Source organism: Dama dama, chromosome 4 (assembly GCF_033118175.1).
Source record: "Dama dama isolate Ldn47 chromosome 4, ASM3311817v1, whole genome shotgun sequence".
Lineage (NCBI taxonomy): Eukaryota > Metazoa > Chordata > Mammalia > Artiodactyla > Cervidae > Dama > Dama dama.
In genome coordinates, this window is record NC_083684.1 from 50,177,218 (window position 1) to 50,321,396 (window position 144,179).

The 144,179-nt window shown below is 41.4% G+C and overlaps 3 protein-coding genes and 1 non-coding gene across 10 annotated transcripts; 1 reads left to right on the forward strand and 3 right to left on the reverse strand.

Moving 5' to 3' along the window:
* Positions 1–9,374: 9,374 nt before the first annotated feature.
* LOC133055062 (uncharacterized) lies at positions 9,375–47,432 on the reverse strand. The gene is made up of 5 exons (XM_061140536.1): positions 47,241–47,432; positions 28,899–29,221; positions 16,904–17,022; positions 11,201–11,322; positions 9,375–10,162 (listed from the first exon to the last, which is right to left on the reverse strand). The coding sequence occupies exons 1-5, from the start codon at positions 47,430–47,432 to the stop codon at positions 10,142–10,144; spliced, it is 777 nt and encodes a 258-aa protein (XP_060996519.1). The 3' UTR covers positions 9,375–10,141.
* A 122-nt stretch (positions 47,433–47,554) lies between these two features.
* Positions 47,555–58,559, forward strand: ZNF181 (zinc finger protein 181). Of its 4 annotated transcripts, none has more exons than XM_061138991.1 (5): positions 47,555–47,757; positions 48,669–48,744; positions 53,315–53,435; positions 53,698–53,796; positions 54,773–58,558. In XM_061138991.1, the coding sequence occupies exons 2-5, from the start codon at positions 48,736–48,738 to the stop codon at positions 56,257–56,259; spliced, it is 1,716 nt and encodes a 571-aa protein (XP_060994974.1). In that variant the 5' UTR covers positions 47,555–47,757; positions 48,669–48,735; the 3' UTR covers positions 56,260–58,558. The 4 variants fall into 4 exon arrangements, with proteins under 4 accessions (XP_060994974.1, XP_060994973.1, XP_060994975.1 ...); XM_061138990.1 differs by having other exon boundaries at positions 47,555–47,766; positions 54,773–58,557; XM_061138992.1 differs by having other exon boundaries at positions 47,555–47,766; positions 53,701–53,796; positions 54,773–58,556.
* Positions 58,560–68,270: 9,711 nt separating this feature from the next.
* ZNF599 (zinc finger protein 599) lies at positions 68,271–82,711 on the reverse strand. Of its 4 annotated transcripts, none has more exons than XM_061138988.1 (4): positions 82,428–82,711; positions 80,348–80,437; positions 78,782–78,877; positions 68,271–70,986 (listed from the first exon to the last, which is right to left on the reverse strand). In XM_061138988.1, exons 2-4 carry the CDS (start codon positions 80,388–80,390, stop codon positions 69,461–69,463), a joined length of 1,665 nt encoding a protein of 554 aa, XP_060994971.1. In that variant the 5' UTR covers positions 80,391–80,437; positions 82,428–82,711; the 3' UTR covers positions 68,271–69,460. The 4 variants fall into 4 exon arrangements, with proteins under 4 accessions (XP_060994971.1, XP_060994972.1, XP_060994970.1 ...); XM_061138989.1 differs by having other exon boundaries at positions 80,311–80,437; XM_061138987.1 differs by having other exon boundaries at positions 82,317–82,711.
* Positions 82,712–84,320: 1,609 nt separating this feature from the next.
* On the reverse strand, positions 84,321–84,451 carry LOC133055332 (small nucleolar RNA SNORA18). The gene has a single exon (XR_009692621.1). It is a non-coding gene; the product is annotated as a small nucleolar RNA SNORA18 (small nucleolar RNA).
* Between the last annotated feature and the right edge of the window lie 59,728 nt (positions 84,452–144,179).

The window sequence follows — 144,179 nt, forward strand, 5'->3', positions numbered from 1 at the left end:
CTACATTTATCTTTGTTTACTCCCCCAAACTAAGTTCTTGAAATCAACCAAAAGTGCAACTGTTAGTTGCTCACTCATGTCCATAGCCTGCCAGGCTCCCGTGTCCATGGAATTTGCCAAGCAAGAATACTGGAGTGGGTAGTGGTTCTCTTCTCCAGAGGATCTTCCTGACCCAGGGATCGAACCCAGTTATCTTGCATTGCAGGCAGGTTCTTTACTGAAGCCACCAGGGTAGCCTCCAAGGAAATTTCAAGAAGCAGGAAGTAAAAGGAGGCTTGTTCTCACCAGTTATTTCAACAAAATTATAAGTCTGGTTTTAGTGGAAGAATAGATGCCTGGTCATTGTGACAGAAAACATATGGATAGAGTCAAAGATAATTTAAGATATAATAACAGTTTTTTGAATCATGAAGAAAGAATGAATTTTTTTAAAATGGCATTGAGAAAATGACCAAACATTAAAAAAATTAAATGGACATGCCAAGCCTTTTCCTGTGAATTTATGGATTAATGATTTAATTGCCATAGTTCCAATGGTTAATTATTCATTAATCACAACTGGTTTCTCTGTGTTTCTTTTTCAGTATAACATTCATGATATTATGGTGGAGCCTTCTCAGCTTCTTTATTGTTATTTGTGTCCTATACCTAGGATTATTATGTTTGTATCTCTTTTCTTTTTTATATATCCTCACTTTCTTAGTGATATCAAGCAGCTTTATTCGAACTTAATCTATAATTTTTGAATTTAAATCTTCAGCACCAGTAACAGACCCTCATAAATATTTGCTAAAATAATTAATTTTTTTAAAAGTTCTAAAATTTTCATGAGGATCAAATGTACATGGAATTTAAACAAATGAAAGGAATATGAAAGGGAACTTTCACCAGATTAAAGATATCATGTCCATTTAAAACTAGCCATCAGCTTAATATAATCCCAATGAAAATAACCACATGATTTTTAAAATAAAAATTATTTGGTTGTGCTGGGCCTGTTTTGTTGCACACAGGCTTTCTCTAGTTGTGGCGAGAGGGGGCTACTCTTGGTGGTGGTGATTGGGCTTCTCACTGCAGTGGCTTCTCCTGCTGCAGAGTATGTGCTCTAGGGCACTAGGGTTCAGTAGTTGTGGCATGCAGGCTCAGTAGTTGTGCCTTATGGGCTTAGTTGCTCCTCAGCATGTGACATCTTCCTCAACCAAGGATCAAACTTGTGTCCCCTGCATTGGCAGGTGGGTTCTTATCCTCTGTACCTCCAGGGAAGTCCAACCACAATGATTTTTTTCCTGAGGGAAAAGATGTACTTTATTCTTACAAAATTGACCTTATCATATGACCCAGAGTTCCCTCTCCTACATTTACACTCAAAAGAAATGTAAATTGATTCTCAAATAAAACCTACTCACTGATGTTTATAGCAGCTTTATTCAGGTTTCAGTGTATCAAAACTGGAAATCGTCTAGGTGTCCTTCAGCTAGTCAATAGATAAACAAAGCAAAGCATGTCACATTCCTCCAATTGAATATTACTTGGCAATAAAAAGGAACAAATTATTGGCACATGTGACAACACAGAGGAATCGCAAAAGTATTATGATGAGTAAAAGAAGCCAAACTGAAAAGACTATAATTATATGGTTCATTTATATGCCATTTATATTTATTTTATATTTGGAAAGATAAGAATAGCTGTGAAAACAGTTTAGACAATAAGCCAGCCACAGAACAGTCACCAAACTCCCGGTTCTCTGAAAGATATAGAATAAAGAACAACCCATTCCTAAGTTGTTTTTATAGGGACCATGAAAACTGTTGGGGCTTCCCAGGTGGCACTAGTGGTAAAGAACCCACTTGCCAATGCAGGAGACATAAGAGACTCAGGTTCGATCCCTGAGTCACAGGAAGATCCCTTGGAGGAGGGCATGGCAATCCACTCCAGTATTCTTGCCTGGAGAATCCTATGGACAGAGGACCCTGGCAGGCTATAGTCCATGGGGTCACCCAAAGTTGGACACAACTGAAGTGACTTTGCACACACAAAAACTGTTGCCACAGATACATAACCAGAAGATGGGCGATGCTTGGAATTTCACCTTGATGCTAACCAACTCACGAGTTGTGCAAGAATTGCTCATGCACCCTGCAGCAACCCCTACCCCCCACACACTGTTCCTTAAAATCTTTGTTACCTAGGAAGAATATACAATGGAGTAAAGACAAACTCTTCTGCATGTGATGATAGAAAAGCTGGACAGCTGCCTATAAATCAGTGACATTAGAACCTACTCTCATACCATACACAAAAATAAACTCAAAATGGCTTAAAGATTTACATATAAGACATTACACCATAAAATTCCTAGAAGGAAACATAGGCAAAAACATTCTCTGACATAAATCATATCATTATTTTCTTAGGTCAGTCTCATAAAGCAATAGAAATAAAAGCAAAATTAAACAATTGAACCTAATTAAACTTAAAGGCTTTTGCACAGCAAAGGAAACCATAAACAAAATGGAAAGACAACCCACAGGCTGAGAGAAAATAGTTGTAAACAATGCGACTGACAAGGGCTTAATTTCCAAAGTCTATAAACAGCTCATATACCTCAGTAACAAAAATACAAACGACCCAATCAAACAATGGGCAGAAGACTTAAACAGACATCTCTCCAAGGAAGACATACAGATGGCCAATAGGCACATAAAAAGATACTCAACATTGCTAATTACTAGAGAAATGCAAACCAAAACCACAATGAGGTGTGACTTCACACCAGTCAGAATGGCCATCATTAAAAAGTCTACAAATAACAAATGTTGGAGAGGATGTGGAGAAAAGGGAACCCTCCTACACTGTTGGTGGGAATGTAAATTGGTACAGTCACTCTGGGACTTCCACATTATGGAAGTTCCTCAAAAAACCAAAAATAGAATTACCATATGATCCAGCAATTCTATTCTTGGCCATATATTTGGAAAAAACTGTAATTCAAAAAGACGCATGCACCCCTATGTTCACAGCAGCACTAGTCACAATAGCCAAGACATAGAAGCAACCTGTATCCATTGACAGATGAATGGATAAAGAAGAAGTGGATTGTATATACAGTGGAATACTACTCAGCCATTAAAAACAAAATAGTGCCATTTTCAGCAACATGGATGGAATCAGAGATTTTCATACTGAATGAAGTAAGTCAGAAAGAGAAAAACAAATACTGTATGATATCACTTATATGTAGAATCTAAAGTATGACACAGATGAATTTTTTATAAAACAGAAACAGACTCACAAACATAGAGATTTGTGGTTGCCAAGGGGGAGGGAATGGGGGAGGGGTGGGCGAGGAATCAATTGGGAATTGGGATTAGCAGATGCAAACTACAATATATACAATGGATAAACAATACAGCTCTATGGTATAGCACGGGACACTATATTCAACATACTGTAATAAACCATAATGAAAAAGAATATATATATAATATAATATATATATATATATCTCACTTTGTTGTACACCAGAAACTAAGACAACTTTGTAAATCAACTATATTTCAATAAAATAAATTAAAAACAACTAAAACCTTTTTCTCCACACAAACAACTTGGAGATTGTCTTTGGACATTAGTGCAATTTCCCCAGGTTGCTGCTTCCTGAGTAAAACAACTTTTCCTTTTCCACCAATACTTGTCTCTCTAGTATTGACCTTTCCAACAGTGAGCAGCTAAATCTGGATGAGGTACTGGCCCCCTCCTGTTACACAGACTACACACACAGTCATGTTTACTGTGGGAAGTGCAGCAGAGCTCCATACTTGACCATCTGCCAAGTCATCCAACATACCTCCCCCATTTCCCCCATTACGGCCCTGTCTGCATTTTTTTCTCTTCTCACTGCTCAAATATACTGTAGCCCAAAAAATCAACTTCAGTCCACATGTATTTGCAGAGAAATAATATTTGTAGCTTCCAGGTAATTAGGTGGAAGCACTGTGTGTGGAATTGACAAGGTTTCGTGCATCTTCCTTTGTAGCTTTGTGAAGCACTCAAATAAAATGTCTGTAAATATTTCTGTGATTGGTTGCAGACTACACACCACGGAAGGCTTCGTGTGTCCCTTTGAGAGGAGCAAGATCCTATCCCTTCATGGAGCACAACTTCTGAGGGCTTCTTGAGGGGTATCTAGGCTTTTGCTGAGAAAGTGGAAGTTGATCAGAAGTGTCTGACTCTTGGCAACCCCATGGACTGGATTCTCCAGGCCAGAATACTGGAGTGGCTAGCCTATCTCTTCTCCAGTAGATCTTCCTGACTCAGGAATTGAACCAGGGTCTCCTGCATTGGAGACAGATTCTTTTTTAAATTTATTTATTTAAATTGGAAGCTAATTACTTTACAATATTGTGGTGGGTTTTACCATACATTGACACAAATCAGTCACAGGTGTACATGTACCCCCACCCCGGTCCATCCCCCATCTCCCAGTCCACCCCAACCACCCCACTCCCAGTCCCAAACCCACAGTCCCACCTCCCTCCCCATCCCATCCCTCTGGGTTGTCCCAGTGCACCGGCTCTGAGTGCCCTGTTTCATGCATGGAACTTGTACTGGTCATCTATTTCACATATGGTAATATACATGTTTCAATGCTATTCTCTCAAATCATCCCACCCTCACCTTCTCCCACAGAGTCCAAAAGTCTGTTCTTTACATCTGTGTCTTTTGCTGTCTTGCATATAGGTTCCTTCTTACCATCTTTCTAATTCCATATATATGCGTTAATATACCGTATTGGTGTTTTTCTTTCTGATTTACTTCACTCTGTATAATAGGCTCCGCTTTCATCCACCTCTTTAGAACTGACTCAAATGTGTTCTTTTTTTATAGCTGAGTAGACCAGGAGCTGACTGTGGCTCAGATCATGAACTCCCTATTGCCAAATTCAGACTTAAACTGAAGAAAGTAGGGAAAACCACTAGACCATTCAGGTATGACCTAAATAAAATCCCTTATGACTATACAGTGGAAGTGAGAAATAGATTTAAGGGACTAGACCTGATAGACAGAGAGCCTGATGAACTATGGATGGAGGTTCATGACATTGTACAGGAGACAGGGATCAAGACCATCCCCATGGAAAAGAAAGGCAAAATGGTTGTCTGAGGAGGCCTTACAAATAGCTGTGAAAAGAAGAGAAGTGAAAAGCAAAGGAGAAAAGGAAAGATATTCCCATTTGGATGCAGAGTTCCAAAGAATAGCCAGGAGAGATAAGAAAGCCTTCCTTTCAATGCAAAGAAATAGAGGAAAACAACAGAATGGGAAAGACTAGAGATCTCTTCAAGAAAATTAGAGATATCAAGGGAACATTTCAGGCAAAGATGGGTTCGATAAAGGATAGAAATGGTATGGACCTAACAAGCAGAAGATATTAAGAAGAGGTGGCAAGAATACACAGAAGAACTGTACAAAAAAGATCTTCACGACCCAGATAATCACAATGGTGTGATCATTCACCTAGAGACAGACATCCTGGAATGTGAAGTCAAGTGGGCCTTAGAAAGCATCACTACAAACAAAGCTAGTGGATGTGATGGAATTCCAGTTGAGCTATTTCAAATCCTGAAAAGATGACGCTGTGAAAGTGCTGCACTCAATATGCCAGCAAATTTGGAAAACTCAGCTGTGGCCACAGGACTGGAAAAGGTCAGTTTTCATTCCAGTCCCAAGAAAGGCAATCCCAAAGAATGCTCAAACTACCGCATGATTGCACTCATCTCACACGCTAGTAAAGTAATGCTCAAAATTCTCCAAGCCAGGCTTCAGCAATACATGAACCGAGAACTTCCAGATGTTCAAGCTGGTCTTAGAAAAAGCAGAGGAACCAGAGATCTAATTGCCAACATCTGTGGAATCATCAAAAAGTCAAGAGAGTTCCAGAAAAACATCTATTTCTGCTTTATTGACTATGCCAAAGCCTTTGACTGTGTGGGTCACCACAAACCGTGGAAAATTCTGAAAGATGTGGGAATGCCAAACCACCTTACCTGCCTCCTGAGAAATCTTTATACAGGTCAAAGAACTGGACATGGAACAACAGACTGGTTCCAAACTGGGAAAGTAGTATGTCAAGGCTGTATATTGTCACCCTGCTTATTTAACTTATATGCAGAGTACATCATGTGAAATGCCGGGTTGGACAAAGCACAAGCTGGAATCAAGATTGCCGGGAGAAATATCAATAACCTCAGATATGCAGATGACACCGCCCTTATGGCAGAAAACAAAGAAGAACAAAAAAGCCTCTTGATGAAAGTGAAAGAGGAGAGTGAAAAAGTTGGTTTAAAACTTAACATTCAGAAACACAGATCTAAGGGCATCCACTCCAGAAACCTCAGAAGATGGGTCTTCTGCTCTTCCTGTACTCTAGAATGCACCCAGTAGGGAGCCTGTAGACATATTTGGTGTCCCAGTTGTTATGACTGCCACTCAGGGTGTACCATAATTACCTGGCTCTGGTGGCTAGCAGGGCTTATGTTTATGAGTTTGATGGGATGGTAGAAAATAAACAGTTTTTAATTGGCTATCACTCCAGGCTCAGTGTAGAGGAATAGACAGAAACACCTATCTTCTAGTATTCCTTTGAAGGAGGTATATTTCCAAACTGTAAAAGCTGCTGTGTGCGAGTCTGGCTTCCAATCAGCCTGAATCTAGGTACCGACTGAGATCCTCTCATTTGGAACTCTGATAAGTCTTGGCACACCCTCAACTACTGGAAGCCACTAAAAATGAAGTAGGTTGCTTAGACAATCACAAAGGTTTGAGAGGACAAAGAATTAGGGTAGGATTGGAAGCCTTATCTCCACAAGGCCACTTTTTCAAGACTGAGAGAGGTGACTATTTTATCTAATGCATAAAATGACTCTTGTAGAAAGTCAAGGAAGATGAATAAACAGGAATGTATTACAAATGAAAGATCAAGATAAAATCCCAGAAAAGATCTTAATGAAACAGGGATAAGTGCTTTACATGATAGTTTAAAATAATAGTCATAGCAGTGTTCACTGAGCTCAGGAGAAGAATAGATAAAGAAAATTTAAACAAAGATAGAAAATATAACCAAGTGCCAAACAAAAGTCACACAACTGAGGAGTATAGTAACTGAAATGAAATACAATAATGGGGCTCAACAGTAGACTAGATGCAGCAGAAGAAAGGATCAGTGAATTTGAACAAAAGGCAGTAGAACTTACACAGTCAACACATCAGAAAGAAAAAAAGAATGAAAAAGAGTGAAGACAAATTAGAAACTTATGGAATAACATAAAGCAGACCAGCATTTGCATTATGGGGATTCTGGAAGAAGAGACAGAAAGGAAAAGATAATTTATTTGAATAATGGCTGAAAACTTCCCCAACCTGGGGAAGGAAACAGACATTCAGATCCAAGAAATGCAGAGAATTCCATATAAGAACCACCAAAAGAGACCTACACCAAGACATTTTATAATATGCATCAGAAGTTAAAGGATAGAACCTTAAAAGCAACAAGAGAAAAATAACTTCTTACATATAAGTGAACTCCCATAAGATTATCAGCAGATTTTTCATTAGAAGGTGTGCAGGCCAGAAAGGAATGACACAATATACACAAAGTATTGAAAAGAAAAACCATGCTAGGTGGCTGAATGGTAAAGAATCCACCTGACAAACAGGATACGTGGGTTTGAGCCCTGGGTTGGGAAGATCCCTGGCGAAGGAAATGGCAACCCACTCCAGTATTCTTGCCTGGGAAATCCCATGGGCAGAGGAGCCTGGTGGGCTATAGTCCATTGGGTCACAAAGAGTCAGACACAACTTAGTGACCAAACAACAAACCAATGATATTCTACCAGGCATGGTTGTCCTTCAGAATTGTCCTGCAGACAAGTAAAAGCTAAAGGAATTTATCACCACTAGACAGACTTACAAGAAATGCTAAAAGGACTTCTTTAAAATAGAAGGGTGCTAGTTAGTAACAAATATATGAAACTATATGTCTCACTGATACAGATAAATATAGGGTAAAATTCAGAATAATGTTAAGGTAGTGGGTCAAACACTTATAAAGCTAGTATGAAAGTTAAAAGACAAAAGTAGGAAAAATAACTGTAATAGTTTGTTAATAGATCCACAAGGTAAAAAGATGTAAATTGTAACATCAAAAACAAAATGTTGAAAGGAAAGTAAAACTGTAGAACTTTAGAATGCATGCAAACTTAAATAATTTTCAGCTTAAAATGGACTGGTATATAAGTTGTTTCATATAAGCCTCACTTAAACTACAAGTGAGTTTAAGCAAAAATAAACAGAAAGGAATAATTGCATACAACTACAGAAAATTATCAAATCACAAATGAAGAGGACAAAGAGGAAGAAAGGAACAGAGGTATTATAAGTAGCCAGAAAACAGTTAACAAAATGTCATCAAATACATACATATCAATAATTACTTTAAATGCAAATAGACTGAATTCTCAAAATAAAAACAGAGAGAATGAATGGTTTAAAAACAAGACCATCTATAAGCTGCCTACAAGACTCACTTCCAATGTAAGGACACAAACAAGACTGAACGGACAGGAATGGAAAAAGATATCTCTTGCAAATGGAAACCAAAGCAAAGCTGGGGTAGCTTTTCTTATATATGACAAAATAGGCTTTAAGAGAAGGATTGTAATAAGAGACAAGGTAATTACATAATGATAAAAGGGTTAGTCCAACAAAAGAATATCACATTTGTGATATATTTGATACCCATCCTTCTCAAACTCTTCTGAAAAATTGAAGAGAAGGGAGTGCTTCGAAACACATTTATGAGACCTTCATCACCCTGATATCAAAACCAGACAAGGACAAGAAAAAAGTCTGTGGATTAGTTAACAAATGAAATTTGACATTTGTGGTATATTTATATAAGATATCAACATAAGGAGTAATAGGTGAAAGAAGTATATGGAAACCTGTACTATTAATACACCTTTTCTGTAACCCTCAAATAACTCTAAAATAAAAAGTTTACTTAAAAATGAACTTTTGAAGGTGGCTTTAAAAGCTACACAGTGGTTGTTATATGTGCTGTGCTGTGCTCAGTCACTTCAGTCATGTCTCTGTAACCCCATGGACTGTAGCCCACCAGGCTCCTCTGTCCATGGGATTTCTCCAGGCAAGAACACTGGAGTGGATTGCCATGCCCTCCTCCAGGAGATCTTCCCAACCTGGGGATTGAACCCAGGTCTTCCGCACTGCAGGCGGATTCTTTATTATCTGAGCCAATATTGTATCACTGTTGTAGCCAAACGCCTCAGGAAGCAAACTCACTCAGAAGAACAATGCTGATAGTGGAGTGCAGTTTATTACACCTACAGGTCCAAAGCAGAGTTTCCTCTTAGCCAGGGACCCTGACCGAATTTTGTGACAACCTTTTATACCTAAAGTGTATGTGCCCAAGCCCACATCCCCAAATTTCTCAAGTCTGCTCTGGAAAATGTGAGAAAGAGATACAATCAGGTTACAGTCGTGATTCACACTCTAAAGGTCATCTAGTCATGCAGTGTAGCCCACACCAATGGGCATTTCAAAGATTACAGAATATGATTGATAACATAGTGGATTATTACATTCTTCTTGGTTCTGGGGAGTCTAGGTATGAGGTCAGCCTGGTCTGGTGTTTGTCCATTCGGGAGGCTTGCTCAGCTATTGGTATGTTGTCTCCATGGTTACCAGATATGTATTTCCAAAGTTCACCGACATTGCAAGATGGAGTTTCTTTCCTTTTAAAATGGAGTCAGTTTAGTCAATACAACCTGGTTCTTTCCTCCTTCATTCCCCGTCTTGATGCTCTCAACTTCCAGGGTGAGCATCATTCATCAGAATGTATTGTACCTTAGGTCTTCTGGCATATACTTAGGTGAATGAAGTCAATGTCAGTGAAACAAAGTTGACAATACATTGGAGAATGCAAGGTCCACATAACAGAGTCAACAGAACAACTGTAACAATAGTTAATATAGTTTTCCACCAATCACCCTTTATCCATGATATAACAGAAGTCCAAAAAGGAAGATCATCATCAGACATAGCTTTTACCGGACTTGTCACGTCATCTAGAGCAGCTGATACACTGCCAAAGAAATCAGGAATATATACACAACATTTAACTTTAATTATAGCACAGGTCCCTTCTTGAGCAGCTGTATGTCCGTCTAAAGCCATCCGATTTTGAATTACTGCTTTTCTTATCTGTGTTTGTTCAGTATTTAATGCTTGAATTGCCCTCAAGCTGTCATTTAGGGCTCTTTGGGTGAAATTAGTTAGGGCTTCAACTCTAATCATATCTTTAGTGCCCAATGAAGAAACAAATAAAGCAGCCAAATAATCACACCAATGGAAAACCAATCGTGACCATCTGGCCCATAGGGAGGGTAGATTTAAAGGCTCTTGTATTGTTGGTCTAATGTTTCCATGGGCAAAGGCCAGACCTATGGTACATCTTCCTATCCATCCTGGGGGCAGCCATGGCCACAGGTTGGTCCCACATAACCAATGAGTGCCATTAGGGGCAATCCACCTGATTCTGGGGTTGAATCTCCAGTCCCTCCCAGGCCATTGGGGGGATTGATTGGGATCATAAGTAACTTTACAGGTCTTATAGCACTGTTTTGTCCATAGAAAGCCCATTGGCTTTAAGTTCTTTTTGTCTGTCATCCGGTTATTATATCCAATAGTGTGTACATCTTGTTCCCAGCAAATGTCAGCTATCATAACAAGTTGTCCTTTTTCTGGAGCAACCCACATGTAATCGTCCCATATCTGGCAAAACTGATCAAAATACCTCTTAACTTTTGATTGCTTGGACCTGCTGGCTGTCACATAATATTGATAAACATTTTCTGAGCTAAGAGTATAGTTAAAATGTATCTCATGGCTTTCTGTCAGACCATCAGCCTTTTTATCACACCAGTGGGTAGCGGCTGATGTAATTACAGTTTCTGTACTCGGCTTTTGTCATTTTGTCTGAAGTAAAAAAATCACATAAACTAGGCATGTCACCCCTTTGAAGACGTGATATCCACCATGGGAGTCCGTCTATGATGGACAGGGGCATAGCTCCACACACCCAGCAATTAGATTTTTTATGGAAGTCAGCATAGGAACGTACCCATGAAATGAAAACATTGTCTTGTGCTGAAACTATGGCTAGTCCCAACATGATACCGCAAAGTCCATGTAGCAGGAGTTGATTGTAGAGCCTCGTCTTTTTTTCTTCCTTTTTAAGTTGATCTTAAAAAGAGAGTAGAGAGTAATACTTGTAACTTTAACTGCCATAGGTGTAGTTAGAACAAAAGTATATGGACCTTTCCAATGTGGGGCTAAGGAGTCATGTCTCCAGTCCTTGACCCACACCTGATCCCTGGGCACAAACTCATGAATCTGTTCCCCAAGAAGGAAAGGAACCCTCTCTTGAACAAATTTAGTTACCTGGTTTATTACCTTACCTAACTGTTCCATCTGCTGTGAAATCCCATCCCCTCTTACCTGTGGCAAATTTGCCAACACCTGCCTCACATGGGAGGGGGTCTCCCGTAGACAATTTCATAAGGAGAATAACCATGGGAATGCGGGGTCACTCTTAATTTGATCAAGGCCACTGGAAGCAAGTCCACCCATGAACAGTCAGTATCTATGATCCATTTTGAGAGTGTCTCCTTAGAGTTTGGTTAGTTCTTTCCACCATTCTGGAGCTCTGGAGCCAATATGCTGTGTGTAATTTCCATTTGACACTTACAGCTTTACAAACTTGTTGAATTAGGTCAGCTATGAAAGCAGGGCCACTGTCTGATCCTATGCTCTTTGGGAACCCAAATCTGGGAATTATTTCTCAAATCAGACACCGAGCCACTTCATTTGCTTTTTCAGTTCGGGTGGGGAAGGCTTCCAAACAACCTGTGAAGGTACATACCATGACTAGTAAATAGCGATAATGCTGGTAGGCTTTCATTTCAGTAAAGTCCATCTCTAAATGTTCAAAGGACAGGGTACCCTTTAACTATTCCCAGGGATTTCTGCTTATGTCTGGGGGCAGCATTGACCTGTGAGCAAGCAGAACAGTTCTGGGGTTCCATTCTACACAGGGAAGAAAGCTGAAATATTTTGAATTAATTCTTCCATTTTGTCATGCCCCAAGTGGGTTGTCTGGTGAACCTGAGATACTAGTGAGAGGGCCAATGCTTTGGGCACCAGTAACCTGCCAGCCAGCAGTTTCCACCAACCTGTTTCATTTTTGGTGGCCCTCTCTGTCTCAACCAGTTGATCTTGGGCCAGGGTATACTGTGGGAGAGTTGAAACCAACTCAAGCATTTTTGAGAGCACAAAGGTTCTAATAAACCCACCTCCACTGGCCCCAAGTTCCTCAGTTGATGCCTTTGTGATTTTATCTGCCAGTCGCTTTCCTCATGCCTGCAGGGTGTCCTCCTTTTGGTGACCCCAGCAATGCATCACTGCTGCCTTTTCAGGTTCCCATACAGCATCTCCCATACAGCAGAGTCAAGATTTCCTCCCTGTTCTTAACGTCCTTTCTGTTAGCTGTCAGGAGCCCTCTTTCTTTATATAAGGCCCCATGTACATGTAAAGTAGCAAAGGCATACCTGGAGTCAGTGTAAATGTCTATCTTCTTACCTTTTGACAAGTGGAGGGCCCAAATTAGAGCCCATAATTCGTCCCACTAAGCAAACCAGTGTGATGGCAGGGAGCCAGCCTCAACGATGGTTTCTTCTGTGACTACTGGATACCCCAACAGCTGTTGTCCTCGTTTCACCGAGGACTGGTACCATGGGTGTACAGGACCCAATCTGGGTCTAGGACTGGCTGGTCTCTCAAGTCAGGTCTGCTAGAATAGACTTCTTCCAGGATTTCCTCACCCTTATATGAGGGTCCACCTTCTCCCATAGGAAGGAGGGTAGCCAGATTCTGGGCCTGACAAGGCTCAGTAGTAACATGGGGGTTCTCACATAAAAGTCCCTGGTATTGAGTAATCTGGGATGTTGACAGCCATTTGTGGGGGTCCCCTCATAGGAGAGCATTGATCTCATGGGGGACCTTTACAGTTAAGTTCTGGCACAAAGTCACCTTGCTCGCTTCCTGGATGCAACTGCGGCAATCACCTGTAAGCACTGGGGCCACCCGCTGGCAACACTGTCCAGCCGTTTCGAGAGGTAGGCCACCAGTCTGTTCCATGTCCCCATGGACTGGGTTAATACCATAGTCACCTTGTCCTTTTCAGTCACATAAAGAGTAAATGGCTTAGTAAGGTCTAGCAGACCCAACGCGGGTGCTAATGTGATTGCCAATTTTAATCTTTCAAAGGCCCATTTGTTGACTTTCAGTCCAATCTAGTGAATCCCCTTCTGGCCCGGTTAAGGGTTCACATAAGGGATGGGCCATCTGAGAGTATCCTGGGATCTAAATCCTACAAAATCCAGCTGCTCCTAAAAATTCCCAGACCTATTGTCAGGTTTCTGGTCAGGGGTTTCTCAAGTTTACTTCTTTTCTGGACCGATTCAACAGTCTTGTGCCGTCTCTTAGGATGAACCCCAAATACCTTCCTTGCAGAGCTGTGCCTTTTTCCTCAAGACTCAACAGCCTGCCTCCTCAGCAGTTCTAGCAAAGCCTTGGTTCCTTCCCAGCAGTCCTCCTTATTCTCAGCAGCCAACAGCAAGTCATCCACGTATTGCAGCAGCCAACATCTAAACCTTTCTGGTTGGACTGAGTTCAGGTCGGAAGCCAAGGTTTCGCGTAAATGTTCGGGGAATTCTTAAATCCTTCTGGGAGGTGAGGCCAAGTGGGTTGTTGTTTGGTGCCCCCTGCTGGATCTTCCCACTCAAAGGCAAAAATGGTTTGAGACACGGAGCAGTGTGGATACAGACGAATGCATCTTTCAAATCCAGGCAAGTATAGATCTTAGCACTCAGTGGGAAGAGGCTGAGCAAGGTGTAGGGGTTAGGGACTGTGGGGTGTAGAGTCACGGCTGCCTGGTTGACCAGTCTGAGGTCTTGTACAGGCCTATAGTCCTGTCCCCCTTCTTTTTTGACTGGCAGGATCGGTGTGTTCCAGTGACTGGCATTCAGTCAGGATGGCCGCCTGCCATAGCCTATTTATATGTGGCAAGATGCCAACTCGGGCCTCCAGTGGTAGTGGATAATAACACTTTCTACTGGTATGGCACCGGGTTTGAGTTCTATTATCAACAGAGCTTGATGTTTGGCGAGCCCGGGGAGGGATTATCTTCCACCCAAACCTCAGGGAATTGCCGGGTCAGTTCTTTCCCTCAGCTGTCTAGTTCAGTTCAGTCGCTCAGTCATGTCTGACTCTTTGTGACCCTATAGACTGCAGCACACCAGGCCTCCCTGTCCATCACCAACTCCCGGAGTTTACTCAAACTCGGCTATCTAGCCCGTCTGGATTTCCTTTCAGAGGGTCACATAATCTCTACTTGTCTTGAGGGGTTACTGAGAGGGAGAGTAAATAGGTGGCTGAACCCACCTGGAGAGTGGGTTTTTCTTGGGGGGAAAAGGTCACTTGTGTCCCCAATTTAGACAACAAGTCTCTCCCCAATAGAGCTACTGGGCATTCAGGAATACACAGGAATTCATAAGTCACTTGATGCCCCCTTCATCTGGCATTTCCTGGGCAGACAGAATGGTCTGAGCAACTTTTCTCCGGTTATTCCTTCTATGGCAGTGGCCTTTACTGAGAGGGGTGCCACCGGTTCGGTCACCACTGACATTTCTGCCCCAGTGTCCACCATAAAGTCAATAATTTGGTCCCCCACTTTTACCATGGGCTCTTGGGGACCTTGCATCTTTGAGCCCTAACACCCCATTCAGTTTCTAGTCCAGCCAGCCCTGTAAAAGCCAATGCTAGTTCCTTTTCCCCATTACCCTGAGGGCATTCATTTTCCCAGTGGCCAAATCCCTGGCATCAAGCACATTGATTTGGTTGCAGGGTGGCCCTGGGCTTTCTTGTAGGAGGCTTGCTGGGAGACTGGCCCCGACTCAGAGGGGATGGGGGTTTGGGGGAAGGCCCAGACAGGGACCTTCCCAAAGCCGCAGCCAGTACCACAATCCTCTGGTCTGCTCTCTTATTATCTTCTCTGCTTTTTCTCAGCTTCCCTTTTTGTCTCCATGTCTCTGTTTCTGAACACCTTATCAGCAATCTCAATTATTTGTGAGCTGGTCATGGCTAATACACCATCTGCCTTTTGGAGCTTGTGTCTAATATTGGAATAGACTTGAGATACAAAGGCTGTATTTATCACAATCTGAGACCCAGCGGCCTCTGGATCTATTGGTGTATAAAGGCTATAGGTCTCACATAGTCTTTCGTAAAATTCAGTAAGTGACTCAGTTTCTTTTTGAACCACCTCAGTAGGTTTTGCCATATTCATAGGCTTCCGGGCCCCCTTCTTGAGACCTGGTAAAATTGCCACCCGATATCTTTCTAGGTGGCCCCTTCCTTCTTCTGTGTTATAGTCCCAATGGGGCCTTTCATCAGGAGTGGCTAATTTGGCCCACCTCTGTGGGCTTGCGATACCCTCTGGGGCCATCTCTCATAGCCACTTTCTAGCCACAGTATGGATCCTGTGTCTTTCTTCAGTGCTGAAGAGGGAGACTAGCAATTGGATTATGTCGTCCCACATAGGACGGTGGATTCAAAAAATAGTCTCCATCAGCCTGATCATGCCTTGTGGCTCCTCCGTGTACAGTGGAGTATGTCTTTGCCAGTTTAATACATCTGTAGAGGAAAATGGCTGGTAATAACAGGCTATAGGGGGCTGGTGGTAGTGACCATTTGCTCCCTGAACCAGAGGCTGTTGTAACTCTCTGAGGGGCATTTGTAGCGGGGACCTTTCCCCCAGTTCCTTAGCAGAGTACCGCCTCTGTCTGATTCCAGTCTCCTTCCCTCTTCCGGGCAGTACTCACCAGGAGAGGAGGGTATAGCTTAGGAGGTTGGCTGAGGCTGAATCCTGGAGGTACTGACCAGAGGCTTCTACCACTGGGATTGGAGGCTGCCGAGATGGTGACTCTACAACCTCCAGGGGAGCTGATGGGGGAGCAGCAGCTGCTGGGACCCCAGCAGGCTCTGGATCAGGTATTAAGGTGGCCTCCAATCCAGGTGGAGCATTAGGTCGCAGGCGCATCATCCAGTATGGGGGAGGGGGCACATAGTCTCTATCCAAATCCTGCAGAACTTCTTTTTTGTCATTAGTCAATTTTTGTGCCATTAGGCTGATTCATATCAATGTATGACAAAACCCACTGAAATGTTGTGAAGTAATTAGCCTCCAACTAATAAAAATAAATAAATAAATAAAATTAAAAAAAAAATTTTTGTGCCATTAATATTTTTCCTTTCCCTTCTTGAAATAGAATCTCACCCAAGGGGGAGGATCATGACTCAACCACAACCATGAATCAATATATAGATATTGATTCGGGTGTCCTGGCTCTCCTGTGACCACTGCATAGACTGCTTTTACTATATTTAAGTCCACGGTGCCCTCTGATGGCCATCCAACTCCCAGAGAGGGTCATTCAACTTCACAGAGTACACGGAGCCGGTTAGACGTCCCCTTCACCCCCATAATCTCCTTCAAATCCCTTTTTAAAATTCTTAATCATGCACTCCAATACAAGTGCCTTAGATTCACTTTCTCCCATCTTGCTTACCTTCTTGGATTTTCCCCTTTCTTCCCTTTTCGTTCTGTTTATGAAGTTCTTGGTATCCTAAGTACTTCTGTTATTTCCACTCAATGAAATGTTTAAATCCACCTCTTTCCTAATTGGGGTGAGAAGAAGAGCCTTACCTGCCAGATCCCGGAGGGAGAAGGGAGATCCACGTGTCTTCACCTGCCAGTTGGCATGGCTAAACGTGGTCCAAGAGTGTTTCTCCTCTGATTTTAAGACTCCGTTCTGTCTTAGTGGGCTTGATCGTGTGTGGATGAAAACATAGATGGATTAAATATCCCACGTCCCAGGCTACCTCTGGAAAGGCCAATTTGTATTCATTTGTGTATCTCCCTCCCTCTCACCTGACAGTCCTGAGAGGATTAAGAACTTCACAGCAAATGGGACACATCCTCAGGGAGGGTAGAATACAAGCACACAAAGACCAAGTTTCTTCCCCCAAAAGCCCTCTTGCAATTACTTGGTAGCAATTTACCCCAACACGGCGTGGACACCACCTCCTTTGTGACATTCACCGAAGTTTTGTCCTTCAAAAGCTCTCTCACAATCACCTGGTCACAATTTATCACCAGACCACATGGACAACACCTTTTTTGTAACATTCATGGTCAGTGTGTGTCTCCCATTCCCTCCCAGGGGGTTGATCAGGCCCCCTCTTCCACCCTACTGGGTGGGAACCTCCTCACCTGAGCGCTTAGTTCCCCGTGCTGCTGTCCACTACTCACTTAACATGAGGGGTCTGAGAGCCAAGAAGCGGGATCTTTCCAGAAGGTCAAGGCACCTTCCCCCTTCTAGAAGATCCCAGTTGTGAGGCCTCAGAATAGCCCCAAACGGGACTTGTCTCCTTAAAGTGAGGAGCTTCCCAGCCCATGCACAAAATGTTGTAGCCAAACACCTCAGGAAGCAAACTCACTAGGAAGGACAACACAGATAGTGAAATGCAGTTTATTACACCGGCAGGTCCAAAGCAGAGTTTCCTACTGGCCAGGGACCCTAACCGAATTTTGTGACAACCTTTTATACCTAAAGTGTTCGTATCCAAGCCCACATCCCCAAATTTCTCAAGTCTGCTCTGGAAAATGTGAGAAAGAGATACAATCAGGTTAAAGTCATGATTCACACTCTAAAGATCATCTAGTCATGCAGTGTAGCCCACACCAATGGGCATTTCAAAGATTACAGAAGGTGATTGATTACATAGTGGATTACTACATTCTTCTTGGTTCTGGGGAGTCTAGGTATGAGGTCAGCCTGGTCTGGTGTTTGTCTGTTCAGGAGGCTTGCTCCGCCATTGGTATGTTGTCTCCATGGTTACCAGATATATAGTCCAAAGTTCGCTGAGAGTGCAAGATGGAGTTTCCTTCCTTTTAAAATGGAGTCAGTTTAGTCAAAGGACCAGGTCAACCTGGTTCTTTCCTCCTTCATCACAACTGCACTTAATAAAGAATTCTCCTAATGCCACTATAACGGGAACTTGTTGGGGGTAAAAAGAAAAATATATCAATCATGATTTATCTCGGGCACTATATTACATGATGACAACACCAAAGCTGAACAGCTGAAGGAAATTACTACATAAATTGTCAAAAAGTATTCATAAAAAGTTCTATTCAATGAAAGGTAAACAAAAGACAAAAGATACAGTAAAAACTAGAACATATCTGTAACATATATAGTTAATAGAATATTAATATAAGGAGTATATTTTTTAAAAGTCTTAAAAATCTAAACCAGAAGTTCAAAACCCTAGTAGAACAACAGGCAAAAGATCATGAGCTTATATTTCACAGAAAATACACACTGGCCAAAAAATATATGATAAAGGAGTTCAACCTCAGCAGTAATGTGGTAAATGCAAATGAAAACCAAAGCAAGAAACCAGTTAGCACTCATTCAACTGGCAAAAATTATAATAGTCTGAAACTATCATGTGTGGGAGAGCATGTGGTCTGTGAAATCTCACATCCATTACTGGTGAAGTTAAGTTGGTAAAGTCACTTTAGAAAACATTGGGCAACATCTTGCAAAGCTGTTTTCGATCTTCCAATCACTCCATTCATAGAAAGAGTTACAACTAAAACTCCCACACACATGCATGATTACACACATACAAGATTACATGATTGCACACATACATGATTACATGATTACACACATACAAGATTACATGATTACACACATATAAGAATCTTCATGGCAGCAAGGTGGGCGACCACCAAAAAATAGGAAACAAATGAGTATCTTTTCATTGAAAAATGTAGTATGGTCAGAATCTTTGGATATAATTATGGAAACAGGTGATCCACAAAAATCAATAAGTACATTGTGATATACTGATATAACAATATTTTGAGAAGGAAAAAAAAGCTACAGCTCACACACCATGGTTCTTAATAATGCTGAATTTTTTATTTTTTTAATTTTTTTTCACTTATTTTGATTAGTTGGAGGTTAATAACTTTACAATATTGTAGTGGTTTTTGCCATACATTGACATGAATCAGCCATGGATTTACATGTGTTCCCCATCCCAATCCCCCCTCCTGCCTCCCTCTCTATCCCATCCCTCTGGGTCTTCCCAGTGCACCAGCCTTGAACACTTGTCTCATGATGCTGAATTTTTTAAAAGCATGTATCAGAAAACTACATTACTGTCTTGGTCGATATAGGCTGCTGCAACAACATACCAAAGCCTGGGCAGCTTACAAACAATATTTGTTTCTCACAATTCTGAAGGCTGGGGAGTCCAGGATTGAGGTGCAAGCACGATCACGTCCCTGGTGAGGGCATTCTTTCTGATTCATAGTCAGTGCCTTCCTGCTGTGCCCCCACATGATGGAAGGGAGCCTACTGGATAAGACACTGAACCCTCACGACTTTTGCCCCTCCCAAAGGCCTCACTTTCTAACACCATCATCTTTGGAGGTGAGGATTTCAACAAATGAATTTGAGAGCTACACGTTTCAGCTGCAGCATCAACTATGATAACCACTTATCAGAAGTTAAAAAACAGAAAACCATTTAATATGTTGTTTAAGTATGCTTACAAACAGGCATAATAATTAAACTAAGGAATGAACTGACAACCAGATGAAAAAGATAAATTGTCTGAAAGATACAAAATAACAAATCCAACACAAGAAACAGAAAATCTGAAAGGGACATCTACAAAAGAAATTCAATTTATAATACAAAACACTCTCACATATAAAGTAATGAAATTATTAAGGCAAGTTCAAGACAGCAATTAACAAGAAGAGAGAAGATGGAAAAGGGGAGAAATGTACAGACTGAGGTAGGATACTGGTTAGTAATACTCCTTCCTGTTCTTGCACTGGCTAATGGTAATCTTTTAGAGGAAACAAATAAATGACTGGAAAAAGTTTAAATATAAACATGATGGTACAATGACAAATGATGAATAGGACATAAACCAAGGTTTATCATTAATAAAAACCTATACACCATTCCAGTCAATTATTATAAGATGTGAGATGCCAAACAGTATTGTGGTTAATGTCAAGCATCTGGGGATTGTAGTTAAAGTCAAGCACCTGGGGAGAATCAGCCTGGGCTCAAATTCCAGCAACACCCCTAGCTAGTCTTCTGCCCTTCAGCAAGCCATTCAATTTCCACAAGCTTCTGCTCCCTCAACGACAAAGTCAGAGTACAAGCAGAGTCTCAAAAATCACTGTAAGAATGCACTGAAACAGTGCATACACACTGTTTAGTATGATACAAGCACCAAGAAGCAATGAATTCCTAACTATCCCGTCTACACTATGGCATGAACATGGGACACAACATATATGCACTGAAGAAAGAAGTAGAGGTACATCATTCAGGGAGACTAATCACAGTTAAAAGAAGAAGAGCCATGAGAGGCCAGGCAAAGCAAATATTGAGGCAGCGATCAGAGTAAGAGGCGGAGAATGATCAGAATTGGAGAGGAGGGGCCACTGGGACTAAGGGACAAAGCTCAGGTGCGATAAAGTGAACCATGTTTCTGCTGCATCAGAAACCAGTACAGACAGCATGGTGGTGTAGGCTGTGACTTCAGTTCAGATCCTGCCTCTACCAGGCACAGTCATCCTGACAGTTATTAACTACCTCTAAATCACCATTTCCTAATCTGAAACACTGGGAAATGCACAGTTCTTAATTCGCTAGCTGCCATGAGGGTTAACAAGACAACACCTGTAAAATACCCTGGTGGTCCAGGGGTTAAGAATCCCCTTGCCAGTGCAAGGGCAAAGGTTCGATCCCTGGTCCAGGAAGATCCCACGTGCACAACTAAGCCCACATGCTGCAACTACTGAAGCCTGTGTGCCTAGAGCCCATGCTCCACAGTAAGAGAAATCACTGCAATAAGATGGCACATTGAACTACAGAAAGCCCATGTGCAGCAATGAAGACCCAGCACAGCCAAAAATAAATAGAAAAATATTTTTTTAAATAAAATAGTCAGCAGAGTGCCTGGCACAGGATGAATGTTTAGTAAATTGAGGGCCATTACTGTTATTACTATTGTTGTTTAGTCACTAAGTCGTATCTGAGTCTTTGCGAAGACCTCATGGACTGTAGCCTGCCAGGCTCCTCTGTCCATGGGATTTCCCAGGCAAGAATACTGGAGTGGGTTGCCATTTCCTTCTCCAGAGGATCTTCCCAACCCAGGAGTCAAACCCAGGTCTCCTGCTTGGCAGGTAGATTCTTTACCATTGAGCCACCTGGGAAGCCCATTATTGCTGTAACATTCGGCAATTAGGATAAAAGCTATAACCACATCAAGAATGGTTTCACAAAAGACCTATACATAGAAAACTATAAAACACTGATGAAAGAAATCAAAGAGGACACAAACAGATGGAGAAATATACCGTGTTCATGGACTGGAAGAATCAATACTGTCAAAATGGCTATACTACCCCAAAGCAATCTATAGATTCAATGCAATCCCTATCAAGCTACCAATGGTATTTTTCACAGAACTAGAACAAATAATTTCACAATTAGTATGGAAATACAAAACACCTCGAATAGCCAAAGTAATCTTGAGAAAGAAGAATGGAACTGGAGGAATCAACCTGCCTCACTTCAGACTATACTACAAAGCCACAGTCATCAAGACAGTATGGTACTGGCACAAAGACAAAAATATAGATCAATGGAACAGAATAGAAAGCCCAGAGATAAATCCACGAACCTATGGACACCTTATCTTCGACAAAGGAGGCAAGGATATACAATGGAAAAAAAGACAACCTCTTTAACAAGTGGTGCTGGGAAAACTGGTCAACCACTTGTAAACGAATGAAACTAGAACACTTTCTAACACCATACACAAAAATAAACTCAAAATGGATTAAAGATCTAAATGTAAGACCAGAGACTATAAAACTTCTAGAGGAGAACACAGGCAAAACACTCTCTGACATAAATCACAGCAGGATCCTCTATGACCCACATCCCAGAATATTGGAAATAAAAGCAAAAATAAACAAATGGGACCTAATGAAACTTAAAAGCTTTTGCACAACAAAGGAAACTATAAGCAAGGTGAAAAGACAGCCCTCAGATTGGGAGAAAATAATAGCAAATGAAGCAACAGACAAAGAATTAATCTCAAAAGTATACAAGCAACTCCTGCAGCTCAATTCCAGAAAAATAAATGACCCAATCAAAAAATGGGCCAAAGAACTAAACAGACATTTCTCCAAAGAAGACATACAGATGGCTAACAAACACATGAAAAGATGCTAAACATCACTCATTATCAGAGAAATGCAAATCAAAACCACAATGAGGTACCATTACACGCCAGTCAGGATGGCTCCTATCCAAAAGTCTACAAGCAATAAATGCTGGAGAGGGTGTGGAGAAAAGGGAACCCTCTTACACTGTTGGTGGGAATGCAAACTAGTACAGCCGCTATGCAGAACAGTGTGGAGATTCCTTAAAAAACTGGAAATAGAACTGCCACATGACCCAGCAATCCCACTTCTGGGCATACACACCAAGGAAACCAGATCTGAAAGAGACACGTGCACCCCAATGTTTATCACAGCACTGTTTATAATAGCCAGGACATGGAAGCAAGCTAGATGCCCATCAGCAGACGAATGGATAAGGAAGCTGTGGTCCATATACACAATGGAAATATTACTCAGCCATTACAAAGAATTCATTTGAATCAGTTCTAATGAGATGGATGAAACTGGAGCCCATCATACAGAGTGAAGTAAGCCAGAAAGATAAAAGACCAATACAGTATACTAACCCATATATATGGAATTTAGAAAGATGGTAACGATAACCCTATATGCAAAACAGAAAAAGAGACACAGATGTACAGAACAGAATTTCGGACTCTGTGGGAGAAATCGAGGGTGGGATGTTTCGAGAGAACAGCATCGAAACATGTATATTATCTACAGTGAAACAGATCACCAGCCCAGGCTGGATGCATGAGACAAGTGCTCGGGCCTGGTGCACTGGGAAGACCCAGAGGAATCAGGTGGAGAGGGAGGTGGGAGGAGGGATCAGGATAGGGAATACATGTAAATCCATGGCTGATTCATGTCAATGTATGACAAAAACCACTACAATATTGTAAGTAATTAGCCTCCAACTAATAAAAATAAATGGAAAAAAAAAGAATGGTTTCAATGCTGTGGTTCTGAGCCACCTCGTCCATGGGCATCAGAAAGGAACAGGGAAGATACCAAGTGCTCATGAGAACATGGAGCAATGAGCACTCTCATTCATGGCTGGTGGGAGCATAAAAGGGTGCAGCCACTCCGTAAAATGATCTGCCAGTTTCTGTTCAAGCCAAATATATACATACACACACACACACACACACACACACACACACCCTAACACCCAGTCATTCCTATCTTGTGTATATTCCCAACAGAAATGAGTATCCCAAAGTAACATGAAGAGAATGTCCATAAATCAGATATATGAAAAAACTAAAATGGCAATCATGGCAGAATGGACATACTTACTGCTGAGTACTGAGAAAGAACAGAGGTGAGCTATATACAACCACAAGAAGGACTCTCACAGAATAATGAAGATCAGAAAAAGACAGATGTAACAGAATAAACTGTGGGGTTCCATTTGTATCAGTTCAAGAACAGTCAAAGTTAATCTGTGATGACAGAGTCTAAGTACTGGTTACCTTTCTAGAAGGAAGCATGAGACGCCTCCTAAGTTGCAGAATTTGTGATTTATTCTCTGGTGCAAGAAGTAGCCACTGCAGGGGGCAAGAACTCTTCCACAAAGTTGGGAAGGGAAGCTATAGGTACAAGACAGAGATAATCTATAAGGCTGAGCAGCAAGAAAGAAGTGCATGAAGTAGGCTGTATGCCGAGACATCAGTGGCTCAGGAGTGGTGAATGTTTGGATCAGTGGTTGTATACATGGGACCGAGCTGACCAGAGACACAGCGGATGTGGGCTGACCAGTCAGAAATGTCTTGGCATCATCTTGGCAAAAGAAGATGAGAGCTAAGACCAGGAGGTTTGCGGTTGGAGTCCATGGAGGTGGTGGAGGTGATGGATTCACCCGAAGTGGAAAAACATAAACAAGATGACGGTGGCTGAATGTCAGATTAGATGGAGCGTTTGTACAAGGTCATTTCCCACCTTCTCAACTGTCTGAATGACAGGGCCATCCACTGACATTGTGGAGGGTGGAGTGGGCAAGATCATGATTTCCTTCCAAGGTATGAAGGATCTGATGGAACAGGTGGAATGTAACTGAACGTTAAATATTTGGGAGAGATGCCATTGAGCTAAGGAAGGAACTAGACACATACATGAACTGGCTGAGGACCGCCAAGAAAGCAGGAGAGGGGTAAGACCATGACTCTGCAGTGGTGCCAATCAACACACTTGGTGAATCCACCTGTTCTCAGCAGCCCAGATGTGGGCCCGACAAAACCAAAGGCTGCCTTGAGACTCTACAGTAAAGGAGGGCCAGGAAGACAAGGCAGCTAGGGACTGCTTCCATCTGACAAATGAGAGGATGGATGAACAGATAGAAAAGGGTAGGATGCAGAGTATAGGCAGAGACAGTAACATAAACTTTGTTTCTGAGTTCAGGAGGACCTGGGAGATATTATGCATTGTGACTGACACTATTAAACGAAAGATCCTAACAACTGACTTTTTCTGAGCTTATAACTGTAACTCAGGGAAGGTGCTAAGTAGTTTCATGCATCAAATGATTACACCTTCACACAGCCTAGTTAGTTAGAAATTATCATCACTTTTATTTTTCAGGAGTAGGCTAAGTGCACCAGACTGGTCTGAGGTAAATGAAACCCAGAAACCTGTCTGAACTTCTCCTCGGACACACAGCTCTCAGATCCCAGCTATATCAAAAGAGGCACACAAAGACTCACAGTCACAGAGAAGAGACCTGTGGTAGCTGGAGGAAGCGGGGTGTAGAATGGGAGTTTGGGATTAGCAGATGTGAACACACACACACATATAACTGAATCACTTTGCTGTATACCAGAAACTAACAGAACATGGTAAATCAACTATACTTCAATAAAAAAAAAATTTTTTTTAAGGGATGGCTAACTGCTGAGTTCTGGTTAGCAGAATATGAGGGGAAATAAATGTGGGTGTTACTTCCATCCTTCTCTCATTTTCCCACTGTCAGTGGAATGATGCCAAGGTAACTATAAAGCCAGACAGGCGACACGTGGGTCTCTGAAAACTGTGTGATATGAACTCCCATGCTGACCCACATGAACCCTGCCCTGAGAAAAATCCTTTTTATGTGTTGAGCCACTCAGCTTTTGGAGATTATATGTCACAGCAGTGAGCATTAACAGCAAAATAAGGCCTCTCCAAATTATGCCACTTCTCTATTGCCACTGGGCTGCTGCTGCTGCTAAGTCACTTCAGTCGTGTCTGACTCTGTGCGACCCCATAGGCGGCAGCCCGCCAGGCTCCGCCGTCCCTGGGATTCTCCAGGCAAGAATACTGGAATGGGTTGCCATTTCCTTCTCCAACGCATGAAAGTGAAAAGTGAAAGTGAAGTCTCTCAGTCGTGTCCGACTCTTCGCGACCCCATGGACTGCAGCCTACCAGGCTCCTCTGTCCATGGGATTTTCCAGGCAAGAGTACTGGAGTGGGTTGTCATTGCCTTCTCCAGCCACTGGGCTGGTGATCGACAAAGGCAGACTTTAATACTAAGCAGTTGGAGCCCACAGCCTCACCCTTACATAAAACATCTCCTTTACCCTGTGGTGGAAAAGAATGTGTTGAGGTGGGAGGACAGAGAGACCTCAAGATGGAGAGCTCAGGACTTCCCTGGTGGTCCAGTGGCTAAGACTCCATGTTCCCAATGCAGGGAACTAGATTCCATCCCTGATTGGGGAACTAGATCTCAGAAGCCACCACTAAAGCCTCAGCTTGCTGCAACATAAAGATCTAACTAAAAGTCATGTGTGCTACAACTAAAACCCAGTACAAATAAGTAAATAAACATAAAATAAAAAAAAAAAAAAGGAGAGAGCAAGCTCTACACTGACCCAGGCACCCAAGAAGGCCGCAACAAGAAGTCTCCCACAAAATTTCAGAGGCAGTGATCCCCTCAGTCAAGGCAGCCATGACCCCCAATGCCTAACACTTGGCCACCCAGCTGGCCAGGCACTTTGGGGGATGCTCCTCTTCACCACCCACAGCTTCTGCCTGTGCTTCAGTGGGTGGGTCAGAGCTGGTTTAGAACCGGATATCCTGTCCAGAATTTTAAGTGGAGACAGGGCCTCAGAACAGGCTGCTCTTGTCCAAATTGATCTGCGACCTGGGAACCAGAGCCAAGAATGTCAGCATTAGGCCCTAAAGGCTGAGAGCCTAGACAATAAGCACTCTATGGAGAGGAATAAGAACAGATGATAATGATCATAAGACTTATCAGTAATTAAGCACAATACTAATCAACTGGTCCTCACCACCTGCCTGACCACACTGAGAGTTCATGTGCTAAATTCTAGCGATTACTCAATCCTTTCCAGCCATGGAGCTAGACTCCCACTTGGAACACAGCCTACTGAAATGACAGCTGCCTGCTCTATAACCTGGCAGACATCAACTTATTTCTCTGACTCCTGACTTTCCAATCAAAACAATAATAGCTCCCACTTCAGCAGGTGGTTTTCTAATTAAAGGGAAAATATTCAAGAAGCAAATACCAGAAGGCCTGGCACATATAAGTGCTTGTCATGTCTTCCTACTTCAGAGCTGTGTGACCTTTGGCAGGCCTCAAGTTCCTCTTCTACATAGTAGGGATGCTACTAGAAGCTAATTCTGGGGAGGTGGGGTGACTCCACCTCAGCACAGATCAAGTGCTATATGGAGGCCAGCTGTTATGACTGTTTTCATTGTTATTTTTCCTCTTTGCTTCCAGAACACCCTGCAGAGAAAAATCAACCACGCCCCTATCTCTGCTTTGGAAACTACCAGACTCTGTGCACAAAGATTTCAAAAGACGGGCAGACAGGGACAGGGGTACTTTATCTAGAACTAACAAGGGCAGGGAAAGACTCTTCTAAGAGACGACACTGGTGGAGAGCTGTGAAGAAAGTGAAGAGACAGCGCTGCGAGATCTGGGAGCAGTTTCCTAGACTGAGGAAGCTGCAGAAGCTTCAAGGTGAGAAAGAGCTTGGAATGTTCAAGACAGCTTAGCAAGACAGCAGTGAGCAAGGGAACAGAAGGGGAGAACAGAAGGTAGGAGGAGGGGAGATGGATACAGCAGGGCCCCACAGGCCATGATGGAAGGTTTGGATTGAAGTGTGATGGGAGTCCCTTATTTCAAGTGTGATGGGTCCATTCACTCATTAACCACTTGTGGAGCACCAGTTACAGGCCCTGTACTGTTCTAGGTCTGAGGATAAAGCAGAGAGCAGGAGTGATGCTCCAGGGCTGGGGACAGGTCCCCGAGAAGTAATGCAGAAAACCATCTCGAAATGCTGTTGAGGATTCTTCAGACAGAAAACAGAGTGACGGTATCCAAGACTAGATGACTTTAAATGGAGCGAGTGGGGAAAGGCCTCCCCAAGGAGGGGACACTGGAGGGAGCCTGAAATGAAGTGAGAAAGGGAACCATGTGGAGGACAAATGAACAAATAAGAGAAGCCCTGACAGTGATTAGGGCTATGACAAAAGTAAACATGGTACCAAGCCAGAGAGTAACCCAGGGCCTGTTGTCTGTTCATGTGGGAAAAGACACAACACTCCTGCACATCACCATTACTGAATATGTAACGGATTTGCCCTTCAAATGTGTCTTAAACAGGTCGACTGATTCACTACTGTCACAGGCAAGTTAATCCCACTTGCAAGAACCAAATAGCAATTGCAAAGATGCATTCAGGGGCCTCCTTGGCTCACCACCTAATCTGCCATCTTCTGTACCCTAGCAGAGGAGCAGCTATTCCAAACACGTTATTCCCACCCACCTTTTCTGCAGGCTTATCCCTACCCATCAGCAGCTCAGAGGCTAGAGTTCAGAAAGGCCCACATGTCAGATTCTTCTCGGGGTAAGTCCCGAAGATCATTGCCCAGAAACGCACCTCCCTAACAACACAATACAGAACGATGATCCCTCGGCAGTGCTGGGGGACAGGAGCAAACCATATAAGTAGCCTCCCCATCTACCCACACCGAGAGGGAGCCACTGCAAGCACTCCCATTTTGTACCCAAGAAGTGGAGGCCAAGCTCAGCGATGGTACTCAGGCAAGGGCATAGCCCTGGGATAGGCGATACCTGGAATCTACACTAAGGTTTCCGCACTCAGCAGCCCACATTCTGCCGAGCGGGCAGCGGGAAGGTCCACGGGCATCGAGCGTAGTGGAGATTCTGAGAAGCTACATTTCCTCCTTTCATGCCGCAAACCGGCTATTGTCAGAAATGAGACCCTCTCCACGTAAGCGCCATCCTGGATTTCATACTACAGGCTGCCCATGCCAGGGCCCCCAGATCCAACGGCAGCAGGGACAAAGTGAAGACCACCATCATCCCCCACATGGGGCGCCAGACAATGAAGGTAGTGACCCGAGTGGGTAGGGACACCGGGCTCCCGCTACTTACCAGCACTGGGTCCATGAGGGCCAGCGCCGTGCCCTCCTCGAATTCCCTGTGCGGAGCGGGGCTAAGAGAGTCAGCGACCGAGACGGGTTCTGTGGGCTCTCTCGAACCCCTCCCTCCCAAGGTCTCCCAAGGCGCAGAGGTGGCTCCCGTCTCTTCAAAGTGCTTCTCTGGAAAGTTCTGAAAAGTCGCCTGGTCAGGAAAGTCGGAGAGCGCAAGACAAGCACGTTTGAAAAAGACACGCCGCGGACGCCAGAAGTCCGGGAAAACAACGCAGGAAACGCCCGATTTATGATCCCTACTGGCCCAATTCTCACTGCTTCCTCCTAGCACAGACTTCTGGGCAATGTAGTTTCTTTTCTGCACGCTGCTGCCTATCCAAGCTCTCTGGAAAACCCTGGGAACCCGGGCTTGGGGGCTGAGAAAAGGTGGCCCGAGGCTCTTAGGAAGGGGCGGGGCCACGCATCTTAAAGGGGACGCAACCAGATTTATCCACCACCCGTCACAGATGACTTTAACATTTCAGGCGGATTCTTTACCTGCTGAGCCACAAGGGAAGCCCAAAAATACTGCAGTGGGTAGCCTATCCCTTCTCCAGCGGATCTTCCCGACTGCAATGCAGGAGATGCGGGTTCAATCTCTGGGTCAGTAAGATCCCCCGGAGGAGGTCATGGCAACCCACTCCACTATTCTTGCCTGGAGACTCCCCATGGACAGAAGAGACCCACGGGATCGCGAAAAGTCGGACACGATTGAGCGACCAAGCACAGCACAGCACATGTCACAACTAAGACTGAAGATCCCGCATGCCCCCAACTAAGCCCCAGCACAGGCAAATAAATAAAGCTAAACATTACAAAAAAGAAAATGTCAATCTATCTGAAAGCCTGTTCTGCCAGTTTTTCCCAGAGCGTGCCTCATCCCTGATCTCTGCCCTGAACTCCTTTCAAGATGTGATGAAAGTCAGCAGCTACAGTGGCTGTGTGACCTATTCTTTGAGAGACCCATAGCTAGTGACAATTTTTATTTGGCAATTTTGTAAATTTCAGAACGCTTTGTTAGGGATAAGAAAGAAAAGACTCCAGCAGGGACAGAAAGATGAAGGGGAGAGGACTTTCAGAGGCCCTGAAGCTGGTGAACATGGGTGGCACTCTGCTTTTGGTTGCCTCTGGTTGCCTGTCCTGTTGGTATAAACAGTAATGTGTCCAACCCAGCTGGCAACATTGGTTTACCCAGTTGCTGCTTTGTTATCCAAATCTTTTGTTGCTGCTCAGTCCAATGCTTTGTGACCCCATGGACTGCAGCATGCCAGCCTTGCCTGTCCCTCACCATCTCCCAGAGCTTGCTCAAACTCATGTCCATTGAGTCAGTGATGCCAGGCAGCCACCTCATCCTCTGTCGTCCCCTTCTCCTCCTGCCCATTTCATCCTCTGCCATCCCCTTCTCCTCCTGCCTTCTATCCAGGTTCGAAAACATATTAAATTTCTTTTAGGAATCTGGAAAGTGAAGCCACTTACAAAATGCCATTTCCTGCCAGGAAAGAAGCTATCACAACCCCTGCAAGTATGCCAAAGGGGTCTCTGAAACCTGAGACAAATATTTGTGTCTCCCGTATCTCAATTCCTTATTAAGAAGTGATTATCACTTCACCTGTAATTTCAGAAACAGTAATATCTGCACAGAGAAAATTGCCAAAACACACCTGTAAATTATTTAAATTTCTGAAAGTCATTAATGATAGTTAAGTATTTATTCAAAGATGGTGGCAGAAATACCCTCTGTGAAAGCACACTGTGACAAGTGGAAAAAGTTAACATTTTAAGAAACTTTGAACATAAGAAACAAAAGCATAAGGATTAATAGTATGAGAGGTAGCATGTGCTATGCTTCAAATCTTGCCACACCTGAGGATTTCTCTTCAAATCATTTGCCATTTTTCATTCTTAATACATTGAGGCAAAACCCACTAGAAGAAAGTGGTAAACAGGACATTTGGAAAGATTTTCTAGAACAGTGAAAATGAAGGGAGGGGACTGTTATGCTTATTCAGTGCTCTAACAAATGTTCAGTGACTAAATAATGTATTTTTTGGTAATATCATCCATATATGGGAGACAAAGGAAAGAAAAGACATAAAGAAACCTACCCTCATGATATTTACATTCTATTTGATAACAGCAGGCAGGAAAAATGAAAAAAAATTATGAAATTAAATATTATGTAAAATATGGTAGACAAAATAGGAAAAAGAGGAATAGGTGAAGGTGTCAAAAAGGTAGTAGAACAAACGCTGAGTCAAGGAGTGAAGGGAAATAATTTTTCAAGTAAAAAATATGAATTAATGATGCTGCTTTTAAAAAGAGCTTATGTAGGTGTACATGGAGTAGGAAGCACCAGGATTCTAGCTGCCTGCCCATGTAGTCAACAATTTTAGCAGAATCTGTCTGATGTAACTATTTGGAACCTTGTAGTCTACTGAAGGTTTGCAAATTCCACAAGAAAACTTCAGCAGTAAACTGTGGTTAATGTAAGTCAATTTCAGCCCTCACACAGTAGCAGCTACCAATCCACCACCTCCAGGCTGGTGACAGGCAGCTGCACATGTATTCCTGGAACAAGCTGAAGCGTGTTACCATTGTTAATACACCTCCATTGATTGTTGATACCCTCCCACTCTTGCTGATGTGACTTCTGGGAGGATGTAAAGAATCATTTTCTCCTCCTTCAGTTCAGTTCAGTTCAGTTCAGTAGCTCTGTTGTGTCTGACTCTTTGTGATCCCATGGACTGCAGCACACCAGGCTTCCCTGTCCATCACCAACTCCCAGAGCTTGCTCAAACTCACGTCCATCAAGTTGGTGATGCCATCCAACCATCTCATCCTCTGTCTTCCCCTTCTCCTCCCACCTTGAATCTTTCCCAGCATCAGGGTCTTTTCCAATGAGTCAGTTCTTCACATCAGGTGGCCAAAGTATTGAAGTTTCAGCTTCAAAATCAGTCCTTCCAATGAATACTCAGGACTGAGTTCCTTTAGGATGGACTGGTTGGATCTCCTTGCAGTCCAAGGGACTCTCAAGAGTCTTCTCCAACACCAGAGTTCAAAAGCATCAATTCTTCGGCCCTCAGCTTTCTTTATAGTCCAACTCTCACATTCATATATGACTACTGAAAAAACCATAGCCTTGACTAGACAGACCTTTATTGGCAAAGTAATGTCTCTGCTTTTTAATATGCTGTCTAGGTTGGTCATAACTTTTCTTCCAAAGAGTAAGCATCTTTTAATTTCATGGCTGCTGCAGTCACCATCTGAAGTGATTTTGGAGCCCAGAAAAATAAAGTCAGACACTGTTTCCACTGTTTCCCCATCCATTTGCCATAAAGTGATGGGACCAGATGCCATGATAATTGTTTTCTGAATGTTGAGCTTTAAGCCAACTTTTTCACTCTCCTCTTTCACCTTCATCAAGAGGCTCTTTAGTTCTTCTTTACTTTCTGCCATAAGGGTGGTGTCATCTGCATATCTGAGGTTATTGATATTTCTCCCAGCAATCTTGATTCCAGCATGTGCTTCATCCAGCCCAGCATTCCTCGTGATGTACTCTACATATAAGTTAAATAAGCAGGGTGACAATATACAGCCTTAACGTACTCCTTTTCCTATTTGGAACCAGTCTGTTGTTCCATGTCCAGTTCTAACTGTTGCTTCCTGACATGCATACAGATTTCTCAAGAAGCAGGTCAGGTGGTCTGGTATTCCCATCTCGTTCAGAATTTTCCACAGTTTGTTGTTATCCACACAGTCCAAGGCTTTGGCATAGTCAGTAAAGCAGAAATACATGTTTTTCTGAAACTCTCTTGCTTTTTTGATGATCGAACAGATGTTGGCAATTTGATCTCTGGTTCCTCTGCCTTTTCTAAAACCAGCTTGAACATCTGGAAGCTCACGGTTCATGCACTGTTGAAGCCTGGCTTGGAGAATTTTGAGCTTTACTTTACTAGCGTGTGAGATGAGTACAATTGTGTGGTAGGTTGAGCATTCTTTATAATTGCCTTTCTTTGGGATTGGAATGAAAATTGACCTTTTCCAGTGCTGTGGCCACTGCTGAGTTTTCCAAATTTGTTGGCATACTGAGTGCAGCACTTTCACAGCATCATCTTTCAGGATTTGAAATAGCTCAACTGGAATTCCATCACTTCCGCTAGCTTTGTTTATAGTGATACTTCCTAAGGCCCACTTGACTTCACATTCCAGGATGTCTGTCTCTAGGTGAGTGATCACACCATTGTGATTATCTGGGTCATGAAGATCTTTTTTGTATAGTTCTGCTGTGTATTTTTGCCACCTCTTCTTAATATCTTCTGCTACTATTAGGTCCATACCATTTCTGTCCTTTATTGAGTCCATCTTTGTATGAAATGTTCCCTTGTTATCTCTAATTTTCTTGAAGAGATCTTTAGTCTTTCCCATTCTATTGTTTTCCTCTATTTCTTTGTACTTATCACTGAGGAAGGCTTTCTTATCTCTCCTTGCTATTCTTTGGAACTCTGCATTCAAATGGGTATATCTTTCCTTTGCTTTTCACTTCTCTTCTTTTCACAGCTATTTGTAAGCCCTCCTCAGACAGTCATTTTGCTTTTTTGCATTTCTTTTTCTTGGGGATGGTCTTGATCCCTGTCTCCTATACAATGTCGTGAATCTCCATCCATAGTTCATCAGGCATTCTGTCTACCAGATGTAGTCCCTTAAGTCTATTTCTCACTTCCACTGTATAATCATCAGGGAGTTGACTTAGGTCATACCTGAATAGTCTAGTGGTTTTCCCTACTTTTTTCAATTTAAGTCTGAATTTGACAATAAGGAGTTCATGATCTGAGTCAGTCAGCTCCCGGTCTCATTCTCCTTATGTTTCTCACTTTCCCATTTTGGGAGCTAGAAATCAAGGATTAGGACAGTGAAAACCAGCTTGCATGTTTGGGAAAAATTAGTCAGTGACTGTATGTGATGAGGGAAAGGTGCAGTCCAGTAAAGATCTGAGAAGACTGAAAGTTTAAAACCTCAGGTGATTCTATCCACAGATATAGCCTAAAGAATCAAAATAAAATAAGCAAAAACAGCAAGCCCTGGCAAAAGGGGAGAGTATGATTCAAGTATTTCCAGATTATGAGATTTTAAATGTCCAGAGTTCAACAACAACAACAAAACTATGAGGAAAAAAAAGAGTCAAAGAGAACTGTCAGATACCACAAAGAAGACTAACATACATTGTGAGATTCCCAGAAAAAGAGACAGAAAGGAGTACAGAGAATATCTGAAGAAACAGTGGCTGAAATATTCCCTTATTTGATGAAAGACATAAATATAAATATCCCAGTTCAACAAACTCCAAGTAAGTTGAAGGGAAGGAGACCCATTACAATATACAGTATATAATAAAACTTGTGAAAGTCAAAGACAAAAGAGGGAATTTTAACTTATCCCATCCGAGGGATCAACCATAGTATAATCAGCCTATTTCTCTTTACAAATTTTGAGGGCCAGAAGACAGTGGACCGATACATTAAAGTACCAAAACAAAACAAACTAACAATACTCCCACACCATCAACCAAGAGTCCTCTATTCAGCAAAATGTTCCTTCGAAAGTGAGCAAGGAAATAAGACATTCCTACATAAGTCAAAACTGTGGGAGCCTGTTACTAGACCTGTCCTGTGAGAAATATTCAAGGCAATCCTGCAGGTGAAATAAAGGGAAATTAGACAGTAACTTGAAGCCACTTGAAAAAAATAAAGATCGCAATAAAGGTAAATACATGGGAAATTATAAAGTCTAGTATTACTGTAACAGCAGTTTCTAACTCCATTTTTTGTTTTCTACATCATTTTTTAAATTTTTTGTCTAAAACTAGTACTATTGTAACTTTGGTCTGTAACTCTGCATTTTGTATTCTACATATCTTAAGATACAGTGTACTTTAAAGAGTTATTAGTTTATATTTTTAGTCACACAATGTATAAAGATGTAATCTTGTGATACCAAATACCAGATATGGGATGAAGTTTTAAAGGAGAAGAGTCTTGTATGTTACTGGTTAAGCTGGATAAATTCAAATTAGAATGTAATGACTTTAGTATGTTAAATATAACCCCATAGTAACAACAAAAAAACAGCTAGAAAATATATACAACAAAAAATGAGTCCAGGCAAGAATACTGGAGTGGGTTGCTATGCCTTCCTCCAGGGCATCTTCCCAACCCAAGGGTCAAATCCAGGTCTCCTGCATTGTGGGCAGATTCTTTACCATCTGAGCCACCAGGGGAGCCCAAGAATGTAGATGTTTCACTACAAAAAAAAATTGACAAAATACAAAGGAATACAGTAATGCAGGAAATTATGGATAATTACATCTTTGTTTTCTTTAAGTTATGTAGAAAACAAACAGCAAAATGACAGAAGGTAGAAGATAAAACCCTAGAAGAAATTACTGAAGTAGAGCTAGGCAATCTAGTCGATAGAGAGTTCAAAGTAATGGTGGTAAACATGTTAAAAGAACTGGGGGGAAGGTTGGATGAACAGAGTGAGAAGTTAGGTGGTTTTAACAAAGTTAAGGGCTTCCCTTGTAACTCAGTCAGTAAAGAGTCTGCCTGCAATACAGGAGACCTGGGTTCTATTCCTGGGTCAGGAAGATCCCCTTGAGAAGGAAATGGCAACTCACTCCAGTATTCTTGCCTGGGGAATCCCATGGGCAGTGGAACCTGGGAGACTACAGCCCATGGGGGTCACAAGACTTGGACACGACTTAGCAACTAAATCACCAAAAAAGTTAAATATAAATAAGAACCAAGCAGAGATGAAAAAATACAATAACTGATATTGAAAATATACTAGAAGGAATTGGAACTTCCCTAGTGGTTCAAGGGCTAAGACTCTGTGCTCCCAATGAAGTTGGTCCAAGTTCAATCCCTGGTCAGGGACTAGATTCTACATGCCATAACTAAGACCTAACATGACCAAATAAATATTTAAAAAATACACTGGAAGGAGTAAACCGTAGATTAAATATATAGAGGAATAGATCAATGAGCTGGAAGACAGAATAGTGGAAATCAGTGATGCTGAACAGGAAATGAAACAAGAATAAAAAGAAATGAGGACAGTTTAAGAGACCTCTTGAACATCAAGCATACTAACGTTCTCATTAGAGGAGTCCCAGATGGAAAAGAAAGAGAGAAAGTGGCAGAGCACATATGTGAAGATATCATAGCCAAAAACTTCCCTACCATGGGAGAGGAAACAGACATCCAGGTCCAGGTAGCATAGAGGGTCCAAAAAGGATCAACTGAAAGAAATCAACTGTAACTAGAAAAAAAAAAAAAAACACAAACAAATGAACACTAAAAAGTATGCTACTAAATAACCAATGTGTCACTGAAGAATCAAGGAGGAAATTAAAGTAATACCGGAAACAAGGAAAATGAAAATACAATAATCCAAAATCTTTGAGACACAACAAATGGAGTTCCAAGAGGGAAGTTTATAATGATACAAACTTATATCAGGAAATAAGAGGATCTCAAATAAACAGCCTAACCTTACATCTGGTGGAATTAGAAAAAGAAAAACAAACAAAACACAGAGTTAAAGAAGGAAAGAAATCATACATCTCAGAGCAGAAATAAATGAAGTAGAGACTTTAAAAAACCCACAATAGAACAGATCATTGTAACTAAGAGTTGATTCCTTGAAAAGGTAGCAAAAAATGGTAAACTGTTAGCCAGTCTCATAAAAAAAATAACAGAGGGCACAAATAAATAAAATCAAAAGTGAAAATGAGAAATTGCAAATGATACCACAGCAATACAAAGGGTCATAAGAGTTTACTACATGTATATACATTTCTATATTTAGATACTAAAATTTAAATTATATGCCAATAAAGTGGGCAACCCAGAAGAAATTGACATATCCTTACAAATCTACAATTTCCCAAGATTGAATCAGGAAGAAACCAATTACAAGTAATGAGACACAATCAGTAATAAAACAGCTCTCAACAAACAGAAGTTTAGGTCACAGTTGAATTATACCAAACATTTAGAAGATAATTAATACCTATCCTTCTTAAACTATCCCAAAAAAATTCAGAGGGAGGAACACCCCCAAATTCACTCTGTTACACCAGCATCATCCTGATACCAAAACTAGATGAAGATATCACCCAAAAAAAAAAAAAAAAGAGAGAGAGAGAGAAAATTACAAGCAAATATCACTGATGAACGCACAAGCAAAATCCTCAACAAAATATTAGCAAATGGAATCCAATACTATATTAAAGGATCATACACCATGATCACTGGGATTTATCCTAGGAATGCAAGGATGATTCAATATCCACAGATCAATCAATATGATACAACACATTAGCAAACCAAAGAATAAAAACCACACGATCATTTCAATAGATGCAGAAAAAATTTTTTGACAAAATTCAACATAAATTTCTGATAAAAGCTCTCAACAAAGTGGATATAGAGTAAACATATCTCAACATAATAAAGGCCACATATGAAAAATCCACAGCTAACATCATATTCAATAGTGAAACTCTGAAAGTGCTTCCTCTAAAACCTGGAACAAGACAAGGATACCCACTCTCACTACTTTTATTCAACACAGTATTGGAAGATCTAGACATAACAATCAGACAAGAAAAATAAATAAAAGGCATCCAAATTGAAAACAAAGAAGTAAAATTGTAACTGTAGACACAATACTATACAGAGAAAATCCTAAATATTCCACCAAAATAATACTAGGACTTCTCAGTTAATTTGGTAAACTTGTAGGATACAAAATTAATATATATAAAAACTGCTGTGCTTCTATATGTTAATAATGTACTATCAAAAAGAGAAATTTAAAAAACAATGCCATTCACAATCACATAAAAAGAATAAAATACAAGGAAATAAATATAGCCAAGGAGGTAAAATACATGTACTCAGAAAACAATAAGACACTGATGAAAGAAATTCAGAAATGCAGATGGAAAGATATATTGTGCTAATGGATTTGAAGATATAAGATAGTTAAAATCTCCATACTACCCAAGGCAATATACAGATATAATACAATCCTATCAAAATACCAATGGTATTTTTCACAGAACTAGAAAATATTCTAAAATTTGTATGGAAACACAAAAGAACTCAAATAGCCAAAACAATCTTAAGAAGACAGAAGCTGAAGGTATCAAACTTCCTGATTTCCAACTATACTACAAAACTGCAGTAATCTAAACAGTATGATCCCGGCACAAAAACAGAAACAGAGATCAGTGAAACGTGATAGAGAGCCTGGAAATGAACCCACACTTATAAGTGAATTAATGAATGACAGAAGCAGGAATATACAATAGGGAAAAGATAGACTCTTCAATAAGTGGTGTTAGGAAAATTGGACAGCTACCATGCAAAAGAATCAAACTGGTCTACTTTCTCACAACATATGAAAAATAAATTCAAAATGGATTAAAGACTGAAACCATAAAACTTCTAAAATGAAACATAAGCAGTATGCTTTTTTTACAGTTGGTCTTAGCAATATTTTTTGTATGTTTCCTCAGGCAAGGAAAATAAAAGCAAAAAAGTAAACAACTGGGACTACATCAAACTAAAAAGCATTCTCGCAGAAAAGAAACCATAAATAAAACTATAAGACAATCTACTGAATGGGAGAAGATACTTGCAAATGATATATCCAATAAGAGGCTAATATCCAAAATATACAAATAACTCAAATAATTCAAAAACAACAAAATGCCCAGAACAACTCAAAAACTGGGCAGAGGAGTTGATTAGACATTTTTCCACAGATGGCATACAGATGGCCAACAGGCACGTAAAAAGATGTTAAGCATCACTAATCACTAGGGAAATGCAAGTCAAAACCACAATGAGATATCACCTCATACCTGTTAGAATGACTATTACCAGAAACACAAGAAATGACAAGTATTGGTGAGGATGTGGAAAAGGGGGCACACTTTAGCACATTTTGTAGGAATTTAAATTGCTGCAGCAACTATAGAAAACAGCATGGACAGTCCTCAGAATAAATTAATTGCTGCTGTTGTTCAGTCACTCAGTCCTGTCTGACTGTTTGCGAACCCATGGACTGCAGTGCAGTCTTCCCTGTCCTTCACCATCTCCCAGAGTTTATTCAGACTCATGTCCATTGAATCAGTGATGCCATCTAACCATCTCATCCTCTGTTGTGCCTTTCTCCTCATGACCTCAATCTTTCCCAGCATCAGGGTCTTTTCCAATGAGTCAGTTCTTTGCATCAGGTGGCCAAAGTATAGGAACTTCAGATTCAGCATCAGTCCTTCCAATGAGTATTCAGGGTTGATTTCCTTTAAGATTGACTGGTTTGATTTCCTTGCAATCCAAGGGACTCTCAAGAGTTGTCCCCAACACTGCAGGTCGAAATCATCAATACTTTCGTGCTCAGCTTTCTTTATCGTCCAACTCTCACATCTATAGATGACTTCCAGAAAAAAAACATAGCTTTGACTATATGCACCTTTGTAGGCAAAGTAATGTCCTACTTTTTAATACACTGTCTAGGTTTGTCATAGCTGTTCTTCCAAATTTCATGGCTACAGTCACAATCCACAGTGGTTTTGGAGCCCAAGAAAATAAAGTCTGTCACTGTTTCCATTTCCCCATCTATTTGCATCTGAAGTGGTGGGACCAGATGCCATGATTTAGTTTTTTTAATGTTGAGTTTTAAGGCCAATTTTTTCACTCTCCTCTTTCACTTTCATCAAGAGGCTCTTTAGTTCCTCTTCACTTTCTGCCATTAAGGTGATGTCATCTGCATATCTGAGGTAATTGATATTTCTCCTGGCAATCTCAATTCCAGCTGTGCTTCATCCAGCCCAGTGTTTCTCATGATGTACTCTGCATATAAAGTAAATAAGCAGGGTGACAATATGCAGCCTTGACGTTCTCCTTTCCCATTTTTGAGCCTGTCCATTGTCCCATGTCTGGTTCTAACTGTTGCCTCTTGACCTGCATACAGGTTTCTCAGGAGCAAGGTAAAGTGGTCTGGTTTTAAGAATTTTTTTCAAATTTTCCATGGTTTGCTGTCATCCACACAGTCAAAGGCTTTAGTGTAGGCAATGAAGCAGAAGTAGATGTTTTTATGAAATCCCCTTGCTTTCTATGATGCAATGGATGTTGGCAATTTGATCTCTGTTTCCTCTGCCTTTTCTAAATCCAGCTTGTAAATCTGAAAGTTCTCGGTTCACACACTGTTGAAGCCTAGCTTGAAGGATTTTGTGAATTACCTTGCTAGTACGTGAAATGAGTACAACTGAATGATACTTTGAACATTTTTTGGCATTGCCCTTCTTTGGGATTGGAATGAAAACTGACCTTTTTCAGTCCTGTGACCCCTGCATGGGTGCGTGTTAAGTCACTTCAGTAGTGTCCAACCATTGCGACCCCATGGACTGTAGCCCACCACGGACCTCTGTTAATTGGATTCTCCAGTGACAAACACTGGAGTGGGTTGCCATTTCCTTCTCAAGGGTATCTTTCTGACTTCTGGATCAAACCTGTTACTCTTATGTCTCCTGCATTGGGAGACTGGTTGTTTACCACTAGCGTCACCTGGAAAGCCACCTGGGAAGCCGTGACCACTGCTGACTTTTCCAACTTTGCTGGCATATTGAAAAAAAGAAGGTATGAAAAATGAAAAACTACTGAAATGAATGAGTTATGCATGATCAGGGGCTTTCCCGGTATCTCAGCTTGTAAACAATCCACCTGCAATGCAAGAGACACCAATTTGATTCTTGGGTCAGGAAGATCCCCTGGAGAAGGGATAGGCTACCCACTCCAGTATTCTTGGGCTTCCCTGGTGGCTCAGACGGTAAAGAATTTGCCTGCAATGTGAGATACCTGGGTTTGATCCCCGGGCTGGGAAGATCCCCTGGAGGAAGGCATGGCAACCCACTCAAGTATTTTGCCTGGAGAATCACCAAGGACAGAGGAGCCTGGTGGGCTACAGTCCATGGGGTTGCAAAGAGTCAAACAAAACTGAGTGACTAAGCACATTGAGTGCAGCACTTTAACAGCATCATCTTTTAGGATTTGAAATAGCTCAATTGGAATTCCATTACTTCCACTAGCTTTGTTTATAGTGATGCTTCCTAAGGCCCACTTGACTTCACACTCCAGGATGTCTGTCTCTAGATGAGTGATCATACCATTGTGGTTATCCAGGTCATGAAGATCTTTTTTGTACAGTTCTTCTGTGTATTCTTGCCACATCTTCTTAATATCTTCTGCCTCTGGTAGGTCCATGCTGTTTCTGTCCTTTATTGTGCCCATTTTTGCATGAAATGTTCCCTTGGTATCTCTAATTTTCTTGAAGAGATCTCTAGCCTTTCCCATTCTATTGTTTTCCTCTATTTCTTTGCATTGTTCACTTAGGAAGCCTTTCTTATCTCTCCTTACTATTCTTTGGAACTCTGCATTCAGATGGGTGCCCACCCATCCTCTGGTGGCTAAGATGGTAAAGAATCTGCCTGCAATGCAGGCGGCCTGGGTTTGATCCCTAGGTTAAGAAGATCCCCTGGAGAAGGAAATGGCCACCCACTCTAACATCCTTGTCTGGAGAATTCCAAGGACAGAAGAGCCTGGTGGACTACAGTTCACGGAGTCACAAAGAATTAGACATTTCTGCTTCATTGATTATGCTAAAGCCTTTGACTGTGTGGATCACAACAAACTGTGGAAAATGCTTAAAGAAGTGAGAATACCAGATCTCCTTACCTGCCTCCTGAGAAAACTATATGCAGGTCAAAAAGAAACCATTAGAACCGGACATGAAACAATGGACTGCTTCAAAATCGGTAAAGGAGTATGTCAAGGCTGTATATTGTGACCCTGTTTATTTAACTTATATGCAGAGTACATTATGAGAAATGCCGGGTTGGATGAAGCACAAGCTGGAATCAAGGTTGCTGGTAGAAATATCAATAACCTCAGATATGCAGATGACACCACACTTATGGTAGAAAGTGAAGAGGAATTAAAGAATCTCTTGATGAAAGTGAAAGAGGAGAGTGAAAAAACTGGTTTAAAACTCAACATTCAAAAAACTAAGATCATGGCATCTGGTCCCATCTGCTGCTGCTAAGTCACTTCAGTCGTGTCCGACTCTGTGTAATCCCATAGATGGCAGCCCACCAGGCTCCCCCATCCCTGGGATTCTCCAGGCAAGAACACTGGAGTTGATTGCCATTTCCTTTTCCAATGTGTGAAAGTGAGAAGTGAAAGTGAAGTCGCTCAGTCGTGTCCAACTCTTAGCAACCCCATGGACCGCAGCCTACCAGGCTCCTCCATCCATGGCATTTTCCAGGCAAGAGTACTGGAGTGGGGTGCCATTGCCTTCTCCGTCTGGTCCCATCACTTCATAGCAAATAGATGGGGAAATGGAAACAGTGACAGGATTTATTTTCTTGGGCTCCAAAATCACTGCAGATGGTGACTGCAGCCATGAAATTTAAAGATGCTTGCTCCTTGGAAGAAAAGCTATAACCAACCTAGATGGCATATTAAAATGCAGAGACATTACTTTGCTGACAAAGGTTCATCTAGTCAAAGCTTTGGTTTTTTCCAGTAGTCATGATGGATGTGAGAGTTGTACTATAAAGAAAGCTGAGCGCTGAAGAATTGATGCTTTTGAACTGTGGTGTTGGAGAAAACTCTTGAGAGTCCCTTGCACTACAAGGAGATCCAACCAGTCAATCTTAAAGGAAATCAGTCCTTAATATTCATTGGAAGGACTGATGCTGAAGCTGAAGCTCTAACATTTTGGCCACCTGATGTGAAGAACTGACTCATTGAAAAAGACCCTGATGCTGGGAAAGATTGAAGGCAGGAGGAGAAGGGGACAACAGAGGATGAGATGATTGGATGGCATCACTGACTCAATGGACATGAGTTTGAGCAAGCTCTGGGAGTTGGTGATGGACAGGGAGGCCTGGTGTGCTGCAGTCCATGGGGTCACAAAGAGTCAGACACAACTGAGGGTCTGAACTGACTGATTCAGATGGGTATATCTTCCATTTTCGCCTTTGCCTTTTGCTTCTCTTCTTTTCTCAGCTATTTCTAAGGCCTCCTCAGACAGCCATCTTACCTTTTGCATTTCTTTTTATTGGGGATGATTTTGATCACTGCCTCCATACAGTGTTACAAACCTCTTTCCATAGCTCTTCAGGCACTCTGCTTACCCTTGAATCTATTTGTCACTTCCACTGCATACTTGTAAGGGATTTGATTTAGGTTGTACCTGAATGGCCTAGTGGTTTTCTCTACTTTCTTGAATTTAAGTCTGAACTTAGTAATAAGGATATCATGATCTGAGTCACACTCAGCCCCTGTCTTGTTTTTGCTGATTGTATAGAGCTTCTCCATCTTCTGCTGCAAAGAATATAATCAATCTGATTTCAGTATTGACCATCTGGTGATGTCCATGTGTAGAGTCATCTCTTGTGTTGTTGGAAGAGGGTGTTTGCTGCGACTAGTGCATTCTCTTGGCAAAGCTATGTTAGCCTTTACCCTGCTTTATTTTATACTCCAAGACCAAACTTGCCTGTTACTCTATTCCTCACCTTCAAACTTTTGTGTTCCAGTCCCCTGTGATGAAAAGGACATCCTTTTTTTTTGGTGTTAGTTCAAGAAGGTCTTATAAGTCTTCATAGAACAGTTCAACTTCAGCTTCTTTGGCATGAGTGGTTGGGGCATAGACTTGGATTACGTGATGTTGAATGATTTGCCTTGGAAACCAACTGAGAGCATTCTGTCATTTTTGAGATTGCATGCAAGTACTGCATTTTAAACTCTTTTGTTAGCTAGAGTACTACTGTATGATTCATCTATCTCACTTATTGATATTTATCTAAAGAATGTGAGAACACTATTCAGAGAAATATATGAACCCCCATGTTCATTGCAGCATTATTTACAATAGCCAAGACATGGAAACAGTCTAAGTACTTATAAAAGGATGAATGGATAAAGAAGATGTAAGATACACACACACATAATGGTATACTAATACTACTCAGCCATAAAGAAGATAAGATCTTCTCATTTGGAACAACATGGATGGACCCTGGGGGTATTATGCTAAGTGAAATGTGTCAGACAGAGAAAAGACAAATATTGTATGACTTCATTCATATGTGGAATTAAAAAATACTAACAAAAACCAAAAACAAATACATAGATACTTAGAGAACATAGTAGTAGTTACCAGAGGAGAAGGCACCGTGGGGAGGGAGGATAAAACTGGTAAAAAGGATCAACGTATGGGAAGAAATGGAAAATAAATTATTGCAGTTATATGAAGTTCCCAGAATAGACAAATCTACAGAAGCTTAAAAGCAGTTTAGAGTAGGGAGGATGGGAAGATTGGGTAGAGTGGAAAATGATAAAGCATATAAGATGTTTTCCTATCTTTTTCTTTCTTTCTTTTTTCCCTTCTTTCCTTCCTTATAAAGTACCTTCAGTACTCCAGCATGGATCTTCATGTTGGAAATGCAGTGTTGAAAAGAGATCTACACTTTGTTTCAGTAAGTTTCAGTCAAGTGCTTGCCATCAAATAATAAACGAACTGTGGTAAATTACCACAAGTAACAAAAACTAGTGAGTGTTGGGTGAATAATGAAAACAGCATGGTATATAAAGGGACTAGATGGCACTGTAGAAAGACTGGGAGGAATGACCCGTTTGAGAAGGTGAACATAGAGCAAGAATCTAGAAGACAAGATAGAAAAGCAGTGAGGTCATGAGGAGGAACCTCTAGGCAAAAATCTTTATTTAAAGGCTGGTATGCATGCACTAAGTCGTTTCGGTTGTGTCCGACTCTTTGTGACTCCATGGACTGTAGCCCTCCAAACTCCTCTGTCCATGGGGTTCTCCAAGCAGGCAGAGCATTGGAGTGGGTTGCCATGCTGTCCTCCCGGGGATCTTCCTGACTCAGTAATCAAAACCACAACTCTTGTGTCTCCTGCATTGGCAGGAGGGTTCTTTAACCACTGAGTGCCATCTGGGAAGCCTGTTTAAAGGCTTGAAAGTGAAAGTTGCTCAGTCATGTTTGACTCTTTGCGACCCCATGGATATACAGTCCATGGAATTCTCCAGGCCAGAATACTAGAGTGTGTAGGCATTCCCTTTTCCAAGGGATATTCCCAACCCAGGGATGGAACCCAGGTCTTCACACTGCAGGCAGATTCTTTACAAGCTGAGCCACCGTTTAAAGGCTTAATGGTGCACAAATGTGAGCACTGAAATAACATGTGTATCTTTGTGAGCAAGAAAAATGGAAGGGAGCAGAACTTTTTCTTCTCCCAGTTCATATTCTAAAATGCGCCCTTAAATAGATAAATTCCAATAGCAAAATCATTTATTGTAAATATTGCCTAATATAAAAGGGAATGAAGGCAACTTAGGGTTAGTAGAAGGGAATGGGTTCAGTATGGCATGTGAAGAGTTTTCCTGTTTCCTTATTGATCTCTCACAGCCCCATTTTCTTTCTCAAGTGACTGGCATATTTGTTTAAAACTAGTTTACCTATGCCTAAATCCTCATCCATCTGCCCCTGAATTTCTCCTCCTTAGTCTCTACTCATCAGAGTGCCTCTATCCTTTCTGTCAAAAAATCAAATCATGTAGCATTCACACTTTAGCAGTTTAGCTTTGAAGTAATTTGTTCTTTTAAGTACTGGTCATAAATTGCTATAGAAACAGAAGGACTAGCCCTACATAGACAGTTCTTCTCACCTCTGCTCCCTAATCACATCTAGTTCTTTAATGTTAACCCTTCTTCCCCCTGAACTTAATTTATGTCTCAAATATCTGAGGACCCATAATGAGAAGTCTTCACAATTCTTCCAAAAAGTTCCTAACGAAAACCAGCAACAATGAAGAATTCCTATGTAAGATTTTCTGAAAGGACTGAGTAGAGACTTTATGTCTTAAAGTGTTTCCAGAGTGGTAGTAATCCCAGATCTTGTCTGAACATCAAATTATATAATCCGTAGAAAAAAGAGGCACTTTCATCCAAGGATATTGGGGAGACCAGTAAAATCTCTTTTCAGGGACTGAGCAGCACACAAAGGTAACCAACCAAAAAAGGAATCAGCACAAACTGAGTAAAGAAATTCAAAAATTTACAAAGAGTCATAAGATCTTCAGATTTCCTAGGTGGTGCTAGTGGTAAAGAATGCACCTGCCAGGAGACATAGAGATGCAGGTTTGATCCCTGGGTCAGGAAGATCCCCTGGAGGAAGGCATGGCAACCCACCCCACTATTCTTGCCTGGAGAATCCCATGGACAGAGGAGCCTGGTGAGCTACAGTCCACAGGGGTGCAAAGAGTCAGACACGACTGAAGCGACTTAGCACGCATAAGATCTTCAATATTGGTATTATCATATCATGAATCAACTGTGCCTACCATATTACAAAAATTTTTGAAAAATTGAAAACAAAAGAATCCACTGGAAAGGAAATTATAAATGTTAGATGAATAATAAATCATTCAGACTGCAATACAGAGACAGAAAGATGGAAATTAGAGGAAAATAGAGTGGAAAAATCTACCTAACAACTAACTGGAATTCACAAGAAGAGGAGAAAGAATGGAGAAGAGCCCAATATATGGAGAAGGAAATTTTTCTCAGGACGGGAAGATGCCACTTAACAGATTCAATCTCCTCAACAATTCCAAGCAGGAGAAAAGGCAAAGAATTTCATAAAAAGCATGAGAAAATTCTTTCATGCTATTTATAATTTTTAAAAAACAGGTAAAATGAATTTAATTAAAAAAGAAAATAAAGGCAACAACCCAAATTAATACCCAGAGTAGAATGCCCTGGTCTTGATACATCTATCCAGCGCCCGTGTGGGTGGGCTGGGCAAGGTCTCAAGGACAGAAGAGGGTCAGAGGAGTGTTTTTTCCCAAGATTGAGGGTTTTTATACTCAAAACCTTCACTTGAGTCCGATAATCCTGCGTCCTTCGAGGACATGTAATGCACATCACCGTGGTAGTCAGTGTCCGAGCGACGACGTGACCCCACAAACTTCCGGGAAGTGCAGCTGGTCCCCGTTCAGCTAATGTTGTGACAGCTCGGATACAGGGTATTTGGGGAAATACAGTCCTGGACAAGTGGGAGCCAAATACTCAAGAGCAGTACAAGCCTAGCAGAGTGGCAGCAAAGTTTTGAATGACAGATCTTCGGCTGGTAGAGGCCACTTCTTGTCCCGTACCAGCAAGTCTGCCCTTGTTCGGGGAGGAAAACGTCTGTGGGAGCACAGAAATGACCCAAAAGACGTTTCACGGCCTCTGGGAAACATAGGTTCCCGGTTTGGGCTCTCATTATCTTCACAGCGCATGTAGACGCCGCCGTTGGCTTCGAGAAGCGGAGTTCGCCAGAGATGACTATTGTCCTCTGCATTCATCCCGAGGGATCGATCCCAGTGGCGTCTCAAAGCGGTGTAATTTCTCACTAAGCCCAGCCCGTGGTCTCGCGGTTCTCCGAGATCGCGCGGCCGCTGAGCCTCCTGGGAAGTGTGGTTTTCCGGAAGGCAACCGTGCGACTCACCGGCAACTTTTCTCCGTGGAGCGGAGGAGTCTGAGAAGTGCCGTCCGGCCCGGGGCTCCGCCTGGGGCTGCCTGGCGTTTGTCTCCGACGCAGCATTGGTGTTCTCGGTCCTGGAATCGCGGAGGACTCTGGGCACCGCAGTTCCGGCGAGGCAAGCGGCCTTTGTTCGCTACAGCTACACGGTGCGTCAGGTACGCGGAGGTGCCCGCAGTGGACGGCTTCGGTGCTGGTGGGGGGTCTGTTGAGGGGTCAGGCAAGTGGTGCGGGGAGGGTGGCCGACGCTGGGCACGGCCGCCATAACCTCTCAGGTCCCAGCGTCTACCCAGCGGTATGAGCCCAGGCAGGCCCCTGGCTCCTCTGGGCCTCTGTCCTGCTTTGTAAAAGGGGAGTAAGGATGGCGCTTACCTCTAAGAGCTGTTGTAAAAAAGTAAATGGGAGAGCGAGTGTGCGTTATACGCACTGAAAGAAAAAAGAAATTCATTGTATAGACCTTAAACAAATTGCTTCAGTGTTGCCAAGTTTCAGTTTTTCTCATCGTTTATTTAAAAAAGAAATCTGGAATAATGTGAATGCCCACCATGCATAGTGGTAAAGATCGAAAGAGCTTTTATTTAACATTATTATTACTGTTGTTTTATGAGTCAGTCACTTATATATGGGCTCCCCAGGTGGCTCATTGGTAAAGAATCCACCTGCCAGTGCAGGAGATGCAGAAGACCCCCCGTTGATCCCTGGGTAGGGAAGATCCCCTGGAGAAGGAAATGGCAACCTGCTCCAGTATTCTTGCCTGAATATTTACATAGAGGAACCTGGCGGGCTACAGTCCATGGGGTCCCAAAGAATTGGACACGACTGAGCGCGCACATACACACACATACACACACACACTCACACTCTCGTGTATATATGATAGTTGATGTACACATAGATGCCACCTGGTTACCTCTTGCCAAGAAACACATTGTTAATTCAGGGAAAGGTTGGAACCCTAGAAAGTGATTCCCAATGGGATCCTCATGTAGGTGTGTCCAGAGCTGCGAGATACGCCTGATTTGTCATGATTGCTTTTTCCTGTTTTGATCTGCCTTTTCAGGCACTGCCCTTCTATAAGAAGAGAACCTGGAAAGAGGACTGTGTCGACTACTGGAAATTGCAGAGTCATGTTTCAGGTAAGTTGATTTGTCCCCAAATCTTCCTAAAACACCTACTTATCAGGACTCTTAAGTGTTTGCTTTGTCTCTCGTACCAGTTCCCACCTCGCAAAGTTCACTTAGGGATTGGATCTTTGATTCCTTTCATTAAAACAAAGCATGGAGCCTGCAAAACTCCAAAGTATTTTCTCTCAGTGCTCCTCTTTTCTATCAGTTTTCTGCTAGAAGCCTCTGAAGAGTCTTGAGCAAAACTTTTTAAAAATTATGATTCAGAATTCAAGTTTGGAATTTTAGGTATTTGCTTTATGATTGTTTAAGCTGTATCATGTGGTCTCTATTAATGGTATATGTCAGTCTTTTCAGTTATTCAAGTCAAGAGATGTTTGGAGTCATCCTTGAGACCTCCCTTTCTTTTATAATTCACATTCAGACACTCTAGTTAGATCTAAAATATCCATAGTATATCTACACAATCTGACCATTGGTTACCACATCACTGCCACTACCACTGCCTCCCTGGTCCAAGCCACTTAGGTTATTGCAGTAGTCACCTTGCTGGATTTCCTGCTTCTGCCCTTGACCCTCTTCAGTCTTCTCAATACAGCTGTCACAGTGATCCTCTTGTTATATAAAATCCTGTCATTCCTCAGCTTATAACTCTTTGGTGGCCCTAACTCAGAAGTCAGAATTGTGTAGTGACAAAAAACTTTGCACAGTTAGGCTGTCTTATTACTTCCCTGATTTCATCTTCCATCTCTTTCTTTGTTCTCTGGGAGTTCCAGCCACACTGGCTACCTGCCTCCAGACCTTAGAAGTTGCTGTACCATCTGCAAGGAGTATTCTTTACCTAGATATATACAAGCTTGCATTCTGACCTCCTTTGTGTCTTTGCTCTGTAGTTACTTTCTCAGTAAAACTTCCCTGAACACCTATGTAAAATTGTAATCACTTTCTCTCGACTATCACTTCTACTCCTCCATCATTGTGTTGTTTTTCATAGCACTCTCCTGATGGCCCAGCGGTAAACAACCCACCTGCCAATGCAGGAGACAGAGGATTCACAATTCAACCCCTGGGTCGGGAAGATCCCCTGGAGGAGGAAATGGCAGCCCACTCCAGTGTTCTTGCCTGGGAAATCCCATGGACAGAGGAGCCTAGTGGGCTATAGTCCATAGGGTCTCAAAGAATCAGACACGACTGAGCATGCATGCACACACATCACTCACTAGCTGATACACTATGTGTTTACTGTATGCATATGCTCATTGTTTATCTCCTTCTACTGGAAAGGATATTTTTTTTGTTGACGGTTTTCTTTAGTGGCCAAGTATCTGGTATAGCCAGATACTTGGTAAACAGTTGTTTAATGAAGGAGTGATGAGAAAATGATGGGAAAGAATCATGGAGTGGAAGTGAAACCAGTATAGGAGAAGGTATGAGTGGCAGATATGCATGTTGGGCAGAGTCTATTTCTTGGGAATGTTAGATGATTAGAATTGAAAGAAGTCTTTTTTTTTTTTTATTTAGGTAAAAGCTAAAGTGAACTAATTGCCAAAATCATTCATTGATTTATTTTCTAAACACTTAACAAATAACTGTTCAGTACTGTCTGTACAGTACTGTCAAAGAGAACTTTCTATAGTGGGGGAAGTATCCTATTTGTGTCCTGTCTAATGTGGCAGCCACCAGCCCCTTATGACCGTTAAGCACTTGAATTATAACTGAAGTGACTAAAGAACTGAGCTTTTTATTTTATTTAAATTTAATTTTAATTAAATTTTATAGCCAAATACAGTGGCTACTGTATTGAACAATACAGGACTGGTAGAAAAGTAACATCATAAAAATTAAGATATTTATTTAATATCTAAATTCTAGCAATAGAGGTGAGTTAGCATCCCAGGCTGCTGGGACACTGAAGGGGAAGAGAGAGTTGAAGCATCCCTGGCTGGAGTTGTCTAGGTGGCCCATAATACCAGGGAGGCAGAGGTGGAAGTAAAGTTATACCAAACTGAGAGAACACCTTGAGTATAGGTAGAGAGGCCTAAAAGAGTCTTTCAAGGAAATGCAAAAATTTTGTGCAACAGTGGTTTTCAAACAGGGTTGACTTTGTTCCCCTTAATCCCATTCATAAGAGACATTTGATAATGTCTAGAGATATTTTCAGCTGTTAAAACGGGGGTAGGGAGTGTTAGGGGGAGTTTCTACTAGTATCTGAAGGGTCAAGGCTAGGAATGTTATTAAACATCTTAAAATTCTCAGGACAGCCCCCACAGCAAAGAGTTGTTCAGCTTAAAATGTCAGTAGTGCCAAGACTGAGAAACTTTGATTTAAATAAAGATCAAAGAATATGTTAGAGTATGTGGGGTTTCTTCTCTGGACTATTATGATATTGATTAATATCAAAACTTAAAATATGAAATGTCTTTGCATTGGTGGAGTAAAACATGGTGTTTTATTCATTTAATATAGTGTTGACTTTTCAGTTTGGCTTATCAGGTGAGATCTGTAAAAGCTGATCATTTTAAAGATCACTGTGGAAAACAGGATGAACTTTTCAGTTCATGTGATAAGGCTAGTATAACCCTCATACCTGGCTAAGAGTAAATACAGATGGGAAAAATAATTTTCCCTGGTGCCAAAGGGAGACCTTCTCCCCTTTCCTTTTCTTAAGAGTGTTTCCTTGAGAAAAATATGTAATTCTGTATCCTTTCCCCTGTCCCTTTAAAATGTTTATAAATCTTTTCAAAGCTAAATAAGCCTCTGCCAGTTTTACAGAGCATTAAAGTCTTTCTCAAGGGCACTGGTGGCACTAGTGGTAAACAACCTGCCTGCCAGTGCAGGAGACATAAGAAATATGGGTTTGATTCCTGAGTTGGGAAAATCCCCTGGGAGGAGGGCATGACAACCCACTCCAGTATTCTTGCCTGGAGACTCCCATGGATAGAGTAGCCTGGCAGGCTGTGGTCCATAAGGTTGCACAGAGTTGGACACGACTGAAGCGACTTAGCATGCATGTGCAAGGGCCTTGGAGACATCCGTTTGAAATGAAAACATGAAAGAAGATGCACCTCTGTCTCCCTATCTGTATGGGAGTTTAGCCTAGACTCGGGCTCCAGGTTCTAACTACCTGCTTGTCATAAAAATGAGTTTAAAATTTTTTCTTTGGAGTAAAGGCACCTAACACAGAGGACTACCCCAATTGCCAGGTGAATTTAGGATGAACTATGTGTTGCAACAGTTCATCCTAAATTCACCTGCAATTGCAAAGTGATGTCTCCAAGGCCCTTGTGCATGCATGCTAAGTTATTTTAGTCATGTCCAACTCTGTGCAACCCTGTAATGGATTGTATCTGACTGATTTTATAAAAGGGTGAGATTTCTTTCTGTCCTTGCAGTCTCATTAGTTATTAGTTATTATTATGAAGTGCATTACAGTCTGGTTTAATGCTTTTTCAGTAATAAAACTGTTCTCTTTTTACACTATAGAGAGGATTTTCTGCTTGGTAGATTTGATTGATTTTTAATTTCCTCAACACCAGACAAAGGTAAATTCTCTCTTTAAAACCAAAGACCAGTATCACTGGTGAAAACATGCGTAAAACATCCAAATGAAGTAATATAGTATGGAATCTATAGTTGGAATGAAAAATTTACAGTAGCCAAACAATGTCTGTTTCACCAGTGAAAGGTCGTAATAATGACATTTTAAATGCCCTGAAGGAAATCCAATCCACTCCATATTCTTGCCTTGGACAAGAAAAAAAAGGAAAGCCCTTGGACAGAGGAGCCTGGGGGGACTGCAGTCCATGGGAGTCACAAAAGGGTTGGACACAACTTAGGAGCTAAACAACAACAAATGTATACATTTTTTTCACATAGTTTAATTTGACTAGCCAATAAGTTATGATTGAACATTTAAACTTTTTCTAAAATTTTTCCATTTTAAATAATACCATGAATGAGTACTGTTGGGAAGAAATCTGTTTTCTTAGGATATTTTCCTTAGGATGTGTCTTATTTTTTCTTTGCTTTTCCTTTAAGGTTCTATTCAAGGACTACCTATGGTATGAAACCATCCTTCAGTCCTTTTGCCCAAGAGTCTCAAATTATTTTAATTATAGATTATAAGGGTTAATTATGTACCATAAATATTTTTGCTTTTTGTTTATAAACTGATTATGTATATGATTATGTGTTTATCTTTAATATAAAGATGTCTTCTTTTGAGCCTGTTGGGTTGTTTTTTTAAAACTCAATTCATGTTTTATTACTTGGCACATAAGCTATGAAAAACAAAACTAATCACTTGACTAAATACTGTCAAATGTTGAATGCTGAATTTTAAAAATTTTAAAATTCTGTTCCCTACTCTCCTGAAGCAGAGTTCTTGTATTTGTCTCTTAACTTTATTGTATAACAGTGCCAAGCACATAGTTATCCAATTATTACTTAGATCAGATTCTTGATCATGTGACAACTGCTGGAATCTTTATCCCTTTCTTCCATACCAGGGTAATTTTACCCTTTAATCAGCGACAGAAGAGGCCTGGACTATGGTTGAACCTAAACGTGTTTGCTGTTTCAGGTGACATTTAGTGATGTGGCCATAGACTTCTCTCACGAAGAGTGGAAATGGCTCAGTTCTACTCAGAGGAATTTATACAAAGATGTGATGGTCCAGAATTATGAGAACCTGGTATCCCTAGGTAAGCATATCTCTTCCTCCCCCTCAATGAAGGAGATCGTCCACCTGCCACTGTGAATTGCTAGAGATCCTCTTTAGTAAATGGCTGAATTTTTGTTTCACAGTCCCAAGTACATGTATAGTTTTGTTGTGTCCTGCCTGAAGCTTATCATCGCATTTCAGTGAACATCCTTCAGATCTTTCTTTGGTCCCTTTTATGGTGATGGTCTCTCCATGAAGACCACAACTTAAACAGTGTTTTTTTCTAATATTTTTCTTGCAAGCAGGTCTTTCCATACCTAAGCCATATGTGATTGCTTTATTGGAGGATGGCAAAGAACCTTGGATGGTGGAGGAAAAGCTGTCAAAAGATATGTTTCCAGGTAAGTCGTAGTAAATCAGGAGTCAGAGGTCTTTGTTTAAAGATGCTTGTGTAAAGTATAGAGGCATTTTTAGTATATTTTAGGGATACTGTTATTAGAGATTCCAGATGTAACAAAATTGAGGGATGCTTAGATTTCTAAATGACAATTCCTCTATCCTAAATTATCTTTCTGTATTACTTATCTGATCAAAAGTGGAGGGTTTTGCCATCATTATAATCCAAATTGTTATTTATTTGAAGTGAAATAAGGCAAATTATTATATGTCCACATAAGGAAAAATATACAAATGGTTTTAGGCTAAAAAAGCTGTCAACTAAATGGAAAACCACTTTACCCCTGAGGCAGAACTTCAGAGATCAAGAGTGAACATAAGTGTTAAAGGAAGTAAGGGATATATAAGAAAGTTTCTAAGAACAGTATTTTCTGTCAGTAAATATTATGAGTTCACACAGATCCTACATAAACTCACAAAGCTTAAATCTTTCTGAGCCATAAAGAGTATTTACATTATTTTGTTGTCATTGTAGCTATTTAGTGCAGTGCTGTACATTCTCCATATTAAGCGTACTAATCTGACAGCAAATTGAGATTAATCAAAGTTTGGAGAACCAAGGCTGTGTGAGATAAAATGTAGTCGTTCATGTAAGTATAGACACAAAATGTTGGCTTGGGATCCAGAATGCCTTTTGCATTTTCTTTCTGATAGTTTCCTTTTTTTCCCCCACAGACTGTCTATGTATTAATTCATTTCCCTTATTACACTCTGTTCCTGCCTCTGTGAGCTGTTTGTATTCTGTGTGCTCCACTGTAACTTTGATCAGAAATCATTGAATATATGAGAGTTGTGAGAGTTATGTGTTTTCTTGGCACTGTGGGGAATGACTATTTTTTATCTAGTTCTCCTGTTTCTGCCATAGAAGTTTCTTTTCAAGAAGTTAAGATAAAGCAGATTTGCTCTTTTGATATATTACAGATTGTAAATCAAGATGGGAAAACAAAGAATTATCAATGAAGGAGGATATTTATGATGAAGATTTACCCCAAATGGTAATAAAGGAAAAAACTATACAACAGAATCTTGAATTTTCAAATTTTAACAAGGACTTGTATTATATCAAGAAGTTGGAGGGGAAGTATGAAAATCAAGTAGAGCATTTCAGACCAGTTACCCTCACCTTAAGAGAAAGTCCTACTGGGGAAAGTGTTTACAAATTTAATGCGTGTAAAAGCATCTTCCATTTAAAGTCTGTTTTTTCTGAACCACAGAGAATTTCTGCTGAAGGGAAGTCACATAAACGTGATATACTTAAGAAGAGCTTACCACCAAATTCAGTTATAAAAAATGAGAATATCAATGATGGAAAGAAACTTTTGAATTCTAATGAAAGTGTAGCAGCCTTCAGCCAAAGCAAATCTCTTACCCTTCACCAGACTTTGAATAGAGAGAAAATCTATACATGCAGTGAATGTGGGAAAGCCTTTGGCAAACAATCAATCCTTAATCGGCATTGGAGAATTCATACAGGAGAGAAACCCTATGAATGTCATGAATGTGGGAAGACTTTTAGCCATGGCTCATCCCTTACTCGACATCAAATAAGCCACAGTGGAGAGAAACCTTACAAATGTATTGAATGTGGGAAAGCCTTTAGCCATGTCTCATCACTTACCAATCATCAAAGCACTCACACTGGAGAGAAACCATATGAATGTATGAACTGTGGAAAGGCGTTTAGTCGTGTTTCACATCTCATTGAACATCTGAGAATTCATACTCAAGAAAAACTATATGAATGTCGAATATGTGGGAAGGCATTCATTCACAGGTCATCTCTCATTCACCATCAGAAAATTCATACTGGAGAGAAACCTTATGAATGTAGAGAATGTGGAAAAGCCTTTTGCTGTAGCTCACACCTTACTCGACATCAAAGAATTCATGCTATTGAGAAACAATTTGAATGTAACAAATGTCTGAAAGTCTTTAGCAGCCTCTCATTTCTTATTCAGCATCAGAGTATTCATACTGAAGAAAAGCCCTTTGAATGTCAAAAATGTGGGAAATCCTTCAACCAACCCGAATCACTGAATATGCATTTGAGAAACCACACTAGATTGAAACCTTATGAATGCAGTATATGTGGGAAAGCCTTCAGTCACAGGTCATCTCTGTTTCAACATCACAGAATTCATACTGGAGAGAAACCCTATGAATGCATTAAATGTGGAAAGACCTTTAGCTGTAGTTCAAACCTTACTGTACATCAGAGAATTCATACTGGAGAAAAGCCATATAAATGTAATGAATGTGGGAAGGCATTTAGCAAAGGCTCAAATCTTACTGCCCATCAGCGAGTACATAATGGAGAGAAACCCAGTAGTACAATAAGTATGGAAAAGTCTTTAGGCCATGTGAATCACTATGTGTATGAAAGATCACATAATAGAGAAACTGCATAAAGGCAGTGTTCATCATACTATACTGTAGCTGTAGATCTTCCTGGATTCAAGATCAGAAAATCTATACTGGAGAAAATTGTTAAGAATGTAATGAATATGGGAAAGTCTCTAGCAATGATATAAGCCTTATTGTTTATCACAATTCACACTGTAGAGAGACTATGAAGGCAATAAGTGTGGGAAAGACTTTAGCCAGCATTAATCCCTTAGTTGACATAAGTAAATCCACACTGGAGGAAAACCCTTTACATGTAACAAGTTGGGAAAGACATTAGGCAAACATGAATCTCTTAAGAAACATTACACACATACAGGAGAGAAGCAATATGAATATAGAAATTGTGGTAAGTCCTTCAATTAAAATACATCATTCTCTACATTAGAGAACTCACACTGAAGAGAAAGTTTATGTAAGCAATATAGCAAAGTGTTCACTAAGCTTGCAGGCATCAGAAGATTAATGCTAGAACCACCTGAAGGATGTAGGAAGTATGTGTAAGTCTTTCTTTGCAATGATGCTAATTTGTAAGCAGTTCTACAGGAGAGCAAACAAGCATAAATCAACATGCATACCATAAAGTAGCAGCATGCATTTTACTCCAGGTCTTACATAAAAATTAGCTAATGGGCATGTGAAGATAAATAGTCACTCAGTGAATCCAATAAATGTAATAAATGAAAGTTGCAATAGAAGTAAAAAGTGGTAAGAATAAAATTTTTCATCTCTAATAAAGTGGTTTTGTATATGTTGAACTCCTTTGAGACACTGATATTTCTTAAGAGTTTTACACTATTTTCCTCTTGATGAATGAGGATCAGCTTTGCTGTATAGCCATTAGTGGCAGACCAGCAAACCTAGAAAAAAGTGGCCTGACCTCTGTACTAAGAATGTCACTAGTTTGGTGAGGTTAATATACAGTCCATCTCCTCTTGGCTTAAATGATGCATTTTAATTTTTACAAGTGCTGTGAGAACCCAACCAAGAAATTACATACACTGAGGGATTATAGCAGAGTGTATGTGCTTTTTAGTCCAAATCCTAAAGAATGAGTCCTAATTACAGTGACCCTCCATAACTGCATATTCTGCATCTGTAGATTCAACCACTCACAGTTGGAAATGTGTTTTTTGAAAAGTTTTCATCTGGAAAGTTCTAAAAAGAAAACTTGGACTTACCAGCTGTAGGCAATTATTTACATATCATTTACATTACATTTACAACTATTTACATTGTACTGGCTTTTGTAGTGGCTCAGGGAATACATCATATTAGGTGATGATTTTAAAGTATACAGGAGGATGTGCCTAGGTTACAGCAACTATGCCATTTTATTTAAGGGACCTGGAGCACCTGCAGGTTTTGGTATCTGTGCAAGTGAGGGAGTATGTTGGTCCTGGAGCCAGTCCCTCACAGATAAAGGACAGCTGTAGGTAAGGCACATGCACACTCAAGAATCATTCTAGGCAAAGCAGACCAGCAAGTTCTATCATGTTTGATGTAGCTGAAATCCATTATGTAGTGTCTAGTTCTAGTTTCTCCAGTACTCTTGCCTGGAAAATCCCATGGACGGAGGAGTCTGGCGGGCTGCAGTCCATGGGGTCTCGAAGAGTCGGACACGACTGAGCGACTTCACTTTCACTTTTCACTTTCATGCATTGGAGAAGGAAATGGCAACCCACTCCAGTGTTCTTGCCTGGAGAATCCCAGGGACGGTGGAGCCTGGTGGGCTGCCATCTATGGGGTCACACAGAGTTGGACACGACTGAAGTGACTTAGCAGCAGCAGCAGCAGCAGCAGTTCTAGTTTTGTGGCTTTGAGGTATTATTACTGCTGGCAGCAATACTAATAAAGTATCAGTCATTTCTCCATCCCTTGATCATTGTTATGGAGGGTTGGAATTGAATAGTCCAGAGCCATTCCCACAAATTCTGCCGCCTGTTCACCAATTTTGATGGCACTAGTATCCTGTACCATAGCTTCTTGAAATAAATATTTAAGAGCATTTTTGTTTTTTACACTGAAGCTTGACAGATAAATATAGATTCTAAGCGGGGTGCCTTCAAATATTCTAAACAGAGTAGCCTTACTGGCTCCACAATTTCTTATCTTTTGACTAGAGAGGTTATACAGATCAGTGATTGGGATTTTACAGACACTGTTGCAAATAAAAGGCAGTTAAATGTAGTTTATGTTTCAGATTTTATTCTCTATGGCATTTGATAGTTGCAAGTAACAAATTTTAAGAAAGGATATTATATCATTGATACAATTCTGGTGTCAGATGAATGATAGGGTTTCCAACTTTTTATAAAATACTCTCTTACTCTGGTATGTGCTACTTTAATGGAAAGCCAATAGGTGAAGTCACATTCCATATCAATTCTCAGCAGATATAGTGGGTTTGGAATGGGATTTTTAATATTAAGCAGAGATTTATATTGCCTCATTTAGTTATAAGATTTATTTTTACATTCTATGGAATGTTGAAGGATCTTTGAGAGATTTATAATTAAAGGAGCACAGGATGGTATCAAACAAGGATAAGAACATTTATAATTATGGATGGACTGGCCCCTATATGTATATTTAGTTGTAAGATAGTGGCAGTAGCTTTTTATTTCTCCCATGCTCTGCCCTCTATCCTCCCAGGCACTGATGCCAAAAAGATGAACCAGTCCTTTAATCGCCCAGATTTTGTTTTCACTACATACAGTTTCATGCCATCTTGTTACCTTGTTATAAGATTCATCCAGATACTCATACTTTTTCATTTAAAAAGCATGAGCATACACATCATAATGTTTTGCAATTCTTAAAGTGCCTTCACAGTGATACTGAACAAGGAAAAGAAAGCCAGAGACTTAAAGATAGCGAAGTTTTTAAGAAAGTAATAAAAGTATTATACCTTGTTAGAATAAGATTGAGTTGAGATCGTACTGATGTTATAATTTCACTAGTGGAAAATCGTGCTCAGTCTTACTCAACCATTTCTTGAGCAGCTACTGCAGTCAAGGTAAATAAGACGTGTTCCATACAACTTAAGAGCTCAAAAGTGTGTGTGTATGAACAGCACAGGCTCTGCAGTCATGTTACCTGGGTATAAATCCAAGTTGTGTGTATATTGACTTTGTACAACCTTGGACAATTTACCTTGCTGTACCATCTGTAAAATTATTTTCTCTGTAAAATCATATCTCAGGATTATGATAAAGATTAAGTAGGTTAAGTAGTATAAAATGCTTGGTACCTCAAAAGCATTTAAATAAATATTAGCTATTGATTTCATCATTTTCTTCACACCACTGTATCATTCTGGTCTCAAATGTCGCATCTTGTAGTGAGTTTTCATAATCACTTGTCACTTAACCTACTTATTGATTCACCTTTTGGTGGCTTTCACAAGACACTCCCATTTCCTTCCAACAAATCCCCCTTTGGTACTTGAACCATCTTGCAGGAGAATGTATTTATTATCCAAAATACTCTGAGGAGACAAGAATACAGCATGGCTACAGGTAGGTGGGAGGGTATACTACACATGTGTTTTGGAGAAAGAGCAGAATGAAGGAGGCTTCAGATCCCTGTATGAAGGAGAGTGAGGCTTTACCTAGTGAAACCAGAAGCCTAAAGGACTTGAGCATGACCTCTCCAGTACAGGGTCCTCTGGGTTGAGTGCAACTGCCCTTACTGTTCCCGAATGGAGGTTCAGTTCAGTTCAGCTCAGTCATGTCTGACTGTGACCCCATGGACTGCAGCACACCAGGCTTTCTTGTCCATCATCAACTCCAACTCCCAGAGCTTGCTCAAACTCATGTCCATCAAGTCAGTGATGCCATCCAATCATCTCATCCTCTGTCATCCCCTTCTCCTGCCTTTAGTCTTTCCCAGCACCAGGGTCTTTTCCAATGAGTCAATTCTTTGCATCAGGTGGCGAAAGTATTCAAGCTTCAGCTTCAGCATCAGTCCTTCCAATGAGTATTTTCAACTGATTTCCTTTAGGATGGACAGGTTTGATCTCCTTGTAGTCCAAGGGACTCTCAAGAGTCTTCTCCAACACCACAGTTCAAAAGCATCAACTCTTTGGCGCTCAGGTTTATGATCCACCTGTCACATCCATACATGACTGCTGGAAAAACCATAACTTTGACTAGATGGACCTTCCATGTTATTGAAGATCACTGATGCCTGAAAAGTGAGAGTAGCTTCAATAACCTTGGGCTAGTCAGATGTTGCTAGAGATGCTTGTGCAGTCATTCATAAAGATCCTGAGAGAACCAAGGCACACATCACAGCACTTTGTGGGAGGCTAGCTTTGTGTTGGACACCAAAGGAGAGTCACACACTGTCTTTTAAACAGGATGCAGTTATGTTAGAGAAAAGAAATGTCTATGATTTCACTGATGAAAGACAATGACAAAGTTGTGTGGCTTGAGAGACACAGAAAGTAAGCTCTGGCATAGAGATTAACCGGGAAAAAATACAATGGTAACAAACAACACTGTTAGCAGCAGCAGTTAGTTTCATGGCTGTGTATATAGCGCACTGTATACCTGCACTGTATGCTAAGGACTTTGCAGCATCAAGAGGCTGCCTAATGGCAGAAAGTGAAGAGGAACTAAAGAGCCTCTTGATGAAAGTGAAGTGTGTTAGTCGCCAAGTCGTGTCCAACTCTTTGCAACCCCATAGACTGTACTCCACCAGAATCCGCTGTTCATGAAATTTTCCAGGCAAATATACTGGAGTGGGTTGCCGTATCCTTCTCCAGGGGATCTTCCCAACCCAGGGATCGAACCTGGGTCTCCTGCATTGCAGACAAATTCTTTACTATCTGAACCACCAGGGAAGCCTGATGAAAATGAAAGAGGAGAGAGAAAAAGCTGGCTTAAAACTCAACATTCAAAAAACTAAGATCATGGCATCTGGTCCCATCACTCCATGGCAAATAGATGGGGAAACAATGGAAACAGTGACAGGCTTTATTTTCTTAGGCTCCAAAATCACTGCAGATGGTGACTACAGCCATGAAATTAAAAAATGCTTGCTCCTTGGAAGAAAAGCTATGGCAAACATAGTGTATTAAAAAGCAAAGATGTTACTTTGCCAACAAAGGTCCATATAATCAAAGCTATCGTTTTTCCAGTAGTTATGTATGAAGAGTTGGACCATAAAGCAGGCTGAGCACTAAAGAACTGATACTTTCAAACTGGGGTGCTGGAAAAGACTCTTGAGAGTCCCTTGGGCAGCAAGGATGTCAAATCAGTCAGTCCTAAAGGAAATCAACCCTGAATATTCATTGGAAGGACTGATGCTGAAGCTGAAGTTTCAATTCTTTGGCCACCTGATGCATAGAACTGACTCACTGGAAAAGACCCAGATGCTGCAAAAGATTGAGGCCAGGAGGAGAAGGGGGTAGCAGAAGATGAGATGATTGGATGACATCATCAACTCAATGGACATGAATTTGAGCAAACTGCGGAAGTTAGCGAAGGACAAGGGAGCCTGGTGTGCTGCAACAATGCAGTGACTGAACAACAACAACAACAGAACTCTCTAGCCCATTTTGCCACAAGAGGACTCATTGAGAAGTCTGCAACCAGAAAGAGAGGCTGACAATGCTGGCACCCTGATCTCAGGCTTTCAGCCTCAAGAACTGTGAAAAATAAATTTGCTTATAAGCTACCCAATCTTTTGCATTTTGTACGGCAGTTTGAATGGACTAAGACAACAATCCATGGGTCAAAGAAGAAACCAGAAATTAAATCAGAAAATACTTAAAGACTAATGAAAATGAAAACACAATATACCAATATTTAAGGTACAGAGGAAAAACAGTACTAGGAGGGAAATGTGTAGCAGTAATCGCCTACATAAAAAAGCAATCAAAAATCAATAACCTAACTTCTGCCTCCAGGAACTATAAGAAAGACAAACTAGACCAAAAGCTACAGAAGGAAGAAAATAACAAAAAAAATAGGGTGGAGATAAACCAAATAGAAAGTAGAAAAACAATAGAGAAAACCAACAAAACCAAATGTTGGCTCTTTGAAAAGTTTAACAAAATTGATAAACCTTTACCAAAACTGACAAAGAGAAAACACAAATAACTAAAATCAGAAATGAAAACGGAGTTATTACCACCAACCTCACAGAGATAAAAAGAATTACAGGACAAAATATGAACAATTATATACCAACATACTAGGTAAATAACAAAAATGGAAAAATTCCTTGGAAAAGAAATTAAACTGACTCAAGAAGAAATACAAGATTTCCACAGACCTATAAGAAGTAAAGAGATTGAATCATAATCAAAAACATCCTGACAAAGAAACTTTTCAACCAGACTGCTACACCAGTGAATTCTACCAAGCTTTTAATGAAGAATTAACACCAGTCCTTCTCAAACTTAAAAAAAAAAAAAAAAAAAGAAAACAAACTGAAGAGGGGAAACACTCCTTAACTTGTTCTGAGGCCAGTATTGTTCTGTTACCAAAGACAGATAAAGACATCACAGGGAAAGATAATTACAAATGAATATCCTTTATGAATACAGATGCAAAAATCTCAACAAAATATTAGCAAATTAAATCCAACAGCATATTAAAAGGTTTACTCACCATGAGCAAGCAGAATTTACCTCAGCAATGCAAGGGTGGTTCAACATAAGAAAATTAATCAATGTAATCCTTCCCATTAATAAAATGAATGGAAAAAACCCACTTACTCATCATGATTTATGTAGAGAAGACATCTGGAAAACCCAATAACCTTTCATGATGAAAATGCTCAGAAAACTCAAAATAGAGGAAAATTTCCTCAACATGATAAAGTTATTTGTGAAAAACCTACAGCTAAAATCATACTCAAAGGTGAAAGACTGAAAGCTTTCCCCCTAAGATCAGAAAAACACAAGGAAGGAGACCTGCTTTCACAGTTGCTATTAAGCACTGTACTTGACGTTCTACCCAGAGCTATAAGACAAGGGGGAAAAAAAGTCATCTAAAGTGGAAAGGAAGTTGTAAAATGATCTTTTTTTTTTTTTTTGGCAGATGACATGATCCTATACTTTGAAAATCCCAAAGAATGATAAAGCTAATAAATGAATTCAGCAAACTTGCAGGGAAAACTAACACCCCAGAATCATTAGTGTATCTATAGAACAGCAATGAACAACCCCCCAAAAAAGTTAGGAAGCTCCTTGTATTTTACAACCATACCTACAAGAATAAGATATTTAGTAATAAATCTAACCAAGAAGGTGAAAGATTTGAATGCTGGGGGAAAAAAATAGTTGAATGAAAATAAAGAGCTAAATAAATGGAAAGATGTCTCATGTTCAAAGTAAAATAGGAAGACTTAACATTGTTAAGCTATCACTATTACCCAAGAGATAACACAGATTTAATGCAATTTTTACCAAAAGCCCATTTTTGCAGAAATGGGAAAGAATTCCCAAATTCATATGGAATTTCAAAGGAACCCAAATAACTAAAAACAATCCTTTAAAAACTTCAAAACTTAACAGAAATCCCTGGTGGTACAGTGGATAGGAAACCCACCTGTCAATGCAGGGGACACTGGTTGGATCCCTGGTCTGGGAAGATTCCACATGACACAGAGAAACTAAGCCTCTGCACCACAACTACTGAGCCCACACCACAGCCCACACTCTAGAGCCCACAAGCCGCAACTACTGAACTCATGTGCACCACAGTTGAGACCTGCATGCCCTAGAACCTGTGCTTCACAACAAGAGAAACCACCACAATGAGAAGCCTGTGTAGAGCAGTGAACAATAGCCCCCACTCACCACAACTAGAGAAAGCCCATGCACAGCAATGAAGACCCAAAGCAACCAAAATTAAATAAACAAAAAGAAGTGATAACTCGGTACACATGAAAAAAAAAAAAAATAACAGTATGGCACTAACTGACATACAGGACAGACATACAGACCAAAGAAATAGAAGAGACAGCCTGGGAATAAACCCTCATATATACAGTCAATTTTCAACACGGATGATAAGACCATTCAAGGGGAAAAGACAATCTTTGAATAAACTGCAGAAGAGGAAATACTACCTCATTCTATGATGCCAAATTGCCCTGACACCAAAATCAGACAAAGACACTACAAGGAAAAAAAACAGAAACAAAAAACTATAGACCAATATCCCCTGTGAATATGGATGCAGACATATTCAGAATACTAGTGATAGACACTTCTCCAAAAAATATATATAAGCAGCTAACCATGGAAAAATGGTTGGCATAATTAGTCATTAGGGAAGTGCAAATCAAACCCATAATGAATTGTTTCTTGGCTTTTTGGCTAAGATTGAATGCAAAACCACTACTAGGATGGCTATAGTAGAAAAAAGGGCGCGGGAGGCGAATAAGTGTTGGTGAGGTTGTGGAGAAATTGAAACCCATTGCATTGCTTATGGGAATGTAAAATGGTATAATCATTGTGGGAAAAAGTATGTGGTTCCTCAAAAAGTTATATATATAATATTTTCTGTCAATTCCATTTCCAAATATATATTCAAAATACTTGAAAGCAGGGACTCAATTGCTTAGGATTCAGATAATTGTTCACAGATGTTTATACCAGTATTATTCACAATAGCCATAAAGGCAGAAAACAACCCAAATTTTCATTAACAAATGAATGAATAAACAAAATATGGCATGTACATATAATGAAATGTTTTTAAACCTTAAAAAGAATGGAATTCTAAACAGGCTACAATAGATGCACCTTGGAAACACTGTGCTAAGTGAGATAAGCCATACACAAAAAAGGCAAATATTGTATGATTCAATTTATATGAGATACCTAGAATAGGCAAATTCATAGAGAAATAAAGTAGAAGATAGGTTACCAAGGACTTAGAGCAGGGTGGGAGTTACTGCTTAATTGATAGAGTTATTGTTTGGGATGATGAAAAGCTTCTGGAAATGGATACTGCTAGTGGATTTACAACCTTGTGAATGTACTTAATACTATTAAATTGTATATTTAAAAATGGTTAAAAATCATAAAAATTTATTATATCCTGCAATAAAAAATGAAAGAAAAAACCCCAATATATAATACAGTTAGCCTTCCTTATTCTTGTGAAATTAGGTGCTACGTCTTTGATTCTAGCAGAAGTATGGCAAAAAGGAGAATCCTAAGCAAATTATCTAAATCCCATGTAAGGTCATGTATATTTCAGGGTGATTTTCAGACTGCCACAAACCATACCTGCTAGCTTTTATCTCCAAAAGAGGTACTTTTGGAACTCAGCTAACCTATCTCTATTAGGAGCCACTAGTAGACAAGTTAATGGAAATTACACAAAAGTTCCTAAGTGCTCATGGATTACATTGAGAAAAATCTGACTTTTTGGAAGGGTGGCAGGTTCTAATATGTAAAGAATTGTTTGTTTATAATTTTATTTCTCCTTTAAAGTTGTGTTTGTAAGAATAATAGTTTCATACAGGGATTACTCAATAATTAGCATTTATATGAGAAAATAATCAAGTTTACAATCATTTGTTGATGACCTTAGTTTGTTATATCATGTAATAATTTAAATTTTGTAATTGATATGGAAAATTACAACCCATTTCCTGGTTGTAAATATTATGGGAATTGAGGCAATAAGATAAGACTCAAGACATAGACACCAGAAATGTTCAGAGAATATCTGAATTTTTAAATAAGTGAATGAATCAGTAGTTTACAATATGTGGCCCCTTGACCAGCAACTTCAGCATCACCTGGAGATCTATGAGAAAAAAAATTCTCAGGAGATTATACCTGGCAGAGAGGAATATCTGAACAAAGTCCTGATAACTGGACAGACTGGGCTTTAGGGAGAGGAAGAAGGTCTGTTGGGTACAGCTAGTTTGGGATGGCTGGGAGAGCATTCACAACAGAGAGGGGAGGGAATGGAGCCTAAGATATCTTTCTGGATATAATAGGGGTTTGGATTTCCTAAGAACAAACGGGCACCCTCCCAATGCCCCAGGGACAGACGGGTCATTAAAAAGGGAACAAATGCTGGGCATGGCTATGGTACACATAAGAGTGGATCCCACCTCCAGGAGCTAAGAGTTGCAGGCATCCAGCTTCTACTGCAAGGTCTTCCAGTTTCTCCACAGGAGCCCAGAACCAGAGATTTCAGAATCTGTGTAAAACTGCACAGATTTCCCATGGTGGAAACTAATTCATATTAAGAAAAAAAAAAAAAAAACACCCTTTGGGGAGCCTTAATCCACACCTCTAGGCCAGATGTAGACTCCCAGGTAGTACCTGGTTAAAGACAGAACTGAGGGCTTGGTGCTACAGGCAATCCAGTTATACTTCCATATATTAGACCAACACAAATAGAAGAAGGATGGATAGATTATTATTTGTCATTGTACAGATAAGGTAGCCTTGATAAAGTTTCATTTTATTAAAACATAAAAGCTGATCACAGTGATCACTTGAGCACCTAGGAGACATGTATGAGGACAGACCCACAGGTGCCAAAATGCAGAGAAATAAGAGATCTTAATGGCCCTTCTGAGGATTCCACCTTTCATAGGCATTTCCAGAATTGTCAGTTTATGTAATCTCTTTGCTAAGAATGTCAGTGTCCCTACTAAAATACTTACAGAAATACAAAAGTATTTCCAAATCACAATGTCTGACATCCAATTAAAAATAAACAGTGACACACAGAAGCAGGAAAATATAACCTAAAATGAGAAGAAAAATCAATCACTTAAAACAAGGCACAGATGAAGCAATTATACCCCAATTAAAAAAATTTAAAAAACAGGCACAAAACATGAAAAGATGCTCATCACTGCTAATTATTGGGCTTCCCTTGTGGCTCAGCTGGTACAAGAATCCATCTGCAATGCTGGAGACCTGGGTTTGATCCCTGGGTTGGGAAGATCCCCTGGAAAAGGGAAAGGCTACCCACTCCAGTATTCTGGCCTAGAGAATTCCATGGACTTTATAGTCCATGGGGTAGCAAAGAGTCGGACATGACTGAGCAACTTTCACTTCACTTCACTGCTAATATTAAAGAAATGCAAACAAAAAATACAATGTGGTAACACCTCACACCTGTCACAGTGGCTATCACTAAAATGTCAACAAATAATAAATGCTATATAGAAGAACAGATTTAAATGCTAATGAGACAGGCTTGCTTATAAGGCTATTGGCAAATGAACCTATATAATGCAAATGGCTTTCAAAGCCTGACTTTGAATTATTCAAGTATCACACACAACTGTGCTATTGTGTGAATGCCAAGGGCAACTTTAAGTACAAACCCCTAGTGTTGTAAAGAGCCCCATGTCCAGACTTGAGAAGAAAAATCTGAACCATATGACAGTCCATTGTAGGTGGAATAAAAAACTTTGAGGGATACCAGAAACATTCTGGGACTTGTTTTACAACTGCTCATCCAAGAAACGGAATGCTATTTCCAGTGCAAAAACCTTGCCTCCAAGATTTAATTAATTTTGGATAATGCCCCAATCCATTGCCATGAAGTTGAAAATGCCCACTCCAACCCAGATGTTCTTTTCATGCCCCTAAATTCTATGTTATCCAACCACTCAATCAGGGCATAATAAAAGCAAAACATAAGGGAGCTTTTTAGCAAAACTCTCAACACCAACAAAGAAACCATATACCAGGATGGACTACTGGGTGTCTGTCAATATATTCACTGTCACTGTGTTGGCACAACCTGGGATAATTAATAAGCAGACTACTATCATTAACTGTTGGGAAAATGCTTGGCTAGACTGCCTGAAAATTTTCAGACTTAAAGGTGTTACAGAAAATATAAAGGACAGTGTCAAACACACAATGCATATCACAAAACATATAAGTAAAAAAGACTTCAAATGATATGATGGAAGATGTGGAAGAAACTTTGGCAGAGAAGGAAGTAGAAACCACCAACTAAGACCGGGAAGAGAACGCAAAACAAAGCATCGTCCTCTCCTTTGGTTTTCCTGGGTCAAGCCAAGGTCAAGAGATTTACCCACTCAGTGCACTGCCCCATCACACATCCTGCAGTTCTATCAAAATTAGAGTTTTAGTTAATGTTAATATTTAATTAAGTTTAATCTTTTTTTTTCTAGGACTTTCTTTGCATGGTGTACTGTACAACATAGTGTACTATACAGTGTTTATGTGTTTACTGTATAAGAGTACTGCATATATGTATTGTTTGTGTATGTTGTAGTGAAAAGAGTAAAAACAGTACAATAACAACAATATACAAAAGTGATGTCATTAAAATATTTTTAATACAATGAAATATTGGATGTAACTTCTCAGAAACATTTATTAAATAAGGTGTCCTAAAACAGAAAAAAAAAAAAAATCCCATAGGAGATTAAGTATTGATTGGTTGATGAAAATGTGAACAGATGCTCACAGGTACCTAAATCTGTATTGCCACTAGAAGCCATGGTCCACTATTCACTAATTCAGTGTTTATGGTGAACTTAAAGACTATAACTACCGTGAATAACAAGAACTGATTGCATATAATGTATGTATATGTATTTCATGACTCAGGCCTTATGCTCAATGGTAGACATGACATTGACATGTTACATGTCAATATTTTGTAACAAATAACTTTCAATAAATGTTAGCAGAGTTAACATCCCAATGGTCCAATTCTCCTGACTATGGATATAAAAAAATACATAAAGGGGATGAGGCCTTAGACCTCTCCCCTTTCAGCCCCTCCCCTGCCCCCACACAAATGACAAATTGTCATAAGCTTGGCAGGGAGATCGGAAAAAAGACACACATGCATTTCCCTTTCCTTTCTCTTCTACATCTCTTTAAATGCTCTTGAGATGGATTTGTAACAAACATAGGAAGGACTGTTGCTGACATTTTCCCCAAATGCATGACAACCACTGATTCTCCCTTGTGGATTCTCAGATGTAGTGGAAAGCTGTAGCCAGTGTCAATTTCTAGTATGACCCTTTAGATGACCTGCCATAGAAAGCTTTCACAGAGATGATAATTATGTTTCTCTTCTGACACTGAGTAAGATATCTCTCTGGCCAAAAGACTTCCCTGAATAGTTATATTAAAAAAGGAAAGGTACTTCACCAGTATGAGTTCACTAAAATTGCCTGAAGTGAGCAAACTTGCACAAGGCCTTCCTCCATCTTCTAAACTCTGGTGTGAATCTTTTGATGGTGAGTGAAGGATGAACTGTGGCTGAAGGCCTTCCCACATTCACCACATTCAAAGGGTTTCTCTCCAGTGTGAGTTCTCACATGTTGAGTTAAGGCAAAGCTGTCACAAAAGGCCTTCTCACATTCTTTGCACTCATAGGGCTTTTCTCCAGTGTGGATCCTATTATGCCGAACAAAATTTGCAGGTTGGGTAAAAGCCTTTCCACATTCTTTGCATACATAAGGCTTTTCCCCAGTGTGAATCCTCATGTGTCGAGTAAAGGAAGAGCTATAGTAAAAGGCTTTTGCACATTCTTTACACTCCAAAGGTTTTTTCCCACTATGGGTCCTATTGTGTCTGATAAAAACAGAATGGTGTGTAAAGGCCTTTCCACATTCACTGCATTCATAGGGTCTCTCACCAGTGTGAATCCTCATGTGTTGAATTAAGGAAGAACTGTCACAAAACGCTTTTCCACATTCTTTGCACTCAAAGGGCTTCTCTCCAGTATGTGCCCTCTTATGCCGGATGAAAGTAGATCGATGAGTAAAGGCTTTTCCACACTCACTGCACTCATAGGGTTTCTCTCCAGTGTGAATCCTCATGTGTTGAGTAAAGGATGAGTTGAGGCAGAAAGCCTTTCCACATTCTTTGCACAAAAAGGGTTTTTCTCCCGTGTGGGTCATATTATGTTGGATAAAAGTGGAGCGGTGAGTGAAGGCCTTTCCACATTTGCTGCACTCATAGAGTTTCTTTCCAGTGTGAATCCTCATATGTTGAGCGAAGGAGGAGCTGTAGTAAAAGGTTTTCCCACATTCCTTGCACAAAAATGGTTTTTCTCTAGTGTGAGTCATATTATGCTGGATGAAAGAGGAGCGATGGGTGAAAGCTTTACCACATTCTTTGCATTCATAGGGTTTATCTCCAGTGTGAATACGCTGGTGCTCTGTGAGGTGAGACCTGCGTTTGAAGGCTTTCCCACACTCGATACACTTGTACGGCTTTTCCCCAGTATGAAACCTCATATGTCGAATGAAGTCTGCCATATAACGAGAAGCTTTCCCACATTCACCGCATTCATAAGGCTTCACTCCAGCGTGAATCTGTTGATGCCGAATAAGGGCCCAATTCTTGCTAAAATCTTTTCCACATTCCTTGCACTTATAGAGGTTATTCCTTACATCAACAACCAGGTCTTTTCCTGGTTCTTGGGAATCACATTCATGCAGAGCATCTTGTATAGTGACTTGCTCCGGTAAAACCCCTAAACAAAGACTATCATCTGTCACAAAATCATCATGTTTATGGCTCAACTTCCTCAGGCATGCCTCCTTGTGGGGATCTTCTCCTGGCCTCCAGTTCCCTTCCTGCATTTCTGACAGTTTTTCCTGATACTTTGCTTGCCCCAGCCAGGAATCCCTTGAGGTGCCATGTGTCACTTGTTCCTCAAAAGAGGCTTCCTCAATGAGGGCCAGCTGAGAAGCAGTAAGCTGTGTGGTCTTGGGATTTGCTTTTTCACCTGAAGGAAATCCAATATAACAAAAGTGCCTATTAGTGATGTCAAGACAGAACAAAATAAATGACCATTTTAGTGGAAGAATGAAGATGAAAATAAAGCCTCTACCATCTATGGCATTTTTACATCTCTTAAACCCTGGTTTAAAATTTCTTTCTTTACTAATCCTTGGGCTCTTGACATCTTTAAAAGGTAACCCAAGGAGAAAACCTGCAGCAGGGAACAGAAAATCTGTAGTGGAGACTCCACCTCACTCTCCAGAGTGAGAGAGGGTGGGCAGAGTAATGATAATGACTGTGTTCCAATATCTCATGCTGCTATGACAGCACAGAGAAGGCGAACCTAACTTGGCCCAGATGGCAGACAGAAAGAGGTCAGTGGAGGCTACAAGGACAAGGTACTACATAAGCTTATTTCTAAAGGTGAGTAGGAATTCCCTGACAGAGGAATTAGGAGAAAAACTGTATTAGACAACTGAAAGTTCAAAGGGTCAGGGTCTTAAGAGAATGCTGAATGCCAGGCAAAAAGAAAAGAATGACAGGATGGTGGAGAGGGAGGCAGAGACAGAGGAGAAACAAAATCTTAGGATTCTGGACTGTGCAAAAGTTGTGGGGAGTCAGAGATAAGCAACTGGGTGGACATATTCAATCTACTATACCTGAGTAAAGACTAGGTGAACAGACTGAAATAGATATCATTTAGATAACTAGAAAACATATCACACTCATAAAGATTTATTTGAAAACAGAGATTAATAATATAAAGTTGCCAATTTCCCTAAATTCATTATAAATTTAACAACTTGGGATAAATCCCAATAGGGTTTTTCATGGTTACAGGCAAGCTGATTGTGGAATTTATATAAAAGAACAGAGACCAGGATATCTCTGAAGAAGAATAAAGCAAAAGGACTTGCTCTTTGAGGAATTAGGATGATGATGAAATCATATATAACAAAGTAGTGTGATGCAGCCTAGATATAATATAAGCTGTCAAAGTGTCAAAGGTAAAAACAGAGTTAGGAACTCTGAAATGTGTATATGGAATTTGCTCAACACATGAGGAGTCACACAATTTTGATATATGATAGAAGTAGCAGAGAGGCCAGTGGGAATAAGAAAAGACTATTTAATAAATGGATGTAGAAAAATCATTTGCCACAATGAAGGAAAATGAAATTGTATTTCTACCTTGTACAAAGCAAAAAATTAATTCCAGATTGACTAAGACTTATTGTCAGAAGCATTCATGGGGTCGCAAAGAGTTGGACACAACTGAGCGACTGAACTGAACTAAAAGATTAAAAACTTTTAATAAATAGTGAAAATGACTATCTTTTAGATCTTGAGGAAAAGGAAGAATTCAAAAACAAGATACAGAAGCATTCACTATAAAAGACTAATCAACATGACTAATGTTTTAAAAGGCAATCCAAGAAAAATGGCTATGTTAACATCAGACCTATATTAACACCAGATAACATAGATGACAGAGCAAAGAAAATGGGACCAAAAGGGACATTATATAATGATAAAAAGATCAAGCCACCAGGAAGACATAATAACCCTAAATCTGTATGTACAAAATATCAGAGCCTCAAAACATACAAACCAAAAACTGAGCTGAAAGGAGAAATACCCAAAATTACAATTACAGCTGGAGACTTCAACACTTCACACCCAAAATGAAAACCAAACCATGCTATTAACTGACATTTCACAGAAGATATGTATTGACTAATCAACATATGAAGAGGTACTCAAATTTCTTAAATATGAGGGAAGGGCAAATTAAGATCACAAAGAGAGACTATTTTATATTCACCTGATTGAAAACACTTTTCAAGTGTTGGAGAGAGTATAGATCCATGGAATTGTTCATACAGGGCAAGTGAAGTGTAAGTGGATATAAATAACCATGTTAGAACACAACAGGGCATCCTCTAGTAAAGTTCTCCTTTTGCTTAATTTATAATTCCCAAATTCCAGTCCTAGGCATATTCTAAGAGAAATTCCTACACTTGTTTGTGAGAATACACACATGTGAATTTTCATGGCTCCACTGTGTATGGGTACAAAAAATTAGAAACAAGAAAATTTCCATGAAAATGGATGAATACATGGTTTTATATAAATGACTATGGGAGAAAAAAAAAAATGAGTGAACTATAGCTGTGTGCATGCTCAGTTGCTAAGTTGTGTCTTGCCTCCTTGCAACCCCATGGACCGTAGCCTGCCCAGCTCCTCTGTCCATGGGATTTCCCAGCTAAGAATACTGGAGTGGGTTGCCGTCTCCTTCTTCTGGGTCTTCCTGACCCAAGCAAGGGATCTTCTGAACCCATGTCTCCTGCATTGGCAGGCGGGTTCTTTACTGCTGAGCCATCAGGGAAACTGAACTATAGTTACATGCATCATGAATCTCAGTAATGTACTGTTGAATGAAAAGTACAAATCCTATAAGACAACATAAACAGATACTTTTTATAATGTTCAAATAAAAGAGCAAAATATACACACAAGTACAATGAAACAATGTTTTTTTGAGAATGTCAGTTTTTCATGGCATTATAAAAATGATATGTATGTATCTTAAACTTATTTTTTAGCAATTTTTAATTGTAGTAAAATAACATAACATAAAATGTACCATTTTGAGATGAAACAATCTTAAAAAGAAATGGATATAATAATTAGATGAAGTAGATGAATTCCTTAAAAGACTCCAATTCCCAAAACTGACACAAGAAAAAACAGAATATCTGAATAGCCTTTTATTTATTCAAAAGACAAATTCTGTGATGGACTAAATGTGTTCCCCAAAATTCACGTATTGAAGCCCTGACTGCCAATGTATTTGGAGGCAGGGCCTGGCCTTTACAGAAGTAATTAAGGTTAAGTGAGGTCATAAAAGTAGGGACCTGAGAGGATCAGATCCTTATAATAAAGAGACACCAGAGACTTCTCCCTCTCTTCCTCTCCACCACACACCACACTTAGGAAAGGCCATGGTCCCTATCTTCATATAAGAACACTAATCCCATCATGGGTGCTCCATTCTCATGACCTCATCTAAACCCAAGCACCACCCAAAGGGCCAGAATCATCACACTGGGGCATTAGGGATTTAACATACAGATTTGGGGAGGACACAGGCATTCAGTTCATAACAAGGTGACATGAGAAAAAGTACAGCAAAGTGCATGGCAAATGTTCTGTAAATTGTAGACCACTATCTATCATTATTATAGTTGTTATACTGGTTAATCAGAATGTCAGCAATAACCTGTGAGAACATTTTTTTTAGTACTGCAATGCTGAGAAATACCATTACTGGGCCTCAAAGAGTAAAGGGCAGATACCATCTGCTCACAAGTATGTGAAACAATGAGGGATCTTACATATAGCTGATGGGAACGTGACATGGTACAGTCACTCTGAAACTGACTGGTAGTTTCTATTAAAGCTAATCATATAACTACACCATGATCCAGCCAGTCCACTCATAAATATACTCCCAACAGAAATGTGTGCTTATAGGCAAAAAAAAATATGGTTAAGAATATTCACAGCAGCATTCTCCATAATATTCCGAAAAGTCAAATGTCCATCAACAAGAACACAAGTATGTGTAATCTATTAATTCATTGAGCTATTGCACAGTGAGAAACTAACTCCAAATAAGTGCAACCACATGGATAAATTCCAGAGTCATAATGATTGTCAAAAGAAGACAGGCAGGGCCATATTGTATACTGTGGGGTTCCATTTATAAACCTTCAAAACTAATCTATGGGACTTCCTTGGTGGTCCATAGCTAAGACTCCAAGCTTGCAATGCAGGAGGCCTGGGTTCAACACCTAGTCAGTGGACTAGACCCCATATGCTGCAACTAAGAGTTCACATGCCATAACTAAAAGATTCCACATGCCACAACTAAGACCTGGTGCAGCCAAATAAATATATAAATGAATATTAAAAAAAAAAAAACAAAACTTAAGTCTATGGTGACAGAGTCTAAATACTGGTTAATTTTGTAGAAGGGGATATTAACAAGGAGGGAAGCACAAGATGCCTGAGAGGTGCTGGAAATACTGCATTTCTTGACACTTGCAGTGGATACACTGGTTTATATATATGTAAAATTTTATAATGATGGACCTTTAAGATTTATACATTCACTATGTATAAATTACACCTCAGTACAAAAATTCAAGGAAATATTGACTAGTAAAGGGGAAGTCTGTGTAGATGTCTCTTCTGAGAATGAGAAAAGTCCTCTAAAAAGCTTGGTTGTTCAACTGAAATAGAGTCAACAACTTTTGGATGTTGTTGGAGAGCCAAGAGCATTTTCTTTTAATGTTTCCCACAATTGCAAGAAACTTCATCATGTTTTTTATATTCAGCAGAGAGAAGATGGAGATATCGAAGAGGGAGGAAATAAATGAAGCATGTTCTCTGAGGCAGTGGACAGACTCCTGTATGGTTTCCCATAATCCCTTCCTCATGGTGTTCCCACAGTTTTGATACCCTCTGCCTGAATCCTGGGCTTCCAGGTGGCACTAGTGGTAATGAACCCACCTACCAATGCAGGAGACATAAGAATCATGGATTCAATCCTGAGTCAGGAAGATCCCCTGGAGAAGGAAATGGCAACCTGCTCCAATATTCTTGCCTGGAAAATCCCATGGACAGAGGGGCCTGGTGGGCTATAATCCATGGGGTCACAAAGAGTTGGACATGACTGAAGTGACTTAGCACGCACACATGCTGAATCTTAGCAAAATTTACTTCTAAAGAATAGAATATAACAAAGGCGGTAGAATGTAAGATGTAACAGATAAAGTATATGTGTGGAACCTCTCTTGCTGGAATCTCTTACATCATTACTTGATCTGAAGAAGTAACCTGATGTGTTGTAAACTGCCTACAACTACAGCTTTGCAGGGGATCAAGCTAAGCTGTGCCTAGATTTCTGATCCACAGATGAGATAATAAATGAGTGATATTTTAATATGAAATGAGTGATTTTTACTCACTCATTGTGATCTGGCAATAGATAATTAAGACACCTGAGAAGGTAGGCGAAGGTATGACCTAGACTCTGCTAGGGGGATCAGCCATGGCCAGGGATGAGAGTCCTTCTGTAGAGGTGAGAAGGAAGCTGAAGGTATAAGTCAGTAAGGGTTAAAAAGCAAGAAAAAGAAGGGAACAGCCTTTATTTTCTGAATAAACTGGATCATATGTTGAGATCTCAGTGACTGGGGAGATGGTGATGTTTGGAATATGGAAAAGTGGATAGGGGAGTGGATGTGAGACATAGAGCTGATCCTGGGGGGACTCTGTTAGCATCAGGCAGGCAAAAGATGATTACAGCCTGAGCTAGGGTGATTATGATGGAACTCATGGAACTGGTGGAGGTGACAGATTCAGGAGAAATGTATGATAAAATATGATCAAGATTCAGGAATGGCTGTATCATGGGCATGATGAAGATGGAGGTGTTGTTCAAGTTTGTTTTTGGTTTTCTCAACTTATTGAACAAGACCATTGACTGAAATGGGGAGATGAGAGGAGTTGGCAAGATCTTGAGATCCTTCTTAGGCATGATGGGTATGAAGTGCCTTTGAAACCTCCAAGTGAAGAAGCAGAACTGCAGAAAGAGGTGAAGATTTGAGACAGACACACTGGGACTGAGGAAGGGCTGGCCAGAGATACTCTCTGGCTGGCTGAGCAACCTGAGGGAACCCAAGAGGAGAGTGATCACAAATTTACATTGGTACTAGCCACACATTTGTCTTTTTTTTCTTTTTTTCATTTATTTTTATTAGTTGGAGGCTAATTACTTTACAATATTGTAGTGGTTTTTGCCATACATTGACATGAATCAACCATGGATTTACATGTGTTCCCCATCCTGAACCCCCCTCCCACCTCCCTCCCCATCCCATCCCTCTGGGTCATCCCAGTGTACCAGCCCTGAGCACTCGTCTCATGCATCCAACCTGGACTGGCGATCTGTTTCACACTTGATAATATATATGTTTCAATGCTATGCTCTCAGATCATCCCACCCTCACCTTCTCCCATAGAATCCAAAAGTCTGTTTTATACATCTGTGTCTCTTTTGCTGTCTCACATATAGGGTTATCGTTACCATCTTTCTAAATTCCATATATATGCATTAGTATACTGTATTGGTGTTTATCTTTCTGGCTTACTTCACTCTGTATAATGGGCTCCAATTTCATCCATCTCATTAGAACTGATTCAAATGTACTCTTTTTAATGGTTGAGTAATATTCCATTGTGTATATGTACCACAGCTTTCTTATCCATTCATCTGATGATGGGCATCTAGGTTGCTTCCATGTCCTGGCTATTATAAACAGTGCTGCAATGAACATTGGGGTACATGTGTCTTTTTCGGTTCTGGTTTCCTTGGTGTGTCTGCCCAGGAGTGGGATTGCTGGGTCATATGGCAATTCTACTTCCAGTTTTTTAAGGAAACTCCACACTGTTCTCCACAGTGGCTGTACTAGTTTGCCTTCCCACCAACAGTGTAAGAGGGTTCCCTTTTCTCCACACCCTCTCCAGCATTTATTGCTTGTAGACTTTTGGATAGCAGCCATTCTGACTGGCGTGTAATGGTACCTCATTGTTAGCCACACATTTGATGTGGGGCTGACAAAGGCAAACATACTCTCAAGGTTTTACAAGACAGGAGGGCAAGAGGATGACAAGGCTAGGGACTGCTTCTGAATATCTCATTTACAAATGGAAGCATGGATGCCTGCAAGGATGTACAGTACAGATAAACAATTGGATAGAGGTGGAAAATTGGATAGAGATGCAAAGCAGAGTTGGAGGTAGTAATCTGCAGAAAAATAAATGACTCTTTTCTGAATCCAGAAGGTAGTTTGAGATACCATTAGTCACTATTCATTATGAGTAATAATACATGAATATTGTTAAGTCACTTACTTTGGGTCAGGCAATGGAAGGTGAATGGAAGTGACTATGTGAGCAAATGGGTATGACTACTCCCCTTCTCTCCTATTCCTTTTGGCCAGTTGGATGACGTCAGGGCAATCTTATAGCCACATACTGACAATAGAATACACCTGGTCCCTAAATAGATATGTGGTACAGAATTTGCCTGCAGACCCACATTATGTGTGTATGTGCTCAGTTGCTCAATCGTGTCTGACTCTCTGCAACCCCATGAACTATAGTCCGCCAGGCTCTTCTGTCCATGGAATTTTCCAGGCAAGAATACTGGAACAGGTTATCATTTCCTACTCCAGGGGATCTTTCCAACTCAGGGATCAAACCCACATCTCACGCGTCTTCTGCACTGGCATGCAGATTCTTTACTACTGCACCACTTGGGAATCCTGACCACGTTATACCATGGCACAAATGAGAAAAACAAGCCTTGCTGAGTCACCAAGATTTTGGAGTTTATCTCTTACAGCAGGCAGCATCCACTTAGCCTAACTTGTATGTCAAAAGCACAGGGAGATCATGCAACTTCCCTAGGGTCCTGATGCTTCTGAATGGCCAAGTATAGAGTCTGTCTCTTACTCAGGATAGCACATTTCAACCCCAGTAAAAGCAAAGAGTGTGATGGGATTGGGAAGACAGCAAAAACACAGTTAAAAGGACTCCATGATCACCCAAGACCCCCAGAAAGCCATAGAAAGAAACTGCCCATGGAAAGGGGCACTGCCCACTCAATGGGGCTGACTGGCAGACTACCAGTCACTCCCCAGCAGTCTGCCAGCTGCCATGGCACTCACCTGTACAGGTGTTTCTGGAGAGGCCTCTCTTTACTGTCCACAGTCCTGGCCCATACTCCAGTAGGTGAATCAGCTCTGCCTTGGGAACAGGATGCCCTGTACATGGAGAAATAAACGGGGAATGGATATATAGGTAAAGACAAAAGGGAAAGTCTCACATATACAGGAGTGAACACCTTGAACATACCACCATAAAACCCCAAAGGGCACACCTCCTTCCAGAAGTCTTTCCCTAATTAAATCAGCAAGATTCAACCTTCCCATGCTTCAGAACATCTTAGACACACCTGGTTCTAAACACAGAACAAAGTAAACCAAATCTCTGGGCATAAAGACAGTACTGGTTGCTTTCAAACTTTGCCAGGTGATTCTGGTGTCCAAGGATGGATGAAAACACTAGACTAAATCAACTGATAGTCAGTTGTCTGAGGAAGGCCATGACCTAAAACTGCTACCCATTCTGAAGAAAAGTCCAGGTTGGGAAGATGGGGCTGAATGTGGGGACTTGCTACCCTATTTGTTGCTACAACATCCTGTTGCCACTTCAGGGATGCTGGCCCGATGACCTGGACCAAAGAGAGAAAGCAGACAGAGAGAACTGGGTTGGGAGGAACCAACCCAGGAGCCAGCACCACCACAGGGCTTCTCGTTAGGTGAAGTAATAAACTTTTTTCAGGGTGAAACTTGTATGATGTGGTTTTTTGGCACATGCAGCCAAATATATTTTGCCAAATGTGAAGGTTTAAAGATAGGAGGATTCTAAAGAGAAGTCAATGACTTAGGCAGCAGGACCACAGAAAGTCTGATTAGAAAATTCTGTACTGCAAGCCAGAGTGCACCCAGCTGTTCACTGAGGTCTGCTCTATATCTGGCACTGAGTTCAGTGAGGAGGCAGGGGAAAAGGCAAACCGGATCTTCCTATGTCTCTGCTGGACCTGAGCTCCCTGCCCACTCAGGGAATTGGCTTGTGTTTGTCCCTCCACTTGGAATACTATTCCCCAGATGCCTCCTTTCAATAACTATTCACAATTGTCACAAAACATTGTAGTTACTTCACTGAAGCCTGACCTTTTGGGAGAGACTATGTGGACATGAGACAGGGAAAGCCCAGTTAGAGGTAACCATTTCTGGGTAAAGTGGCCAACTAAGCTTTGGGTGGAAGAACATTTGGGATTTATTATTTTGTATAATTTTATTGTGCAATTTGTATAGATTATATTTGTACATAATTTGTATAACTTTGTACATTATTATGTATAATTTATTATACATAGCGAATACCTATATGGCACTTTCTAAGTTCCCAGTTCTACTCTACGCACTTTAAAGATATTAGTTCGCTGGGGCTAAGTGAAAGGGTTACTACAAAAATGATAAAATAAAAATAATCATGAGGCGGTCTGACCACAACAGGCTGAGGCTGGAGGGAGAAGCGAAGGCAGGCTCCTCAGGTCTTCTTAACTGATCATGCTCAGAGAGAGGGTAGAATGAAAGAGGCTCTGGGTACCACATGTGAGGTGAGGCCTTACCCAGTGAGACCAGGAGGCCGCAAGTCTCCAGCATTACCTCCTGGTACAAGGTCCTCTGGGCCAGGTCTAGATGTCTCCATTCCTCCCCAGTGAAGGTTATGGCCACATCTTCAAATGATATCAATGCCTGCAAAGTCAAATAGAGGTGGTGGGGTGACTGTATGGCTATTAAATTAGAGCCTACTGCATGGTTAGTGACAGAAATTCAGAGACCCAAGGCCTGAATCCCTGAGTATCTCCTGAGAACCCAGCTCTGTGCTGGGTTTAAGAGGGAGGTAGATGGTGCTGTAGACGGAATACAAATAGTGTGGGAGAGAAAAACCACCTATATGGGAATTCACTAGAGAGTGATGCAAAACAAAGGTAATCTTGTGTGGACTATGAGTCTATTACTGTAATTCAAGCAAGGATAAGAGCAGTGGCAGCTGAACCTCATTGGTCTGTCCTCTATGCCTGCACCTCAGGGTTTTAGATGCTGTGTTAAAGCAACGAAAAGATTCTAGATCTGCATCTAGACTTCTTGGGATTTAAATCCAACCTTTCGAACCAAAACATGCTAATTTCTTTGAGCCTCAATTTCCACATCAATACAACAATAATTCCAACTTCACCAGGTTGTTGCAGAGATTAAACTGAAAACGTTCATAAAGCAAACAAATGCAGTGCCCAGCACTTGTCAGTGCTCAATGTGTATTTGTGAATTTCATTAATCCTCTTGCAGCCCGTGAGGTAAACACCATCACTGTCTCCATTTCACAATCAGCAAACGGGGGCTCAAAGTCAAGCAGCCCAGAGTAACATGTCTAAGGAGAAGGGACAAGATTTGAATCCAGGTCCCTCTGGACCAGCCATGGTAGGGGGTTTAGATTTGATCTAGGTATAATAGGAGCTCCAGAGGGTAGAATCTTTCATTCATCAGCCACTTATGGAACACTTGGTACGGGTCCTGCATTCTTCTAAGCTTGGGGACAGGAGCTCCCACATCCCTGACAAGGAACTAAATAAATAAGCAAGAAAACTCATATGGCCTTAAGGGCTCTGAAATGAAGAAAAATAAGATGACTACAGAAATTACAAGACTAGATGAGGCAATCAGGAAGACCTCTCTGAGCAGATGTGGAACAAGGCTGGAATGAAGTTAGGGAGCAAGCCAGGAAAACTGGATAAACAAGCAAAGTTCTGAAGGTGATCAGAGCTATGTTGACAGCAAAGTGGCGTGCTGAAGAATAACTTAGGACCTGTCCATATGTTTACATCCCTTGAGACACAACATTCCTATGCACTGTCATTAATGAAAACTGTAATGGATTCACTTTTCAAATATAAGTAAATGTGTTGCGGCAATGGATACTGTCAGTGGCAAGCCAATGGCCTTGTACCCAGATGGCACCTACAAAGAGAAATCCAGTGACAGGCTTGTCTTCTGCTCTGTCCCGGGAACTTCTACTCCTACTAGACGAGCAGCCAATTACAGAAACACTGCTCCCATCCCACTTCTGCTCTCCAGGCTGTCTCATCTGTCTCCCAGTTCTCAGCAGCGCTGAGGCCGGAGGCAGGGATGTCTGAGGGTCAGATTCCACCTGGGGTGAGCCTAAGATAACAGCAGGACCAGGAGAGTCCTTCTCCGGAAACCACATCGAGTGATGCTCTCTGGGTTGTGCCGAGCACTCAAGGACACACGTCACAAGCATACGCTCTCCAGTTCCTCCAACCGACAGAGAAAAGTTGTTAATACTTCAATTTTAGACCCGAGGGAATAGAGGCCAAGGGCCGTGAATCCACAAGCTTAGAGCCCATTATGGGTGCCTCTCTTTACAACACTTTGGCCTGGATTCAGAACCCTGGGTTGGAACTGATAAGCACTGTAGTTCCCACACCCCATTCTCACCGAACCTCCAGATCCGAGCGTATTAAGACGGAAAGGTGGAGAGTCCCGGGATTCCCCATATCACAGAGTGGCACTATGCGGACCGCGACCCCAGCGCACTTGGGCACCCTCCACTCACCAGCGCCGGCGCCGCCATGGGGCCCGTAGGCAGAGAGGGACGGCGGGAGGTGGTGACAAAAGCTGGTAGAGAGGGCTCAGCCGAGCCGAGGCCAGCCCTGCACGGAAGTACCTGGGACCTGAGTGTCTGCAGTGTGGAATGGGCATCAGGCCCCGGGAGCCGCTTCTGGGAGCTGTGGGGACGGTGGGCTGGGAGCTCAGACGCTCGGCTGACAACCCGTTCCAAGCGGGGTCACGGCTCACACAAAAGTGTGGCGGTGGGTTCTAGTCTCCTCACGGCTCTTTGCTCGTACAGAAGACCTTTTTCTGTGGAGTGGTCAATGCTCAGGGCTCCAGTGGGGAAAGCCCGTAAGGTTAGACAGACCGCTTGTAAACGACGTCCTAATACTCGACCAAGAAGTCCCGCCCAACCTGCCGCCAGTGCCTGCCTCCGCTTTACGTCATTGGCTCAGCGCCCAAGGCCGTCATTGGAGACACTGCCTTCTGGGTAATGTAGTTTCTGACTTCATCCTGGTGAACCAAGGAGCTCACTTCCGGTTTGCTATGGAAACAGTGTCTTAAGGTTCCGTGGTATCTGGTCCCATCACTTCATGGCAAATAGATGGGAGAACAATGGAAACAGTGACAGACTTTATTTTCTCGGGTTCCAAAATCACTGCGGATGGTGACTGCAGCCATGAAATTAAAAGACACTTGCTCCTTGAAAGAAAAGCTAAGACAAACCCAGACAGCGTATATAAAATGTAGAGATATCATTTTGCCAACAAAGGTCCCTATAGTCAAAGTTGTGGTTTTTCCAGTAGTCATGTATGGGATGTGAGAGATGGACCATAAAGAAGGCCAAGCACCAAAGAATTGATGCTTTCTAACTGTGGTGTTGGGGAAGACCCTTGAGAGTCCTTTGGACTGCAAGGAGATCAAATCAACCCTGAATATTCATTGGAAGGACAGATGCTGAAGCTGAAGCTTCAGCACTTTGGCCACCTGACGGGACGAGCCAACTCATGGTAAAAGACCCTGTTGCTGGGAAAAAATTGAAGGCAGCAGAAGGGGATGACAGAAAAAAAATGGTGGGATGGCATCACCAACTCAACGGACATGAGTTTGAGCAAACTCTGGGAGACGGTGAAGGACAGGGAAGCCTGGCATGCTGCAATCCATGGGGTCACAAAGAGTCACACATGACTGAGCCACTGAACAAGGTTCCAAAGGAGGGCACAGCCTCGCTTCCTCTTGAAGGCAAGGCACACTGATTTACTTGGCCCTTCAGGCAACGCCCCGCCCTTAAAGGACTCTAACACATGCCCTATTCCTTAACCTACGCAATGTACTCCTGCCCAGCATTTCACCTCTCTGAGCCAGGATTTATGATGAAAAGTGAAGATTCCCCTAATCTGTGGTTTCCAATTCACAGACCACATCAGCATTACCTGGAATTTGTTACAAGTCATCAGGTCCCATTTCAGACATACTGAATCACATACTCTTGAGTGAGGCCCACATACCTGTGCCTAAGCCCTGCAAGAGGTTTTTTTTTTTTTTTTTACATGCTGACTTTCTGCACAAATGTTTCTTTTTATTCATAACATAGGCAAAGTTATTTAAGTCAATAAATTTTTAAGGATTTTCACACGTCCTGATTCTTTCCATTGCCAGTCACCATAGTTCCTCCAAAGTTGTCATCTTCAAGGCAGCCCTACAAAAAGTTCTGCTCAATCCACAGCTGTGATGCCACAGCTGTTTTAGTTGGGCCTCTCTGATCTTCAGTGGAGTGCATTTCAAAGTTTGCCACCTGTAATCTTTAAGATCCAGTTTCCTCAAGCAGTTCACTATAGGTTCCTGTTTAGGGTCAGGAGATGGGATGTCTAGTTCTCTAAAAGCTTATCAAGTTCAAATGATATTAATTCCTAAGTTATCACACCCTAGAACTTGACAGAGATCATTGGGATATGCCAATACCTAAGATTAAAAAAAATTGTTAGGTTTTTCATAGTTTAATAGGCAGCTATGTCTTGTAGTTCTTTCCCACAGATCTAACAGGTAGTTCTATGAGTAAAGGAAACTACATAGTTACTCTATGAGGCGTTTCCAATGACGTAGGTTTATAGAAAAAGCCCCATCGGGATAGACCTCAACTGCAAGAGGTTTTAATGCTCCAACACAGTTGAGAACCGGACTCTCCAGTGAATGGGACAAAATTACCTACGTCAGAAGAGATAGCTAAAAAGTGCTTAGCACTAGACCTGGCACATAATAATAAATGCATGCTAAATCACTTCAGTCATGTCTCACTTGAGACCCTATGGACCCATAGCTTGCCAAACTCCTCTGTCCATAGGATTCTCCAGACAAGAATATTGGTGTGGGTTGCCATGCTCTCCTTCAGGGAATCTTCCCCACCCAGGGATTGAACCTGTGTCTCTTACATCTACCTGCATTGGCAGGAGGGTTCTTTATCATTAGTGCCACCTGGGAAGCCCAAAGTGATGAGTACTTGAGAGCTTTTGTTGTCATTTTCAGTCACATTGACTTCACTTGATTTCTTCAATAGATTCTCTTTTCAACTCAGGTTTCTGGCACGTCTAGTTCCTTCATCAGAAATGCTGCTTCCCCACATTGAACCTGGTGGAACCATTCCATCCAGCTGGGGTCTGCATGATACCAGCTTCTGTTTACTCTGCTGTCCTTTCTGGCATTATACCTTAATGCTCATTGTCCCACTTTTACCAAAAAGGACACTGAGAAGTGATATTATGAGAAAATAACAGATTAATATCCCTTCCATTTACAGATAGAAAAATCTTCAACAAAATATTAGAAAACCATTCCAACATCATTTCAATTTTTTAAAGGAGTATATATAATCATGGATTTATCCCAGGAATGCAAGAGTGGTTCAATATAAGAAAATCAAGTAATAGAACACATCAATAAAATAAAGAGAAAAAAGACATGATAATCTCAATTGACAAAGAAAATGCATTTGATAAAATCCAACACACTTTTATAATAACAATAAGAGTAATAAAACATTCAGAAAACTAGAAATAGAAAGCATTTTCCTCAGTGTGATAAATGGTATTCTTGAAAAAGCCACTGTTAAAATTATACTTGATAATGAAAGATTGAAAGCTTTCCCTGCAATATCAGGAACAAAACAAGAATACCTGCTTTAACCACTACCATTCAACACTGTACTAGAAGTTTCGGCCAGGGGCAAAAAGAAGAAGATAGAAAAAGCATTACATTTGGAAAGGAAAAAGTAAAACTGCCTCTATTCACAGATGACATGATTCTGAGAGGGTAGGAATAACCACTAGACCATTCAGGTATGACCTAAATCAAATCCCTTATGAATATACAGTGGAAGTGAGAAATAGATTTAAGGGACTAGATCTGATAGACAGAGAGCCTGATGAACTATGGATGGAGGTTCGTGACATTGTACAGGAGACAGGGATCAAGACCATCCCCAAGGAAAAGAAATGCAAAAAGGCAAAATGGTTGTCTGAGGAGGCCTTACAAGTAGCTGTGAAAGGAAGAGAAGCAAAAAGCAAAGGGGAAAAGGAAAGATATACCCATTTGAATGCAGAGTTCCAAAGAATAGCCAGGAGAGACAAGAAAGCCTTCCTCAGCAATCAATGCAAAGAAATAGAAGAAAACAACAGAATGGGAAAGACTAGAGATCTCTTCAGGAAAATTAGAGATACCAAGGGAACATTTCATGCAAAAATGGGCTCAATAAAGGACAGAAATGGTATGGACCTAACAGAAGCAGAAGATATTAAGAAGAGGTGGCAAGAATACACAGAAGAACTGTACAAAAAAGATCTTCATGACCCAGATAACCACAATGGTGTGATCACTCACCTAGAGCCAGACTTCCCGGAATGTGAAGGCAAGTGGGCCTTAGAAAGCATCACTATGGACAAAGCTACTGGAGGTGATGGAATTCCAGTTGAGCTATTTCAAATCCTGAAAGATGAGGCTGTGAAAGTGCTGCACTCAATATGCCAGCAAATTTGTAAAACTCAACAGTGGCCACAGGACTGGAAAAGTCCATTTTCATTCCAATCCCTAAGAAAGGCAATCCCAAAGAATGCTCAAACTACCGCACAACTGCACTCATCTCACATGCTAGTAAAGTAATGCTCAAAAATCTCCAAGCCAGGCTTCAGCAATACGTGAACCAAGAACTTCCAGATATTCAAGCTGGTTTTAGAAAAGGCAGAGAAACCAGACATCAAATTGCCAATATCTGCTGGATCATCAAAAAAGCAAGAGAGTTCCAGGAAAAGATCTATTTCTGCTTTATTGACTACACCAAAGCCTTGGACTGTGTGGATCACAATAAACTGTGGAAAATTCTGAAGGAGATGGGAATACCTGACCACCTGACCTGACTCTTGAGAAACCTGTATGCAGGTAAGGAAGCAACAGTTAGAACTGGACATGGAACAACAGACTGGTTCCAAATAGGAAAAGGAGTACATCAAGGCTGTATATTGTCACCCTGCTTATTTAACTTATATGCAGAGTACTTCATGAGAAACGCTGGGCTGGAGGAAGCACAAGCTGGAATTAAGATTGCTGGGAGAAATATCAATAACCTCAGATATGCAGATGACACCACCCTTATCACAGAAAGTGAAGAGGAACTAAAAAGCCTCTTGATGAAAGTGAAAGAACAGAGCGAAAAGTTGGCTTAAAGCTCAACATTCAGAAAACTAAGATCATGGCATCTGGTCCCATCACTTCATGGGAAATAGATGGGCAAACAGTGGAAACAGTGTCAGACTTTATTTTTTTGGGCTCCAAAATCACTGTAGATGGTGATTGCAGCCATGAAATTAAAAGATGCTTACTCCTTGGAAGGAAAGTTATGACCAACCTGGATAGCATATTAAAAAGCAGAGACATTACTTTGCCAACAAAAGTCCAGCTAGTCAAGGCTATCATTTTTCCAGTGGTCATGTATGGATGTGAGAGTTGGACTGTGGAGTGCCAAGGATTGATGCTTTTGAAGTGGGGTTTTGGAGAAGACTCTTGAGAGTCGCCTGGACTGCAAGGAGATCCAACCAGTCCATCCTGAAGGAGATCAGTCCTGGGTGTTCATTGGAAGGACTGATGCTGAAGCTGAAACTCCAATACTTAGGCCACCTCATGCGAAGAGTTGACTCATTGGAAAAGACCCTGATGCTGGGAGGGATTGGGGGCAGGAGGAGAAGGCGACGACAGAGGATGAGATAGCTGGATGGCATCACCGACTCGATGGGCATGAGTTTGAGTAAACTCCGGGAGCTGGTGACGGACAGGGAGGCCTGGTGTGCTGCGATTCATGGGGTCGCAAAGAGTCGGACATGACTGAGCGACTGAACTGAACTGAACTGAACTGAACAGGTAGGAAGGCCAGGGGTCTCCAAACGGAGGAAATAGGCTGCAAGTGTCAGACTTTTTTTTTTTTTTTAATCTCTCTCTGAAGCAGCAGGAGGAAACAAACTAGTGATATATGTTTTTCCCTTCTCTATACAAATTTAAAAAGAGGTTTCTGTTAAAATACTGTGTTGCCACAATGACACCTGGTTCCACCTGAACGTAACTTTTCTTAAATTTTGAGTTAACCAATATATTTTTCTAATGGAAATGTTTGTCTTAAGCTATGTTAATGTACTATTCATTTACCCCAGACTCTGTCTTCAAGTCGGTTTGTCCTAAAAGCTCAGATTTAGGCTCAGAACCGACTTGACAAACCAGTGTGTTATACTCAGACATTGTTCTCCTAATCTATGTAAATGAAACTATTTGTACAGTAATCTGCCTTTCTACAAGATTCAAGTCAATCGTTTTATGGCCCGGGATGACTCACCTGGTGCCAAGATTATCCCAAAATACATCTTGTGGGTGAGGGGCCTGGTGCCATTCTCTGAGTTTTAAGACATTCCTTTCTTTCATTAACAGACTGGTAGTAACTATATAACATCCAGCTAAAGACTAGCAGGCGGGTATTCTTTCTGCCACCTTCTGATGTCTATGTCAGAAGCTTTCTCTATCTCATTTAATAAATTTAATAAAACTTTATTACACAAAAGCTCTGAGCGATCAAGCCTCATCTCTGGCCCCGGATTGAATTCTTCTCCTCCGGAGGCCAAGAATCCCGGCATCCTTCATAGTTCAGCAACAACCTTTCAGTTCTAAATATAGAAAGTATCATAGAATCTACCAGAAAAACTACATGTATTCAGAAAAGCATCAGGGAACAATAACAACATGCAAAAATCAGTTCATTGATGGTGGGAATGTAAAATGGATCTGCTTCTGTGAAAAAAGTTTGGTGGTTCCTCAAAGAGTTAAGTGTAGAACTATCACATGGCATATGATTCCACAGCTGTGTAGATACTTTAGAGAATTGAAAACAAGTATTTCAACAAATACTTGCATGTAATGTTAACAGCAACACTATTCTTGATAAACAATAGGTGGAAACAATTAAAATTTTTATCAATGGATGGATAAACAAATTGTGCTATAAACATACAATGGAATATTATTCAGCTATAAAAAGGAATAATACAAAGAATTCTACAATGTGAATCAACCTGGAAAACTATGAAAGGTTTATAAAGAAATAAAGAAAATGGTGAAGCCTAGATGAAGCATCCTTAGATATAATCACACAGCACAAAAGGGAAAAGGCTGAAAATTGAGACTTCATCCATTTTAAAGACATTTGTTCTGTGAAAGTATTTTGAACTGAGTGGAAATGAAGACACAACATATCAAAATTTGCCAGAGGCAGATAAAACAGTATTTAAAGGGAAATGTATAACATTTACACATTAAAAAAAAGAAAGGTCTTAAATCATGGATCTCAGTCTTCGTATTACAAAATCAGAAAAGAAGAGAAACACAGAGAAACCAGGAAAAGGATATAATAAACATGAAAATGGAAACCAATGAAACAAATTTAAAAAGTAGAGAAAATCATTGAAACCAAAAGCCTTAAGATAAATAAAATTGATTAAACTCTAGCCAAATTTTATCAAGAAATAGAGAATACACAAATTATGAAGTCGAGAATGATACAATAGATAGCACTACAGATTGGAGGTATACTAAATGTTAATGTGGGGATATAGTGACCTTTCTTTCATGGCATTAATTGAAAAACTTTAGTGAAATGGACAATTAAAAACACACACACACACAAACCATGAAAGCTCAGTTAACGAAAAAAAAAAATAGTTAACCTATTTAGCCGCATATCTATTATAGCAATTAAATTTCTATTTAGAAACATTCCTACAAAGCAAATTGCAAGCTTAAATGGCTTCACTGTGAATTTTACCAAACACTTAAAGAAGTAATACCAACACTACACAAACTTTTCCAAAAAGTATTAGAGTAGAGAATATTTACTCAATATATTATGTGAACTTAGCATTATTTGATACCACAACCAGACTGAGGCATTACAAGAAAATGCATATCAACATCCTTTATGAACATACATGCAGAAATCCCAGTAAGATTTTAGCAAATCAAATCCAGCTATTTATGAATAGGATTGTGCATCAAGACAAAGAGTTTACTTCTGAAATGTAAGGTTTGCTTCTCCACTTTTACGGCACTTATTTCTCAACTCTTCAGTGTCAACTTTTTGATGCACAATAAGAGTGGAGGTCTGTATAAAGAATTCCCCACACTACTCTCCTCATAAGTCCTTTATCCAATACAGATTCTCTAGTACTGACCAAGTGTAAAATTGTAGCTGAAGGTTTTTCCAAAGTCACTTCACTTGTAATGCCTTTGCACAGCAGGAAAAGACACTGCACACCTGGTGCTACTGTAAGGCTGCTCTCCTCCCCTGTGGCAGGTCATTCCCCTGGGAGTGACCTGATGCTTGAGAAAGCCTGACATGACCAAGCAGTCCTTCCCAACCTCCCTGCATCTGAACTGCAGGGAGCCGTTGTGGGAGATCCCACCCAAGACAAGGTCATGAGGAGAAGACCTGACACACAAGGCCGTTCAGGATCCCATCCATGACAAGGTCATGAGGAGAAGACCTGACATGCAAGGCCGTTCAGGACACAAGGGACCCTCCAGGTTGGCCCCGGCCTCTACCCCACCCTGTATCCTCCCCTCTTTTCTGCTGTTGTTGTTGTTGTTCGCCCTGCTGCAGATTCTTGTGTTGTCAAGAGCTCTCCTGTTCCTCTTTCACTGAATGAGGACCAACTGAAAACCCTAACTAATAAATCTCCTGGACGCCAGTACCCTATGATGGGGCCAGGGATGAAGGAAATGCTTCAATGCAAACCCTTTCGCTGGCATTCTGGCTTGCTTGATAAATGTGTGCTCTCATTGCAAAAAATGCTCTTGATTATTCTAAGCATCCTAAGCACAGTACGCTAACAAAAGAAACTATTAAGCATAGGTCCTTCCGCGGGGTGAAAAAGGCTCCGCAAATAAAATAGCCACAAATGTACCTAATAAAAAATACTTTAGATAGAGATTAGCTGGTGACTTCTTGCAGGTAGTTAACTTTTAGACTAAGAGCCTGTTTTGTGCCATATCTGCTGTTTTTGCAATCCTTTGCATTTTTGTTCCATAAAAATGTAATCCTATCTAGTTCCCATGGAGATGACGCCTAGTAGAAAGAAAATAGGTTAACCACAAGAAAGACAGCATTGGCTACTGAAGTTGCTTAAAGTTACACCAGGTGCAAGCCATAAATTGTCAACAGGCCTGAAGGCCAAAAGATATTATACATAGAGATTAACCATAAAAAAGGCCCTAATAGGCACAGAGCCCTTTGGGGGGTGAGGAAGCCCTGTTGGAGAACACAAAAAAAAATATTATTTTAAAAATGGTTATTGGATCAATGTTTGATTGCTGTTAATGTGCTGAGGTTGTACAGTGGAAACTATTGTTAATATAGTTAAAGATCTAGAAAAATAAGAGTTTAGCCCTAGTGTAAAAACAATAAGATAATTGTTCATTTTAACCAGAAGTGCTAAACAGGGGCTGCCTCACCAGAGCCACAGAGTCTTTGTGTGCTAAACTTTTTAGATAAATTTAGCTGAAAACTTCTACAAAAAGACTGACCTTTGTGTTAACAGGATTGTATTTCTACTATGTTGCAACCTGCTGTACCATGAGACTGCCAACTTTTTGTTTTCTGCTAAGCTCAAGGCCAGGAGATAATGTACAAAAAATCTATGGAAAAAGACTCTCATAAACAAAAAATATACAGAGAACACCTGGTTTCGTGAAGGACAAGCTGATGTAATGTTAAACTAAGTCTGTATGCTTATCTCCCCCTTAGAAATGTACCAACTTAAGGCATAAAGGCTATGGTGAAAAATAAAACATTGCCAGACTCTGCTGCACATCCCAGTCTGGTCTCTCTCTCTCTCTCTCTCTCTCTCTCTCTCTCTCTCTCTCTCTCTCTATCACTCGCTGATGCCGTTCATCTTGAGGGTTCCCCTGGATCCTGCTGGGACTGGACCCCAGCACTGAACAACTTCCCTGATGTGTTGTCTTTATAGGTCTTTACAAGGGAGGCTCTGCCCTCTCCCTTCTGATGGACTTCTTTTTTTAAAGTATTCTTGTTTATTTACTTACTTATTTTTGGCTGTACTGGGTCTTTGTTGCTGAGCATGGACTTTCTCTAGTTGCAGTGAGTGGGGCTACTCTCTAGTTGTGGTGCCCAGGCTTCTCATTGTGGTGGCTTCTCTTATTGCAGAGCATAGGCACTAGGCACATGGGCCTCAGTAACTGCAGCATGCAGACTCTAGAGCACATGCTCAGTAGTTGCAGTGCATGGGCTTAGTTGCTCCACAGCATGTGAAATCTTCCCGGGCCAGGGATCAAACCCATGTTCCCTGAATTGGCAGGCAGATTCTTATCCAGTGTGCCACCAGGGAAGTCCTCTGATGGACTTCTTGACATTCTGCTCCATCTGTTGCTGGTGAAGGTTTGCACTAAATCAGAACACTCTCCACTTATCAGACCAGTGTGTAGTCTCTGCCCTGGTGTGTGCCTTTGTATCCAGCCAGGTGCAAAATGTTTTTCAAGAGTAGATCATGCATATAGAGTGGTAGGTCTGCTGAGTGGGATTCCTAACATGTGACACTCCTACTGTGCTCAAAAGAGTGCTCCTCATTCTCCACTCCATGCCAAAACACTGAAAGCTGAGAAAAGGCTGGAGAAATTCTTGTTAACTTTGATGGGAGGAAACAGCCCATCACAAATGTATGCCTGACCCAGCAATGACTGCAAGGGGTTGTTGGGAAGATGAAGGCATTGAGGTCAGGGTAAGGAAGGGATGCTGTGCACCAGTAAGCCTCTAGAGGTCATAGAATCTAGAGTCAGCTTTAACAGGGCCACATCCTCACCAAAGTGAAGGATATGAGGATGGAGCATGGAAGTGGATGGAAAGGCAGTGTCTTAACTTACTTCTCTGTAAATGCTTTTTTAGCAGGATCTTGGTGGCTGGTAACACACAAACCCTGTGCAGAGAAGGTGTCCAAGCCCAGGAAAATCTGATTAGAGCTGAGTTGTTGGTATTCAAGGACTATTATTAGAAATGTGCATCCTTGTTCAGGTGGTAAATCATGTCCAACTCTTTGCACCCCCATGGACTGCAGCATGCCAGGCTCCTCTGTCTTCCACTATCTCCTGGAGTTTGCTCAAATTCATGTCCACTGAGTCAGTGATGCTATCTAACCATTTCATCCTCTGCTGCCCTCTTCTCCTTTTGCCTTCAATGTTTCCCAGCAAAAGAGGTCTTTTCCACTTCTTCACATCAGGTGGCTGAAGTACTTGAGATTCTGCTTTAGCAGTCCTTCTAATGAATATTTAGAGTTGATTTCCTTTACTGGTTTGATCTCCTTGCAGTACAAGGGACTCTCAAGAGTCTTCTCCAACACCACAGTTCAAAAGCATCAATTCTTGTGTGCTCAGCCTTCTTTATGCTCCAGCTCTCATCTTCATACATGACTATTGGAAAACTATAGCCTTGACTATACAGATCTTTGTTGGAAAAGTGATGTGATGTCTCTGCTTTTTAATAAGCTGTCTAGGTTTGTCATAAATACAACACATTAATCATAGGCTGATGTTGGAGAGCCCTGAGGAGTAAGTAGTGGAGAGAGTGAGACATGGAGACTGCAACCAAGGATCCACAGCCAGCATAGAAATAACAAGTGGCCAAGTTTCAAGAATGGGGAAGGAATGATATAGAAGAGCCATGAGCCATCAGCTTTGGAGCACAATGTTGAACAGGGGACAGAGTGCTGGTGTGATTTGAACTTAGTCCTGATGTTATGCTGTCCCCCAGGTCCCACTTAGCAAGGCTGAAGCCCCTCTGAGAACCTCTTCTCACAGGTGTAGTATGTCTGCTCTGCTCAGGCACACAGAGCTCTTCCCTCAACTGCAGTTGGGGACCTAGAAGATGTGTCGAGTTCTAAGGGAAAGACATGGCAGGTGAAGTTGCCCCTGTGAACTACTCTACCGCAGACCACAGGAAAGAAAATCTAAATGAAACAAAACAAAATACACAAATCCCTATAAGGAATGTCTTATGGGAACACTAGTGCTCCCAGCCAAGTAGTATCTATGTCAATGCCTATAATCACTGGCACAGTCAGAACCCAGGAAATATCCACTGAAAAGGGGGGCAGAACCCAAATTACATAACTGTTCCAGAACTGGACAACCATCTGAGGAGGGAATGGGATCCACTGGGTTGATCTCAAGACTAATGACTCTTGGCCTCTTATCTGAAGGATTTCAGGATGGCAGTTTTGGGACTGAGAGAGGACTGGACTGCTTAAAATAGTATATATACTTGCCCCTGGAATACTGGCACATATGCCAGAAAAGTGGGGAAGGAGGAAATGCCCAAGCTCCAGCTGTGGGAGAAGGGGACAGGCAGAAACCAGCTCAAGTCACCAGGGTAGATGTGAAGGTTTCACACAGTGAAGCTGTGAAGTGCAGGGTTTCCAGCACCACTTCACAGTACAGGATTGTCAGCCTTATCAAGCTATCCCCACTGCCCCCAGGGAAAATGAAATGGCATTATCCTCAAAGGTCACACAGCCCTTTGTGTGGGGGCAATTGATTCCAGGAGCAGCAGGGTCACAGTCCATCCTCCCACACATCCATTCCATGCTCAACCTCTTTCCCAACTTCCCAATTCAGAGGAGCTACCAGACACTTGTGCTCACTCTCAACTCATATTCCAGTGACTACCGTTAACCCACAGTAGAGACAGACAGGCAGGCAGACAGACAGCAACAAAGCTCTGGGCCTGATAGGCAGGGTATTTTAAGATGTTACCTGGGGTTTGTTTTAATCAGGTGTGGTAAAATGACAGACATGGAGAAAACTGTCTTTGAAAGAGGAATTTATTACTTACAGTCCCAAGAGGAAGGAGCATGGCAAGCCATGCAGGGCCACGTGGGGAGGCACCAGGGTTGGTCAGGAGGCAGAAAGAGTAAGGAGAAAACAGACCAAAGACCATTGTGGTTTTTGCGGGAGGGAGTGGGCTAAATGGCGTCTAGTAGCCCAGTACTTGGCCCTGGGGCAACTGAGGACAGATGGATAGTGTCTCAGGCTGCAGGAGCCTGATAAAAGGAGGTGGGGGTGTGGACTTAGATTGCTGGTTTGCATATCAAAGAGTTTCTCACAGGTAACTTGTTTACTTCCTCTAGGAACTAGCTACTCTAGGAGGGGTAGTCTCTCCAGAATCAGCAAGGCCTCCAAGACATCAAAGCCTCATGAATACGGAAAATAAAAAAACATGATGAATACAACCCCATCTCCTGGTGTCACTGAGAACATAACTCAATCTTCTTCCTTGATCTCCAACACCAGGGCCCTGGAGTCACCAGTTAACACTTCCTCCCCATATGGATATCACTCTTAAGACTACACTTCTCTCACAACTCTAGATGCCCCCATGAACCCCCAACACCACTGCTACCCAACTCCTGGCCCACACCCTAGCCTTCTCCATAGACTCCCCACAAGTCACTCTGCACATGGCGTTCAGAGAGCATTTGGCAAATGTAACCAGGATCTCAACTGGCCCAGACTTTCTTTATTAGCTTCCTAGTGTTGCTATAACAGAGTACCACACACTGAACAATAGAAATTTATTATCTCCTGGGTCTGGAGGTGAGAAGTCTGAAATCACAGAATTGGCAGGACCATGCTCTCTGATGGCTCTAGGGGAGAATCCTTCCTTACCTTGTCTAGCTTCTGGCTGTCCCTGGTATTCCTTGGCTTGTAGATGTATTTATTGCTCCAGTCACCTGGCCATCTTCTGTGTGTCTTCACATCATTTTCTCTCTGTGAGTATATGTCTCTGTGTCCATTTCCCCCCTTTTCTGAGGACACCAGTCATATTGGATTAAGATCCATTCTGATGACCTCATTTTAGCTTAATTACCTCTATAAAAACAAGTAAGATCACATCCTGAGGTGCTGCATGTTAGCACTTCAGCATATCTTTTAGAGGAGACATGATTAAACCTACTGGCAAGGGCAGCATTCAATCCTGCTCTGTTGGCTTCCCTCCAGGCTCTGTTCCTGATTTCATAACTGCAACCTCAGTCATAACTATACACGGATGTCTGATGTCCTTGATACTTTTCTCATCTGAGTTGCACAATCTGTCCCTTCATCACCGATGGTCACCAGGTTAAAAGCCCAGTATGTCCACAGAGGGGTGAATAAACATCAGGCCAGGCCTTACTGTAGTCTTATTTCCATTCCTGCTAAATCCCAGCTTCCAAAAATTCACTCTCCCTTGGGGGGAGGATAGTGGGAAGGGATAGTTAGGGAGTTTGGGATGGACATGTACACATTGCTATATTTAAAATGGATAATCATCAGGGATTGACTGTATAACAGCACAGGGAACTCTGCTCTATGTTATGTGGAAGCCTGGATGGGAGGGGAGTTTGGGAGAGAATGGATACATGTATATGTACAGCTGAGTCCCTTTGTTTTCCACCTGAAACTATCACAACATTGTTAACGGGCTATACTCCAATATAAAATAAAAGGTTAAAAAAATGAAATAAAATCTACTTCCCCTTGGAATATTTGACCACCTGCCAGACCCTGATCTTCCCACAAGCACCTCTCAAGGCCACTATATTTCCTCTCCTGTCCTTGTGATGCCCACCATTCTCACCCATTGGCCGAGGCAAGATAAAACAGACCTCGGGTCCCACCTTCTCCTTTCTTTCCTTGCAATTTTGTTGCCACCATGACCAGAAGATTTCATCTCCTAAATCTAACCCACAGTTCCACACTCATCCATACACCAGATGCTACGTTTTGGATGCTTATAACCTGCAAGCCTCCCCAGCACACCCTAATTGTGTGTCTAGTTCTGCCTATTCATAACTTCCATTCAAGGGGTCTCTGAAACATCAGACTCAACATTGCACCATTTGGCTCCTTTAAAATGTTATTCTTTTTTTTTAATTGGAGTATAATTACAATGTTATGTTAGTTTCTGCTGTACAATAACGTGAATCAGTCATATGTTTACATATACTCCCTCTCTCTTGAGTCTTCCTCTCAACCCCTCTAAAACTTTTTATTCTTGAAAATAGATCATGAAGAAGGGTTTCATAACTATAGGCAGGCCTATTGCCTAACAGACGATTCTGACGGGCCAAAATGATTCAACACTTGAGAACATCACGTCTAACTGCCCTTAGGCCAAAGCTGAAGTGGAACTGACGTGATTTCAAGAATGTGATGGCAGTTGACAAGACATTGTTCACCTCTAATTCTCAGGAATTTTACCCTGGTCCTGCCTCCCCTCTGGATCTCAGAGCAGCCACACTCAGGTCCAAACTGAGATGGCACAGACTGGTGACTCAATCACCAGGGACTGCCCTCATCAAGACTTAATCACTTCATCACCTGAACCTGCCATCCACAGGTGAGCACCAATTAAGTGTATGTCCAGGGAGAGAAAAAGGGATTGCTGAGCACCTAGTCATTTTCTAGCACAATCAATCAATTTGGCTACCAAATTATCTGTTATATTATTTCTCCCACATGCTCAACACTCTCAGCCTTTTTATGTGACAGTCTCAAAGCTCATTCAGTCACTGCCTCCATCAATGATAGAATTTCTGTTCCCAACCTAACCTCAGACCTGGAGGTTCTCCTCCAGGTTCAGGGACACAGTGAAAGAGACCTATTCAAATTGCTGAAGAAATAACTGCTCATCTAATTTTCTAAACATATTGATAGTGTCTTTGGAGTAAGAGTATGGAATAAACTACTTCACATCACAAATGAGAACTTTAATGTAGAATTAACCTGCTTAAAACAAAATTCTTTTTTAAGCATCTTCTATTTAATGATGATGAAAAGTGATCCCAGGTGAAAGATCTGTGATGATAGAAGAAATGAGGCTTCAAGAGAGAGATGCATCTGTGAATTTAAAAAAAAAAAAGCTTATTATCTGTGTAAAACATGGATAATATTCCATTATGAAGTCAGAATGACAGCATTACCATGTGCAGCCTCAATCACATAAATATATACTTAACTGAAAACTAATGTTAATATTTTATTTTTAAAAACATGTACATACTGAGATGGGACAAACTGGTTAATGTTCTAAGTCTCTCAATATTGTGGAGGAGGGAGGTAAGGTATTTGAAACTCTTTGTTCTGTTTTGTTAAATAAGTGTTTGTAATTGTTAGCTCAATACTAGGAATCAGAATATACACTTCCAAACTAGAAGAAAAGAAAATTTGGACTGTAAATAAGTAATTAGTTGAAATTAAAAAAAAATGACCACCTAAAGAACAGTGAGGCAAAGAAATTTACATAATAAAAGAATATAGTTAAAGAAAAATACATTAACTATTACATTAAGTGAATATACAAGAGATGTTCAAATTAGCTGTCACTGGGCTTCCCGGATGGCTTGGATGGTAAAGAATCTGCCTGCAATGCAGGAGACCCAGGTTCAATCCGTGGGTTGGGAAGTCCCCTTGGAGAAGGGAATGGCTATCCACTCCAGTAATCTTGCCTGGAGAATTCCAGGGACAAAAGAGCCTGTTGGGCTATAGTCCATGGGATTGCAAAGAGTCAGACACAACTGAGCGACTCTTACTCATTCATCTGGGCTTTACAAATTAGCGGTCAGTGATCTTTATTGAGACCAAAATACCTTTTATGAGGAATTTAATTTTCATTAGTGAATTTAAATTTTTATTCAAAGCACAACTAATTCCATGGCATCCTCAGTCACCACCAGTGGAAAGGAGCCAGAAGTTGAGCAGGGATGTCCTAGGTTTGGCTGGTGGGGTGCCAAGATCTTATATTGAAGGTCGTGAAGGTCACGACCAAGGCCTAAAGCCAGCTGAGATGTCCATGGGAAACTGTAGTACATATGCTTTTATTCAGAAAATCACTAGGTCAGCAGCACTCTCTGGTTGGGGAGATGGGGGTTGGGAAAAGTGTATGATCATAATTACAAAAATATCTGCCCTTTTAAAAACATGTTCATACATCAAGCATACATACATGTACAGATGCTGTGTCCTTTAACCTACAAAGCAGTCTGGAGAGGTGAATCTGCCAAGTTTACAGAGAAGGAGATCAAGGCCCAGAGATCCCTGTGTTGTCTTTGGTAATATTTGGTAAGTGGCTGGGAATGTGCCCCATAGAGCTGCAGTTCTGCCCAATACCCACATGATCTACTTCCCAGTATCATCTAATCTGGGCTGAGCCAGGGTCCCTCTGTGTCAGAAAAATGAGGCCATAGAAAAATGAACTGCCTATGTAACCCTCATGGGGACAGGGAAGAATCTCACCTTTTCCAAGCCCCAGAAACAGCAGCCTTTGGCTCCAGCGGGTTACTGTGTACTGACCAAGAAATATAAACACAAGAACAGAACATGCCCTGCAATCCCATGTATGCAGTGGGCTTTTCAGAAATGAGAAAAGTCATCCCCTGGGGCTCACCCCCTTATCCCAACCATCCATACATCCTATTATCTCTGCTTCCTAACATGACCCCGGTCATACTCTACCCTCCAGCTTAACACTGGAGTCCTGGGTCAGTCCACTGTCAACACACTCCTGGATTATATGGCAGCTTCGCCACATCCCCTGTCTCAGTTCTTGACTCTACCGAGTACATTCCTCACATATTAGTAGTTGTTGTTTAGTCACTTAGTCACGTTCAACTCTTTCACGAACCCGTGGACTGTAGCCTGCCAGGCTCTTCTATCCATGGGACTTCCACATCAAGAATACTTGAGTCAGTTGCCATTTCCTTCTCCAGGGGATCTTTCCAACCCAGGGATGGAACTGGTGTCTCCTGCATTGGCAGGTGGATCCTTTACTGCTGAGCCACCAGGGAAGCCCCTCACACTAGTTAGAGGGGGGTTTAAAGGCAAATCAGATTGTGTCTTTGTCCTAGTGAAACCCTCCCACAGCCTCTGTGAGCAATTAGGATAAAATCTACATTTTTCACTTTGCCTTCAAAACTCTGTGCATCAGTCTCTGCCTCCTACTCTAGCCTCACGGGCCCAGCCCTTGCAGCCTCAAGATCTTGGCCCATGCTATTTTCTTTCACAGGAATACTATTCCCTATCTTTGGACCTGGCTTCAGTGCCTACCAAGAAGTCTGCATGAAACCCGTTCTTTAGTGTCTGCTCTCCTTATTGTGCTTTACAATTTATTGACCCTTGTTTACAGATAAGGATGCTAAGGCCTGGGGAGAAGAGACTTGTCCAAGTCTGGTGATGGGAACAACTTGGAAGTGCTAGCAAAGCAGTCTATACACACAGAATCCAAGCTCTTAGCCACCAGCAACTAGACTGCTCTTTCCTCTGTACATCTTTCCTCCAAGACCCCAGTTTTGAACCTACTCTTCTTTATGCCCTTGGAGGCCCTGGACAGGTTTCTATTGTAGCAGCAGAGTAGTTTTACAGTACCTGTTTTCATGTGTGTTTCCAAAACTATATGGCGAGTTCTCCTCTTGCTCAAGAGCCAAGTCTTAGTCACCCATGTTTATTTACTTGTGATGTGTCAAGGACACAGTGTGTGGTAATGTGGATGAAGGATGATTCATGACTCTTGCTCATCATACCAGCAAGAACACACCAAAGTCCTTTGAAGACAGATGTGAAGACTGAATGAGAGAACTGAATAATGGAGGAACCAACTCCAAGGTATCCTTCCTCTGCTGGGCTGTACATCACTCCTGCTGAGGAAAATGGAGTCTTGTGCTTTTGTGGGGGCCCTGTTACAGCATTCTTGCCTTGAGAACCCCATGAACAGTATGAAAAGGTAAAAAGATAGGACACTGAAGGATGATCTCCCCAGGTTGGTAGATGCCCAATATACTACAGGAGATCAGTGGAGAAATAACTCCAGAAAGAATGAAGAGACGGAGCCAAAGCAAAAACAACATCCAATTGTGGATGTGACTTGTGATAGAAGTAAAGTCCAATGCTGTAAAGAGAAATATTGCATAGGAACCTGGAATGTTACGTCCATGAATCAAGGCAAACTGGAAGTGGTCAAACAGGAGATGGCAAGGGTGAACATCAGCATTTTAGGAATCAGCAAAATAAGATGGACTGGAATGGGTGAATTTAATTCAGAGGACCATTATATCTACTACTGTGGGCAGAAATCCCTTAGAAGAAAAGGAGTAGTCATCACAGTCAACAAAAGAGTTCAAAATGTAGTACTTGGAGTGAATCTCAAAACTGACAGAATGATCTCTGTTTGTTTCCAAGGCAAATCATTCAATATTACAGTAATCCAAGTCTATGCCCCCAACCACTAATGCTGAAGAAGCTGAAGTTGAATGGTTCTATGAAGACCTACAAGACCTTCTAGAACCAACACCCAAAAAAGATGTCCTTTTCATTATAGGGAATTGGAATGCAAAAGTAGGAAGTCAAGAAATACCTGGAGTAACAGGCAAATTTGGCCTTGGAGTACAGAATGAAGCAGAGCAAAGGCTAACAGAGTTTTGCCAAGAGAACACACTAGTCATAGCAAACACCCTCTTCCAACAACACAAGAAAAAACTCTACACAGGGACATCACCAGATGGTCAACACTGAAATCAGATTGATTATATTCTTTGCAGTGAAAGATAGAGAAGCTCTATACAAGCAAAAACAAGACTGGGAGCTGACTGTGGCTCAGATGATGAACTCCTTATTGCCAAATTCAGACTTAAATTGAAGAAAGTAGGGAAAACCACTAGACCATTCAGATATGACCTAAATCAAATCCCTTACAATTATACAGTGGAAGTGACAAATAGATTCAAGATCTGATAGACAGAGTACCTGAAGAACTATGGACAGAGGTCTGTGACATTGTACAGGAGGCAGGGATCAAGACCATCCCCAAGAAAAAGAAATGCAAAAAGGCAAAATGGTTGTCTGAGGAGACCTTACAAATAGCTATGAAAAGAAGAGAAGTTAAAGGTAAAGGAGAAAAGGAAAGATATACCCCTTTGAATGCAGAGTTCCAAAGAAGAACAAGGAGAGATAAGAAAGCCTTCCTCAGTGATCAGTGCACAGAAATAGAGGAAAAAATAGAGATCTCTTCAAGAAAATTAGAGATACCAAGGGAACTTTTCATGCAAAGATAGGCAAAATAAAGGACAGAAACTGTATGGACCTAACAGAAGCAGAAGATATTAAGAAGAGGTGGCAAGAGTACACAGAAGAACTATACAAAAAAGATCTTCATGACCCAGGTGGTGTGATCATGATGGTGTGATCACACACCTAGAACGAGGTATCCTGGAATGCGAAGTCAAGTGGGCCTTAGGAAGCTTCACTAATAACAAAGCTAGTGGAGGTGATAGAATTCCAGTTGAGCTATTTCAAATCCTAAAAGATGATGCTATGAAAGTGCTGCACTCAGTAGGCAAGCAAATTTGGAAAAACTCAGCAGTGGCCACAGGACTAGAAAATGTCAGTTTTCATTCCAATCCCAAAGAAAGGCAATGTCAAAGAATGCTCAAACTACCGCACAATTGCACTGATCTCACACACTAGTGAAGTAATGCTCAAAATTCTCTAAGCCATGCTTCAACAGTAAGTGAACTGTGAACTTCCAGATGTTCAAGCTGGATTTAGAGAAGGCAGAGGAACCAGAGATCAAACTGCCAACATCTGTTGGATCATCGAAACGGCAAGAAAGTTCCAGAAAAACATATATTTCTACTTTATTGGCTATGCCAAAGCCTGCATCTTTGTGGATCACCAAAATTCTGAATGAGACGGGAATACCAGACCACCTGACCTGCTTTTTGAGAAATCCGTATGCACGTCAAGAAGCAACAGGGAGAACTGGACATGGAACAACAGACTGTTCCAAATCGGGAAAGGAGTATGTCAAGGCTGTATGTTGTCCCCCTGCTTATTTAACTTATATGCAGAGTACATCTTGAGAAACTCTGGACTGGATGAAGCACAAGCTGGAATCAAGATTGCTGGTAGAAATATCAATAACCTCAGACATACAGATGACACCACCCTTATGGCAGAAAGTGAAGAAGAACTAAAGAACCTCTTAATGAAAGTGAAAGAGGAGAGTGAAAAAGTTGACTTAAAGATCAACATTCAGAAAACTAAGATCATGGCATCTTGTCCCATCACTTCATGGCAAATAGATGGGGAAATAGTGGAAACAGTGACAGACTTTATTTTTGGGGGGCTCCAAAATCACTGCAGATGGTGAATGCAGCCATGAAATTAAAAGATGCTTGCTCCTTGGAAGAAAAGTTAAGACCAATCTAGACAGCTTATTAAAAAGCAGAGATATTACTTTGCCAACGAAGGTCCATCTAGTCAAGGCTATGGATTTTCCAGTAGTCAAGTATGGATGTGAGAATTGGACTATAAAGAAAGCTGAGTGCCAAAGAATCGATGCTTTTGAACTGTGATATTAGAGAAGACTCTTGAGAGTCCCTTGGACTGCAAGGAGATCCAACCAGTCCATCCTAAAGGAAATCAGTCCTGAATATTCATTGGAAGGACTGATGTTAAAGCAGAAACTCCAATACTTTGGCCACCTGATGTGAAGAACTGACTCATTGGAAAAGACCCTGATGCTGGGAAAGATTGAAGGTGGGAGGAGAAGGGGACGACAGAGGATAAGATGGTTGGATGGCATCCCCGACTCAATGGACATGAGTTTGAGTAAACTCTGAGAGTTTGTGATGGACAGGGAGGCCTGGCGTGCTGCAGTCCATGGGGTCGCAAAGAGTCAGACATGACTGAGTGATTGAACTGAACTGTTACAGCATAGATTTTCCTGCTGTAGACTGAAGGACCCTTACTGAGAACCAAGGTGTGATCTGGGAAAGAGAGGGCCTCCAACCTCTGTGATGCAAGGGTTCAGCTACAGGTGAAGGCACAGCTGCCGCAGAGACTGTGTACCCGAGGAAGGATAGAGTTTCTCTTCAATATGAATTCTCAAATGTTGAGTAAGATTATTCCACTGACCAAGCAATTTGCCACAGTGTTTGTATTCAAAGGGCCTTTCCCTTTTAAATACACTATGAATTCTCTGAAGTAGACTGAGGTTTGCCTGTGTGTGAAAGATCTACCCAAATTTCTCACACTCATAGGATTTCTCTCCATTATAACTCCCTCAGTGGCTCATGAAGGATGAGCTAAGGCTTGCAACGTTTCCACATTCACTGTGCTCTTATGGCTTCTCTGCACTGAGATCCCACACACATCTAATTGAGGACAGCTTGTCTCCAAAGGCTTTCCTACATTCTTTTCACCCAAAGGACTTTCCTCCAGTGTGGGTCCTATGATGCAGACAGAATTGGAGTGGTCATGATATTTCCATATTCACTGCACTTGTAAGACTTCTTTCCAGCATGAATTCATGTGTCAAGTTAAGGAAGAGGTGTCACAACAGTCCTTTTTATGGATTCTTTGCCCTCCAAGAGTTTTTTTCCCCCACTGGATAAAATTAGAGTGGTCTGTGATGGTATTTCCACATTCACTGCCCTCAGAGACTTTCTGTCCAGTATGAATATGTCAGTTCTCCATGAGGTATGACCTGTGGTTTGAGGCCTCTTCACACTCAGCACACCCATATGGCTTCTCCCCAACATGGATGCTGTAGTGTTGGGTGGAGCCTGCCCTCTTGAGAAAGATTTTCCCATATTAATTGCATTAACAGGATTTCTCTACTAGGTGAGACCACTGATGTTGAGGAAGGAAGCAATTATATTTTTAACATGAATTTTATTGACTGAGACATCAGCAACTGTTAATGTGGTGAAGATTTGGAATAAGGTCTGAATGGCTGGGGAAGCTTATGCAGTAGAGAGAGCCAACCAGAGGCACAGAGGAGATGTGCAGAGATCAAGTGGGACTCTGTTAGCATCATGCAGGTGAAAGATGATGACAGCATGGACAGGGCATTAGTGGTGGAACTGACTGAACTGAGGGATTCAGGAGATGTGTATGAGGTACAATGGACAGGCCTCAGTATGGCTAGATGTTGGGCTTGATGGTGACAGATGTGTTGAGCTGCTGTCTGTGTTTTCTGCCTTCTCAGTTTTCCAGATGGCAGAGTCATTCACTACAACTGGGAAGGTAGAAGGACTGGGAAGATAGTGAGTTCCCTCCCAGCCGTGATGAATATGAAGTATCACTGAGATGTTCATGTGGAAACATGGAATTGGGGAGAGGGGTGAAATTTCAGAACAAACTCCAAGGAGCTGAGGAGGGGTTGGCTAGAGACATGTATCTAGCTGTGCAGCCTGAGGGATGAGCAGAGAAACAAGAGACCATCATGCTCAGGTGATGCCAGTCAACCCAGTAATGCATCAGGTGCCTCAGCAGCCCAGATGTGGGTAAAGCCAGAGACACCTAAAGGTTGTACAGAACAAGAGCAATGACACAGGGAAAGGATTGCTTCTGAATGTCTGATTGACAAACAGAAAAATGACTGTATATATGGACAGATAAATTGATAAAGAATGTGGGTAATGGTGGTTACCAAGCATAAATGGAGGTATTAATGGTAGAGAAAGGCTCTTTTCATCTAAGCCCTGAAGGAAATGTGTGATATTACTATTAGTCATTATGATTAATGTTATTACATCCATGATATCAATACAAATAGCTAACATTTTTTGAGCCTCTATGTGTCAGGTTCTATACTATGCAGTTTACATATTTTCTAGTTAGATCCTCAAACAATCCAATGAGATAAAATGAAATAATATAATTACTATCATTTTATAAATGTAGACTGAGTTTAGCGGACCAAGTAGATGTTCACCAAACCCATGTTCTTTTCTCCTTGGACACACAGCTAAGCCATTTCATAGCTCTGAGAATCCAGGTGTGGCTAAATGCCCAGGTTTTGTCAGTGAGATGTCAGTGCAGTGGCAATGGCAATGTTATGTGTATAAGTGGGTATGATTTCTTTCATTCCTCTCTCTTTTACCCTCTGCTGGACAAAGAATGCCAAGAAAGCCCAAGTTAAACCTTATGTTGACAATAAAAGGTATCTTATTCTCTGAATAACTGTGATACAGAGCTTCCCACTAACTTGTTCAGATCCTGACATGAATGAGGAAAAGAAAAAAAACAAAAACAAGACTCCCTCTGCTGAGCTGCTGAGATTATAGTTTCTGTTATAGTAGCTAGTATTAGTTTATTTCCAACACCCATGAGATCATTCAACATCCCCATGGTCACAAACCTGAAGAGACAAAGCCAGGTGTTAATAGCAAATGTATGGAACACATAGCCTGACTTTTACCTAATGCAGGCTCAGTTCAGTTCAGTTAAGTTGCTCAGTCATGTCCAACTCGTTGCAACCACATGGACTGCAGCATGCCAGGCCTTCCTGTCCTTCACAAACTCCCAGAGTTTACTCAAACTCATGTCCATTGAGTCAGTGACGCTATCCAACCATCTCATTCTCTGTCGTCCCCTTCTCCTCCCACCTTCAGTCTTTCCCAGCATCAGGGTCTTTCCAAATGAGTCAGTTCTTCACATCAGGTGGCCAAACTATTGAAGTTTCAGCTTCAACATCAGTCCTTCCAATGAACACCCAGGACTGATCTCCTTTAGGATGGACTGGTTGTATCTCCTTGCAGTCCAAGGGACTCTCAAGAGTCTTCTCCAACACCACAGTTCAAAAGCATCGATTCTTTGGCACTCAGCTTTCGTTATAGTCCAATTCTCACATCCATACATGACTACTGCAAAATCCATAACCTTGATTAGACGGACCTTTGTTGGTAAAGGAATGTCTCTGCAAAATTTTTAATATGCTGTCTAAGTTGGTGATAACTTTTCTTCCAAGGAGTAAGCGTCTTTTAATTTCATGGCTGCAGTCACCATCTGCAGTGATTTTGGAGCCCATAAAAATAGTCTGTCACTGTTTCCACTGTTTCCCCATCTGTTTGCCATGAAGTGATGGGATTAGATGCCATGATCTTAGTTTTCTGAATGTTGAGCTTTAAGCCAACTTTTACATTTTTATCAAGAAGTTCTTTAGCTCTTCTTTGCTTTCTGCCCTAAGGGTGGTGTCATTTGCATATCCAAGGTTATTGATATTTTTCCCAGCAATCTTAATTCCAGCTTGTGCTTCATCCAGCCCAGCGTTCCTCATCATGTACTCTGCATGTAAGTTAAATAAGCAGGTGACAATATACAGCCTTGACATACTCCTTTCCTGATTTGGAACCAGTCTGTTGTTCCATGTCCAGTTCCAACTGTTGCTTCCTGACCTGCACACAGATTTCTCAAGGGGCAGGTCAGGTGGTCTGGTATTCCCATATCGTTCAGAATTTTCCACAGTTTGTGGTGACCCACACAGTCAAAGGCATTGACAAGTCAATAAAGCAGAAATAGATGTTTTTCTGGAACTCTCTGGCTTTTTCAGTGATCCAATAGATGTTGGCAATTTGATCTCTGGTTCCTCTGCCTTTTCTAAATCCAGCTTGAACATATGGAAGTTCACGGTTCACATACTATTGAAGCCTGGCTTGGAGAATTTTGAGCATTACTTTACTAGCATGTGAGATGAGTGCAATTGTACGGTAGTTTGAGCATTCTTTGGCATTGCCTTTCTTTGGGATTGGAATGAAAATACAACCTAGTCCTCCTCAAGTAATGAGGAAATGTGTAACTGGGTGAGGACAGGTCAAAGGACTCCATGGCCACCAGGCCCCCAGGCAGGTCACAATAAGAGACTTCCCAGTGACCCTCTATTGATGCCCTCACCTGCTGACCATTGGTCACTCACCTGGACAGGAACTTTAGGAGAAGCCTCTCTTCACCAAGCATAGATTTAGCTCATTCTCCAGCAGATGGATCAGTTCTGGTTTGGGAACAGGATACCCTGATCATGGAAAAATAGGACAGCAGTGTTCGAGTAAAGGTACAAAAGTGTTAGTTACTCAGTTGTGTCCAACTCTTTGTAAGCCCATGGACTGTAGCCTGCCAGGTTCCTCTGTCCATGGAATTCTCCAGACCAGAATACTGGAATGGGTTGCCCTTCCCTTCTCCAGGGAAAAGGTACAAATGATCCTCTCTATTCAGTATGATATTCAAGGATGAGAGCTTGGAATGAGCTTGATCCCACACATGTAAAGAAACTGCTGACCTGGAAACCAAGAGTACAAACACCATCCTTGGACCAAAATGCTGCAGAGGGTAGAGATAGCTATCTACCTAACACCTATTCCCCTTGATCTCCATCCCACAGGAACCAATTCAAGGGGCCCCTTCCCTTTACGCACAGCCACGGGACCCCAGGAAGGTGACACCTTTTTCTTGGAAGTCATTTTCTCATTAACCTAAGTCAGTGTTTCAACCTCCCTGGGTATCAGAACCACTTGGGGATGCCTGGTTTTGATCATTAACCAAATGGAACCAAATCTCTGGGGAAGAAGCCTGGATGTGAATGCTTTAAAAGCTCTCCAAGTGATTCAGGTACCCAGGGAGAACTGTAAAGCGCTGTATAGGTTAACTGATGCCTGACTGTCCGACCACTTTTGTTTTATTTGGAAAATGTTGAAAGTTTTGCTATTCGGAAGTTATGATTTGTGATGGTGCAAAGTGAGACAAAGGGACTCCGTATAAACCAGAAGACATTTGCATCAACAGTCTCAGGGCAGAAATTAATCCTTATACTATGAATCTCACAAAAAGCCTGTTGAGTGAAAGACCCTGGACACAAAGCAGTGCACCCTGTGTGATTCCGTTTATGTAATGACCCAGAACAGTTTCAATCCAACATCTTGGTGTGGAGGTCAGCAATGACCCTAAAGAGTAGTGTCTTTGGTGGGGAACCAACTGAGAAACAGTGGGGAAAACCTTCTTTGGGGTGAAAAGTACTCCACAATTTGATCTAGGTGGAAGTCATATGAGTGGGTACACAGAAAAATATATTAATACAATTGAGTTAGACACTGGAGATGGTACATTTTCTTGAATATAATTATACCTGAAATAAATAAACATATTTAAGTAATAACTCATGCTAAAAACTGTTACAGTTGTCTTTGGGCAGCAGCTTCCTGGAGGGGAGAGAAATAGGTTTAGAGTGAGCAAAAGGTACTGTGAAAATTAAGTTAGTGGGGTAGAGAGCATCTTATCAGGAATGGGGGCTGACAAGGGGTGTGAGTGCTCAGACACCATTAGTTCTGCCCACTATTAACAACTGCTTTTGTTAAAAAGTTGACCCATATTTTGTTTACTTCAATTGACTTCTTCAGAAGGGGAATTTTGTATCATGTGTAAATGGCAAAACTAGTTTCACTTTTCATGAATAGGTAGCATCAAAATATAATAATGAAAACAGAATAATGTTATAAATTCCAGTAAGCTTATGTGTCCTTCCAGGCATTTTGAGTCAGGGGTTGCTCCTTGTGTTGAAAGGAAAATTAGCCAAAGTTAGAGGAGGCATCAAAGACTTCTCACACAGATATATCGTATAACATCTCTTATATGTGGAATCTGAAAAGAAATGATACAAATGAACTTACTTACAAAACAGAAAGAGACTCACAGTCTTAGAAAACAAACTTACGGTTGCCAGGGGGAAGGGATAATTAGGGAGTTTGGGAAAGTCATGTACCTACTGCTATATTCAAAATGGATAACCAACAAGGACTTATTGTATAGCACATGGAACTCTACTCAATGTTATGTGCAGGCATGGCTTGCCTGACTTGTGGACTCTTTGGGAACAGCCCCTCATCTCCAGCCCCTGCTTACTGGGTTATGGGGACACCTAACCCAACATAACGCCAATTTCCTTGGTGGCTCAGATGGTAAAGCATCTGCCTACAATGAGGGAGACCCAGGTTCAATCCCTGGGTGGGGAAGATCCCCTCGAGAAGGAAATGGCAACCCACTCCAGTACTCTTGCCTGGAAAATCCCATGGACGGAGAAGCCTGGTAGGCTATAGTCAGTCCATGGGGTCACAAAGAGTTGGACACGACTGAGCGACTTCACTTTAACCCAACATAGCTTGACCATTGAGTTTTGTTCCAGTGAGAATCTGGAATAAGGGCCTCAGGCTGAGGCCAGCCTGGGCTAGATATTGGAGTGAGGATGAGCTTGGTGTAGTTCTTGATTTTGCTTCCTGATTTTTGGCCCCTTGTGGTGCCTGGCTAGACACAGGGAGACCAGGAAAGAAGAGGCAGAACAGGGATGCAGCAGGAGTTATGGGTGGGAGGGAGGGAGGGTGGACTTCAGAGGCCTTGTCTACCAGTCAGGACTGAAGTGAGAGGGTAAAATGAGGAAAGAGGCTGTGGGTTCCCCACAGAGAAGGCAGGTGGGTCCTTACACAGTGAGACCAGGAGTCCTCAGGTCTCCAGCATTACCTCCCAATACAGGGTCCTCTGTGCCAGATCCAATTGCCCCCACTCCTCCCAAGTGAAGGTCATGGCCAAATACTTGAGGATCATCAATATCTGGAAAGTTAAACAGAGACAGCCACTTTGACTTTGAAACTTTGGGATGAGATTAGAACCTATTTCTTGGTCGCTGCTAAAGCTGCAGAGAGACTCAAGGCCCTAAACGCCAAGCACACTAGTGAGTCAAGCTCTGCACTGTATTCAACATGGCAGCAGAAGCTGCCTTTGGGCATAATGTGGATGTGCCAGAGAGAAAATCCATCCATGGGGGACGATGTTGGAGAACAACACAAGTTTCGGACAAGTCCATAGGACTATAAGGAGCAGACAGCAAGTGCTCTGGCATGTCAGAGCATGGGAAAATAAGATAAAAATTCCAGCATGGTGGCAGTAGCTGAGCCTCACTTGTCCTCACTGTGTGTCAGCACCATGCTGATGACTTCACATGTTGTGTTAAAGTGTCTAAAGTCCCTGGTCTGGACCCAGATTCCTAGGTTTTCAGTCCAGCCTCTAGAAACAAAAGTTTGCCAGGTACATGATCTTGGGGAAAGCACTTCATTTCTTTGAGCCTCAACTTACCCATAAACATAGCAATAGTTCCCACTTCACAAGGCTGTTGTGAGAATTAAAGAAAAAATTATTGCAAATGCAAACACTGGAGTGAATGGCTTGTGTAAGGACTCAATATATGTGTTTTTGTGTGTGTTGAAGAGTTTGGAAGTTTCTTCTTTTTTTGTAATTAGTAATAATTATATTTCTCAGAACTATATCAGACTTACAGAAAAAGTCAGCAGATAATAGAAAATTCCCATATTTACCACCTCCTTTCCCAGTTTCCCCTATTATTAACATCTTACATTCTTTGGAATATTTGTTACAAATACTGAACCAATATTGATATATTAACTAAAGTCCACAGTTCATTCTATCTTAGTATTTATCTAATGTCATTTTTCTGTTCTAGAACTCCATCCAAGATACCACACTGCATTAGTATCTCAGGCTCCTCTTGGTTGTGACAGTTTCTCAGAAACAATGCTTGTTTTTTATTATCTTGAGAGTTTTGAGGAGTATTGGTCAGGTATGTTGTACGATGCCTCTCTATTGGAACTTAATTGTTTTTCTCATGATTATGGGATTATTCTCAAGGCCTTATGGGTGGAGGGAGAAGATCACAGAAGGATGCAAACTATCAACATGATTTATGACTGCCTGTTGAACTTGACTGATTACTTGGCTGAAGTAGTGTTTGTCAGGGTTCTCCACTGTAATTACTGTTTTCCCTACTGTCCATACTGTACTCTTAGAAAGTGGGAAGTTATACTCCCTCTCCTTTAGTGTGGAGTATCTACTAAGATTTTTGGAATTCTTCAGCACTGAAGATTTGTCTTTTATTCCCCATTTATTAACTTATTCAATAATCTATTTATATAAATATGTATTCATATACCTTTGTACTTTGAGGTATAATTGTATATATATATTGTTGTTCATTGTTGTTTAGTCGCTAAGTCATGTCCAACTCTTAGGAGCCCCATGGATTGCAGCATGCCATGCTTCTTTGTCCTTCACTATCTCCTGGAGTTTGCTCAAACTTATGTCCATTAAGGCGGTGATGCCATCTAACCATCTCGTACTCTGTAATCCCCTGCTCCTCCTGCTATCAAACTTCCCCAGCATTGGGGTCTTTTCCAATGAATGGGCTCTTCACATCAGGTGGCCAAAGTACTAGAGCTTCATCATCAGTCCTTCCAATGAATATTCAGAGTTGATTTCCTTTAGAATTGACTGGTTTGATCTCCTTGTAGTCCAAGGAACTCTTAACAGTCTTCTCCAACTCTGCAGTTTGAAAACATCAATTCTTTGGCACTCAGTCTTCTTTACAGTCCAGTTCTCAAATTGGTACATGACTACTGGAAAAACCAGAGCTTTGCCTATATGGGCCTTTGTCAGCAAGGTGATGCCTCTGCTTTTTATATACACTGTCTAGGTTTGTCATAGCTTTTCTTCCAAGGAGCAAGTGTCTTTTAATTTAATGGCTGCAGTCACTGTCCACAGTGATTTTGGAGTCCAAGAAAACAAAGTCTGTCACTGTTTCCACTTTTCCCTCACCTATTTGCCATGAAGTGGTGGGACAAGATGCCATAATTTTAGGTTTTTGAATGTTGAATTTTAAGCCAGCTTTTTCACTCTCCTCTTACACCCTCATCAAGAGGCTCTTTAGTTCCTCTTTGCTTTCTGCCATTAGAGTGGTATCATCTTCATATCTGAGGTTGTTGATATTTCTCCTGACAATCTTGATTCCAGCCTGTGATTCATCCAGCCCAGCATTCCACATGATGTATTCTGCATATAAGTTAATAAGCACAGTGACAATATGCCGCCTTGACATACTCCCTTCCCAATTTTGAACCAGTCCATTGTTCCATGTCCGGCTCTAACGTTTGCTTCTTGACCTGCATACAGGTTTCTCAGGAGGCAGGTCAGGTGGTCTGGTATTCCCATCTCTTTAAGAATTTTCCACAGTTTATTGTGATCTACACAGTCACAACAAACTGAATAAAGCAGAATTAGATGTTTTTCTGAAATTCTCTTGCTTTTTCTATGATCCAACAGATGTTGGCAATTAGATCTCTGATTCCTCTGCCTTTTCTAAATCCAGATTGTACATCTGGAAGTTCTTCATTCATGTACTTCTGAAGCCTAGCTTGAAGAATTTTGAGCATTATCTTGCCAGCAGTGAGACAAACACAAGTGTACAGTAGTTTAAACATTCTTTGGTATTGCCCTTCTTTGGGATTGGAATGAAAACTGACCTCTTCCAGTCCTGGGGCCACTGCTGAGTTTTCTAAGTTTGCTGACATATTGAGTGAAGCACATAAACAGCATTATCTTTTAAGACTTGAAATAGCTCAGCTGGAATTCCATCACCTCCACTAGCTTTGTCCATAGTGATGGTTCCTAAGGCCCACTTGACTTCACACTCCAGAATGTCTGGTTCTAAGTGAGTGACCACACCATTGTGGTTATCCAGGTCATTAAGAAAGGCAAAGGAGAAAGGGAAAGATATACCCAACTGAATGCAGAGTTCCCGAGAACAGCAAGGAGAGATAAGAAAGCCTTCTTCAGTGAACAATGCAAAGAAATAGAGAAAAATTGGATAAAATTATATATATATGTGTGTGTGTATATATATATACACATATATATATATACGTATACATACACACATATGTATATACACATATACATATGTATACTATACACACATACATACATATATATACACATATACATACATACATACATATATATACATATGCTCAGATTGTTCCCTCTCTGGCTAATGGGAGCTCTTTCAGTTGGTTTCCTGTGTCTCTTTGACATGCTTTCATAATTGTGGGGGTTTGGGGAGTACCTTACTTTCTGGCATTACTAGGAACTCCATGTATCTTGCCCCAGTCCTAGATTCAGCCATTTATCCAAGGAGCCTTGATTCATTTTATTAGAGAATTGTATTAGAATCAAGATCTGGCCACTAGGTGTTCTAACTGTTACTGGGATATCTTTGCTTTAGGCTCTCTCAGCTAACAAAACAAAGAAGTACGTGTATATACTAATCTGTATCTGTATACACCATCTGTATCTATATTAAATTAAACATGAGTTCTTACTGACATCTCCACTGTAATCCACTACCAACATGGATCATGAATCATTCTAATCTCCTTCCTTTGCTCATCTGTAAATTCCTACTTCAACAGTGACACTCCTGGCTCCTACCATTCAGCACCCATTTACTTAATAGCTCAATTCCAGTACATATATTATATAGTGGTATTGGAAATGTTAACCTGTATTCCTGTGGGAACAACTTTATCATCTAAAGTGCATATTTGCAGTTCATTTTGTCTTTACTCTTATAATCTCACTCATTTCCACAGTCAGCGCCTTTCCCCCATTTCCTCCCATGAGGTTGTGTCATAATTCATAACACAGATTCTCTGATTGCACCCTGTATTATTTTCTGAGATCCCTCAATCTGATAAATTGTTATGTTAGTTTGCATACATTAAGGTTCACTCTTTGTGCTGTACAGTTCTATGGGTTTTGACAAATATATGACAGTATCACAGAGAATAGATTCATAGCTATAAAAATCCCCTGTGCTTTGTATATTCATCCCTCCCAACTTCCCCTCAACTCCCAGCAACCACTGAACTTACTGTATGTATAGTTCTGTCTTTTACCAAACATCACAGAATTAGAATCATAAAGTTGTCTTTTCAGAACAGCTTCTTCCACTTAGCAATTTGCATATAGGAATATACTACATGGGCTTCCATGGTAGCCCAGTGGGTAAAGAGTCTGCCTGCAATGCAGGAAACCCAGGTTCAATCCCTGGGTCCAGGAGATTTTCTGGAGAAGGAAATGGCAACCCACTCCAGTATTCCTTCCTGGAAAATCCCACGGATGGAGGAACCTGGTGGGCTGCAGCCCATGGGGTTGCAATTTTACAAAAAGAACAGAATTTAATGAGTCCCCATGTACACATCACTCAGTTTCAACATTTAACCTAATTTTTGCTACCCTTGTTTCATCTGTCACCTCCATTTTTTTCCTAGTTGGAGCAGTTTAAGGAAAATAGTATGCATCTGTATAAGAACATTTTAAAAATACAACCGCAATACCATTATTATACCTAAAAAATAAAAAAGATTTCTAATAAATACTCAGCCCATACTTAAAACTTCCTGATTATACCAAGGATGGGAATATATTTGTTCAGTTCATCATCCGAACAAGTCCAAAAATTACATTTAATTGTAATGCCTCTTAAATCTCTCTTGGGGAAAGAAGACAAATCTTGTCATCAAAAGAGAGAGTAGATGTTATTTAGAATAAAAGTGCAGCAAAACAAGCTGAATTTTGTTTTGTTTTGTCCTGATGTTGCATTATTAGTGCATCATATTCACTCAACACTACAATCTGCACAAAAAAATATGCAAATAGCTTGGCCTACAGAAGTCATGATCAAACTGTGGTCCTGAGCCAAAAGCATCAGCATAACTCAGGAACTTGTTTGAAATGTAATTTCTTGGTTCCCACCCCAGGCCTACTGAAGCAGAGACTCTGGTGATGGAGCTCAGCAATCGCTGTGTTAACAAGCCCTCCAGGTGGTTCTTTTAAAAAAAAAAAAAAAAAAGTAATAACCTTCAGGTGTACAGCATTATAATTCAATATCTGTACAAACTGCAAAGTGATCACCACCACAAGTCCAGTTGCCATCCATGACCATACAACTGACTCTCTTCATCCATTTTGCCCATTCCACATTCCCATTCCCCTCTGCTAACCACTAATCTTATTTCTGCATTTGACTTTTATTTTGTTCATTTGTTTGTTTTTAGAGTCCACATATGAGTGAAATCATACAGTGATCTGATAAGGGGTTAACATCCAAAATATGTAAAGAATTCATACATGTCAACAACAGGAAAACAAACAACCCAATTAAAACATGGGCAGAGGATCTGAACATTCTTCTAAAAAGAACAAACAGATGGCCAACAGGCACATGAAAAGATGTACAGGGAATTACAAGGAAAATGTAAATCAAAAGCATGAGACATCATCTTACACTGTTAGAATGGCTATTATTAAAAGACAAGAAATAACAAATGTTAAAGAGGACGTGGAGAAAGGGAAACCCTTGTACACTGTTAGTGGGACTGCAGATTGGTGTAACCACTATGGAAAACAGCAAAAGGTTGCAGCCATGAGTGTGAGGCTGTGCCATGACAGGCAGCCTAGATTAGGAGTAGGCCTGGTTTTCCAGGGTAACATGATTATCAGGCCACCTGGAGCCAGCCAATCAATATGCGCCCAGTAAGGAAAAGGGAACCTATCAGGGGAAAGCTGAAAAGCCTGCAAACGCCCAAGTTTGAAAAAAAGTCCGCGAAGGTTTGAGCCAATAAGATTACTTTGCAAACATGTAACCAATCCGCTTAAGCCAGCTACCAACTGCTTATGCACACCTTATAAATTGGGTAACAGCTCGGTGTCAGTGCTTTCTGACCCTGCACCACTGCGTTGGTTGTGGCAGTGAGCCCTGACTCGAGTCAGCAATAAACTTCCCTTTTTTGCGAGTTGCATTGTCTTGGAAGCCTTCTCTCTTCCCGCTCGGGGATTCAGACATCGGGCATAACATTTGGGGGCTCGTCCGGGATCCCTTGACCGGGGAGGGAGAACACTTTCAGGACAGAGGGGAAGGATAAATAATAGCACCGGTGCTCAGGCAGTTCAGGAAAGCCCAGTGTAAAATCCGAGGCCCTGCTGAGAAGCAGGAAGGTATCTGGCACAGGAGAAAGCTTTCTACTGAGGGGGAACGGATTGGACATTCCAGCCGGTGCAAGACCGAGGCCAGCGAGCGCGCTGGAAGGCTGCCGGCTCTGCGGGAGGGGGAGTTCCTCTCCTGATCCCGAATCTGGTGAACAGCGGACGCCATTTGGTAAGGTGAATCTGCTACCGGGAGGAAAGAGAATTCAGGGGGCCCGAAAACCCAGCACTGTGTCGTCGGCCGACGTTTATTTGTCCATGTGTTTGTCTTCGGCTCTCCGTGTTTGTGTGTGTGCTGGCATTGTCTCTGGTCTTCCTTTTCTGGAAGCCCAGGGGAAAGTCCTGTAATGCCTGGGTGTCTGTAGGTGGCAGGAGACGTCTGTAAGTCCACCCCTTTTGCCCCCCTTTCCCGCCTCCTCCTCCTCCTTCTTTCAACCTGGCTTCCTTTCCTCCTTTTGAAATCTTTGAAGACATCTGAAGTTTTGTGTCTCTATAGAAGGTTTTCTGAGAGACTGTATTCTTGTATTTAAGAGAGTGTCTGATGAGGACTGCCAGGTTTATATGTGTGTGTTTTAAATCTGTTCTGTGTTGTGATTTGTGACGGCCATTTTGCTTTGTCTGGCCACCATTTAGACCTGCTGCCATTTTGTTAGAACTTGATTTTCTTTTCCTGTGCCGTGAGACCACGGCTCTCAGGAACACTTATCTAGACTATCTCTAACTCCTGAGACTGAGAGAAAAAGGAAAAATAAAGCCTTTAAAAATGTTATTTATTTCAACTTTTTTTATAAACTAGTAAATTTTATATTGTAATATCTAATTCATGACCAAACTTAGAAAATGAAGCTAGATCTTGCACTGTGTCTGTCTAAATATGTTTTGGTATGTCTTTGTCTCTGGAAAATATTTTTTTAGGTTAATTTGTAAATGAGCTCTATTTAATTGGCTTAAAAAAAGGGGTAAGCGCTTACAAATCAAATAATTCTAAATTAAACAATAAATTCCAGGTTTAGGTGAACTGGGAAATATTCAGTACTAAATACCTGATATTAATGTTTGTTTGTTGACCTATCTAATATAGACATGTCTTAGAGTAATTAACATCAAGTAGAATATTTTCGTTGTACCTAGGTTTAATATAAGTTAAATATTATACCTATTACAAGTTTGTCAACAAGGAAATTACCTCGAGTGAAAAAACTTCTAAAAATGTAAATGAGGTATGAGTTTATATATAAACTCTATTAAGAATAATTATTCTTTAAGAATATCTGTCTACAATGGTCTCCCCAGATTGGCGTAACTTGAATTTCTAAGGGTTGTGCTAAACTAAGTATTGGAAGTCTATTAAATAATTAGGTCATTTCCAAATGAAATAAGATTTTGAAACATTTACTACTAAACACTGATTTCCTTTTACAGAAAAACTAAAGAGATTTGGGACTATAAATGAATAATGTTCCATGTCATCCTAAAATGTTTTAAGAAAGCAAGAGTTTTAGAAATTATCACTGGTATTTATGCTCACCAATCTATAAAATGCTAATATAAAAGTTAGCTCTTGATTGCTAAAGGAAAGCAGGAAGTGTGCTTTCAGTAAAGTATGAAAAAATAGTAAAAAGAGTTATGCATGATCAGGATTTTCTAAAATTGGATTACAATTAGTTAGATAAGTGGATTTTGCTAGGAATGACATGGTTGTAAGAAAACTGCTTAAGAGCCAATTAGGTCCAAGATAGCTGAGCTGACTTTCACTAGACCTTGAGCCTTGGTATTTACGCCCATTGTGACATATCAACAAGCTAAATGATACACCCATCAACATTGACTAAATCTGACCAAATGTTCTAAAGCTTTTAATTGATCTTCTCGATAAAACTTCCTAAATCGAATTCTTCTGAAGTTCCTTTGACATCTAGCTAACTTTGGGGTGTTTCAGAGGGCCCCTGAAACATCCCAAAGAGGGATATTAAACTGTTTATTTGGTTGGTTAAATTACATGAAAAAGATTATCAAATGAGTAATAAATCCGCTCATGTTATAATGTATGAAAAATTACTAATACAGATATCCTAGAAAGTATATGGAGTTCTTAACATTTTGATACGTCTTGGTATTCTAATGAAAAACCTGATGACTTCACAAAAGTTAACAAAGGACTGAATGAACCAGCGAATATGCTTATAACTTTTATGATTTCTATCTGAGAAATTACAGGTTTAAATCGTGTGTTTTCCGGGAATAGGAAAAACCTTCCTCTCAAACTAGTTATAAGAATAATTTGGTAAAATTACACGTTATAAACAAAACAATTATATTTTCTCTCTATCTGACTCCTCCAGAAATTTGAAACTCTTAGGTTTCCAGTAAGTTTATCAAATGAGCTAAGAAGGTTATCTCACTAACAGGTACAAAAATCTCAAGGAATTTTTGAGACCTTAAAAAGAAAAGAGTTCACCTAGATTTGTTAGGCAAAATCTGTGATAAGCCTTTGGTGTGAGTTTCCCAGCCCTGTTTTATATTAAAAGTTCAGTCTGAGATCCAGTAAGTGTTTCAGCAAAATAAAAAGTCTATGATCAATTATGGTTATATAAATCATCAGACCAAAATTAGTGAAAACAGACCTATTTTGCAAGCAAACTAGCCTTAATTTGGTTGTACTTGATAAAAATGAGGGTAACTTTAGGGAGAAAAAGATATTTCAAAAAAATGTTAAATCTCAGTTTGTTGATGGAGGTCTGCATGTAGTAAGACTCATTTCTCAGATAGTTCTTTGCTGTTATGTGATATTAATGTGAAAGTTTGTTTTTGAAGCTTATCTCAGTAATCTATCTTTGGATGAAGATCAGATGCCTCATGACCTGCAACCAGGACTGGAAAAAGACATAATTTAAGAGACTGTCTGCAACCTGGATGGAAGGACTTTTTATCAGGTACTCTTAACTAGCTCATGCACAATGAAACTGAAGAGAAATTAACTCTTAGATTAATTCCCACTTCCAAAGGCCCCTACACTGGATTGGTCTATAGAGAAGACAGCTGACCTGATCTCACCTTAAAATGATGCTCAAACAGGAGAAACTACACTACACCAGGATGAGAAGACAGCAACATCAGAGGTAGACAGCTTGCCCAAGATGCTGGATCTGCTTCATATGATCATTTATAATGTTTTCTTGACTTCTTAGACCTTTGCATATAAATCAAATGCTTTTCTATCATAGGCCTGATTCTATGCCAGTTTTAGAAATCAATCCAATTGTTGGGTTTGTGGCCAATTACCTGTATCTAGTTCTGGGTTACCTTGGTAAATTTCTCCACTACAAGACTCTAACTGGTTGGCCCTGAGGAAATTTACTTAAAAAAAATTATAGTCATATTCAGGTCACTGTGATACTACCAGACGAGATCCCTTCACTGGGCCAATTAATAATGCCTACTCTGACTCTGGCCATAAATTTGAGCCTTTTTCTATTCCTCAAGCTCAATCAGAGCAACAAAAAAGTTTCAACAAAGGAAAAAGAAATCTCCCACAATTATAAGATGGATTTATATCGATAACACCAGGCTATGGTAATTTAGGTTTAAAGTCTCCTCTGTGTTGAAAACAATTATATCATGCTAAGGATAATCAGTCTAGTAACACTAGAAAACTGGGCTATGTGCCTTATAGATGGTGGTGCCAATGTATAATTTCCCTGAAAGATAAAGATTCGTACAGAGTAGACTAAGTCAGACGACCTGGGATATACTGGGCTACATCTAATGGAAGCTCTTAAGTCTTACTTGTGACTTTACTAGTACTGCTGGCTATGTTCTTTGTATTTCACCTGTTTTACAAAATTGCTATTTCTTACAGTGCCAAATGTGTGACTGAGGCCTCTGATAAAATAATATATAGTTCCCTATGAGATCGATGATGATGGCAGTGTAACTCTAGATATGAGAAAAAGCAACAAGAGGGAATGTTTTCCTGGACCAAGAGGCTAGTAAGACAGGTGGTCCAGAGAATTTTGGATACTGTTTTATGGCCTAGTCCAGTAACAGCACATTGAGTGGCCTGCCAACAAAATCTTTGCCAAACCTGAGAATGGATATTCTCAGCACCATGGGATAAAATGGTCATGAAATGCCCCCCTCAAAATCATGGTCAAGTTTATGAGCAAAAAGGGGCCCTGCCAACTGAAGATTGACACTTGCCATCTACATCTACAGAGATTATATCATGGCCACTGCAACTGCTGACTTTCAACGGCCCTGAAAGGAGTTCAGGGTGAAGATCAGGAATGAGGCGCTCTGTGCTCTGGGAAAAACTGGCAGAACAGGCCTTCAGATAGTTAGATCTTTTCAGGAGATTTTGTGAGTCCCAATTCTTGCATCTTCTCATACCTAGAGAAACACTGACATCATTAATGGTGCCATCTGCTTTGGCTATTAAGGAAAAATTTTACAATTAAAAGTCAAAATAGAGTACTCAGCTATGGCTCAGACATCCTGAGAAATAACCAGGTGTTACTATGGGTGTAATTTCAGATTAGACATTGTATTGCTAAACACTTGAGTTTTCTGAGTCGTATCAGGCTTAGATGCCACTATTCTCAAAACAATGTCTGCTGGAAGCTAGTAACTTCTACCTTACTTTTTATAAAACTAGGCAACTGGCCACCTGGCTACAAGTCTCCCTGAAGTGCCAGGTCCAGACTGGATTTCAGGCCTATTCTTCTAAAGGAAAGAGATTTATTTGGTCTATTAAAACTCCAGTTATCCCTCCTCTAGCTACTACTAACTGGGTATGTTACAACAAAATGGCAGACCAAGGGATTGAGATTTTAATCATACAAGGCTCAAATCTAGGACTTGGAACTCAGGAATACTTCCAATTCAGTGTCTCTTCCCCAGGCTGAGGCAGTCCTATGCCCCATTTTGACAAGAGATTATCACAGTCATAGTTGCCCTGTTCCCTAAATTAAAGCTGAGCAGGACTCTGTGGGGTGGCGACTCTGGAGTACAAACCTGCTTTACTGTAAAATATAGGCTTTATTCAGCCTCCTTGACCTTCCCTGAGTTCCAAAGGGTAGATTCAAACAATTGCTAATCAGGGAAGAGAAAAAATACAGAAACAGAGGGAAAACAATCAAATGGTGGTACAGCTTTGAGACGGGTCCTGGTTCTTACTCAAAGAAATATGCATAAAATGTCTTTTGAGTTCTTCTACAGAACTGGAGCCCCCACCCAGGTGAAAGATGGTAACTTCAGACTAAACACAAGATTCCTAGAACACAGCTCTGTTACTTGACCACCAGCCAATCACCCCAAATGTTACCTCCTGTTTCTGGGGACCAGTGATGACCATCCTGTTAGGTCTCCTGTTTGGTCCCTGTCTATTTTATCTCTGAGAGGCGCCAACAGTTTCAAACTAAGTTGCTGTTATTACAACAGTAAAAGCTGGTTTCAGATATAAAACACCCCAACTTAGGTCAGGTATAAAGAGACTTCTGCTCTGCTAGGCAGGCCTACGCCCAGGCACAGCAGGAAGAAGTTACAGAAGAAAGAGACCTCCGCCCCAATTCCCAAAAAGCATCTTGAGTATGAAGTCTCTCAAGGGAGAGTTGTTAGGGAAAACACACTGCCTGTCCGTCCACCTAATGTTACTCAGATCTCAATATTTGACTGCCCCCACAGATGATATAGAAGACCCATGATTGGGCCTTCCACAGAAACAACAAGGCAGGGGGGAATGTGAGGCTGCACCATGACAGGCAGCCTAGATTAGGAGTAGGCCTGGTTTTCCAGGGTAACATGATTATCAGGCCACCTGGAGCCAGCCAATCAATATGCGCCCAGTAAGGAAAAGGGAACCTATCAGGGGAAAGCTGAAAAGCCTGCAAACGCCCAAGTTTGAAAAAAAGTCCGCGAAGGTTTGAGCCAATAAGATTACTTTGCAAACATGTAACCAATCCGCTTAAGCCAGCTACCAACTGCTTATGCACACCTTATAAATTGGGTAACAGCTCGGTGTCAGTGCTTTCTGACCCTGCACCACTGCGTTGGTTGTGGCAGTGAGCCCTGACTCGAGTCAGCAATAAACTTCCCTTTTTTGTGAGTTGCATTGTCTTGGAAGCCTTCTCTCTTCCCGCTCGGGGATTCAGACATTGGGCATAACAGTGAGCTGTGAGCTATGCTGGGATTCATGACCTCCAGAGGAGAGGATTTTGATCCCGGGCCAGAAACAAGACTTAATCACTCGGAGCTTTTGTGTAGCAAAGTTTTATTAAAGTATAAAAGAGATAGAGAAAACTTCTGACACAGACATCAGAAGGGGGCAGAAAAGATACCCCTTTGCTAGTTTTTAGCAAGACATTATATACCTGTTAGCAAGTTGCTAATCAGATAAAAGATACGCCTCAAGACTGAGAGACTTGCACCAGGCCCCTCTCCCACAACATGCATTTTGAGATAGAATGGCACAAGCAGACTCATCTCCAGCCATAAAACAACTGACATGAATCTTGAAGAAAAGACAATGTTCAAGCAAACGCTTAGTTTCATTAACATAACTTAAAAAAACATTTCCATGGGTAAGAAGCACTGGTTTGCTGAGCCATTATCAGCTCAAGGTTTGTGAATACGGTTAGTTTTAGGCAGAACTGATCTGACAAAAGGCAGTTTCCAAAGCAAATACCTAATTCCATTAACACAGCTTAAGAAAAACATTTCCATAAGAAAAATTGGTTTGTTGAGCTAGTAGCCCCTCAAGGTTAAGTTCAGGCGGAACCACGTGTTGTCATGACAACACAGAATTAAAAGAAGCCTCCTTTAATTTTGTAAAGACAAGGAAAAAAAAATCAGCCACTTGCAGTTTATTTCCTCATACCACTTGGGGACCTCTGGCCTTCCTACCTGACTGTTAACCCTCTCAACAGTATGTGGATTTCCCTTAAAAACAGAGGTACGATATAACCCAGCTGTTCCACTTTTGGGTATTTATCTGAAAAAAACAAAAATACTAATTTGAAAAAATAAATGCACCTATATGTTCATGGCAACATTATGGACAATAGCCAAGACATGAAAACAACCTAAATGTTCATCAATGGATGAATGGATAAAGAATGTAATGGAATACTACTCAGCCATAAAAAGAATCTAATCCTGTCATTTGCAACAACATGAATGGCATTATTATGCTAAGAAAAAAAAAAAAACCTCCATGTCCGCTGTGCCTTGATAATTCATTAAAAAAAAAAACAAACAAATTTCATTGTATGTATGTACCACAGTTTTGTTTGTTCATTTTGTGTGTGTATGTTATTATTGTTGTTTTTTAGTTCAGTCACATACAGAATGACATCTTTATTTGCTTTTGGCTTGGGGAAATTATGACTAAAGCTACAATAAACATTCATATGCAAGTTTTTGTGTGGACATAAGTTTTCAACTCAGTACAGTAAATACACAGCAGCATGACTGCTGGATTGTATGGCAAGACTATTTCAACTTTTAAAGAAATTGCCAAACTGTCTTGCAAAGTGGCTGCATTAGTCTGCTTGGGCTACCATATCAAAATACCACAGACTGGGTGGCTTAAAGAACAAAAATTTATTTTCTTACAGCCCTGGGAGCTAGAAATTCAAGATCAAGACGTCAGAAAATTCAGTTTCTGTAAGCACTCTCTTCCTGGCTTCAGATGGCCACCTTCTCACTCTGTGCTCACATGGCCTTCCTCTGTGTGAGCACAGGAGGAGGGAGGGAGAGATAGATGTGGTGTCTCTTCCTCTTCTAATGTGGACACCAGTCCTATGGGAATAGTGCTCTACTCTTCTGTCCTCACTTAACTTTAATTATTTAGCTCCTTAAAGGCCCTATCTCCAAATACAGTCACATTGGGGGTTGGGAGTTCAACATATGAGTCAGGGAACCCATAAAATTGGCTCTGCCATTTTGCATTCCCAGTAGCAATGAATGAGAGTCCCTGTTGCTCTATGTACTTGCCAAACTTTTGTATTATCAGGTTTAAACCATGTATTCAGTCTAAAAGATGTGTGTGGGTACCTTATTAATATTTTAGCTTGCAATTCTCTAATGACATATGATGTGCATCTTTTTATATGCTTGTTTGCTCTATCTATAACCTTCTTTGTTCAGATCTTTGGTCCATTTTTCAACTGTGTTGTTTTCTTATAGTTGAGTTTAAACGTTCCTTACCTCACATAGTTTGAACCTCTGTTGCTAGCAAAATCCAGAGTAAGGATTATCTATATCTTCTTAGAGATTTGATTCCATTATCATTATGTAATACTGTAATACCCCTCTAAAGAAAATTCCCTTGCTCTGAAGTCTGAGTTAATATAGCAACTCCTGCTTTCTTTTGATTAGTGATAGCATGGTGTATCTTTATCCCTTAACTTTTTGTCTATCAGGATCTTTATATTTAAAGTGTGTTTTAAATAAGTAAATAAAATAAAGTGTGTTTTTTATAGATAGTATACAATTGGATCTTGTTTTTTTATCCCCTCTTCAGTTTCTGAGTCTATAGTTGGTATATTTAGGACATGCACATTTAAATTAATTATTGATATAGTTGGATTAAAAACATGTTTATAACTATTTTGTTTGTTGTACTTTTTTTATTTCCTCTTTTTTCTGTCTTCTCTGATTTTAACTGAGTATTTTGTATCATTCTATTTTCTCTCCTCTCTTAACATGTTGATGATACTTTTAAAAAAAATTTTTAGTAATTACCTCAGAGTTTACAATATATATTTCCTTCTAATCTAAGTCCATTCTTAAACTACACTAAATTAGTTCATGGGTAATACAAATACCTTGTAACAGTATACTCAAATCCTCTATCTAATCCAGTATGACACGGCTAACATGTTCCCACTTACCCATGTGTTATAAATACCCAGTACATTTTAAAAATTATTTTGAACAAAGTTATTAATGTGTTTCTTCTTTATTAGACATTTCACTCCAGTCTTTTCTTATATGCACAGTTTCCAGTGTAATTCTTATCCTATTCTTTTTTAAATGGATTTTCTACAGTTTGAATGTGACATGCCTAAGTGTAGATTGTTTAGTATTTATCTTGCTACAAGTTTTCTGAGTTTCCTGGATCTGTGGTTTAGTATACATCATTAATTTTGGAAAATTCTCCGTCCTTTACTTGAAGTATTTCTTCTGCTCCTCTCTCTTCTCCTTCTGGTATTTCCACTATGTGTCATTTACATCTCTGATAATTGTTTCCTAGCCCTTGGATGTTTCATTCTGCATTTTCATTCTTTACTCTTTTTGCAGTTTCATTTGGGAAATTTCTATTGACTTATCTTCAAGCTCATTGATTCTTTCTTCGGTCATGCCCAGCCTACTGATGAACCCATCAAAGGCATTCTTCATCTGTTACAATGTTTTTGATTTGGGGCATTTCCTTTTGCTTTTCAGCATTTCCATCTCTCTGATTATATTACTCATATGTTTTTATATGCTGTCTGCGCTACTTTTATCAATCCTCCACAGTTCTGGGATAAACACCCAGCATCTTTTCCATATCACAACCAATGACCTTAGCAAGTTGTCCTGTGTCCTTAGTCTGATTAGCAGAGGCAATACTTGAAGTCAGGTCTCTCTGGTCCATGGTCTGTGTGTGTAAATTCCATGACTCCTCAGAATAAGGATGTGAAGCATTTCTCAATTATCTGTTGTTCTCATATTTATTTCAGTCACCCTTAAGCATATTTCTACGGACATGAGCAAAGAAGTAGAGCTGTCATCACATCCCTCATAGAAAAGGCATCTGAGGTGGGCTGACACTTGCTATTGAGGAACAGACAACACACATCACACTCATGACCTCTCTGGTCTCCTCACCCCAGAGGAAGAGATAATATTCCCATTCCCTGAGGAAATGGAGGCCAAGTACAAAGAGGGGAACTTTTCAAGATCACAGCCCAGGAAACGGGCATAGCCAGAATCTACACTGCGTTTTCCAAACTACTGCTTGTGCTCTTCTCTGCAGCTCACCCCCAGCAGACTGTGTGGTCAGAGGATTCTGAGGAGGCCCATTTCTCTCTCTGGTACCCTGGGGATGAGGAGGTCCAGCAAGGTGAGGGGGCTCAGGCAGCACAGAGGACAGGGGACTGGGAGGAATATGGGGAACACAAGGGGCCGGGGGCATGGAGGACAGAGAATATGGTTGCAGCTATGGTGTAGAAATGGACCTAATCTCAGGGATTAGATGAGGCTGCCCCTTACCTAGGATACAAGGGTGACACTTAGGTGTCAGTTGGCCATGCAGCCAATTGCATGCCCCCTGCCCACCAGGCTTGGGTCCAACTGGGTTAGAATGGAGGGAAGGGCATGATGGAGAGGGAGTGGGAAACCCACAGTCCCAGGAGGGCCCTTGAGCTATAAACACATTTGCTTCTCTTCCCCAGGACCTGTTTGCTTCCCATCGAGCCTGGGACTCCCAGATTCCTCTCCTGTTCAGATTATCTGAGCCTCAAGACCATTAACTAGTCATACTGCAACATCTCCAGCTGGGGCTCTCTAGCCCCTCTTCTATGAGTTACAGAGTCTTTCTGAAAACTTTCTACCCTCACTTGAAAACTATTTCCATGAATGGTGTCACCACCTCCAGGGCATTCCTAACAGGGCCACTGATGTCACCCAGATGCATCCTTTGCTCTCACTGTCACATGCAATGATTCATTTCTAAAGTCCTTTTGGTCATCCCCCAAATGCCAGTTCACGGAACCTTACTCCACAGGTCTCAATACCCAGCAGTCACTTCTCATTATCACTGTTAACACTGTGGATATTGGGAGAGACTCTGAAGGCTGAGAATTTTTGATGTGGCCCTGACATGTGTTGGTTCCTTCACATACCTTGTTGTATGTGACTTTACCCCTTAGTGCTCATACCTATCCTTCTGGGTAGAATGCAAAATGCCCAACAATGACTTTTAATCTGTAAAAACATTCCTTGCCTCTATCCTAGAACCACCTTTGACCAATGATTCCCAAACCAGCTGAATGTGGACTGACCTCTCCAGGAAAACCTGTAAAGTCCCTGCCTTATTGTCCTAATCAGATTGCTACTTCCAGGCCTTCTCAGCTGGCATATCAAAGTAAAGGCTTGTGCTACCTGGTTCAAGCTATTCTCTTCCCAACACATGTCCCATTGTGCTCATATTCAGTCATCAACCATGGGTGAGTCTCTGGGTTGTGCCATGATGTGCACCATGGTTCCATCTTTCTTTTTTTAAAATTTTTGCTGGACTAGGTCTTTGTTGCTGCTTGCAAGCTTTCTCTAGTTGCAGCGAGTAGGGGCTACTCTCTGTTGTGGTGCACAGGCTCCTCACTGCAGTGACTTCTCTTGTGGAGCACAGCCTATAGGTGTAAGGGCTTCAGTAGTTGCAGTACCTGGGCTCAACAGCTGTGGTGCACGGGCTTAGTTTCCCCGAGGCATGTGGAATTTTCCTGGACCAGGGATCTAACCCATGTCCCTGCATTGGCAGCTGGATTCTTATCCACTGTACCACCAGGGAAGTCCTGGTTCCCTGTTATAACCCCCATCAGTGCATCATCAGATTTTCAGGGATAGAGGAAGTTTTGTTCTCTCCAAGCTAGGGGGTTCCTGTCTCATCAGTCTACGGGAACTGTGTGATCACAGCATGTGGCATTCCTATCATATGCCTGTCTCCAGAGTCTCCATGGAGTATCTGTGTCATCGTACTTGCTGTCATGTGTCAGTACTTCCATCCTGTCTCACAGAGCACTGGTACGTTTTACACGTCAGTTGAATGTGTCTCAGGTCTGTCAGACATCTTTCCTCTACCAGTACAGTAATTGTGTCTGGGTCCTGTCTGTTTTGAAGAGTGTTAACATCCAGCACCTGTCATACACTGTCCCAAGGATTCCAAGGTTGTTCTCAGGTATATCACAAACCCATCACGCATGACCCCCAAATATATGTGTATGACTCTTGGCTCTGCTGCATTATCACTACGCATCTGGCACATTTAGTACCTGAAATATTTGTCTTTCTAGACTGGGCTTCAGTGTGCTAGCAAAACACACTGTCATACCACGTTTCCAGGTGTGTGACCATCACACCTGTCCTATTCTTGTATCTCCAGTTCAGTTCAGTTCAGTTCCGTCGCTTAGTCATGTCTGACTCTTTGAGACCCCATGGACTGCAGCACACCAGGTCTCCCTGTCCATCACCAACTCCCCGAGTTTATTCAAATTCATGTCCATTGAGTCAATGATGCCATCCAACCATCTCATACTCTGTCGCCCCCTTCTCCTCCCGCCTTCAATCTTTACCAGCATCACAGTCTTTTCAAATGAGTCAGTTCTTCACATCAGGTGGCCAAACTTGATTGGAGTTTCAGCTTCAACATCAGTCCTTTCAACGAATATTCAGGACTGATTTCCTTTAGGATGGACAGGTTGGATCTCCTTGCAGTCCAAGGGATTCTCAAGAGTCTTCTCCAACACCACAGATCAAAAGCATCAATTCTTTGGCACTCAGCTTTCTTTATAGTCCAACTTTCACATCCATACATGACTGCTGGAAAAACCATAGCCTTGACTAAATGGACCTTTGTTGGCAAAGTAATGTCTCTGCTTTTTAATATGCTGTCTAGGTTGTATCTCTAACTGTTACCATTACACATCTGTCAGCCAGGAGCAGACCCCAATTATCCATCTCTTCAATATTTAGTTTATAGGAAAGATGGGAGAAGGTTGAAGTGAAGTCACTCTGTCGTGTCCAACTCTTTGCAATCCCGTGGACTGTAGCCTACCAGGCTCCTCCCTCCATGGGATTCTCCAGGCAAGAATACTGGAGTGGGTTGCCATTTCCTTCTCTTTCCTTTTTGTTAAATCAAAAAGGTGCACAAAACCAAACCTATAATGAGATCAATTCTAATAGACTAGTGACCCAGACAAATAAATCAGAATAAAAGGAGGTAAGTGGCACCTATTTGTTATGAGACTTATGAAACATACCTATTAAAAGTAATATGGGTATGTTTTAGATATTGATTACACTTCATCACCTTAAAAACAAACATATTTTGAAAACAACTGAGAAAACTGAGTACTGATAACATATGAGATTTTAAAGTATTTTTATTCTGTGTGATATAGGCCTTACATTTTAGAAATGCTTCTTTGTTTTTGGCTGTGTTAGGTCTTTGTTGTGGTGCATAGGCTCTGTTGTGGTGCATAGGCTTTCTCTTGTTGTGGTACATGGGCCTCTCTTATTGTGGAGCACAGGTCTAGAGTGCAAGGGCTCAGTAGTTGTGGCATGCTAGCTTCTCTAGTTGTGGTTCATGAACTCTCTAGTTGTGGTGTGCTGGTTTAGTTGCCCTGCAGCAATTGGAATCTTAGCTACCCAACCAGGGATCAAACCTGCGTCCCCTGCACTGGAATGTGGATTCTTAATCACTGGACCCCCAAGGAAGTCTCTAGAAATGCATCTTGAGGAGGTTACGATTAAATGACATGATGTGTATGCTTATAAATAACTCAGTAATAAGCATGGGTATAGATGAATCAAGAATGGCTATGAACTAGCAAATACATGAAAAGATGCTCAACATCACTCATTATCAGAGCAATGCAAATAAAAATCATAGTGAGGTACCAGCTCATGCTGGTCAGAATGACTGCCATCAAAAAGTCTACAAACAATAAACACTGGTGAGGGTGTGGAGAAAAGGGAACCCTCTTACACTGTTAATGGGAATGCAATCTAGTATAACCACTATGGAGAACAGTGTGGAGATTCCTTAAAAAAAACTGAAAATAGAACTGCCATATGACCCAGTAATCCCAGTGCTGGGCATACACACTGAGGAAACCAGAATTGAAAGAGACATGTGTACCCCAATGTTCACTGCAGCACTGTTTACAATAGCTAGGACATGGAAGCAACCTAGATGTCCATTGGCAGATGAATGGATAAGAAAGTTGTGGTACAAATACACAATGGAATATTACTTAGCTATAAAAAAGAACACATTTGAGTCAGTTCTAATGAGGTGGATGAAACTAGAGCCTATTATACAGAGTGAAGTAAGTCAGAAAGAGAAACACCAGTACAGTATGTTAATGCATATATGTGTAATTTAGAAAGATGGTAATGACGACCCTATATGCAAGACAGCAAAAGAGAAACAGATGTCAAGAACAGACTTTTGGACTCTGTAGGAGAAGGTGAGGGTGGGATGATTTGGGAGAACAGCATTCAAACATGTATATTACCATATGTGAAATAGATGACCAGTCCAAGTTTGATGCATGAAACAGGGCACTCAAAGCTGGTGCACCGCGACAACCCAGAGGGATGGGATGGGAAGGGAGGTGGGAGGAGGGTTTGGGATGGGGGGACACAGGTACACCTGTGGCTGGTTCATGTCAATATATGGCAAAAACCACCACAGTATTGTAAAGTAATTAGTCTCCAATTAAAATAAATTAATTTAAAAATGGCCATGAATGATAATGATGAATGGCCATGAAATGATAAATAATGAAAGATTGAGGAATAGTTCATGGAGCTTCATAACAGTTCTCTCCAGTTATATGTACACGTGTGTATGTGTGTGTGTGTATATATATATATTTATGAAAAATATCTATTACACAAGGAAGATTATGTCCTTGCAGTAATAATTTTATGTTAATAAGCTGGATTAAAAAGAGTAGAAGGAAATATTTTGGTTTCAGGAGTGTAAGCATAAATCAAAAACATCAAATTGTACACTTTGTGCAGTTTAAGTGAATCATACCTCAATAAAGCTGTTAAAAAACCAAAGGTACTAAATACTCAAAACTTGTCTTTCCTAGTCATTTTACTATTATGTATGTTCTTGGGTTTACTTATGAAAACTCTGTCAGTATGGTGGAAAAAATATAATGATGAGCTACTGTGCATCTCTTCTTATTCCATGTTCAGTGACATCATTTTGGCGTCTTGAAACTGGCCACTGTGGGGACCTGCCAGGTGTAAAGGTAAGATGGCTTCTACAACGGAAACATGCAGTGACACATCTGGCAAGAGCCTTGGATAGGCCAGAAAGTACAAGAAAGCTTGCCACAAATTCGTAACTTATGGAGCATCTCCTTACTGTGGACATTCGTATATAAAAGGTTCAACATTAGGCAGACGTCTTCATCACAAAGGCTCTCCTCTAGTGTTGTTATATTGAGCAAGTAGATCGCACCATTCTTTTATGTCTATGGTGACTCTTTGTGTGAATTTCCTGCTGTTCAGTGAGGTTAAACTATCACCTGAAGGCTTTCCTATGTTCACTTCACTCATAAGGTTTCTCTGTAGTGTGGACTTTCCTGGTGTTGAATGAGGTTCGATCTCTGGATGAAGACTTTGTTAATTCACTGTACTCATAAGGCCTATATGATTGAATATTTGGTGCTGAATCAGAGAAGACCTTGACTGAAGACTTTCCCACATTCATGGCACTTGTAACATCTTTCTCCACTGTGGATTTTCTGTTGCTAAATAAGGACAGGCCTTTGGCCTAAAGGTTTCTCTTCAGACAAGCTTTCAGTGATAAATCAGAGCAGACCTTAAACTGAAAGCTTCTCTACTTCATGAAGCTTTTTCTCGTGTGCAGTCTCCAGTGCTAAATAAGGTGGGTGCTTCAGCTAAAGAATTCCCCACATTCTTTACACTCGTAAGGCCTTCCTCTAATGTTAACTATCCAATATTTAATGAGGTTGAAGCTTTCCTAGAGGCTCCCCCATACCCATTGCATACTGAAGATCTTTCTCCAGGATGAAATCTCTGGTGTTCAAGAAAGCTAGATAAATAATTTCCCATATTCACTGCATTAATAAGGTCTTTCTCCAGTGTAAATTCATTGGTGAAAACAGGTCTGTATTTGCAGGTCAAATCTGAAGATTTTACCACATTTGTGGAAAGTTTAAGTACTTTTTCCTTTTTGTGGAGTCTCTGGTATTTGTGGTTGAAGGCTTTCCTGCATCCGTCACACTTCTAATGAGTTTTCCTACTATGAATGGTCACCCCACACCCAGTGCTGCTGCATGGCTTCTTCTGTTGTAAGTGCAGGAAGCTTGAACTGACCAGGAAGCACTTCCCAACTTTGTTTCAGGTAAAGGAATTCTTTGGTATATGGAGTTTGTAGCTCTTCACAAACAAGGTCCTGCCACATCCCTTCTGAACATTTTTCTCTACTGTGCTGCTTCTGGTGAAGGTTTATACTAAAAGAATGGTTTCCCACATGCCCCATAAGTATACGGTTTTTGCCTGGGATGTGTGCTCCTTTCCTCAGCCAAGTGCAGAGATACATATCTCACAGGAGTGGGCTTTGTAGGGAAAAGGGACCTGCTTTGGGAGTCCTGACCTGTGACTTTCCTTCTACAGAAACACTCTGCCAAGAAGGTGCCTCCTCGTCTTCCCCTCCATGCCAATAACCTGGAAACAAAGAAATACAGCTGAAGGACAGCTGACTCTGGTAGGAAGGAGCAACCTCCATCACAAAAGTGCATCCGATACACTAATAAATGAATGCACGTGAGTCCACAGGATTGTTGTCAGGAGGGAACTGGAGTCAGGTTGGGGAAGCAGCTGCTGTGCAGCAATGGTCCTCTAAAGGTCACAGCATGGGGGACATAAAGGACACAGTGAAGAACCAAGTGCAGGAGAAAGGGTGGGGTACAGCACAGAGAGGAGATGCAGGTCTACAACTTACTCTGAATGGTTTCTAGCACTTCTCTGCTGATGACCCAGGAGAGCTATGCAGAAGGATGTGTCTGGGCCCAAGAAAATCCAATAGCATCAGAGTAATTCTTATTCAAAGATTATTTAGAGATATGTGCACATCTCACAACAAAATATGTGTGGGGCAGTGATGGAGAACACTGAGAAAAAGCAGTGGAGAAGAATGGGTGGAATCCATTGTGAGAGTTACGATTCACCCTGACAGAGAGCCAGTGTAGAAATGACAAGTTAGCAAAGTGTCAAGAATGGAGGAGGAAAGGTAGAAATAAAGTGTGGCTGCTGGTACTGGCACCAAAATGTAGAGGAAACAGAACAGAATCATGGTATGAACTGAACACACAGTCCTGAGATCACGCCCCCTCACTTGCCAGTCAATAGTGCCAGGGACCCTCTGAGCCCATTTTGTGGAGCTGGAGTCATTAAAATGCCCACCCTGAGAAGCATCCATAGGTCTCCCCTGACTCCCCATGTAAGTATACTGCCTGGATGATACAAGCTGTAAGGAAAAGACTGGACAGGTGAGTGGCCAGCACTGACCTAGAGCAACTCAGAGCGACAGACATAGGAAAGAAAATTTAATATTACCAAAATTAACCTCGGAGGAGGACCTTGAAAGAACAGCCTATGGGCCATGTAAGTAGTGACCATATCAGTGACTACAATTCCTAGCATAGGCAGAAATGAGGATACATAAGCTAGAGGAAGGGAGTAGAACCTAGAGCAGAGGTGACACCTGGCCTGAGAAAGTGAAAGCAAGGTGGGATCCAAAGGCTAACTGAGAGACTTCTGACTCCTTCCCTGAAGGGCTTTGGGGCAGCAGGTACTGGGACTGAGTGAGAAAAAGACAGGACACTTCGGACAGCTCAGTCCTAGCAACCAGAGCACCTACCCAGGGAACTGGGGAAGGAAGCAGTGTCTGTGGTCCTGATGTGAGAAAGATCTGATCTGTCCATGGGGAAAAGGAAAATATACTGGGGCAGGTATGAAGGTCTTACCTAGAGAGGCCATAAGTGCAAAGTTCTCCAGCATCACATTGCAGTATAGGAGTTTCTGGGCCTCATCAAGGAGAGCCCATTCCTCCCAGGAAAAGTACACTGCCACGTCCTCAAAGGTTATGCTGCCCTGCCATGATGAGGAGAGAGGAAATCATGAACAGCCTCTCGGTCAAGGATCCCCAATCTATATCCCCACATATGTATTCCATGCTCATACTTCTCCCCAGCTCCACAACTAAGATGAGGTATTGGACTCTGGTGCCATTTGTGTCTGTTCCCTCCTAGTGGTCCCATTAGTTACTGTGTCTAGTCCTCAGCAACATTAAGCAGGTGGGCACAAGGATACCATTAAGATCCAGGCCTGCCATGCAGGGCTCCACCTGTCCAGCCAGGCAATTCCCGGGAAGTCTCCCAGATTGTACTTCCCAAGCACAATCAAACTTGGGCCCACCCTTCATCCTTCAGTCCCTAATACCAGGACTCTGGTGACATCATTTCATACTTCTTCTTCATGTGCATATCATACTTTAGACTCTACCTCTCTTCTATCTCCAGACCCTATAGCCACCACCACCTCCTCTCTATCCCATGCTGCAAACCTCTCCCTGGCTTCCCCATGTGTTACTTACCTCATGGTGTCAAGATTATTCAAATGCAAACAGGATTCAGCACTACTCCAGACCCTCACTGGCTCCCACTGCCAGGGGCAGCCTTGAATCCTGCTATCCCATCCTTACTTCCTGGCTTATTGCTTGTGACACCCTCGGCCATTCAGAACCACGCGCATTCAGATCCCACTGGTCTTCTTCCACTTCCGTGTGGCACTTACTGTCCCCTTACTGTTAGTCACAACCCTCCTCTCTCAACCTAACACTCATTCAAAGCCCAACCTCATGGCTCTCCTCCTACAGCTTAGTGACTCGATGAAACAACCACATTTTCCCCTGACCTAATCCACCAGCCTGATTGAAACAGTCCAGCATCACCCAAAATCTTAGTAAGTCCATAGACCTGAGCATAGGAATCAGCCTCAGCCTTAGTGTCATGTTTCCTCAGTTATATCTAGGCTTCTGCATTGTTTCAATGTCTACTCTTCCCTTGGAAGCCTTGACCACCTGCCAGACCATCCTCTTCCCAAGACCCCTTTCATGGCCAGTTCTCTCCCTCAACAATGCTTGGTGATTGCATGTTACCCCTAACCAGGTACTCAAAGAAGAGACCCAGTCCTGGGGCACCACCTTCCCTTTCCTGGCCTGCTAATAGCGTTACCACCATAACCTCCTCCCAAATGTGACCCACAACTCCACCTCATCTTTGATACACAGAGTAACCACCACCATTCTGATGTCTCCACCTTGAATCATTCCCCAGAGTTTCAGATATTTATGTCCAACTGCCAATTTAATGCCTTCAAGCAGTATTTTCTGAAACATCTCAGATTCTAAACATGGCTTGCCTCCCACCAAAAAATGAAACAAAAAACTGCTGATATTCCCATTAAAAATTGCTGCCAGCTTTCTTTTCTTATTTCCAAAACTTCAGGGTAATCCCCAGCTCCTACCTTTTTCTCTCTCATCCTCAACATTAGAACATCCAGTCAGTCATACATTAAAGGGGCTTCCCTGGTGGCTCAGAAAGTAAAGAATCTGCCTGTAATGCAGGAAACCTGGCTTCAATCTCTGTGTCAGGAAGATGCCCTGGAGAAGGGAATGGCTACTCGCTTCAGTATTCTTGCCTGAAGAATTCTATGGACAGAGGAGCCTGGGGGGTGGGGTGGGGTGGGGTGGGGATACGGTCGAAGAGTCGAACACAAATGAGTGACTAATACATCCTTCTCACTCACTCACTCATATATAAAAAAACAGATCCAGAACCCAACCACTTCTCCTACTTTCATGGCCACCAGACTGCCCATTACCACCAATACTCATCTGGACTACTATGGTAACATCATCCCTGATCTTCCTGCCTCCTCCCTCACTCCCCTAAATCTGTTCTTCACTCTGCAATCTAACAGAGCCTTCTAAGACCTGAGTCACATAACCTCCTTGTTCCTATACCATTGCTCCTATCCTCTCCAGGAAAACATTCAACTTCTCAGGCTGCCACTTCAGGTCTGACTGTTTCTTTCCTGATCACCACAGCAAAGAGAAATGTGATTCTCTGAACACTCTCAGCTCAACCTTACCTTCAAGCATTTGGACATACTACTACTTGTGCCTGAAATAACCTGCCCCACCTCATTCCCTTGATTGCCAGACATAGGAACTATTTCACATAAACACTGACCTAGGGCTTGGGGTTTCTCAAGAGTCACTCTAGGAGAGTGACAGTCTGCATCCTAGAGCATCACAATCTCAGAGAACCTGTGTGTTTTGTGTGAGGAAGTTGGGACTGGTGAGATACCACTCACCTCGCTAGGGTCCTTAAGCATTTCTGTGGCCATGGAACCTGTGGGAAGAGAGAGGCTGTGAGAAGCAAGTTGCCATGGAAGGTCACCATGGGCTCAAACCTCCTTTGTACCCTTGCCTAGTGCTGGGGCCAAGTGACCTTGGGCTTACTGTTAACTTCTCTTTTTTAAAATTTTCTTTATTTTTGGCTGTGCTGGGTCTTTCTGCTGTGTGGGTTTTTCTCTAGTTGCAGACAGCAGGGGCTACTCTTCATTGTAGAGCAAGGGCTTCTCATTGTGGTGGCTTCTCTTGTTGCAGAACAGGGGCTCCTAAGCACAGGCTCAAAAAGTTGCAGCAAATGGGCTTAGTTGCTCTGAGGCATGTGGTAACTTCCTGGATCAGGGATTGAACCTGTTGTCTCCTGCATTGGCAGGTGGACTCTTTACCACTGAGCCACCAGGGAAGCCTTATTGTTAACTTCTGTATCCTAGTCTTCAGTAATACCTCTTACCAGCTGTGTGACTTTGGAGAAGGGCTCAACCTTCAGGTGACTCACTGTCCTCATCACCCCTTTTCTAGTTGGGGGAAAACTTTAAAAACTCTAACTCAGACTGTGTTCCTCCTCTGTTCACAACCCTCCATGCTTCCAAGCACCATAAGAACCTAGGTACACCTCCTCCACCTGCCATTCCAAGCTCCACTCCCCAGTCACACTCTGTTCTATACAGACAGGACATGAAGCCCAGGTTTCCCCAAGAGTCCTGGACCAGAAGCTCCTCCAGGTCTTTGCACACGCGATCTCTCTGCTTGTAACACTCCCACATCTCATCACACTGACTTTCGGAAATGGGCCCTCCCTTCTCACACCCCTGCAGGTGCTGGACCCTCTGACCTAGGCTGTGGTAATTCGCCCATGCTCCCCATAAGTGGGGCTTTAGGATTCAAATGTGGGAGTGGTTCAAGTGAGGGCATGAAGATCTCAGCACCAACTCATGCCAGGTCCATCAGTGAGGCCCCTGTGATCTGAGCCTGTGTGTGAACAGGGACGGGAATGACAGGTGACCAGTGTGGGAACTCCAACATCACCCCTTCCAACCCAACCCTAACGTGGGTCCTCCCAGGTGGCCCCCACTCCAAGCCTCAGATTCACCTCTCTGCAGTGAGGACAACAGTTTCTCTCGACCTTTCAGTCTCTGATTGCCTCAGACCCGACTCGGCGATCAAGAGCTATGGAGCTGGTGAATCTGCCCCAAGCCAGCCAAAATGACCGCCACAAAGAGAGGCCGGAAGTTCCGCCCCTATCTTTTGCCAAATATGGCTCGCCCCTCTCCCGCGCCTTCATTAGGTCAGCACTGCCGGTGTTCAGCGCAGAGCACTCTGGGTAATACAGTCACCTCTCCGCACGCGGCGGAGAGCAAGTGTCACATCCACTCCTAGCCGCGGAAAAGGAGCTTTGCTTTCTCTCAAAAGAAAGGCACATGGATTTGTGAGCAGTGTAGTCTGCAGTCGATCACCAAAGTGTTGATAAAGATTATTTCACAGTTCATCAGGGTCAGCATGCTCTTAGAGGCTAAGCGTTTTTTTCCGATGCTCCAAAGACTGCAAATCCAAGTGATCATTCCATGGTGTCACTGAGACTCAGAGTGCTTCCACACGTAGCTGGGAGCTAATAAACATAACTTGTTGCTCTTCAAATGCATGTAGCCTAAAGTGTTAATCAGTTTTGTGCATTTCAGTATGTTCTGTCAAGAACTAAGGGGAAAAGTCAGATCAAGTAAGATGCAAGAGGGATGTTTGGAGGCCCTTCAAAGAAGTAGCAACACTGAGAATGGTATTTCCAAAAGTGATTCTTTTTCATTCTTGAAAATATTGTAAAGAGAACATGTAGAGTTACCAGAATAGTGAAAGTGGACAGAGATCTGTAGTGTTATGTTTTTTTCACTGATCTAACAAATGTTCACTGAGCATATATTGTAGGTGCATGGGAGACATCATGAAACAATTGAGACAAAAACTCTTGCCTTCAACGGAGCTTATATTATATTCAAGGAAGACAGACAGACAACAGGAAAGAAGTACTTGAGGATTTCCCTGGGGATCCAGTGGTTAAGGATCCACTTTTCAATGCGATGGACATGGGTTTGATTCCTGGTTGGGGAACTAAGATCCCACATGCCTCAGGCCCACACACTCTGCAACCCACGTGCCATAACTAGAGAAACCTGAGCTCTGCTAAGAAGATTGCACATGCAGCAACTAAGACCAGACACAGCTAAACAAATACATAATTGTTTTAAAAGACAGAGAAGAAATACTAAATTATATAAGAAGAATGTAGTAGGCAGAATGGAGAGGAGTGTTTATGTGCTGAGAAGTAGGGAGGTAGTCTGTAATATTACCACAAGGAGGAGCAGGACTGAAGACACCAGACTGGCTGCACCCCTCTCCCACCTGCTCCACCTGCTGGTTTTTAGGAATAGGACCTTTTGACACCAACGGGGATTTGTTTTGTTTGGTTTTTAACAACTCAGGGTTTTGTTTTTATACAAATGTGTGCAGTAAGGGAGATCTCCTTAGTAAGAAGATAACTGAGTAAACACTTGAAGGAGGGGTGAGGAATGAGTCCTGTTGGGTTTATTGTTTCAGGCAGTTCCAGGCAGAAGAAACAAGTGATTTAGGGGCTTCAGTGGGTGGAGCCTGGTAGGGGTTTGTGGTCACCTGCATCCTGGGGCTTCCTCACTGGATTCCTTAGTGGTGGAGGGACCAGGACCTCCAGGGGGACATTTCTCTGTTTTGCTTACTGCCGAGACCTCCAGGGATGTCAGTGAGAACTCTGGCATCTGCCCTGCGGAGTCTGCAAACCTCCAGCCCTGTTGTCTGGGGCATGAGATAGCATTGCCTTTTCTAGGACACTTCTCTGAGTTTGATCTGTGAACAAGCAGCAAGAGCATCACATGAGAACACTTTTTTTTTTTTTAAGGATTTTTAAAAATTATTATTTTATTTTATTTATTTAATAATTTTTGGCTGTGCTGGATCTTCACTGCTTCTTGAGTTTTCCCTCTAGTTGTGGAGAGCAGGGGCTACTCCTTATTGAAATGCACAGGCTTCTCATTAAGGTGGCTTCTTTTGTTGCTTCAAACAGGCACTAGGACACTCGGGCTTCAGTAGTTGTGGTTCCCTGGGCTCTAGAGCACAAGCTCAATAGTTGTGGTGGAGGAGCTTACTTACTTTGAGGCTTGTTGGATCTTCCCAGACCAGGGATCAAACCTGTGTCTCCTGCACTGGCAGGCAGATTCTTTACCACTGAGCTGCCAGGGAAGTCCCACATGAGAATACTTAAGGACTCTCAGTTGTTTGAACCTAGACCTACTGAATCAGACATTCTAGGGTGAAAGTCCAAAAATCTGCCTTAAAGGGGCTTTAGGTGATTTCATGCAAGTTTAAGAACATTGTCTCCATCTGCTGTGATTCCTATGAATGGGAATCATGCGGTTTTTGTTTGTTTTTTTGTTACTAACAGGAATCACTTCTAAAGGCACAGGAATTTTGAACTGAGTTTGCAAAATGCGTTTATGAATATTATTTTTCCTAATACTTTAACATATAAAATGTCAACCCTATACACATTTCTAAAATACAAAATGAAAAGTCTGATAATTTTAGCTTCTGGAGCAACGTTTGCAAGCTTCTATTATCCTTTTAGAACTGAATCTTCACATGTAAGTCTTGCTGTATGCGTGTGTTCAGATATATTCCTATACACATTGTTTTTCTTTGTAAAAATAAAGTTATACTTTGAATGCTGATTTGCAGTTCGCGTTTCTCCATTTATCTTGGTCAACCTAAAGCTACCTCTATATTTAACTCCCAAAATCTCCTTACGGACACCTTGTGCGCCACAAGCCGCCTCCTTTTAAAAGCTGCCTCGTGTCATTGTCAGTATACACCATGGCTGCCCAGAAGCGGTGGGGTCAGCCCTAGTTGGGGCTTTTGCGACGGTGGCTTAAATCCGCTGGACCGCTCTGCCAAAGCCATGAAACAGGAGGCCCTGTGAATGGCGGGTGCTCTCCGACCTCCAAGGGGCGGGGAACACGGTTTGAGAGAGTGGGAGAAGCTGGTTGGGACGCCTTTCAGGTCTTAGCGCTCAGATGCGTCCGGGTCTGGCCTACTGGTTTCGTATTCCGTTGTGGTCCCCATCTTCACGTCCAGGAGCCTGGCAGTGACGTCGCATCACCTCGCCGCGGCTGCGCCCTGCGGTCCTGGCCAGGTTTCCCGAGATTGTGCGGACAGGTGTGAGGGCAAAGGGGCCGCTAGATCCGCGCTCGGGGTCGCCCCCTACTGGCAGGAACTGGCCAGGCTGTTGCGGGTCCCCAGGGAAGGCCTTCCGCCGCGCTGACCTGACCCTGCTGGGGCCTGGGCGCCGGAAGTCCCTTCCTAATACTTTTCTGCTTTTCTCCCGAGTTTTAGAGCGAAATTCACTGCTAGAACCTGTTGGAAAAGTCACGAGTCGGGATGGCTGTCGCTAGCTGGCTGGCCGCTCCTCGGTCGCCTCCTGGCGGCCGCTGTTCAAGGCCGGAATTCGGTCTAGGAGGCCGCCTGGAACATTTGGCCTGTGAAGAGAGATGTAGAGACTCAACCTCTGTAGCCAAAGGTCAAGATTTAGTCTCAGGACGCAGCTCTTGAGAGAGTGCTGGGAGCTCAACTGTTGAGACCAGCACTGGGCGAGTTAGGCCTGGTGCCCAGAGGAGCCAGAGACTTAGGATGGCACCCTATCCTGGGAGGGCACCCTTGAGAAGGCTCAGCACCCTCTCAGGGGCCTGTCGGTACCCCTCCTAGCAGGTTATCCACAAGAGCTGATAGGGAAAGTTGAAAAGAACCTTAAAGTCTTCTGTGGGTCTGATGTGCCTGCGGCTAGTCACTCAGAAACCTTCTACCAGCAACTGTCAGCTGCTGGCCCTCTGGAGAAAGGGCATGCATGCTAAGGCACAGTGTTACTTCTAAGGGTTGGTCTCTCTGGGATCTCCACGGGATGCTCAGGGTGTTCAGAGAGGAGATCTCTCCCTCCTCTCTGGTCAGGATTTCAAATGAATTCATTTGGTCAGGATTCAAATGATTGCACACTGTGGACCTCTGCAACCTCCATTCAGCACTCAGCCCCCAGCAACTGTTCTCACCAGGCCTTATACAACCTTTTCCAGAAGCCACCCAGTGTAGTCTTCTGCCAAAAAGCCAGGAGAGCCCGTACAGATTTCTGTGGCTGCCTCTCTACACACATCCCATTTTATGGGAGGCCCACACACAATTGCCTGAGCAGCTCCAGGCTCTCATCCCTGTTGCCTCCACCCTATTATCTCTGGGATCTACTTCCATGAATAGTTTTGGAAAATGTCTGGGCAACTGGATGACTCAGATTATGGTTTGTCTGACTTTCAATGGTCTTTATCATAATAATTTGCTTCCAAGTAATTCTGATTATCCCTGGTTTTGAAACCAAATTAATCATTTTGTGGAAAGTTTTTATTTCACTTCATATTATGGATTTATCTTTTTACTTCACCAATATTTCCTGGGGGTCTTACTTACTGAGTCTGTGAAAAATTAATAGTGACTTCTGTTAACACCTCACTCCTCTCCATTTAAAGAGAACTGGGACTTAAGCTTAATACCCAATCTTTTTTTAAAAAATCAGTGTTTCATTTACACAAATCTTTTTCTTACTGCTTTCATTGCATTAAGTCAGGTATTTTTTAAGCTGCATTAAAACTTACATCTTTTATTTGTTTTCATAGAGTGGTTGCACTTAAGGTAAGAACCACATTTATATTCATACCAATTTTTCCCTTAATGAAAGTCTCCTACATATTAATGAGTTCTGTTCCAAGAGGTCATTCATAAGTCCAATTTGTTCATAAATCCAACAAAGTTAGCCTATATACCTAACTAACACAATTGGCTAGATAGTACTATACTGTAATAGGTTTATAATACTTTTCACACAAATATGTACATAAAAAATAAACAAGCACAAAAAATAAAGGAAACATTTTTAATCTTATAGTACCTTGAGAAGTACAGTAGGTTCAGTACAACAGTTGGCATAAGGGGCTGGCATGCACATTCACATCTTTGAAAGTTTGCAACTTGTAGGAGACTTACTGTCTGTGCATTAGTTTGCTAGAGCTGCTATGACAAAGTACTGCAAAGTGGATGGTTTAACCAACACAAATTTATTTTCTCACAGTTCTGGAGCCTGGAAGTCCAATATTAAGGTGATGGCAGATTGGCCTCTCTCCTTGGCTTGCTGTGTCCTCACATGGTTGTCCTGCAGTCCATGTTGTATGTATCCCAATCTCCTCTTCTTATAAGGACACCAGTCATATTGGATTAGTGCCCACTCATATGACCTCATTTTACCTTAATTATCTCTTTAAAAGCCCTGTCTCCAAACACAGTCACATTCTGAGACACTAGGCGTTACAGCTTCACCATATGAATTTTGGGGAAACATAGTTTCACCCATAACCTAGGGAAATGTGGCATGCACATAGGAAATTTTTAAATATTTAGATTTTAATGAATCTTTCTGAAGCTGATACCTATGTAACTAACTAGCACTAAAGGCAATACAAAAGAATATCAGCAGTACCCATTGTCCTGAGTGGGCTTCCCAGGTTATTCAGTGGGTAAAGAATCTGCCTGCAATGCAGGAGAAGCAGGAGTCATGGGTTCGATCCCCAGGTCAGGAAGATCCCCTGGAGGAGGGCATGGCAACCCATTCCAATATTCTTGCCTGGAGAATCCCATGAACAAAGGAGCCTGGCGGGCTCACAGGGTCACAAAGAGTTGGACATAACTGAAGCAACTGAGCATGCACATTGTCCTGAGTGGTCCATCCAAGTCACCATGGGATCCTCCCCCAACACCAAGAGGAAGCTAATATCCTAATCTTAAAAGTCAGTATTATCTGACTTTTGAATAGTTTTTCCCATGGTTTATGAGTCCCCAAAATAGAATTTGGTTGTAGCTGTTATTGATCATTGTATGACTGGAATCATGCATTATGTGCTCTGTTTGGTCCTATATCTTCTTCAAAATAAATGCTTGTAAGCTTTGTCCATGTTATTCCATGTATCTGTGTATCATCCATTTTCACTGCTGTTGAGCAAGCAATTTATCTATCCACTCTATTGCTGATGCATCTTTGTATTGCTTTCAGTTACCAGTAATCATTAATGATGCTGCTGTGAAAGTTTCTGTCCATGAATTCTGATGCATATAAAAATGTATTTTTATAGCAGTTTATACCTTCATAAGGAAGATATAAATATCTTAAATATTTATGAACTTAATAGCAGAACTTCAAAATATAATAAGGCAAGAACTGACCAAACCAAAGGATGATAGACAAATTACAACCATAAT

Bases quoted from the DNA above. Each gene is read 5' to 3' on its own strand.
- LOC133055062 (XM_061140536.1), bottom strand. From the start codon at position 47,432: ATGAATGCAGAGGACAATAGTCATCTCTGGCGAACTCCGCTTCTCGAA. The intron at 29,222-47,240 runs GTACGGGACAAG...AGTCTGTGCTAG, and splicing joins GAACAAGGGCAGACTTGCTG to GAGGAAGCAGTGAGAATTGG. The intron at 11,323-16,903 runs GTAAGGCTCTTC...TCTCTTTTTAAG, and splicing joins CTCCCTCCGGGATCTGGCAG to ATCAACTTAAAAAGGAAGAA.
- ZNF181 (XM_061138991.1), top strand. The intron at 53,436-53,697 runs GTAAGCATATCT...TTTTCTTGCAAG, and splicing joins TGAGAACCTGGTATCCCTAG to CAGGTCTTTCCATACCTAAG. The intron at 53,797-54,772 runs GTAAGTCGTAGT...GATATATTACAG, and splicing joins GTCAAAAGATATGTTTCCAG to ATTGTAAATCAAGATGGGAA.
- ZNF599 (XM_061138986.1), bottom strand. The intron at 78,878-80,310 runs GTAAGGCCTCAC...CTCCATGTACAG, and splicing joins CGGCCTCCTGGTCTCACTGG to GGCATCCTGTTCCCAAGGCA. The intron at 70,987-78,781 runs GTGAGTGCCATG...GATTTCCTTCAG, and splicing joins CTCCAGAAACACCTGTACAG to GTGAAAAAGCAAATCCCAAG.